Raw genomic sequence first — 144,179 nt, 5'->3', positions numbered from 1 at the left:
ATGGATGTTGGATCAAAGATTTAGAAGATGCAACTCAGATCACTACGTCTACACAAATAATTTGGGAGATGGGAAGCTCATCATCCTAATGTTGTATGTTGATGACATGCTGATTTCCAGTGTGCTAACATGCAGGACATCAAAGACCTAAAAGAGGAGCTGTCTAAATCTTTTTTGAATGAAATATTTAGGTGTTGCAAAGCGGATACTTGGTATGAATATAGCAAGGGACGAGACGAAGAAGACAATAAAGCTATCTCGAGAGGATTACATCAAAAAGGACTAGCAAGGTTTGCAATGCAAGATGCAAAATTGATTTCTACACCTTTGGCTAGTCACTTTAAACTAATCAAATATATGTGTCCAAAGACACAACAGGAGATAGCCTATATGTCTAAATCTCCATATGCTACTGCTATAGGTTCTAAAATGTATGCTATGGTCTGGACAAGGCCAGATATTGCACATGCAGTGGGAGCTCTAAGTAGATTTATGGATAATCCAGGTAAGAGCATTGGAAAGCTATGAAGTGGATACTTAGGTATCTAAAGGGAACAACCACGGACGCTTTGTATTTTGGAGGAACTGATATTTTATTGCAAGGGTATGCTGATGTAGATATGGCAGGTGACAAAGATACTCGAAGAAGCACTATCGGCTATGTCTTCACAGGTGGAGGTAGAACAGTAAGTTGGGCTTCAAAGCTGCATAAAGTGGTCTCACCTTCTACCACAAAAGCAGAGCATGTAGCAATGACGGAGACAAGCAAAGAAACTATGTGGCTTCACAGATTCTTGGAGGAGCTTGGATACAAGCAAGACAATTGTGTCTTATACAGTGACACTCAAAGCGACATTCATCTTGCAAAGAATTCAGCCTTTCACTCAAGGACAAAGCACATTGAGGTGAGATATCACTTCATACGTACTCTTTTGGAAGAGGGACAGCTAAACCTAGGAAAGGTGCACGCAAGTGAAAATCTTGCAGACATGTTTACAAAGGTGGTCAACAAGGAGAAGTTGATCTTTTGCTCATTTTCAATTGGCAATCAAGGATAAGAAGCCAGGATGGAAAACAGTCAGAGGTTTGGTGTGAAGATCAGTCTCCAAGTGGGAGATTGTTAAGTATGGAGCCTGATTTACCCCTTGTAATTTTTAGTATTAAAAACGCACATTTGTAAGGCCCCGGTTATGAGGAGAAGCCATCGTGTGTGAGGGAAATCACTCGGTAGAAAACCAAAAATTCACGTTCAATCTCATCAAAATAATCCTTTTTACTGGAATATTATGGCCGGATGGCGGTCGGATGGCAATCGAAAAGTGATCGAAAAACGGCTGAAAGATTGGCTGGTGGCGGGTCGTTGAAAGTCAATGGCCGATGGAAGATTCCAAGGCGAACTTGTCTTCTCAAGGGTGGCGACACATGGGCGCATTGGAGAATCCAACTTGGACTTGTCTACACAAGGGTGGCTACACATGGCAAACGCTCATGAGAGAGGGCATCCCTCACACAAAACGCATTGTGGTGCATTGGTGAAGTTGGATGAAACAAGGTGTATGTGAGGTGGTGAGAGTGAAGCAATGGAGGAGCTCCATTAAGGGCATAATCCCTTTGTAACCTACTTGTAGTTTAAATTACTAAAGCCATTGAGTGGCTACTTTCCCGTGGACATAGCCCACATTGGGTGAACCACGTATAACGTGTTACTCTCTCTCTCTCTCTCTCTCTCTACTCTATAATCTCTTGTGTGCAAAAATTATCTCTCTCCATTAAGTAAACTACTTTAATCTACTTAGCTACGCCCTATTTACTAACGTTTTTAAGATCCAAAAAGTCAAACTTAAGTAAGGACCATAGAAGGCGCTAAAAGGCTTGCACAAAACTCACAATCATAGCACAAATGCCTATACCTTCACATAACACATAGGGAAAAGGGATTTTGGCCCTTCCCTTGGCCATGTGGCAGTTTCTCTTGTATTCGGCCAATGTACTCTACAACATGATGACACAAGCAAACACAACGCGTGCAAGAGAGAGAGAGAGAGAGAGAGAGAGAGAGAGAGAGAGAGAGATAGAGAGATGGGAATGTTAAGTATGGAGCCTGATTTACCCTTGTAATTTTTTATGGTAAAAGCGCACATTTGTAAGGTCCCCATTATGAGGAGAAGCCATCTTGCGTGAAGGAAAATCACTCACCGGAAACCAAAATTTTCACGGACAAGAATCAGGGGCAACTTTAAAGGCCGGAATATTATGGCCGGACGGCGGCCGGAAAGTGGTTGGAAAACAACCGGTCGGTTGGCCAGTGGCCGGTAGTCAATGGCCGATGGGCGGTGGTCGGAAGTCAATGGCCGGTGGCCGAGGGTCGGAAGTCAATGGCCGGTGGCCGGTGGCCGAGGGTCGGAAGTCAATGGCCGGTGGCCGGTGGCCGAATTCAAAAGCGGACTTGTCTTCTCAAGGGCGGCCACACATGGGCGGATTGGAGGGTCCCATTTGGACTTATTCGCACAAGGGCGGCTACACATGGCTGTCTCTCATAAGAGAGGGAAGCCCTTTTGGCCTATAAAAGGAGGCCATTTCTACACACATTTCATAGTGTGAAGTTGATGCAACAAGGTGAGTGTGAGGTGGTGAGAGTGAAGCAAGGCGGGAGATCCATTAAGGGTATAATCCCTTTGTAAACTACTTCTTGTTTTGAAGTACTAAAGCCATTGAGTGGGTGCTTTCCCGTGGACATAGTCCAGATTGGGTGAACCACGTATATCGTGTGTACTCTCTCTCTCTCTCTCTACTCTATAATCTCGTGTATATAAATCTGTCTCTCTCCATTAAGTAATCTACTTAATTATCTATTTAGCTACGTCTTATTTCCTAACAACTGGTATCAGAGCAAGGTTTGCTCGTAGCTAAATTATCTCAAGGAAAGGATTCCTTGAAATGAGTGGGAGTTATGGCAGAGGAAGGCAAGCTCAAGATTGAGAAGTTCAACGGCAAAAACTACCAACATTGGAAGATGCAGATTGAAGACTATCTCTACCAGAAGGACCTCTATTTGCCACTAGGCGGTCTTACGAAGAAGCCCGCAACAATGGCAGATGAAGCATGGATTGTCCTTGATCGAAAGGCACAAGGAACAATCTGGTTAAGCTTGGCGTCAACGGTGGCCTTCAATGTTTCGGAGATGAAGACCACGGAGGACTTGATGAAGTCACTTGACGACTTCTACGAGAAACCATCGGCATCCAATAAGGTATTTCTTATGAAGCGCTTGTTTAATCTAAAGATGGAAGAGAATGGTTCAGTTGCAGAACACCTAAATGACTTTATCACAAACATAAGTCAACTTCGATCAGTGAAAATCAATTTCGATGACGAAGTGCGAGCTCTCCTTATACTATCATCTCTACCGGATAGTTGGGATAGCCTTGTGATGGCTGTAAGTAATTCTATCTCTGCCACAAATACTCTTAAGTTTGATGATGTTGTGGGTGTTCTCCTAAGCGAGGAAATGCGAAGGAGAAGCACATGAGAATCATCAAGTGCTGCACTATCAGTGGAAACAAGAGGAAGGCTTAAGGAGAGGTTCAAAAACCAAAAGGGTCGTGATCTCTCAAGGCGGAGCAAGTCACGCACAAAGTCAGTTCTTGAATGTTGGAATTGCGGCAAGAAGGGCCACGTCAAGAAGGATTGCTGGTCCAAGAAGAAGAAGGAGACAGAGTCTCAAGACAACAATCCAACATCGGAGGCCAATGTGGCAGGTAAAGTAGAGCAAGATGCTCTAATTCTCTCATTAGACAATGTGTCTAATTCCTGGATAGTAGATTCCGGGGCTTCATTCCATGCGACACCACACAAGCAACATTTCCAAGACTACACCAAAGGTAATTTTGGGTATGTATACTTGGGAGATAATGAATCTTGTGAGATTGTCGGCAAAGGTACAGTTTCTGTCAAAACTGCTAACGGAAATGAATGGAAGCTTAAAGATGTTAGGCATGTTCCTTCTCTTCGCAAAAATTTGATCTCTACAGGACAATTGGATGATGAAGGTCACAACATTGCATTCGGAAACAAACAGTGGAAGATCTCAAAGGGATCTTTGGTGGTTGCCAAGGGTGAAAAAGTCGGTACACTTTACTTGTGTACTGTTAGCACGCAACCTTCAGCTTGTGCAGCAACTACAAAAGTTGACAGTGCGGTGTGGCACTACCGACTTGGGCATATGAGTGCCAAAGGAATGCAAATCCTTCAAACAAAGAAGCTTCTACCAGGTTTGAAAGAAGTGGACTTAGAGTTCTGTGAAGATTGTGTTTATGGTAAACAAAAGAGGGTCAAAAATCAGGAAATGAAAGAAAAAATAAAAAACTTGAGTTGGTTCATTCTGATGTTTGGGGTCCTGCAAGTACACCATCACTTGGTGGCTCATTGTACTATGTAACATTCATAGACGATGCGACTAGAAAAACATGGGTTTATGTCACGAAGAATAAATCCGATGTATTTTCCATATTTCAAAGGTGGAAAGCCTTTGTAGAGAATGAAACAGGTACCAAGGTTAAATGCCTTAGATTCGACAATGGAGGCGAATATTGCAGCCAAGCTTTTGAAAGCTTTTGTGCTAGCAATGGCATTCGGAGGCAAAGGACAACCCCAAGGACACCTCAACAAAATGGGATTTCGGAAAGGATGAACAGGACAATCATGGAACGAGCACGAAGCATGCGGCTACATGCAGGCCTACCGCTTGAGCTTTGGGCGAAAGCTGTAAGTACGTCTGTGTACTTAATCAATCGGTCACCCTCAACGGCATTGGATGGGGGAGTTCCAGAAGAGGCATGGACAGGTAAACCGGTGAATTATGCATTTCTCAAAGTGTTTGGGTGTAAGGCTTTCATGCACATAGATAGAAGCCTAAGATCAAAGTTAGATGCAAAGTCCAAAAAGTGTTTCTTCATTGGCTATGGAGAAGGAGACTTTGGGTATCGCCTATGGAATCCTGAAGATGGTAAAATCTTAAGGAGTAGGGATGTAATTTTTAACGAACAAAATATGTACAAAGATTACTTGGAAAGAAAACAAACAAAAGAAACAGGTGATGAGTACATGGAGCTTGAGGACGGTGAAGACTCAAGGACTGCAAACGGTGACAATGTGCAACAACGTCAACCAAATGAGGAGCCTCAACCTATTCCACGAAGATCTACAAGAGCAAGTAGACCTCCAGAAAGGTTTGTTCCTTCCTTCAACCATCTCTTGATCTCAGATTCTAGAGAGCCGGAATCATATGAAGAAGCTATGCAACATGAATCCAGAGAAGAATGGACGAAGAGCATGCAAGTGGAGATGGACTCTCTACATTGCAACCAAACATGGGAGTTAGTTGAGTTGCCTAAAGGTAAGCGGGCACTTCAAAAAAAATGGGTGTACAAGCTAAAGGAAGAAGAAGGTGGGAAGAAAAGGTACAAGTCTAGGCTTGTGGTAAAAGGTTTTTCTCAAAAGAAAGGTATTGACTTCAATGAAATATTTTCTCCTGTTGTAAAAATGAACTCAATTAGGCTTGTCTTAAGCCTTGTGGCTGCTCATGATCTAAATCTCGAGCAAATGGATGTAAATACGGCATTCCCTCACGATGACTTAGAGGAGGAAATCTACATGCTTCAACCAAAGGGTATGAAGTAAAAGGTAAGGAGAAAATGTTTTGCAGATTAAAGAAGAGCTTGTATGGTTTAAAGCAAGCATCAAGACAATGGTACTTGAAGTTTGATCGATGGATGTTGGATCATGGATTCACAAGATGCAACTCGGATCACTGCGTCTACATGGAGAATTTGGGAGATGGGAAATTCATCATCCTAATGTTGTATGTTGATGACATGTTGATTGCAAGTGCTAACATGCAGGACATCAAAGACCTAAAAGAGGAGCTGTCCAAATCTTTTTCAATGAAAGATTTAGGTGCTGCAAAGAGGATACTTGGTATGAAAATATCAAGGGACAGGACGAAGAAGACAATAAAGCTATCTCAAGAAGATTACATCAAGAAGGTACTAGAAAGGTTTGCAATGCAAAATGCAAAACCAGTTTCTACACCTTTGGCTGGTCATTTTAAACTAACGAAGGATATGTGTCCAAAGACACAAGAGGAGATAGCCTATATGTCTAAAGTTCCATATGCTGTAGCGGTAGGTTCTTTAATGTATGCTATGGTCTGGACAAGGCCAGACATTGCACATGCAAAGGGAGTTGTGAGTAGGTTCATGGACAACCCAGGTAAAGAGCATTGGCAAGCTGTGAAGTGGATACTTAGGTATCTAAAAGGGACAACAACAAATGCTTTGTATTTTGGAGGAACTGATATTTTTCTAGAAGCGTATGCTGATGCAGATATGGCAGGTGACAAAGATACTCCAAGGAGCACTACTGGCTGTGTGTTCACGGTTGGAGGCACAGCAGTAAGCTGGGCTTCAAAGCTGCAGAAAGTGGTTTCACTTTCTACCACGGAAGCAGAGTATGTAGCAATGACGGAGGCAAGCAAAGAAATTATGTGGCTTCACAGTTTCTTAGAAGAGCTTGGATTCAAACAAGACAATTGTGTCTTGTACAGTGATAGCCAAAGCGCTATCCATCTTGCGAAGAACTTAGCCTTTCATTCAAGGACAAAGCACATTGAGGTGAGATATCACTTCATACGCACTCTTTTGGAAGAGGGACAACTAAAGCTAGGAAAGGTGCATACAAGTGAAAATCCTGCAGACATGTTTACAAAGGTGGTCAACAAGGAGAAGTTGAGCTTTTGCTCATCTTCAATCGGCATTCAAGGATAAGAAGCCAGAATGAAAAGCAGTCACAGGTTTGGTTTGGAGATCAGTATCCAAGTGGGAGATTGTTATGTATGGAGCCTGATTTACCCTTGTAATTTTCTGTGGTAAAAGCGCACATTTGTAAGGCCCCCATTATGAGGAGAAGCCATCGTGCGTGAAGGAAAATCACTCACCGGAAACCAAAATTTTCACAGACAAGAATCAGGGGCAACTTTAAAGGCTTCGGGGGCGGAGGCCCCCGATACTTTTTTTTTTCGCCGGAATAATATGGCCGGACGGCGGCCGGAAAGTGGTCGAAAAACAACCGGTCCGTTGGCCAATGGCCGGTAGTCAATGGCCGATGGCCGGTGGTCGGAAGTCAATGGCCGGTGGCCGGTGGCCGAATTCAAAAGCGGACTTGTCTTCTCAAGGGCGGCCACACATGGGCGTATTGGAGGGTCCGATTTGGACTTATTTGCACAAGGGCGGCTACACATGGCTGTCTCTCATAAGAGAGGGCAACCCTTTTGGCCTATAAAAGGAGGCCATTTCTACACACATTTCATAGTGTGAAGTTGATGCAACAAGGTGAGTGTGAGGTGGTGAGAGTGAAGCAAGGCGGGAGCTCCATTAAGGGTATAATCCCTTTGTAAACTACTTCTTGTTTTGAAGTACTAAAGCTATTGAGTGGCTGCTTTCCCGTGGACGTAGCCCACATTGGGTGAACCATGTATATCGTGTGTACTCTCTCTCTCTCTCTCTCTCTCTCTCTCTCTCTCTCTACTCTATAATCTCGTGTATATAAATCTGTCTCTCTCCATTAAGTAATTTACTCAATTATCTATCTAGCTACGTCTTATTTCCTAACAGGGAATGCCATGCGTCAAGACCAACGTTTAGAGGAAGAGATTTTTTCTTGGTGCAGGCATTGTGATCCAGCTGGCGAGAGAGAGACAAACGGGGTGCAGAGTGTCCAAAACAATGCGGATAGACAGACACAATTTTTTCATGGTGTAGGCACTGTGATCCAGCTGGCGAGAGAGAGACAAATGGGGTGCAGAGTGTCCAAAGCAATGCGGATAGATAGACACATTTATTGCTTGATTTAATGGAAAAATGCAGAAGCCATTTCAAGTGAGCTTTGTGCATCAAGAGTAGTGTAGATAGAGAGCTAGAGTGTGCAGCGTCAGGTTGGAAAGGAGACGCAGACATCTCGTTGTCTTTGTTCAATGTTGTGGATGCAGCACCCCCATGCAGCTTGTGATGCTCTCCTTTACTTGGTCCCTATAACCCCACCCATAAGTCACACTATTTTTTCGCCCTCCACAGACCCCTAGGTTGGCCTTTCAAGGTGAGTGCTCTCCAAGAATCAAGCCCAAGCGGCCCTACTCCACCTTGCTTTTTGGAAGCTCTCCCACCCCATGTAATCTTGCTCACGGACCGGCCCCATCCAATGTTGCAGAGGTGATGGTGCAAGACCAAGCCCTAAGGTGTACAAGAAATTTCTTGGAGTGTATAGGGTAGGCACGGGCTAGGCTAGAGCGTAGCACATGCCTAAGCTTGGCTGGAGAGAACGGAAAGTTTTCCTGAAAATGGCAGAGTGCATGAGGAGGACAAGGAGTTCTGCAGAGGGGGGGTCGATCGGCATTGGAGCACGCTCCAAGCGGAAGCATTGGGGATTGAGGAAGCCAAGAGTAGGAATCTCGAAAGATTCTTGCTAATGGGATACAATAGAGCCAGAATGGAAGTATAGCCCTAACTTAATATTTCTTTTTGCAGAACTCGCATACTGTGAGTATAATATTAAAAAGCCAAAAAATTTACAAGTTACAGTCTTACTCAAATCGAGCCAGGGCATCAAACAACCACACCCAACTACCACACCACTACACAAAGTACCATGCCGAGCCATGGAATCCCAATGTTCAGTAATGTCTAGCTTTACAGGGAGCCACCTAATACAAGAAAAAACATAAACATAGAGGCAAAGAGGAAGATTGACTTGCGAGGGGGACCACCACAGAAGGGGAGCTGTCACCCTGTCCCTATGTTCCCACATCACATCCGAAAAGAAGAGCAGACTAGCAGCCAATAACAACATTGAAGTCGAAATCGAAACCAGAAGAGCCAAGCCAAACCAACATGTGCATCAAATTGTGTCTTGAATCCTAGCTGAAGAAGGGAGGAGGTCCCATTGATGTACTGCAAACTGCCATTCAAGAGGGCCACCGAGGCCAAACCCCACTGCCACTCCTCAAATTTCAAAATATCCCCAATATTTTTTCATAAATTTTTAAAATATCCTTCAAATTTTCTGAAATTTCCAAAATACCAGTGGTTGTGAGATCAAATATTTCAAAAGATAGAAAAGATGAATTGCTTCATTATTTTTAGACATAATTGTCTCTTTTGTGAGGTAATTTGTGGCAAATTAGATGCTAAGAGTTAAAATACAGATCTCAATTGTCAAAAAGAAATAAAGATTAAACAATATTGAACAATCCAACCAAAATAGATACAAGGATATTTCGGAAATTTTTGAAACTTGAGGAATATTTTGGGAATTTCCACAAAGTTGAAGGATATTTTGGTAATTTATCAAAAGAATAAAGTAAAAGGTGACATTGTACATTATCGTTTGAAACCAAAATAAAATGAAACTAAAATAAAAATAAAAAGACACATTGAAAAATTAAAACAAAAAATATTTTAATGTGTTTTTTTTAAAAGATTCATTAAGCATAGAAAATAATCAAAAAATTAAAGGAATTATTTTTTTTTAAGGTCCTTAAATGAAAATGAAAGGACTCTTTATAAATCACAATATTAAAAAACAAATACTGGATCAATACTTCATATCATGGATCAAACTCCTATGGATACACTCTTTATTCCTTTGTTTTCTAAAGCCTTTTCTATCAAAACATGAATGCATCTTTGAGAAATAACATTTGAAAGGACATGATGTTTTTTTCTTCAAGACTTTTAAAGTTTTGAAAGGACATGGTGTCTTTTTCTTCAAGACCTTCATCCATATGGATACTAAGGCCTTTAGAAGGCCCAAAAGAAAGGTCTTCTTCAGGATAATTTAATATACTTTCCAAATTCATTTAAAGCATACAAACAAAAGTAGCTTGGACAAAATCTTTTGTCCAAAAACTCAACTTTAAAGTCCATTACATAAAGGAAAGGACAAAGCAAAGAGTTACTTACTTCAATTCCATACGACAACATATGAATAAGAGAAAAGTGCATGCAAAAACCAAATCAAACTTCATATGCTTCTTTCAAACACACATAACTATTAGGGAGGCTAGCAAGCAATTCACACAATACCTTTTTATAGCAAATGCTTTGAATTTTTTTAATAAAAAAATAGCGAAACTTTTTTTTCTGGTGAGTAGATTATATTGAAGTATCCAAAAAATACAACATCCTGCCATGCTCGTATCGAGCCATGGCATCTCCAAGAGACCATAGATACAAAGGCTGACAATACCCCATGACAAAGAGAGGTCCACACCTTTAACCATGTATGTTGGTTAATACAGCTTCCATGGCCCTGATCCACTCATCCGAGTTCTTCCCTTTCCCAATGGCGATAATCGCCCCTCTGCTTTCTTGTATTATCTCTGTGAATCTAGATGTTTCCATGGCATTTTTGAAGACCCGGCCATTCCTAGCCTTCTAGACTTGTTTAAAGTAATAGAGTCTAACGATTTGGGTTACTATCAGTAATACTTGACTCTTCAACACCTTCCCTCCCAGGAATAGAACGTTCTTAAATAATCACATCTTCCAGGTCTTTTGAACCCATTTGCAAATATTCTCTGCAAGGCCGCAAATCCCAGGGTACTCCTTGAAAAGGTGAGGGAGGTCTTCACTAGACATTCTTCAATGCAAGCATCTATCCCCGCCAATCCACTTGGCTAGAGCCTTCACCCCAGTCCCCAGTTGGTAAGGGTCCCCAAAGAACCTTCCATAGAGACTTTCATGTCATGCGACCATTGTGGGCACCAAATGTTCTTTACGATTGCCTCCCATCTAGACTCTGGGTAGTGTTTGACCCACTTCTTGTTCAATGGGAGAAACAATCCATTGAATCCATAAGAGTGTGGTATACTTCTTTGGTTTTTGGTTTCAGGAATTGTATGTTCTTCGGCCACCACCATGCTTTCCGCTCGAACTCAGACTCACATACTGGCAGGTACCAACTATCCAATCGTTCAAGGGCTCCACTGATAAGCTATCTCTCCATTCCATTGAGGTTATACTAGAGAGCCAGTTGGTTTGTTCCCCTCCAATGGGTTCTTAGGCCACCACCATGCTTCCCACTCGAACTCAGACTCGCATACTGGCAGGTACCAACTATACAACCGTTCAAGGGCTCCACTGATAAGCTATCTCTCCATTCCATTGAGGTTATACTAGAGAGCCAGTTGGTTTGTTCCCCTCCAACGGCTACTATTGACATCCCACAATTGACCCATATGTTGGATACCTTTGTTATTAATCTTTCTAGAAGCTTCCCTCCAAAATGGGTTGAGAGGGATGCTTCCCACCTTAGATAGCCAAGGGGACTAGTGAGTTGTAGAATTGTGAAAATACCTTGTTAACTCTCCCACCTCCAGAGAATCCGTAGGTTTGTTGCTTTTTCGAGCAAGCTCGCCCATCGTGCCTCCGGCTTCAATCCGACCCATCGAGGGGCAAGCAGCTCGTCATACATCTCAATTCCTTTCCATTGACCAAGTCAAGATCAATTTTTAAAGTCCAAGAAAAGGTACGCACATGTGGAAGATTTTGGAGAAACTTGAAGGGCAAGCGGATTGAAAGTTTTGGTAACTTGAGTCTTATGAATATGTACACACATTCTAGGCAACTATATGAGCAACCAAATGTTGAAAAGATTCCCTTCTATGGTTGACTCACATATATGCCCTCCTTTTTTTACTATTACTAGGATATGTGCATCGGACTTGAAAAGTTGGCCACTTGCAAAGCGGGAGATCTTCAAAGTATCAAGCCGGAAATGATTAAACGGATGAGAGATTTTAAACATGATTGGATGTGTGATGAATTTGTTCAATCTTGCACTTCAACATGGTATGCCTTGTGATTGGAGCACCCATTGGGTCAAGCCTTTGCATAAAGGAGGGGATGTACCCCTCCCGCCCTCTCTTTCTCTCTCTCTCTCTCTCTCTCTCTCATATTGTTGGTAGTGTATGAAGGAGCCGAGGGAAGCATGCAGGCTCTCAAGGGTTGTGGTGCATGCAGTGCTGCAGGGTACCTTCCGATATGAATGGGGACCTTCGAGAGGGGAACCTCATAGCCAAGACTGAAGAATTTTTGAGTCAACATGCAGAGTTGTGAGGGATCAATGAGGACCTTGGAGAGGGAACCTCATAGCGAAGACTGAAGAATTTTTGAATTAGCATGCAGAGTTGAGAGGGAGTCAGGTCTTCGAGCAATCTCAACTACCTCCCCTTCCTCCTCTCACTGCCCATGTGCTTCCTCCTCTTTCCTTGCTCCTCATCCACCTCATCTCTCCATCTCCTCCTCTAACCACCCTCCCTTCCTCCATCTCCTCCTCCAACCACCCTCTCTTCCTCAAGGTCCTCCTCTTCTCCCACTCCCTTCTTCCCCTCCCATCCTCTCTCTCTCTCTCTCTCTCTCTCTCTCTCTCTCTCTCTCTCTCTCTCTCTCTCTCTCTCTCTCTCTCTCTCTCTCACCAATCTACCCAAGTGTGGTAAATTGGTTATGCCATTTCCCTCTTGTATAACAATTTTTTAGTTCAACTCCTTGTCAGCTAGATCTTTAAGGTCTCTTGGGATAGTTTCTAACAACGTTAAAAACTCTCTTCTTCTTATTCTTCTCCCCCCCCCCCCCCCCCCCCCCCCCCTTTTCTATCTCTCTCTCTCACTCCTTCCCTCTGTCTCTCCCTCTCTCGGGAATCAAGGTGGAGAAAGAGAAAGAGGGGGTGGCGAGGGTGGAGAGAGAGAGAGAGAGAGAGAGAGAGAGAGAGGGAGGGATTGATCATGAGAGAAAGAGAGGGTGGGGGATCTAATTTTTTTTTAAATAGAGGCACTAGAAATATCTCTAGTGCCTCTGTTCTTTTTTAAAGAGAGAGAAGTAGAGAGAGGGAGAGAAAGAGAGAGGGGGCAATCCACAGAGAGAGAGAGAGAGAGAGAGAGAGAGAGAGAGAGAGAGAGAGAGAGAGAGAGAGAGAGAGAGAGAGTAATGGAAATGAGAATATGGCAATATATTTATTTATTGCATCTAACAGGTGGCAAAAGCATAAAACGACCAATGCAAAATGCAAAGGGGTATCAAGTTTATTGACATCATGTTATTAAAGAGCTCGTTATGAACTATGGTCGCTCTTTGTCCAAGCAGATATTTTGCATTCATTTTGAGCATTGAAAAAATCTATAAATAAATATGTGCAAAAGAAAAATGCTCATTCTTGCACGTATTTATCTCGAATGCTCAAAATGAATACAGAATGTCTGCCTGGACATAAAGTGACCATAGCTCATAACGAGCTCTTCAATAATATGATGTCAATAAACTTGATACCCCTTTGCATTTTTCATTGATTTTTTATTCTTTTTCCAACTATCAGCTGTAGTAAATAAATATATTGCCCTATTGTATTTCCCATAGCAACCTCTATATATTCCCGCACTTGAGGGGACCTTTATACATATTATTTGCACAAATGTTTAATAATAAATATATTATGTTACATATTATATTAAGTTTGCCGTCACCAGAGACATAGGTGATAGCACATTGATAGTGAGGTAACGACATCGGATGGCAATCGCGTTCTGTATCAGCCACAACCAACGTTGCTCGTCAACAACAGTGATAGGCAGGAGTAAGAGTCTCTCAGAGAAGTGGTAGAGTAGCATCAAGGAGTAAGATGTGAGCATAGACATCAAAAATAGGTATTGCGAGTAGGCAAGAGCCTGCATCTTGCATCAAAATTTGGTAGAATGGGGAGCGGATGGGTCATTTGGCATGAGCATAACCACCTCAAATAGCCTCAGTCGCATGGTCCCTGGCTACCTATTGTACATCACGTCAATTTTTATTTTTTATTTTTTCTTTCTTATGGACGGAGCAACAATCAAATCAGGTGGAAAGGCATGAATAAAGAGTGCACCGCAAATTTAAATACTTATCAGCAGTAGGTTTGGTATATGCCCCAATGCTAGTCTGAAGCTTAGAGAGGTAGCAAGACTGTCATCAAACAAACATCAAGTGTCGGCATGTGGACAATAGTCTGGGGATGTTAGATCATGTCCACTCGGTTGTCCACCATTATTACTTCCCATTGTAACCAGCTATGCTAATATAAGATATGCTAATATGGGTTTAATCTTGCCTATGACATGCACATCACAGTATCACTATGATTCTTTTCCACAAGTATGCATCACCACATTGAAGAATATTTCACTTGATCAAACAATCTTACCAGTAATGTCATTAAAGATTGGTTAATCATTTCAATTATGACAAGTATATCATTAAAGATTGGTTAATCATTTCAATATTGACAAGTAAAAATTCTAGCTAATCATATTTGAAAACACCCCTACTTTGACATGCACGTCATAATATCACTATGATTCTTTTTACACAAGTACTCATCACCACATTGAAGAATCTCTTGCTCGATCTAACAATCTTACTAGTAATATTATTAAAGATTGGTTAATCCTTTTAATTATGACAAGTATAAAATTTTGTCTCACCATATTTGAAAACACCCCTACTGTAAGTGTTAGTGGGTCGCCGCGATGGACATCTACAGCATAGCTTTTTGGTACTAACATAATGTCAATATGCAAGGAAGCGACTCGGGATGGGGAATGGAGACTTAATGAGAGTGTATTCTTACCAAAGTGAACTCAGAGGACTACTCATACTACCACAACAGCAAATCAACCACTTCCTAGTCAGAGAATCAGCATGCGTCCAATCTTACCGCTCTAGGTCATCATGCCTTTTCGGCATCCAAACGATTTCGGAATGCAACGAAACTTAAGGAGAGGTATTAAAACACTAGGGGCAAAATCCTACCAAGTTCTGCGACCATTTGGGAAGGTACATAAATCACGATCCATCACAGAAAATGTGCAGAAAACCGAAACAAAACTATACGGAAAGGTCCCCCTTAAGCATAGAAACACTTATCCATGGTCAAAACATAAAAAACGACCATTTAAACCTTCAAACCAATGCATTTAGCTCACAACCAATGTGTCACGAACCACAACAGAATTGAGAATGGTTATACTTAAATTGTAGAGCAAGAGACAAGGAACACAATGTGCTATTCGGAAATGAATTCTGATTACCATTCCAGGAGGAAAGTGGATTACAACTTGTAGCAGCAAGAGGCTTCTCACAATGAACGTTGAAAACTCTTCAAAGCTAATGATATCCTTTTTTCTAGAACTAAGGGTTTTGACTTAAAGGCAAAGGGAACTTTCCCACGGCCATTCGGCCACTTACAAGGGGTGTAGACTCAGAGAGGCTGAGAGGGTATGCCAAAATATATTACAGTTACAAATTCTCATTAGGTGAATTACACCACTTTGTTCAAAAAAATGAGCAAGTATTACAGGGTTTGGTATATATCCGCTCGTTATGTGCCAGTGTTGTGTCCACCAAACATTCCCCCCTTCCTATTCATTGCACCTCCTCCTGCAATCTGTCTCTGATTGTAGTCTACTGTCTTTTCTCTAGCGTTACAATGAGGTGCCTGAACTTCTGTGCTCTACTTCTGTGCTCTTTCCTCGATCACCACTTTTGTCACCAACTCTCTGAAAGGTCAATTGCTGAAAGTACTTTGATATTCTATATGACGTGCTGGAAAATCTTTTGTCATGGGATTGAATATGGAGGAGTCTACCTCAAAGAATCCGGTCATGAGCCCGCCTCCTTGAAAGTCTGCATGTAGTGGGAGGTCAAGAACATGAATCTTGCATAGAATCCCATGATGATTGTGGGGACGCATGTCTAACCTCACCATCCTATCTTATTGTAGTATTAGCGAGAACCACGATTAATTTGTCAAACCATGGGATGAAGCTGACTCGACTAGTGCATAGAGGCTATAAGAGGTTGTCAATCTCTTGGAAAACAACTAACAACTCGCATCTAACTCAAGCTACACTCAAGTGACTAAAATCACCAAAAGCCAATCGCCCATCTGCAAGCAAATCACATCCGTTACAGCACCAAATGACATCCAAACGTAACAAAACTTCTAGGACAAGTTTATAAGACCTAAGCACACATGCCTATGGTCTCAAACCCCACTTTAGGTCAAGTTCCAAAATCGCGATTATTAACAGCAGTGGATTTTTGACCTAGTCGTTTTTGACCCAGAATGCATCTAAATGCAATGATGCCCCAATACCCCGCCTATGGTTAGTTTTTGATTCAAAAGTGTAAATTCCTAGTTATGATGAAATTAGACCGCGGGTCGGCGACGCCAAAAGATACAAAATACTGTGAATGGATTATGTCAATGCGTGGAGCTCTTACCTGCGGTTGCAAAGCAACAAACGCAATTGCAATGTGACAATCGGGGAGGGAGTAGGAAGCACGAGAAGGACAGAAGTGAGCGCCCTTAGCTCACGCTGTGTATTTCTTATCCAAAAACTTAATAAAATCTTTACAAAGCTAGCTTTTATACCTTAGCCAAGGTCTAAAATGTGTAATGTATGGCGCCCAAGACCTTTGAGACTCCACACTTATTGTATCTGCAACCTAGGTATAGTGAATGACATGTTCTTTACAACTTGGAACTCCCATTGAGCCCATAACACATTAAAAACTATTACAATGGCTTGAAATAAATTGGGAATTTACAATACGTGACCATTTTGGAAAAATGTGAAAAATGTGTAACTCCGATCTTTACTACTTCTTCACTTTGATCTTCAATGTGCATCCGTACGCCTTCAGTCTTTAGCAGCTTCTGTTAAATGACATTGACTCAATTAACATTCTCCCCTTCCTATTTTAGTGCCCATCCCCAAGCACTATTGCAAAAGTGTCCTTGGAGGCTGTGGAAGGTTTTGATTGGTTGTTGATGGGCTGATCTTCATTTTGTCATTGGATTTGTTGATGAGGTTCAATTTGCTGCAGCATCTTCGTTGGTCTGAATAGTCGATTTTAAGAGATGGTGTTGCATTTGTCCGTTGTAATAGCATCATGATGAGGTTGCTGTTTATTTATGAAAAGTATGTACAAGGGAAATAGAATGACGAGGTTCTAAATTAGGGTCTATTACCTGGATGACCAAAGGGGAAAAACCCATTGGGAAAAAAGTGCGTTTGGGATACGCACATTATTGGAGTACTTATTAGCATGGAAAATATTAATAAAGTACTGAAGGGATTATTTGCTGATAGATATGGAATTAAAAAGGAAGCAAATATGAGAAGGTAGCATGATGGAACATTGGTTTGCATGTTGTAGTCTACTCAAGGTGCAAAGGTGGAAGCAAAAAAGAGTGTCTAATGCATATGTCCAATGGTGGGACATCCTATTTCTTCATACACAGAAATGCATGGAAAACAATATGTTGTGCAAGAAATATTTTGAGGGGTTATTCGGAAAGATGGTGTAGCTATAAAAGCATATGACATGGTTTTGCAAGCTGGCACCCCTTTAAGAATGGTTTTCGTTGACGAGGATATGTGCTCTCATCTCTGTGCACTGTGCGTGAGTGTTGGACTCCACGACACTCCACCAATTGTAAGTTAATAGACTTCGACTTTTATGCTCATCTCATCCAGCATGAGCGACATGACTTAGATATGCTCAACTCTTCCAGCTTGAGCATAAGGCTAATAACTATGACTCTTAGCACAGAGTTTAATATGACTTGAAGATTTGGGATTGATGCTTTGCTCATTTTATGGCTCAGCAGCCTGACTCTGACTATGCCAAAGAGTGTTTTTTGCACCCTGACGACTTGACTTTTTACATTCTTGTGCTTACTACAAACATTTGTTCAGGTAAAAGTAAGTTTGAATCCTCAAAAAGAGGATTACTGAAGGACCAAGTTGGCATTGAAGGTTTCTTTTGCCATACCTGTTTTATCATCTTTGAATCTGCATTCTCGTTGGTTGGGTTGTCCTTCTTTGACTGTGAAGACTCCATTATTTGTTTGATTCTCCAATTAGGAATGTTGATAGAAGTCTTTGAAGTTGTTGGAGGCCTTTGTTCACTTTTGGCATCTGGATTTTGACGAGGAGCATTGGACGACTTAGGAATCCAAACCTCTTGATGACCTTTGTAACTCCTTTGTTGACTTTGTTGAGCTTTAGGTCCTGCTAAGATGTTGAGATCTTCATGCAAGTCTTGTGTAGTTGCAGTTGACTTGTGGTTGACTGGTAGCCAAATCTTTGTATACCCTGTGTAGAATCCTTGTCCAAGAAGAACATTCTTTGAAATCCATCTTTGTTTTGTATCCTTTTGTGAGCCGTGGTAGACTTCAACATCATTCAATGTCATTCTGTTGTATACCTGGTTCTTAGGTATCCTAGGATATTGTCGAGGTTGATACCTTGTGGGCCTTCTTTCTTGGGAGGGAATTGAAGTTACTTCATATGCTCTAACCTGTGGTTTTGGCACCCATATTTTTCTGTTACCACCATAGTACTCCTGTTCCTTTAAGCTCCATTGTGATGCTATCCATACCATGTGTTTGTCTTTCTGTGTTGATTTCTCGTCCTTAATCCAAACCGGATCATTGACTTTGACTAAATTGCTTGGAACAAACAATTGCTTAACTTTCCTTTGCTTTCTTGAGTACTTTGGATGATATATCTTTGCTTTTCTTGGTGTCTCCTTATAGGTTTTAGTTGGGTCAACAATTGACTTGAAGTTTTGAAAGCCTGACTTTCTTGAAGAAGATGATCCATGAGGGTTCTTTGATGTAGAGGCATATGCTTTCGCATCTTCTTTGCTAATCGGTGGAAGTTCCACTTTAGCTTTGCCTTTGTCTACAATTTTGATCTTCATTCCTTCTAGCTTTGGTGGCATTTTCTGCTCCATAGCTATCGTGGTTGCTATTGCTTGATTTGCTTTAAGATCTTCTGAAGTTATATTCGATGGAGATGAATCATCTTCAATAAGATCTGCTTTAATATCAGTCTCCATTTTAACTGTGCTTGAGGACTTTGTATTGTCGTCCATGGGTGACCAGTCTTGGTCTTCCTTCTTTGTTGTCTGTGATGACTGCATCCTGTATCTCTAACATCTTCTGGGCCATTGGCATTCCCATTATGATGCCATCTGGCATATCCTTTGCTGTGATCACGTGGAATTGAGCTATGATGATCTGTGAACCTACTTCAATGGTAGTGGAGATGATTCTCCAGTATTTTGCTTGTTTGTTTCCTGATATGCTCACAAATCCAGGAGCATCTTCCAGTTGTGGTTGACCACGTCTTTTCCAAGTGCAAAAGGACATGAGGTTCTTATCTAGCTGAAAATCTAGCTTTACTTCTTTTGACAGCTTTTCTTCATTCTCTCCAACAATGTTGCACTTGGTCATCTCAGGATTTCTTTCTTTATTGAATGCTTTTGTTGTGGCAGTGTCCTTTGGTTGATCTTTTTCTACATTGGCTTTGCTTTGATCATCTGCTTCTGTTGATGTCGACTCGTATGACTGTGATATTGCACTTTTTTGCAATTATTGAGCATTGTCCTCTTGCATTTGAGTAACCTTTGACCTTAATAGGTCCATTGTACTTTCTCGCAGAATCTGTTTCTTCAGAGGAGATTTTGGTGATGACCTTTGTGTAGCCTTTTGGACTTCAGCTTTCATTGATTTTGAATTTTTTGTCACCTGTTCTGGCAGCTTGAGGGTTTGCATCACCTTCAGATAGTCTTTGACTTCAGTTGTACCATCCAAATGGGTTTGTACAATGTCTTGAACCTGCTGAGAATCATTGCCATTTGCATCTCGATATGCATATTCGAGCTTGGTCTCATCCAATTGCTTGAGCACTATGGGATTTGACGGTTTTTGACTCTGACTTATGGAGATCAACTGAAGCTTTTGTCCTTGATGATCTTCATAGAAGATTTTTTTTGCAAATTTTGATGGTTTCTGGGTTAATGGAAAACTTCCAAGAACCATATGGTCTTCCAATTTTTTCTTTGAAGGGGTCTGTTGGCTAGAAGTTCTTGGGCTTCTAATTGGTGTAGCATTTTTTGGTACTAGAGCTGAGCTTGATGAATTTGCAGCTTCCCCCTTCCTAGGGTGATCACTATATCTTGTTTCATTGTGAAAGCTCAAAATTGTTTGGCTCTGGTTGAGTCTCAGCTTTTGGGACTGTGAAGGTACACTTTGTGTAGCACTGTTGATGTTTGGCATCTGTAAATCTTATGCGTAGTTTCCTATGTATCTCCTTGAAACATGAAAAATTATTCCCCAAGTCAAGCTGTAGATAGCATTATCTTTGCCCTGATATTGTCAATCCCATCCTATGATATGAGCTTCTGTTGTTTCAAGACCCAAGGCATCATAGATGCTAGACTCTCACCTATATCTATGACTATTTTGGTCAAAGTATATGCCCGTTTGGTCACAACATCGAAGCTTGATTTCCAATGGAGGAGAATCTGGCTCTAAACAATTTTCTGGGTTCACTCGGGTAATATCTTTCAGCTCTAGAGAGGATGGGCTATAGTAGATTCTTTCCTCTGAAATGAACCATCCTTTCTGATCTATCATTGGACGTACTTCTATGAGCTAGTATGTGGGCCGTTCAAACACTGCTTGATCCTTTTTGTATAGCTGGCCTTTTTGGTCTACATAGTGTGCATATGAATTATGTGTCCATACAAAGCTAACATCATTCTGTCTGATGTGTCCCTTAGACTCGTGAATGATTGCACACTTGTGGCAGTGGATGCAGAATCATTTGCAAACCTAACAGTCTTTTCAACCTTTGGTGGTATCTCGACACCTTTACAAAATTCATGCAAGAATTTGTTGTTCAAAGAATCAATTTTAAGCTTTTCACGTGTCTGTGTATCTTTATGCTAATTTTGAACTTGCAATGTTTCACTGGTGCTTCTAATGGTAATGCAGAATCATCTGATTGCATCAAAAGTGACGAGTTAAATGCACTTAAAATCGAGATTTGCCTTTCCAATTTGCCCTGTGCCTTGCTTGGCAATTGATATATCCCTGTTGTTAGGATTTCTTGAACAATCTTCAGAAAAATCTCCACATTTTCGTCCACAATTTGAGCAATATTCCATGACTGATGGTATTTCAATCGGTTCTGTCATGTCAAGCTCTAGCTGAGAAGTTTATGCTTCTATGCTTACTAAGTTGTTGACATCTTCTTTTAGAACACTGAGCATCAAGCTGTAGATTGCTCCATCTAGACCTTTGTACCGTCTTTGGCTTGGTTCTCCAATTAGATTTGTTTCTATTAGTTGATCTGTTGGATCTTGCAATTCTGGTTCTCGACTATAGATCTGACAACTGTAGTCCATGTACAATGAACCTAATTGTACTAAATGTATGTTTTAGAGACTTGTGCATATCTTTAGATAAACACTCGGGTTGATTTTTTGCACTTCTATCTGAACTTCGTCTTTGAGCTTGCAATACCTGGCTCCACTGAAGTAGTGAACATCTGGGAGTTCTCTGAATCTGGCTTTACTCTGATCAATAGGATCTTGGCTCCTGTGTTGATTTTGTTGTTCATCAAGTATCTATGGCCTTTTGAATCTGTATACAAGACTTTATCCCCATTGTAGCCATAAAGCTGTAAAATCTGCTTTGTTGCACTTGTACCTGTGTTACCACTGCTACTGGCTTGCTCTGTTGTACTTGAACTCTCGGCTTGATTTAAGTCCATGTCGACTGGTTCTGTAAAAACTGTGTCCTAGCAGATTTTGGTATTGATTAGCAAAAAACATTTCTGCTCGGGTTTGATGAGACTGCTTTTGCCAAAGTACTTTTGGCAGTTGATTTCTCTTAGACTCACAAGAGTTGATTAACTCTAGCTCGAAAAACTTGATTGTAGCCTTTGAAATGATGAAAATCTAGGCTTTGGATAACCTAACCTGCAGATTAGGTTGTTATCCGCTTTTTCCACTTGACTTGTTTCAGCTCTTGTCAAGCTCCCAATTCTTTGCCGCAACCTGGTTCTTCAACCTGAGCTAAGTGAGTCAGCAATTGAGATTTCCAAATTCTATCCTTGCAAGGAGCTAAAGGACTAATCTACAACTTAAAACTGAGTTAACAGGTACCAATTTGGATCTGATGGAATCCAAAATTGACCAGTGGCCTTGTATTATGTTGTTCTAGCATTGTACAAGCTCAAAAGTCCAAACTCTTGTTTCTGGAGCTCAAAAGTAAATAATCTCGATTATTTACTTTTCTCAGTTTTTACACTTTTTAGGCTTGTTTTTCCAAGTAATTACCTTGTTGTGGTCTTTGGACAAGTTTGGTTGAGTTTGATCAAGATTTGTTTAAGTTATCAATTGTTTAATGTCCGCAGACTCTGATTCCAAGAATTTGGCTTAAGTCTCAAATTTGTGATCCAAATTTCACCAAATTTGATTTCTGGGGTCTACTTGATGTGCTTGACCTTGTGATATACTCAATTGTGCAAAATTTTTCAATTCTGGAGCAAAAGTAAATAATCGCTATTATTTACAGCTGTTTTTTTTTTCAAAGTAAATAATCACAATTATTTACTTTTGGCAATTTTTGGTCAACTGAGCATGTACACTTGTTTAACACATCAATATAAGCATATGAATCAAGTTAAAATCTAATTTGAACAAGATTCACCAAGTCAAACTCAAGTTCTCGACATTCAGTACAGATTTCAGTTTTTATCAAGGTTTTGGTCTATTTTTGTGATCCAAACTTCATGAGCCTTTACAAAAGATATTTGCAATCATGATTAGAGTCTATGGTAGCAACCTTGGTCAGTTTTGAGCCAAAAGTTAATAATCACCATTATTAACTTTTCACCTAAAATGACAACTTTTTTCAATTTTTTCAAAGGAGAGTCATTTTATGATCTATTTTGAGCCTATATCAAGTTAAAACTTAATTTGAACAAGATTCACCAAGTCAAACTCAAATTCTCGACAATCAGTACAGATTTTCAGTTTTTACCAAGTTTTTAGCCTGTTTTGTGATCCAAATCTTTTGTGCCTTTACAAAAGTTGTTTGTATACATGTAATGAATCACTGGTATCAACCTTGATCAGTTTTGGGCCAAAAGTTGAATTATGTTTGAATTTCCAAACACACACATTGCAATTATTTCCTTCTAAGTGTGGTAGAAGCCTGGCAGGTGAGAAGGTGCAGAAAAGGTGTGTTTGTCATTGCCAAGGTAAACTAGGTCTATTAGCGCAAGTGTAACTAGACGTGTCATAGTAGTGAAGATATAGGATGGCTACGCTTGACAGGGTGGGAGAGTAGGTGGCTATGATTGTGAATAGGTTGGGCAATGAGAACACACGTACTAGAAAAAGCAGTATCGTGTAGCTCCTGGGATGTGTCGGACGCCATTCCTTACCTTGGACACAATTACATACACGAGGAGATAGACATTGTTACCATGTACATGTGGTAGTGACATGTGTGAACACACTTAGGACCGTCGGTCCAATGTCGGGGCATTTTTTCCCTTACTAGGAGGTTTTTAGGGTTGAGATTCCTTCCTCTTTTCCATGTTGTGTGTGTTTCCCTACAAGCCTGTTTCCAAGTGATGAGTCTTTTCCCTTTATGAATGGACCAAAAACATGTGCTTACAAGAAGATATTGTTCGAAGCCAAGAAGAGACCCAGAAGTAAGCGACCGACGTGGGAGCAAGTTTAGCATCTTTCTGAGAAGTGGGACGCGCATCCTGCAGACCTGGGCTTTGAGGTCACAGATGTGCTCCCTTCATAAAAATGGGCACGCTCATTTGGTTTTGTCTACCTGCTTCGTGGAGACGTCTCGGACCAAGGCTTTTTCTGGTCTTGCCACTCTCTACATAGATGAAACAAGATTTTTAGCTCTGAATCACTTTGTCACAAGACCAAGCCTACTACAAAGCGAAGATGCCACGTGGCTTCAAATGCCTCCTGTCGGGTGTAGGTGGACGAGAGGCTAGCCGAGAGTGACCTGAAGAGCCTCGAAGTCCATGTGGGAAGCAAAGAGACACCGTCGAAGCGGTCCTGGTAGGTGTGTGCCACCATGAAGCAGGACAATGCTTCAACCTTCTAAAGCATCAGCTTGATAGCCTGCATGAAAAGCTTGGCCAGCTTCGCTTTGCCCACATGAGACACACACACACATAGAAAACAAAATTCCTTGATATTGCAGTTGCCAGGAGGATTGACGTAAAAGGAGAGGAGACGCCTATTGAGGGAGCCAGCAAGAGGAGACTACCTAAATATTTTTTGCCTTCAACAGATAACCAACTTTGTGTGTGTGTGTGTGTGTAGCTGTTTAAATCTTAACTAATAAGACATAATTGAATTTTTACATTCAAAAGACAGTTGGACAAGGAATAATGAACTGATATGTACAAAAATAACTCAGTATTAGAATTATTTAGGTACATGATTGTAGGAAAGAGATCCTCTTTCAATAAGACTAGTAGTAAAAGAACTTCCCCGTTCCTCAGTGAGTATTTCATTACAGAAAGGTTGCTTGCCAAAGAAAAGACAGCCATTTAAGATAAGATAGAGTCCTTACCTGCATCCATCCAAGCAAGACAACAATTCAGTTAGCCTTGGATGTGTATTACAGGTATCAATGGACCATATCAGTTGTTATCCATGTCCATCTTATAGGATTTAATTACTTTAGACAAGCTAGGTTATTTAGTAGTCTTTTTTTCTAAATGATATATTTTACTTTTTAATGTGAGTGGTGAAGTCCATCAAGAGTCCAACCATTTCAAGATCCATAGCTCGGTAGCTATGCTTATGTCCAAAAAAAGCAACCATATACTAACCTTCAGACTTAGTAATCCCATGGCATCATTGGTATGCATTTATTGAAAGATAGGTCATGTCCGACTTTTTCTAGCACATGGAATCCCAATTTTTTGTATCATAGCTTCGAAGCTATGCCAAAGCTGAAAACACCAGCCATATACTTACCTTTATAATGCCAATGATATCCACAAGTCATTATCCATTTTACAAGAACGACACTGTTCGGCCCTTGACTAAGTGAGATACCTTACTTGTTTATCACCTGAGGTACTAGATGCAATGAATAACACCCCAATCATTTCTTTTTATAAGAAATTACAAGTGCCAAGCTGTACTTAAGCCCAACAATTTATCACTCCAAGTTAACACTAGAATGGTAACCTAACAGGACATAAAAGTGTCCTTTCAGGGTTTAGGGAAAAAATTCCAAAACCATAGTAGATCCACTCATTTTGAAAAATCCTTTCATGAGCTTATTGTTCAATAACTACTACATATAGGAAAAATGAGAAACTTGTAATTTTTCTCATCCCTTGGTCACTACAAGCCTCCAAAGTTGATGGACCAATGCATTTTGCCCAAAACAACAATTTCTTATGGTTGATTGCATGTAAATAAGAGTGGGATTTTTGTAGGACATGAGATAAAATGCCCCGTTAACTTCAATGGGTTGGTGACCAAAACATATGGTTTCTTTTACCTCACTAATTTTTTTTTTGGGCAAAAAATTAGGTACAAAAAAGTTGCATTTTTGCCATTCTGCGGACCTATCATCAAAGTTTCTATAGTCACGCTCAATACACATACTATATACATGTTTTATTATTTCCCTTTGGGCCTTTGGATTCAAAAGGAGCCATGGAGCATGTCAAAGGATAATGGATCTCTTACAATTGGAACCTTGGGGGCAATGATAAAGTGCTAAATACAGCAAACATGAAAAAACTGGGTTTAGCATTATGACCTCTAGAAACTCATAGAAACTACTCAATATCTAGCCAAGTTTGTAGTCTATGATTAGATATGGTTACTACCTACAAAATACACACATTTGGCCTAAGAAACTAACAATATTGAAAAATTTATACTTGCTACTCTAAAATGTATCGTATTCTTCAGCAATCAAAAAACTCAACCATCATCATATACTATTCTATATAGCATATTAGGTCCCCCAAAACGCAAGGAAGATAAGCTTTATGTTATACATTACACTTACACAATCAAAATTGAATTTGGATATCAAGAAAGCCACCAAAAAAATCATAAAAGTGCTAATTTTGGCCAAAAAAGAGGATTATGCAATTCTTGTAAATTGGTCATAACTTTCAATTTTAACACTTAGCTCTCCCTACAAGCATCAAAACATGTTGAGAACTATGAAGGCCTAACCTCTAGCCATCTAAACCTCACAAACATGAAGTTTAGAGTGGTATAGTTGCCAAAAAATGAAAAAAAAAAACCAAAAACAGGACCAGTTCTTTCACACAGTTTAGGTTCAAAAATGTTCTGCAAGAGTAAGGTTAATAGTGAGATCGATACTCAAAAAAAAATGCTAAGTTTTTTTCAGCTCATAAGGCAACTTTGTGGATATATAGCACCTAGAAATTCATTTTCATACTCTTCAAATAATTCAAGCAAAATGGTCACTTAGCACGACACAAAAGTGTCCAAGGACATAAAAGTGTCATGTTACCATTCTAGTGTTAACACAAGTAGTTTTTAACATATACCTTCCAATTTTGCACGTCATGCAATATGTCAAAAAAATGTAATTTAACGCCCTGCAATGGGTAAGAACAGAGCCCCACTCAATCAGTATGCGTACAAACGTCACCTATTATAACAAGTAGCGCACCACTTGCAGAGCCAACAATAACGAGAAGCTACAAACCAGCGATTGCTCGAGAAGGAGCCAGTACAACACCTAGTAGCAAGAAACAGTCCGAGCATGTGTTTGACAGTAACTTAGCCCCATTCTATGCAAATGAGGCCTTTAGGAATATTTTAATCATGCCCCCGCCCAATAGTTTTTAACAAAACCAGTTAACCGTATTTATAACAACAGTCTCCCAATTGAAGCCATTCATGCCACAGATCCATAACCAGGTACTTTACACAGTGATAAAGAGTATCAAGCACCTCATTTGCTACAAGGGCTAAGAGTACCCCTATTTTTTTGAAAAGAACCATTTATGCCAAGACTAGGAAATTTGAGAACGTACAGTAATACAAAATTTACACAGTGCCTCACTTATTATAAAGGCCAAGAATAACCCCATTTTTATGAGGAAAACCAGTTATGCCAAGAGTTAGGTAAAGCATGCAGATGACAATTCCCTGCAGCGATTTTCTTAGAGAAACCCATTTACAAGATCATATCGCAGTCTAAAGCCTTATTGCACATAGTTCCTTTCCAAAACAACAGCAGAAAAAACCCCTATCTCCCGATGTATACCAAAGCATTCCAGCTAATCATTGCCTAAGAGGTGCCAACCACATATATTATGCAGAGGGGACAGATCCGATAGCTTACCAAAGAAGCGGCATAACCAGTCCAAGGTCAGGAGCCCCTCCCATTTATATTACCATGATGTTATATCATACTGTGTAAGCCCATAGCAGACGGGGGTGTATCATTCCCATAGTTACCATATCAAGCTAACACCATTCCTTCAAGTGTATAGTCAATAAGATAGGCTAGAAAAAACAGATGCTTTGTATGCACAAGCAGTCCTAAGGCTAAAAAAAATGTCCAAGTACAGTAGTCGAGATTATGCAGCGGCTACTTTATGAGCCGATACCTAAATTATATGCAGGTAAAAAGAGTTCATTATTTTTCTCAAATGCTAGGCAAAACAGTTTGTCTTTCTAAAAATACACAGTGTAAAGCTCAGACGATATCATTCTTTTCTTACCATGCAAGGTATTGCGACACCACTTAAACAAAATCCTAAGCTTAGTAAGGTACCTGTGTTACTTGAGCTGCAAGCTCCATGCTGGCAAGATTAGAAAGCAGTGAAAAAAACAGAAAGAAAGACCTACTCCAGGGCTAAGTGAGGGCCAGAGTGTGCCCTCACCTCATTATAAATAGGAAGACATGCACGCTCCCAGAGTCATCAGTTTGAATGCAGTCGGCCGCCCTCAACTGTTCAAGCTTGTAGGCGCCATAGCCTAGGGAAGTTGATCGAGAGTGGACAGGGGCCGCCTACCCCATGAAATGATTTCATTTTCACGCTTTGGTCTAAGCGGGGGCCAAGGCCCCAGTTATCATTATTATGCAACCGGGGGGGGGGTGTTTCTTTTGGAATATTTTTCTTACAAAAAACTATTTATGACCAGTATACTAGTGTGTGTGTGTGTGTGTGTGTGTGTGTGTGGCTCGAGCATAGATCTCTCTCTCTCTCTCTCTCTCTCTCTCTCTCTCTCTCTCTCTCTCAATTCCAGCTCGCCATAAGTTTCTTGCCTTGAGTACAGAGATGTGATCTCTCTCTCTCTCTCTCTCTCTCTCTCTCCCCTATACGTCGGCTTGCAAGGACAACATGGCCACCCCAGGGGACATAGCAAGGCAAGCCACGACATGGCTCTAGCACAAAGAACATTTGCACCTTCTTTGCTGGGGCCACGACGTGGCTCTAGCACAAAGAACGTTTGCACCTTCTTTGGTGCACTGCTTAAGTGCAAAATGAGTTACCACGAAAAAATTTTGCACCTTCTTGGGTGCGTTGCTATAGTGTAGACCGAGCTGCCAGAGGTGATCAAAGCACTCATTATGGTGCGCTAACAGAGTTGCAACCCGAGCCAATTTAAAGTGACCGAAGCAATCAGAGAGAGTTGAATGATATGCTGGCAATGATAGCATATGCCCTCTCGCTCTCTCTCTCTCTCTCTCTCTCTCTCTCTCTCTCTCTCTCTCTCTCTCTCGGGTTAGCCAGATGTGGTAGCTTAAGCAAAGGTAATGGCACCATATTATTGTAGCGTTGGCGACAAGTTTCTTGACTGAATTAGAGCATGTCGATGAGCTGCCTGATGCACTGAGGGCTTGAAGTCGATGCAACAGCTCAGGAGCCTTGATGACATGGCGGGGCCGAACAATCTTGACATCCATATTACCATATTATGAAGGGCCAAATTCAGGTCTGCCAAGTGTACGTTGCGGAAAGAAGGCCTGGAAAGGGATGGCCCCGATCTGAGTCGGGAGGTAGCTGAACAGGCAGGCGTGAAGCTGGAGTCCAAGTTGAAACTGCAGATGTTTGGCTACCCGTCATTGCTGCACACACACACACACACACACACACACACACACACACACACACACACACACACACACAGAGAGAGAGAGAGAGTTGTTGGGATGGTGTCCGAGCTAAAACTACAGAGGATCACACACACACACACACACACACACACACAGAGAGAGAGAGAGAGAGAGAGAGAGAGAGAGAGAGAGAGAGAGAGAGAGAGAGAGAGAGAGAGAGAGAGAGAGAGAGAGAGAGAGAGAGAGAGAGAGAGAGAGAGAGAGAGAGAGAGAGAGAGAGAGAGAGAGATTTTATTATCATCCTCGGAGGTCAAATATGACCTATGGGACCAAAGTTACATGTGATGTAGTATGTGTATGGCTGATGAGTGACTCTCGATGCTCCAAAATTGTAGTGATGAGAGTCGCAATGGAGAGCCCACACTTTGGCTGGGAGAGGAAAGTGTGTAGGTCTAAGTTATGGCTGAAAATGTGAGAGAAGCAAGTTCGGACGTGATCAAAAGCTGAGCACTCTAGTAGTGTGTGGTACTCAGACTCTCGAACTTGCATTGAGCATAATGTGCACAATCGATTTGACTCTTCTCCATTGCCCCAACGCCCTATCTCGCATCGAAGGAAATGGGAGCTAAGCCGAATTGCTGCGATAGTGCGTATCGCGGACAAGGGAATAGGCTCAAGCATGTAAGTGTGAGTACGGTTTCCTCTCTCAGCGAAGAACATGGTTTTGTAGTTGGGGGCAATGTAGGTGGTGTAATGTATGAAGCGTGATCCACCGGATTTCTCCCAAGCCGTAATACATTGGCGTTGTAGAAAAGCTTCATTCACTTGAGAGTCAATTGAAGCATCATGTAGCAAGTGTAATGCATCCCATCTCCCAAACCACTTCTTTATGTCTTGCATCCATCCCGTGCTCAAGATCTTGCTTTTATGCATCTTTTGAACTTTTTTGCTTGCTTCCCATGCAATTGTAGGAAGTCGATGTGAGGAGTTTTGACGCATCGTTATCATGTACTCCACAACCCTTTCCATGCCCATAACCTCAATTGGACGAGATCCCGACTCAAGAAGTAGGAGCATATATGGTGTTTGTGTCTTAACTTGGAGAAAGTTTGTAAGAAAACGCTTTTGGACATTCTCAAACTCTTTCCAAGTAGACTTTGAGATGCTCCCGCCCCACACTTCAACTCCATAAAGAAGAACCGGTGTCACCAATGCATCAAAAAGATACTTCTTGAGAACCCAACACTTGATGTTTCCCGCATTACACATGCTCTCAAATGCATAATATGCTCTCTTTCCCGCTTCCAAATGACGCATAGCACATTCATGCCACTTGTGATTGGATGGAACCTCAAGGGCAAGGTACTTAAAGCTCTCAACAACTTCAAGTGTCTCGTTGTTGTACACAATGCATGGCTTCTCCTTATGGTTGGTTTTCACAAGCATAACCTTTGTTTTGGATTCATTTACAATCAGCCCACTATGCAAGCAAAAGTTCTCAAGGACAACCATAAGCTTTTGTGCATCTTCTAAAGTGTGTGCTAGAAGCACTACATCATCCGCATACAACAAAAGCATGATTACCGCATTGCAAATAGTGACCTCTTCAATGCCTTCTTCTTGCATAAAGTCAAGTACCATTTGTTCCAATTGATCGATGCATAGACCAAAGAGAGTTGGTGACAATGGACATCCTTGTTTAACCCCAATAGTGCTTACAAAAATTTCTGAAATTTCTCTTTCCATGCGCAATTGACAAATCACCTTCTCGTAGATTCGAGAAACCGCAAGCATAAACTCACTTGGCACTTGGAGTTCTTTCATCCTTCTCCACAAATTGTTACGTGGAATCATATCAAAGGCTTTCTTAAAGTCCACAAAACAACAATACAATCGCTTGCCTTTCAACCGACTTTCCTCCATGAGAACACGAAGAGTGACAAGATGATCTATGGTGCTATGGCATCGACGAAAACCCGCTTGTCCCTTTGCACGCTTGTCATTCTATTCAGCCCAATCACTCAATTTCATCTCCATTATGCACCCAAACAACTTTGCCATAAGAGACCCAATCATTATAGTCCGGTAGTTGCTTACATTCTTTACATCCCCTCCTTTATGCAAAGGCTTAACCCAATTAGTACTCCAATCATAAGGCATACCATGTTGAAGTGCAAGGTTGAACATATCACACATCCACTCATGGGTAAAATCTCCTGTCCATTTGATAATCTCCGGCTTGATACCTTGAAGATCTCCCGCTTTGCGAGTGGCCAACTTTTCAAGCCCACCGCATACATCCTCAATAGTAAAAAAAGACGGCATACATGGGAGTGAACCATAAAATGGCATTTTTTCAGTATTTGCTTGCTCATATAATTGCCTACAATGTGTGTACATATCCACTAGACTCAAGATACCAAAATTCTCAACCCGCTTGCCTCTCAAGTTTCTCCAAAATCTTCCACATGCATGTGCCTTTTCTTGGACTTGAAATTCTTGCTGCTTTACTTCCCATCTTCTTCTCTTCTTTTGAATCAATGCCTTGTATGTATGCAAATGACTTTGATAGTTGTCTTTGTCCATAGTTGCATCAAGCTTTATCAAGGACTTTCGAGCATCTTGACATTATTTATCAAACCACCTTTTGCGTGATCTATCTTTGTTTATACCATGGAGATGCTTTATGGCAAAGCATTCTTCCGCACAAGAACAAATAGCTTTCTTGAAAGCTTCCCATTTAGTTTCCAATGGTGCATCACATTGAAGCTTTGTCATCCATAATTTTTTCTCAACCATTTCAATGTACATTGGTGCCCGTTTGAAATCCATACATAGTGATAACTTCTCTTTCCTTTGGCTGAGATTATCATGCTTAGTTGCTTCTCCACATGAAAGGTCAATACATAAGGTGCGATGGTCGGATTCCGGGGTCCATTGACCAAACATAAAACTCTTTATGCGATACATGATGGCTTCAGAGAGTAGCATATAGTCAATCACACTATCCCCATTATGTCTCCTACATGTAAATCCATTGGTTCCACTCCACAAAGATACACCATTGGCAATGAGCATACCCGTGCTATTACACATGTGTAGAAGTAACTTTCCATAGTGATCCGGCTCTTTCTCATCCATTGAAATACGATCATACAAGTGAACTTCCTCCAACTCCCTTGAAATGTATGGCATATCAAATTGTTGAGTATCATGTTGCAATGTTTTTGTGCGAGCATTCATATCCCCAAATACAATAACATCACCTTCACCTTTGAAATAAGCAATGTCTTCTTCCAAATCAGAAAATGGTTGTTCTCTATCCATGCAAGCATAAAAGGGAGAATCATGATGAGGAATGTAGCAACCGGCTACAAAAATGGGTGCTCTTTTTGGTGTCATAATTTTCAGCCATACATAACGTTTGTACTTGTCATCTTTCACAATTGATACAAAATCTTCCAATCCTTTCTTAACCATACATGCTAACCCTCCTTGTCCTCTTCGTTGCTTGAGATTCTTTGACCACATCAATGAATGTACATTGTAATCCTCCAAGCCGTTAATCCTTTGTGTGTCATGCTCCCAAGTTTCAACAAGAAGTACAACATCGGCTTTGCTTGTTAGTTCATCAATTCCAACCCCCGCATTCCATGGGTATCCATTACAATTCCAAAAGCATATTTTCAATTGTAACTCGGTCTCATAGGTCACGCATCCCTACTTGCTTGAGAGACTTGCCTCCTCCTTGCGCACATTTTCTTCATGAGAGATCTCCTTGTTTTTATTATTCTTTTCCTCATATGCCTTGCGTCGCATATTTTGTTGCTTAATAGTGCGATCTTCACATACAAAACATTTTGTATCCCTCAAATAGATCCAACTATTATCAAGGATAATATTTCGCTTGGTCTCATCTGGCATGGTGCATACAATTGGTCGTTCTCCCGAGCGAGGAGCTCCTTGCTTCCCCACTCTATGTGCTCCATAGACCATAACTCCGGACATGCCAAAGTGTGTTTTGAAGAAATCTTCAATAACAATGGCAAGAGAAGGAGGTGTCTCTAACTTCTCTTCGGGAATTCCATGAATAACAATGTTCTTGGAACGTCGCTCCCATTCCTTCAACTCCTCCACATCCACATTCTCAACATTCTTTGTTTGAACCATAGCTTGCATGAGTGAGGAATTAGAAACCACATTGCTACCACATACATCATCCCAAAACTTGTTTGTGCATACATTTTTCATGTCGCATACATCCCGGCTCATAGTGTCAAATTTCTCCTCTTTCAATACATGGTCATGCTCTACTTTGCTCATCCGCTCCTTCAAAGCATTCAAGTCCACAAGAGAGCGTTTACATTCCTTGACTTCCTCTTCAAGGTGCATCAAACGTGTTGTTTGCATCTCAAGTGTCCTCTTGAGATTCTCATTCTCAACCACAAGTACCCTTAGTGTGCCATTCTCCATTGCAAGTGCTCGTAAGTCTTCGCCTTGTTTGTTTACGGTCTCTTGCAATGATATCAAGTACGCCATGATCATGGTTTCCGATGTCGTTGGTTGGGTGGTTGTGTTGCTATCTCCACACTTAGGAGATTTTGGATCATTTTCCACAATGGTTGTGGACCTTGTTGAAGAAGAAGAACCCTTGCGAGTGCCGGAAGACATTGTATGTAAAATAGGAGATGAGAATCAATTTTGTTGAACATGTTCACTTCGAAAATGCTGCTACAAAAATGCCTTCCATAACTCTGAAAATTTCTTTCTTTACATCAATGCGTAGAGGACTTTGTGCTCTTCGATTGAGGCTATAGATCACCCAAATCCGAGTTCAGATGAAGAAGTTATGATAAAAAGAGTGGACTACTGTCTACTAGGTCAAAAAACGGCTGCGTTTTGAGAGAGAGAGAGAGAGAGAGAGAGAGAGAGAGAGAGAGAGAGAGAGAGAGAGAGAGAGTTGATGTGATGGTGTACTAGCTCCTGTTCACCACCTGATTAATCGCCAATCCAGGCTTGCAGGTAGTTTGCTAGCAGCAGTACCGGGCCTCCTACACCCATAGTGTTGTCTTCATGCAAGGTTGGGATTGGGGCTTCTCTTTCTCTTTCTCCCTCCATGTTGTGCTAGCCACAGATCCTCCATAGCTACATTATCCTTTTCCCATCTCCACCCCATAGCTACATTGTCCTCTTCCCATCTCCACCCCATAAAAGGCACCTCTACTCGAAGTTGTCCTTAGCCCCCCTTGTCCCTTTCTTCGGATTTCTAATTAAACTCCTACTCCTACCATTGACTTTCTGATGCAACTCCTACCACTTTGTAACTATGCACCCCCTAGGACCTCACCTCTTCATTCCCTCCTCAATCACCCCACAATTGATTGCCGCCCCTGGCTATCTGTAGGCTATCAGGTGAGGAAGTGTCCCATCTATTGAGCACCTATGGAAGTAGAGAGAGAGAGAGAGAGAGAGAGAGAGAGAGAGAGAGAGAGAGAGAGAGAGAGAGTGAGAGAGTCTCAGAGCCTCTAAATGAAAGTTACATGGGTATATTTACACATTGTGCGCTCATTCTCTTCATTGAATTAAATCGAAAGTTGAATGTCAGATATCTAAAGATGGGTATATTTGCATGTTGAGTGCCCATTCTGTTCATTGGGCTTAGGTAGATTAGGTGCATTTGTGAACATGATGGGGAGGTTTAGATAGATTAGGAGTACTTAAGATCTCTCAAAAGAGAAGTTTTTCCATAGCACAAATGAAAATATCTTGAGATGGTTTTTGAAAATTATATCTACATCGTTTGGGTAGCGTTTGGGGTAGCCTAAGTTAAGCCATAAATCTCTCAACACATTATGGTGCTTTAACCAAGCACTTCTAAGGGGGTATATGTGTGATCTTTGAGCTTTAATGCCTCATCCAAGGTTGCATTGAATTATGTTTGAATTTACATTGCAATTCCCTTCTAAGTGTGGTAGAAGCTTGGCAGGTGAGAAGGTGTAGAAAAGGTGTGTTTGTCATTGCCAAGGTAAACTAGGTCTATTAGCGCAAGTGTAACTAGAAGTGTCATAGTAGTGACGATATAGGATGGCTACGCTTGAAAGGGTGGGAGAGTAGGTGGCTATGATTGTGAATAGGTTGGGCAATGAGAACACACGTACTAGAAAAGCAATATTATGTAGCTCCTGGGATGTGTCGGACGCCATTCCTTACCTTGGACACAATTACATACACAAGGAGATAGACATTGTTACCATGTACATGTGGTAGTGACATGTGTGAACACACTTAGGACCGTTGGCCCAGTGTCTGGGCATTTTTTCCCTTTCCCATGTTGCGTGTGTTTCCCTACAACCCTATTTCCAAGTGATGAGTTTTTTCCGTTTCTGAATGGACCAAAAACATGTGCTTAGAAGAAGATATTGTTCGAAGCCAAGAAGAGGCCCAGAAGCAGGCAACCGACGAGGAGCAAGTTTAGCATCTTTCCAAGAAGTGGGTTGTAGGTATGCAGCGACAAGGAGCAAGTTTAGCATCTTTCCGAGAAGTGGGTCGTGGATCCTGTAGACCTGGGCTTTGAGGTCACGGATGTGCTCCCTTCATAAAAATGTGCACGCTCATTTGGTTTTGTCTACCTGCTTCGTGGAGACATCTCGGACCAGGGCTTTTTCTAGTCTTGCCACTCTCTACATAGATGAAACAAGATTTTTAGGTCTTAATCACTTTGTCACAAGACCAAGCCTACTACAAAGCGAGGATGCTATTGTGCATCTCGATCTACAGGGTAAGACCAGCTATTAATCAAGGCCCGAAGGTTTGGATTTCCCTTTGGGTTAGTGAGTAATCCCTTGAACTTTGCTTTCCCAACAAGAGCCTTTCAACAAGGAGTTCCAAAACATGGAGAATGTTGTCACACTCCGTAATGTACTCTCATCATATGTGCCACAAGTGAGTCTTATGCAAGCAACATGCATTTTTTAGTCAAATGGATGGGGGAAAAGCAGGATTGTGTATGAACTGTGGGGACTTAAGGTGTTGATATGGCAAAAAAATTCACGATGATATTGTTAGTTGATGGTTGTTGAAAGAAAACGTTGTGTTTGGCACTGCCTTGGTCGACATGTATGCCAAATGTGGTGTACTTCATAAAGGACAAAACGTACTTGAGGAGCTTCCTCTTTAGGATGTCATCTTTTGGAACGCACCGAGTACGGGATATGCCCAAATTGGTTAGGGCCAAGGAGCTCCGGGATATTAGAGCTGGGTCGCGCCCAGGGGTAGTGGGAGGAGTAGGGTGAGGATGTTTACTGGTTTAACTCGAAAGGTGCCAATAACCCTACTACCACTTTGAAAAGGGAGGGGGGGGGGGGGGGGGGGGGGGGCTAAGCGAAGGTTACGGGAAATCATCTTCCTCCTTCATCGTAGGGTTGTAGGAGACAATAAGAGCAAGGCAGCTGCGGTCTCCTTTCCTGCGTTTCTCTTCTTTATGCTGAAACTCAAGTGGGTGCGACCCTATGCATCCCCCTCCCCCCACTCCCCCCACTGGCACGGGCGCAACCCGGCTCTTAAGAGCGAGCGAGACCCCTTGGTAAGAACGAGCGAGACCCGCAGGACTCAGGAGGCGGGTCGCCTGAGCTCGTGTGTTTCAAAAATAACAATTACTCTGGCTGTCTTTGATCGTCTGCAACTGTCTCGTGAGCCAAGAAAGTGCACTCTCTCTCACTCTCTCTCTCTCTCTCTCTCTCAGAGTGTGCGTGGCATCTGGAGGTGTTTCAAAATAATAGAAAAACGACTTGAGGAACACGTCCTCATTTATTACCAATCCGTTAGTGCCATCTGCAAATTGAGAAAGACATTGCTATTCTTGAGAATTGGGGAGGGTGACCCCCTTGATCAGGTTGTCCGACATCCAGCCTTTGACTAGACAGTTCAACCCATCCCCTGCAACAGCAAATAGGAGTGGAGCCAGAGGGCAGCCTTGTCTGACTGACCTGTTGAGGCTGAAAACCTCAGAAAGGAGACCATTGATGGCCACCTTGGCATGGGCATTGCCGAACAGGGTTCTAACAAAGCTTACTAGGTTGGTCCCAAATCCCATGTGACTCAAGCTATCCAGGATAAAGGACCACTCCAGTCTGTCATAGGCCTTGTCGTAGTCGACTTTGATGAAGACAAAATCTTGGTTGGATTCTTCAGCATGCTCAACTCCTTCCCACATCGAAATGACAGCCTCTAGGATCCTCCTCCCTTTTATAAATCCCTTATGTTCTTCATTAATCCATTTGGAGAGATGAGTGGTTAATCTGTTGGCAATGGCCTTGGAGAATATCTTGTAGCCCACTAGTGGTTAACATGGTCAGAGGCCTCCAATTGTTGAGGTCTTCCTTCAACCCTCTTTTGTGGAGCAACTTGATCACCCCTGTGTTTAGGAGGTTGGGCAGGGCTTGGAACTTCACCGATTCTTCCTAGACTCTCAGGAGAAATGGGGTGAGGAGTTTTTGGAAGCATTGAAAGAATTCAACAGGTAGTTCATCAAGACCACGGGTCTTGTTTGGCTTTAGTCCTTCAATGGCCATGTTGAGGTCAGCTATGCTCAGAGGGGAGTCGAGGAGTGCCAGGTCTTCCTGCGGGATGACCTTCCTTCTGAACTTCCAGATGGTTTCCCTGCTTCTGGCGACTTCCTCGGTGAGGACTTCCTTTGGGCTAAAAAGTTTCTCAAAGTGGCCCCTGACAAAGTTCACGTTTTGTGCTTCATTAATGGCTTTCCACTGGTCAGTGCTGAGCATGGGAACCATGTCTCTAGTGTTTTTTTTCCTGAGGCTTCTGAACATTTCTTTTGAGGGTCTATCTACTTTGCCTGCCCACCATTCCTTGAAGAAGAGCTTGGTATGTTGCAAGGCCTTGTCCTCCTCAACTCTTAATTGATTTCTTAGGGAGGAGATTCTGTTTTGAGTGAGAGACGTCGTGGTTTGAGAATTTTCCAACTGACCCAGTTTTGCATACATTTCCACTGCCCTTACCCTTCTAGCTTGCGTGGCTTCTTTTCTGGTGGCAATGAGAAAGTGTTGGGTATCTTTCACGGCCTTATTCCAGTTCTTAGCCGGGGAGTCTTTGTTGGTGAAGGCCCTGGTCCAGATTTCTGTCATTTTTGCCTGGACTTTGGTGAGAGCAAACAGATGGGGATCCGTGTGGAACCAGTTGTTCCTCATTTTGGAGGACTTGTCATCACATGTGATCACCAGTGGGTAGTGGTCAGAGGCACATGTGGTGAATGAGGGCTTGGACTTGACTCTGTTGAACCTATTGGCAGCTGAGAGGGAGAAGTAGCACCTATCCAATCTAGCCTTCCTTGCAAGCTCACCCTTGTTGTAGTTCTGCGAGGTGAAGCAGCCCTCAGTGCCAGAGTCCCAAAGGGCGTGTTTCCCTTTGCATGCTTCCCATTTTGTTTTCTCGTTACCTTGGAGGGTTTTCCCTTTCCGGAGAAATCTATCCTCCCTGGCCTCGACCATGTTGAAGTCACCTAGGACGATAATCGGCCCTGGAATTGCAGATATTTCTTCCCAGATCTGTGCCCTGTTGGCTGAGGTGCCTCCAGCATAGACAGAGACCCTAGCTGGTTCTTGATTCCAATGGCAGTCCCTCCAGAGCCCGTGTTATGGGAAGACGAGTACCATCTCACCTCAGGGTGTATCTCCTTGAGTCTTCTGAGGAGATCTTCTCCTTCAGCTTTTATTTCCTGAAGAGCGCAGATGTCCCAAGTTTGGTATTTGAGCCATTTGTTAAGCTTCTTTGTTTTGTTGGGGTCAGTGATCCCCTTGACATTCCAAGATATGAGCTTCATCTGTTGGTATTTTTTCCCCCTTGTTTTGCAGGGTCCTAGTAGGCGTCTTTGCTACTGAGTCGTGTGTCCTTTTGCTGAGCTTCTAGGTTTCCATAGGCACAGTGGAGGGGTCACCTGCCTGCAAGATGGCTTGGGTGGTTTGGTTAAGGTCCAGCACCTTGTTTCTTACCTCAATTTGCATTTGGCTGTCTTCCTCTGGGGCGTCTTTGCCTTGCTCCTTTGGAGTGGCCCCTATATCCTCCACCTCGGTGTCCGTGACTCTGATTCGGGGACATCTGACTCCACCTAGTCAGGAATATCGGCTAGCAGAGCAAATCGGTTGTGGTTCCTTCATTTATTCGTGATTCCTCTGGAGTCCCTAGATAGGGGAGCAGGAGGGGCTGTAGTTACTTCAGGTTTCTGGGGGGGCTTGTGCTTGGCCCCTTCCTTGTGGGGAGGGGGAGGTTGACTAGGGGCTGGCGTAGGGGTGGATTTAGTCGGGCAGTTCCTAACAAAATGTCATGTTCCCCCACAGCTGAAGCAAGCATTTGGCAGGTATTTGTAAACGATGGGTTGTTCCCAGTAGTCTCCTTCGTCAGTTGCTATTGTCATAGAGTCGGGAAGGGGTTTTGAGAGGTCCAACTCTATGAGCATCTATGGGTGCCATGAGGGGTTGAAGTCCCTTTGGGGCTTGCCCCCCAGGACTTTACCTAATCTTCCCCCGATTTGACGGAGGTGATGCTGAAAATGGAGAGGTAGGTTAGGTAGTTCTACCCACACAGGGTAGAACTCAAGGGCCGATTTCTCAGGGCTGAAGCTGCGAAACCATTTGAACAAGCAGATGGGTGAGGACCGGAGCATCCAATGTCTCGAACTTAGAATTTCAAAAGCCATCTCCTGTGTTTTGAACATTAAGAGATAGTGGTTTTTGGGAAGGGCTTGAATGGCTTCCACCTCGCAGCCTTGGTTTCCCCATTGATTCCGAACCCATGCTCGGAGCACTTCCACCGGTGGCCGTGGTCCCGCCACAAGGCCGATGAGGGCCCTGTTTTCTAGGTCCTTTTCAAATTTTCTAACTTGTGCTGCAGGGAGGATGACTAAGGGTTTACCTCGAGTAGTAGCTCCATCGTCGACGTCAACCACTCCTTCGCAGTTTTCGTGGTGAACGCCCGGGGTACCGTCTGGGGATGGCCAATGAGGGACATCAAAAGAAGGGACCGTATTCAGGCTTGATGCCGCGGTGGGAGGCTCCTGTGGGAGGACATTTCCTTTCTTCCAAGCTTCTTGCACCTGTTCGGCTAGGCCTTGGGGGAGGTTTTGGAATAGATGTTGGGTGAACAAGCTTGAAGGACTCTCTTGGAATGCAGGGCCAATATACTGATTGAGCAGGGATCTATGTGGCAGGGGATTACAAGATCTCCATGCGTTTTCATGAACAGGCTAGGTTACCATAGCCTTTTTGCTTCGTAGTCTAGGGTTTCGCTTCATAGGTGACTATATTAAGGCTTCCATCTTGTTACCTCCAAGATTCTTGATGCCATTGAAAGCTAATTGTCATTGAAAGCATACACTTGAAGGGCAAGATGACATGCCAGCCCACATAAAGTCATCAATGTTTGGATGCTCTCTCATGGTATATGGTTGTGAGAACATAGAGATCAACCAAGTGCGCGCATAGTGATTGTAACCATGATAGAAGCACAAGTATAATCTGTCGTTTGAGTCTTGCCGTACATTCTAAAGAAAAAATATACATAACGGTAAGCAGGATCCAGATAAAGAAGTATGCAACATTCAAAAAGTATGATACCATGTGAATAAAGTTTAAGTTTCTTCAACAAAAAAAAAAGACACGGAGAGAGAGCTCAGGAAAACAAAGTTTGTGTGCGTGTACACAAGTCTTGAGCAAGATGTTGTGATGTCACTAATTGCGCTTTTGTCTTGGCAATAACTACCTCTTCAATGTCCTTTCTCGTGGCAGGGCTTCTCTCTTGAAGCTATGCTAATGCTCTTGATTATATACTTAAAGCTATTGGTTTTAGAGAAGGCATTTGTCTTTAGCTTGGATCCCTATACATGATCGCGTTACAAGAGCTTGGGTTCAATACAATCAAGCCCTTTGATGACTAGCAAGTGTTTTATTTTTATTAGACTTAGGACATGCTCACGCGAGGCTTAGTTATCTGTAAGTGTCGACATATCTGATGCAAGGTGGGTACAGCAACTCAGAGAAGGATAGGGAGCAGTATATAGTGAGAAAAAGAGTGAGGTGCAGATAGGTGTGTGTGTGTGTGTGTGTGTGTGTGTGAGTGAGAGAGAGAGAGAGAGAGAGAGAGAGAGAGAGAGAGAGAGAGAGAGAGAGAGAGAGAGAGAGAGAGAGAGAGAGAGAGAGAGAGATAACCAGCAAGTAACAAGCATAGTTTTCAAACTTGCCTAAAAAAAAAATAGTCACAAAAACTAAGCCGATGGAAAGCTAAGGGTTGTCAGCAATGGTTGGCACTTCCTATAGAAAACTATGCCTCATGTGAGCATAGTCTTATACATTTCAATGTTGGCTTGTTCATTTTGCTTTTGTAGAATAGTAACTTGGCCAAATTTTAAAACTATTGACATTAGCATAGATTGTTAGGAAATACGACGTAGCTAAATAGATATTTGAGTAGCGAGAGATAGATATCACTTAATGGAGAGAGATAGATTTCACATACAAGAGATTATAGAATAGAGAGAGAGAGAGAGAGAGAGAGAGAGAGAGTACACACAATATACGTGGTTCACCCAATGTGGGCTACGTCCACGGAAAAACAGCCACTCAATAGTTTTAGTACTTCAAAACAAGAAGTAGTTTACAAAGGGATTATACCCTTAATAGAGCTCCCGCCTTGCTTCACTCTCAACATCTCACACTCACCTTCTTGCATCAACTTCACACTCTGAAATCTGTGTATAAATGGCCTCCTTTTATAGGCCAAAAGGGTTGCCCTCTCTCATGAGAGGCAACCATGTGTAGCTGCTCTTGTGTAGATAAGTCCAAATCGGACCCTCCAATCCGCCGTGTGTGGCCGCCCTTGAGAAGACAAGTTCGCTTCTGAATTCAGCCACCGGCCATTGACTACCGGCCAACCGACCGGTCGTTTATCGACCACTTTTAAATCGCCGGCCAGCCATAATATTTCGACGAAAAGGAATATTCTGACGCGTGATTTTTATTTCCGATGAGTGATTTTCCTTCATGCACGATGTCTTCTCCTCATAAATGGGGGCCTTACAAATGTGCGTTGTTACCACAAAAAATTACAAGGGATAAATCAAGTTCCATACTTAACATAGATTGTGTTGTATGTATCTATATATATGGTTTGCATTGTTCTACATTTCGCGTTTGATCTTATTAGATGGTGTGTTTTGACAACATCTTCTCTTTTTAGTGAAAACATTTGTTGTTGTATACGAAGGAGATTGTCAAAACTATGGCCATTGTCACATGTTACAATTTTGGCATTTCCAAGCTTGCGTGGCAGACTCACAGACATCACTTACAAAAGTTGTGACATACTACATGTGAGTTCAACATAAGGGGTTTAGGGTTCTTATGATGAAACTCCTAACACATGTATCTTTCTTAACAAAGCCCATTTGGTTTCTTTATTCATTTTCTTGGATTTTCTATCGCTCGAAAAATCTTGCTCGCCACATGGTAAGACTCTCTGTTGTGTGCCTTAAGCTTCCTTCGTCTTCTCCAAGCTATCTGTGTTTTCCTGCAACCCTTATTTCAACAATTGGTATCAGAGCAGGTTGTGTCCTCTCGGGCTTGATTGCTAGAAACTCCAGCACACCCGTGCTCACTTTCTTCGATTTCTGTTCAAAATTTTCATTTGGGCCCATTTCGGCCTCTGTTTCCACTACATGCGCAATACTGCGCATGCTATTTTGTCATTTTGTGTAAATTTTTTTGTCAATGCCATTTTCTGTATAACAGATCCCTTTAAGTCTTTTACGGTTTGTATTGCATAGGCTATTTTGTAATTGTGTGCAAATTTTTGTCAATACTATTGTTTGCATAACAAGTCCCTTACAGTCTTCTATGGTTTGTGTTATATATCACGTGTTGTTCTCGCTTTGTTTCTCCTCTTTTCCGGTAGTTTTCATATCAGGTGCAGCATTTGCCATGGCTGACAAAAACACAGATGTGTTCAAGATGTTTGCTACGGAGGATAGATTGGATGGGGACAATTACCCTATGTGACTTATATGATGCAACATGTCCTTGTGTCAAAGGGCGTTTGGAATATTGTGCAAGGCATTGATGTATGTTCTGGTTCCAAGATGTAGGCAATGTCGAGGATGTTGCAGGTTTTGGTGGCAAGATCGCTACTGCCAGAGTTGTTTTTCCTACATTTGAACAAGCTCGTTGGGATGTAAAAGATGCGTAGGCTCATGCTTTGATTGTTTTGTCTATGAAGCGCACTATTACTCCTCATATTCTCAGTAAAATTTGCAAAGCGGGATTGGTATATTCTGCCTGGTATTTACGCAAGCTGCAATGAGGCTAAAATTGCACTACTTCATAAAGAGTTGGAGTCAAAGATTATGCATAAGGAAGATGAGATGGACACTTCCCTTGCTGGTGTAAAGGATATCAATGAGCTTTTTGCTAGTACTTGGAGACTTATGACCAAAGGAAATCCATAAGTTGTCAAGTTTGAAGCGTTATGTACATTGTGTTGCAAGAGTCACTTTCTCTACAAAACAGGGTTAAACAGTGTGCAGTTGAACAGAGTTGCTCAAAGAAAAGGTGGTAATAGCAATGTAGACACTTTTCATGGTTCTTGTGTGAGTGGTAAATCACATGTTCCTAATGCTTCTGCTAGCATCAATTTGTCTGGGAATTCTGGTGAAAAGGGAAAAAAGAAGATGCGTTGCCATTATTGTAAAGCTAATTTGTGTGGCATGCACGTTTTGGGTATCTGATTTTGGCCAGTTTGCTGCGTTTGCAAAAATCTAATATGGTTGCTTCTTTGCCACCTCTTGAATCACCTGTCAAACATGTTTGTGAAGGCTATATTTTGGGTAAGATGTAACATTTGAAGTTTCCAAAGGATGGTTCAATTAGGGCCACATGCAGGTTGCAGCTTGTGCATAGTGATGTTTGTGGGCCCATGGAAACTTCATCCTTGGGAAATTACCTTTACTAAGTGACTTTTATTGATGATTACTCTAGGAATCATGGGTGTATCTACTTAAAGCAAATTCCAAAGTGTTTATATGCTTCAAACAATTTCTAGCTATGGTTGAAAATGTCTTGAAATGTACTATGGTCACCCTCTGTTCAGATCAAGGGGGGGAGTATAGGTCTCATGAATTTAACGCATTATGGCTAGTCGTGGGATAAAACAACAATGTACGGTGCCGTATATGGTGTTGTTGAGAGGAAAAACGGGTCACTTACAAAAATGGCACAATGTATGGTCAAAAGTCAAGATTTGTTGCATTCGTTTTTGCTTGAGACTAGCATGTGTGCCACTTATGTACTAAACATGTGTCCTACAAAAGCTTTGAAATCTATGACTCTTTATGAAGCATGTCATGATAGACAACCTTCTATTGAGCACATGCATGTTTTTGGTTGTTTAGCTTATGCTTTGGTGCCACAAATGTAGCGCAAAAAATTGTATGACAAGGCTGTCAAATGCATTTTTGTTGGTTATAGTGCTGAAAGAAAAGGCCACAAGTTGTATCATCCGCAAACAAATCATATCTTGGTCTCACAGGATATTGTGTTTATGGAAGATTCTATTCATCCCTTGTTGTCATGTACTAGAGGCAATAATTTAAGCTCATAGTACATTTATGACACTTTGTTGCCCCTTTTTAGTGGTGGAAGTTCGAATGCAAATTCCAATGAGGCAAATGTACAGCTTATGGGGGTTTCTAAAAATAGTGCTAAAAGCAAAGGTTACAAGTTGTATCATCCGCAAACAAAGCATACCTTGGTTTCACACGATGTTGTGTTTATGGAAGACTCTATTCAGCCCTTGTTGTCATGTACTAGAGACAGTAATGTAAGCTCACAGGACATTTATGACACTTTGTTGCCTCTTTTTAGTGGTGGAAATTCGAATGTAAATTCCAATGAAGCAAATGTACAGCCTATGGGGGTTTTTGAAAATGTTATAGATCAGCATATTACTGATGCAAATGTACATGATGTAATGGATCAGGAAAGGGTTGAGAATAAGCAGGCTATAGGTATGCCAAAATGGTTGGTGCATACTTTGCGTGCCAGTACATTGGATCCACCTTTGTCTAGTCATACTCGTTAAGCTTCTCGCCATGCATCTTATGCATCGCATTGTTATGCTTTGGCTGTGTCTAGCGTATGTGATGTTGAGGAACCTCTATCTTTTGATGAAGCACAAAATTCAAAAGATTGGATGGCTGCCATGCAACCATAAAATGATGCACTTATAGAAAATGACACATGGACTTTATGTGATTTTCCTTCTAGAAAAAAGGCCATTGGTACAAAGGGGTTTACAAGTTGAAACGCAAGCCGGATGGTGAGATTGATCGCTATAAGGCTTGACTTGTTGCAAAGGGTTATGCACAACAAAAAGGCATAGATTATGAAGAGACTTTTGCTCCCACTTGTCGTATGACTACTGTCATTTTCTATGTGCATTGATAGATCATTTTGGTTGGGATGTACATCAATCAGAAATTGTTACTGCTTTCTTGAATGGTGACATATTTGAGGAAGTTATGTAATGCAACCTCGCGGTTTTGTCAAGAAAGGACAAGAGGATAAAGTTTGCAAATGTAAGAAATTTTTGTATGGGTTGAATTAATCTCCTCGTGCTTGGTATGAGAAGACTGACACTCATTTGGTCAAACGAGGCTATCGTAACAGTCCAACAGAAAGCACATTGTATGTAAAGCGTGACGATGATGTACTTCTCATTCTCGTTATTTATGTGGATGATTTGCTGATCACTGGACCAAATGAGAGACATATTGCTGAATTTAAGGCTGATTTCAATTCTACTTTCAAGATGAAAGATCTGGGATTGTTGCATTATTATTTGGGCATACAATTTAAGCAGCGTGATGGTGGTATTGCCTTGTGTCAGACAAGTTTCATAGAGGCATTGCTATGCAAGTTTGGACTTGAGGATTGCAAGCCTATTGCCACTCCCATGGAAACAAGTTTTAAATTGATTCTTCATGATGTTGGTGATGGTGTTGATGTCACTCTTTACCAAATTGTTGCTAGCTGCCTTATTTATATATGCAACACGAGGCCAGCTATTCAGTTTGCAGTCTCATAGGTCAGCAGATTCATGCATAGCTAGGGTCTAAACATTGGCAGGCTGTCAAGAGGATTTTTTACTACTTGAGTGGCACTTTGCATTTTGGATTGTTTATCCCAAGGGGAGATCATTGCCGCCAGATTTACATGCTTTCTCGGACTCAGATTGGGCTGGTTGTTTTGACACACGAGTGTCCATAAGTGGTTTTGGTATAATGCTCGACAGTTCACGCATATCATGGTTGAGCAAGAAGCAACCTAATGTGGACACTTCCAGTTGTGAGGCTAAGTACAGGGGAGTCTTTATAGCTACGATTGAGTATGTATGGTTTAGATGCCTTATGGATGATTTGGGTGTTGGATAGGACACTGCCAACACTATCTACACTACAGCCGGAGTGCATTGGCAATTGCAAGGAACTCAGCTTTTCATGCTCGCACAAAGCACATTGAGGTGCATTACCACTATGTCAGGGAGAGGCTCTCAATAGGAGAGATCAGCTATGCTTATGTGCCAATCTTTTCGCAAAGGCATTGTCTTGTGAGAAGTTTGAAGCTTTTCGCAAAGCTTCGGGCTTACTTCCCTCTATGGACTGATCGCGTCCTCAGAGCATGTCACTTCCCTATACTCTATGTGCCAGCTCTCATTCATTGCATCACTCCCACGGGGGATTTGTTACCATCTCCATGTGGTAGTGATGTGTGTGAACATACTTAGGACCACCGAGGCATCTTTTCCCTCACTACGAGGTTTTTTCCCCCTTGCATTATAGACACGACCATCACTCTAGGGGTATCTAATCTTTTCATTGCACACTAAGTAATATAGTCTCTATTGTGTGCCTTGAGCTTCCTTCATCTTCTCCAAGCTGTGTGTGTTTTCCTGCAACCCTAATTCCAACACACCATCACTAAGTAATACACTCTTTGTTGTGTGCCTTGAGCTTCCTTCATCTTCTCCAAGCTGTGTGTGGTTTTCTGCAATACTAATTCCAACATGTAGAAGGTTTAATCACTGGCCCATGGGGGTCCAAGTCCACCACAACACTATCCAAGCCGTCCGCACACCAAGGAACACAACCCAAAGGCTGTCACTAAAAGCGTGAATGTTGCCACCACTGCACACTTCCCCTTTCAGCCCATCTCCCCAAGCAACACCGAGTTCAAAATGGAGCCAAGTTGCCATTTGCACCCTTTGCAGGGCCTGGAAAGGCTGAGAAACATAGGGCCTGGCAAGGGAAGGCCGAAGAAATAGGGGTCGGAGATGTCCGGTGGCTCACCCCAAAGCCTACTGCCCTCCAAGCATCTATTTCCATCTAGCCCCACCCAGGCTTCGCCCTGTAGGAGGACCCTTCTTTCACAACCCCGGCAATAGGGACTCACAGGCAGCACAGATGCAAGCAAAGCAGCTCTAAAAACCCTAGAATTATAAACACTATATGTTTTGTTAAGTATGGAGCCTAATTTACCCCTTGTAATTTTTAGTATTAAAAACTCACATTTATAAGGCCCCTGTTATGAGGAGAAGCCATCGTGCGTGAGGAAAATCACTTGCCTAAAAACCAAAAAATTCACGCCCAGTCTCGTCGAAATATTCCTTTTCACGGGAATAGTATGACTCAATGGCAGCCGAAAAGTGATCGTAAAACAATCGGTCGGTTAGCCAGTGGCCGGTGGTCGAAAGTCAATGTGGCTGGTGGATGGTGGTTGAATTCAGTGGTCGGTGGCTGACTCCAAGGCGAACTTGTCTTCTCAAGGGCGGCCACACATGGGCGCATTGGAGAGTCCAACTTGGACTTGTCTACACAAGGGCGGCTACACATGGGTGCCTCTCATGAAAGAGGGCAGTCTTTTTGTCTTATAAAAGAAGGCCTCTTCTACACCAAAAAACACATTGTGGTGCATTGTGAAGTTGAGAAACAAGGTGTATGTGAGGTGGTGAGAATGAAGCAAGGCAGGACCTCCATTAAGGGTATAATCCCTTTGTAACCTATTTCCAGTTTGAAGTACTAAATACATTGAGTGGCTGATTTTCTATGGACGTAGCCCACATTGCGTGAACCATGTATAACATGTTCTCTCTCTCTCTCCTCTATAATCTCTCGTGTGTGAAAATTATCTCTCTCCATTAAGTAAACTACTCTAATATCTACTTAGCTACACCCTATTTACTAACAACTGGTATCAGAGCAAGGTATGCTCATAGCTAAAGTATCTCAAGGAAAGGATTCCTTGAATTGAGTGGGAGTAATGGCGGAGGAAGGGAAGCTCAAGATCAAGAAGTTAAACGGCAAAAACTACTGACATTGGAAGATGCAAATTGAAGACTATCTCTACCAGAAGGACCTTTATTTGCAACAAGGCGGTCTTGCAAATAAGCCCGCAACGATGGCAGATGAAGCTTGGATTTTTCTTTACCAAAAAGGCATTAGGAACAATCCGGTTGATCTTAGCGTCAATGGTGGCCTTCAATGTTTTGGAGATGAAGACCAGAGAGGACTTGATGAAGTCACTTGATGGCCTCTACGAGAAACCATCGGCATCCAATAAGGTATTTCTCATGAAGTGCTTGTTCAATCTAAAAATGGTAGAGAATGGTTCAGTTGCAAAACACCTAATCAACTTTAACACCAACATAAGTCAACTTTGATTGGTGAAGGTCAATTTTGACAATGAGGTGCGACCCCTCCTTATATTATTGTCTCTACCGGATAGTTGGGACAGCCTTCTGATGGCTCTAAGTAACTCTGTCTCTGACACAAAGACTCTTAATTTTGACGATGTCGTGGGTGTGCTCCTAAGCAAGGAAATGTGAAGGAGAAGCACATGTGAGTCATTAAGTGCTGCACTGTCAGTGGAAACGAGGGGAAGATGGAAGGAAAGGTTCAAAATCCAAAAGGGTCGTGATCGCTCAAGGCGGAGCAATCCACGCACAAAGTCAGTTCTTGAATGCTGGAACTGCGGCAAGAAGGGCCACATCAAGAAGGCTTGCTAGTCCAAGAAGAAGAAGGAGTTGGAGTCTCAAGACAACAGGCCAACATCGGAGGCCAATGTGGCAGGTAAAGTAAAGCAAGACACGCTAATTCTCTAATTAGATAATGTGTCTAATTCTTGGATAGTAGATTTCGGGGCTTCATTTCATACGAAACCACACAAGCAACATTTCCAAGATTACAACAAAGGTAATTTTGGGTATGTATACTTGGGAGATGATGAAGCTTGTGAAATTGTCGAGAAAGGTACAATTTGTGTCAAAACTACTAATGGAAATGAATGGAAGCTTAAAGATGTTGGGCATGTTCCTTCTCTTCGTAAAAATTTGATCTCTACAAGACAATTGGACGATGAAGGTCACAACATTGCATTCAAAAACAAACGTTGAAAGATTTCAAAGGGATTTGGTGGTTGCCAACGGAGAAAAGGTTGGTACACTTTACTTGTGTACTGTCAGCACACAATCTTCAACTTGTGCAATAGCTATAGAAGTCGACAATGTGGTGTGGCACTATCGGCTTGGGCATATGAGTGCCAAAGGAATGCAAATCCTTCAATCAAAGAAGCTTCTACCAGGTTTGAAAGAAGTGGATTTAGAGTTCTGTGAAGATTGTGTTTACAATAAACGAAAGAGGGAAAAATTTCAAAAGGCAAGAAATGAAAGAAGAGATAAAAATTTTGAATTGGTTCATTCTGATTTTTGGGGTCCTACAAGTACACATCCCGTGGTGGCTCGTTGTACTGCGTAACATTCATAGGTGATGCGACTAGGAAAACATGGGTTTGTGTGTTTTCCATATTTCAAATGTGGAATGTCTTTGTGGAGAATGAAGCAGGTACCAAGGTTAAATGCCTCAGATCCCAATGGAGGTGAATATTGCAGGCAAGCTTTTAAGCTTTTGTGCTAGCAATGGCATTTGAAAGCAAAGGACAAACCCCAAGGACACCTCAACAAAATGGAATTTTGGAAAGGATGAAAATGACATTAATCATGGAGCGAACACGAAGCATGAGGCCATGCAAGCCTATCGCTTGATCTTTGAACGGAGCTTTGGACGGAAGCAGTAAGTACGTCTGTGTACTTAATCGATCGATCACCCTTATTGGCATTGGATGGGAGAGTTCTAGAAGAGGCATGGAGAGGTAAACCATGAATTAGGGTAAAGGAGTCAGTTTAGAGACACTCAAGAAAAAAAGTGTAATTTTGGATGGGATTTTGCACATTTGGTCAGATTTGAATTTTGAAATTTGCATGAGATTCCTCATGCAAAGGCGGATTAGGTAATACCAAGTTTGATATTTTTTTGATTTAATTTGGACAGTCAATTTGAGAAAGTTTAAATTTTGAGGTCTTTTAGGGGTTAGAAATACCCAAGTCCCAGTAATGGTACAGTTTTCAGCAAATCACAAGTTGACACATAAGCAAGATTCCTAGCATATTACAATTTTTTGTCTCTAAATTGGGGCGTGCATGACTTTTAAAAGGCACATGTGTTACAACTGGCTCCTTTACCCTATGCATTCCTCAAAGTGTTTGGGTGTGAGGCTTTTATGCACATAGATAGAAGCCTAAGGTCAAAGCTAGATGCAAAGTCCAAAAAGTGTTTCTTCATTGGCTATGGAGAAGCTGACTTTGGGTATCGCCTATGGAATCCTGAGGATGGTAAAATATTTAATTTTCAACGAACAAAATATGTACAAAGATTACTTGGAAAGAAAACAAACAAAAGATACAGGTGATGAGTATAAGGAGCTTAACGATGGTGAAGACTCAAGGAGTGTAAGCGGTGACAATGTACAACAACGACAACCAAATGAGGAGCCTCAATCTATGCATTAGGAAGAGAATGGGGTCTAGGAGGGCCTCTTTATTTGGCAGTCTAAGGAAGTCAAACCTTTAGTATTAATCAAAGGACAGCTTTTGAATTCAAACAGGCAAAACGGCTAGTTTATTTGAATTCAAAGTTTCCCCCCAAAATGGAATTTAAAATCTAGCGGGTAAAACCATATCATGTAGCATATCTATGGAAAGAGCTCAACGCGTAGATTGTTGATCTATGATCTCCGCTCAAATCGGAGATATACATGTGGGAGTTATGGAAGGCCGAAAATCATAAAATTGTCCACCTCCTTTTTGGGGGGGAAAGTGCATCCTTTGACCACTTTTACACATCTCTTACACACCCACCATTCTTGCACACATGGCATGCACCTATTCGTCAAATTGTTAATTACCTCCATAATCTCATGGCAAATAAAGAGGCCCTCCTACACCCCATCCTCTTCGTAATGGCCTCGAAGATCTACGAGAGCAAGTAGACCTCCAGAAATGTTTGTTCCTTCCTTCAACTATCCCTTGATCTCAGATTCTGGAGATCCGGAATCATACAAAGAAGCTATGCAACACAAATCCAAGGAAGAATGGATGAAGAGCATGCAAGTGGAGATGGGCTCATTACATCGCAACCAAACATGGGAGTTGGTTGAGTTGCCTAGTAAGCAAGCACTGTAGAACAAATGGGTGTACAAGCTAAAGGAAGAAGAAGGTGGGAAGAAAAGGTACAAATCAAGGCTTGTGGTAAAAGGGTTTTCTCAAAAGAAAGGTATTAAATGCTTTAACCAAAGGGTATGAAGTAAAGAGTAATAAGAAAGTTGTTTGCAGATTAACAAAAGGCTTGTATGGTCTAAAGCAAGCATCAAGACAATGGTACTTGAAGTTTGCTCGATGGATGTTGGATCAAAGATTTAGAAGATGCAACTCAGATCACTACGTCTACACAAAGAATTTGGGAGATGGGAAGCTCATCATCCTAATGTTGTATGTTGATGACATGCTGATATCCAGTGTGCTAACATGCAGGACATCAAAGACCTAAAAGAGGAGCTGTCTAAATCTTTTTTCAATGAAAGATTTAGGTATTGCAAAGCGGATACTTGGTATGAATATAGCAAGGGACGAGACGAAGAAGACAATAAAGCTATCTCGAGAGGATTACATCAAAAAGGACTAGCAAGGTTTGCAATGCAAGATGCAAAATTGATTTCTACACCTTTGGCTAGTCACTTTAAACTAATCAAAGATATGTGTCCAAAGACACAACAGGAGATAGCCTATATGTCTAAATCTCCATATGCTACTGCTATAGGATCTCAAATGTATGCTATGGTCTGGACAAGGCCAGATATTGCACATGCAGTGGGAGTTGTAAGTAGGTTTATGGATAATCCAAGTAAAGAGCATTGGAAAGCTGTGAAGTGGATACTTAGGTATCTAAAGGGAACAACCACGAACGCTTTGTATTCTGGAGGCACTGATATTTTATTGCAAGGGTATGCTGATGTAGATATGGCAGGTGACATTGATACTCGAAGAAGCACTATCGGCTATGTCTTCACAGGTGGAGGAAAAACAATAAGTTGGGCTTCAAAGCTGCATAAAGTGGTCTCACCTTCTACCACAAAAGCAGAGCATGTAGCAATGACGGAGACAAGCAAAGAAACTATGTGGCTTCACAGATTCTTGGAAGAGCTTGGATACAAGCAAGACAATTGTGTCTTATACAGTGACACTCAAAGCGACATTCATCTTGCAAAGAATTCAGCCTTTCACTCAAGGACGAAGCACATTGAGGTGAGATATCACTTCATACGTACTCTTTTGGAAGAGGGACAGCTAAACCTAGGAAAGGTTCATGCAAGTGAAAATCTTGCAGACATGTTTACAAAGGTGGTCAACAAGGAGAAGTTGATCTTTTGCTCATCTTCAATTGGCAATCAAGGATAAGAAGCCAGGATGGAAAACAGTCAGAGGTTTGGTGTGAAGATCAGTCTCCAAGTGGGAGATTGTTAAGTATGGAGCCTGATTTACCCCTTGTAATTCTTAGTATTAAAAACGCACATTTGTAAGGCCCCCGTTATGAGGAGAAGCCATCGTGTGTGAGGAAAATCACTCGGTAGAAAACCAAAAATCTACGTTCAATATCATCAGAATATTCCTTTTTATTGGAATATTATGGCCGGATGGCGTCGAAAAGTGATCGAAAAATGGCCGAAAGATTGGCTGGTGGCGGGTCGTTGAAAGTCAATGGCCGGTGGCAGATTCCAAGGTGAACTTGTCTTCTCAAGGGTGGCGACACATGGGCGCATTGGAGAATCCAACTTGGATTTGTCTACACAAGGGTGGCTACACATGGCTGCCTCTCATGAGAGAGGGCATCCCTCACACAAAACGCATTGTGGTGCATCGGTGAAGTTGGATGAAACAAGGTGTATGTGAGGTGGTGAGAGTGAAGCAATGGAGGAGATCCATTAAGGGCATAATCCCTTTGTAACCTACTTCTAGTTTAAAGTACTAAAGCCATTGAGTGGCTGCTTTCCCATGGACATAGCCCACATTAGGTGAACCACGTATAACGTGTTACTCTCTCTCTCTCTCTCTACTCTATAATCTCTTGTGTGCAAAAATTATCTCTCTCCATTAAGTAAACTAATTTAATCTACTTAGCTACACACTATTTACTAACGTTTTTAAGATCCAAAAAGTCAAACTTAAGTAAGGACCATAGAAGGCGCTAAAAGGCTTGCACAAAACTCACAATCATAGCACAAATGCCTATACCTTCACATAACACATAGGGAAAAGGGATTTTGGCCCTTCCCTTGGCCATGTGGCAGTTTCTCTTGCATTCGGCCAATGTACTCTACAACATGATGACACAAGCAAACACAATGCGTGCGAGAGAGGGAGAGAGAGAGAGAGAGAGAGAGAGAGAGAGAGAGAGAGAGAGAGAGAGAGAGAGAGAGAGAGAGAGAGAGAGAGAGAGAGATGGGAATGCCATGCGTCAAGTCCAACGTTTAGAGGAAGATATTTTTTCTTGGTGCAGGCACTCTTATCCAGCTGGCGAGAGAGAGACAAACGGGGTGCAGAGTGTCCAAAGCAATGCGGATAGACAGACACAATTTTTTCATGGTGTAGGCACTGCGATCTAGCTGGCGACAGAGAGACAAATGGGGTGCAGAGTGTCCAAAGCAATGCGGATAGATAGAAACATTTATTGCTTGATTTAATGGAAAAATGCAGAAGCCATTTCAAGTGAGCTTTGTGCATCAAGAGTAGTGTAGATAGAGAGCTAGAGTGTGCAGCGTCAGGTTGGAAAGGAGACGCAGACATCTCGTTGTCTTTGGGCAATGTTGTGGATGCAGCACCCCCATGCAGCTCGTGATGCTCTCCTTTCCCTGGTCCCTATAACCCCACCCATAAGTCACACTATTTTTTCGCCCTCCACAGACCCCCAGGTTGGCCTTTCAAGGTGAGTGCTCTCCAAGAATCAAGCCCAAGCGGCCCTACTCCACCTTGCTTTTTGGCAGCTCTCCCACCCCATGTAATCTTGCTCACGGACCGGCCCCATCCAATGTTGCAGAGGTGATGGTGCAAGACCAAGCCCTAAGGTGTACAAGAAATTTCTTGGAGTGTGTAGGGTAGGGATGGGCTAGGCTAGAGCGTAGCACATGCCTAAGCTTGGCTGGAGAGAACGGCAAGTTTGCCTGAAAATGGCAGAGCGCATGAGGAGCACAAGGAGTTCTGCAGAGGGGGGGTGTCGATCGGCATGGGAGCACGCTCCAAGCGGAAGCATTGGGGATTGAGGAAGCCAAGAGTAGGAATCTCGAAAGATTCTTGCCAATGGGATACAATAGAGCCAGAATGGAAGTATAGCCCTAACTTAATATTTCTTTTTGCAGAACTCGCATACTGTGAGTATAATATTAAAAAGCCAAAAAATTTACAAGTTACAGTCTTACTCAAATCGAGCCAGGGCATCAAACAACCACACCCAACTACCACACCACTACACAAAGTACCATGCTGAGCCATGGAGTCCCAATGTTCAGTAATGTCTGGCTTTACAAGGAGCCACCTAATACAAGAAAAAACATAAACATAGAGGCAAAGAGGAAGATTGACTTGCGAGTGGGACCACCACAGAAGGGGAGCTGTCACCCTGTCCCTATGTTCCCACATCACATCCCAAAAGAAGAGCAGACTAGCAGCCAATAGCAACATTGAAGTCGAAATCGAAACCAGAAGAGCTAAGCCAAACCAGCATGTGCGTCAAATTGTGTCTTGAATCCTAGCTGAAGAAGGGAGGCAGTCCCATTGATGTACTACAAACTGCCATCCAAGAGGGCCACCGAGGCCAAACCCCACTGCCACTCAGGAATCACCCCCCTCTAGTCCGGCATCCCCTGCACAACCATGACAATGATTCACCCCAAAGGAGGGAGGAGTACAAGTGCCAACAATAAGTTAAAGTTCTTCTCTAGGATTAGTAAAAACAAGGTGAGGAAACACGAAGGCCTGCTAAGTTAAGGGGAGGATGAGATTTATGGAGAGTAAGTCTCAATGAGTGCCTTAAATCACATGGAATTTTTGTTGTGTTTTAATATAAAATTATATTATCCATTATACATAAATAATCACAAATGGTTTACCAAATACCCCTCTAATTCGTGAAAATTTTCAAAATACTCCTCAAATTTCAAAATATCCCCAATATTTTTTCATAAATTTTTAAAATACCCTTCAAATTTTTTGAAATTCCCAAAATACCAGTGGTTGTGAGATCAAATATTTCAAAAGATAGAAAAGATGAATTGCTTCATTATTTTTAGACATAATTATCTCTTTTGTGAGGTAATTTGTGGCAAATTAGATACTAAGAGTTAAAAAATAGATCTCAATTGTCAAAAAGAAATAAAGATTAAACAATATTGAACAATCCAACCAAAATAGATACAAGGATATTTCGGAAATTTTTGAAACTTGAGGGATATTTTGGGAATTTCCACAAAGTTGAAGGGTATTTTGGTAATTTATCAAAAGAATAAAGTAAAAGCTGACATTGTACATTATCATTTGAAACCAAAATAAAATGAAACTAAAATAAAAATAAAAAGACACATTGAAAAATTAAAAAAAAAATATTTTAATGTGTTTTTTTTAAAAGATTCATTAAGCATAGAAAATAATCAAAAAATTAAAGGAATTATTTTTTTAAGGTCCTTAAATGAAAATGAAAGGACTCTTCATAAATCACAATATTAAAAAACAAATATTGGATCAATACTTCATATCATGGATCAAACTCCTATGGATACACTCTTTATTCCTTTGTTTTCTAAAGCCTTTTCTATCAAAACATGAATGCATCTTTCACAAATAACATTTGAAAGGACATGATGTCTTTTCCTTCAAGACTTTTAAAGTTTCTTAAGGGACACATGTCTCACAACTAGAATCTTACGATCTTCAAAGAACTTCAGGATAATTTAATATACTTTCCAAATTCATTTAAAGCATACAAACAAAAGTAGCTTGGACAAAATCTTTTGTCCAAAAACTCAACTTTAAAGTCCATTACATCAAGGAAAGGACAAAGCAAAGAGTTACTTACTTCAATTCCACACGACAACATATGAATAAGAGAAAAGTGCATGCAAAAACCAAATCAAACTTCATATGCTTCTTTCAAACACACATAACTATTAGGGAGGCTAGCAAGCAATTCACACAATACCTTTTTATAGCAAATGCTTTGAATTTTTTTAATTAAAAAGTAGTGAAACTTTTTTTTATGGTGAGTAGATTATATTGAAGTATCCAAAAAATTACAACTTCTTGCCATGCTCGTATCGAGCCATGGCATCTCCAAGAGACCATAGATACAAGGGCTGACAATACCCCATGACAAAGAGAGGTCCACACCTTTAACCATGTATGTTGGTTAATACAACTTCCATGGCCCTGATCCACTCATCCGAGTTCTTCCCTTTCCCAATGACGATAATCGCCCCTCTGCTTTCTTGTATTATCTCTGTGAATCTAGATGTTTCCATGGCATTTTTGAAGACCCGGCCATTCCTAGCCTTCTAGACTTGTTTAAAGTAATAGAGTCTAACGATTTGAGTTACTATCAGTAATACTTGACTCTTCAACACTTTCCCTCCCAGGAATAGAATGTTCTTAAATAATCATATCTTCTAGGTCTTTTGAACCCATTTGCAAATCTTCCGTGCAAGGCCGCAAATCCCAGGGTACTCCTTGAAAAGGTGAGGGAGGTCTTCACTAGCCATTCTTCAATGCAAGCATCTATCCGGGCCAATCCACTTGGCTAGAGCCTTCACCCCAGTCTCCAATTGGTAAGGGTCCCCAAAGAACCTTCCATAGAGACTTTCATGTCATGCGGCCATTGTGGGCACCGGATGTTTGTTACGATTGCCTCCCATCTAGACTCTAGGTAGTGTTTGACCCACTTCTTGTTCAAAGGGAGAAACGATCCATTGAAGCCATAAGAGTGTGGTATACTTCTTTGGTTTTTGGTTTCAGGAATTGTATGTGCTTAGGCCACCACCATGCTTTCCGCTCGAACTCAGACTCACATACTCACTCACAGACTCCGCTCGAGACGAAGAAGTCTTCTTTGTCGACATAGCTTTGGACATGAAGCCTCAACTTCCCAATCAAGGGAGTAACGGAGGCTTGTTGTCCCTTGAAAGCTGCATCAGCCACTACTATATCTCCCATCTCAAAAGCTTGAATGCCCAACTTGGTGGCCAACTCCATTGATATGAAGTTGAGAATAGAGCCAGGGTCAAACAAGATGAAGGCATCGTGCTCTCTTACCTTTCCCCAAGCATAGGAAAGTGATAATCCTTTGCAATGAGCATCCTCTTTTGGAGCTTCGATGGTGGAAGCTCTAGGAGTCTCATTGCGAGTATTCTTCTTGGGGCAAGAACGATAGCCATGTCCTTGCTCCCCACACTTGAAACACTTATGGTCCTTGCGAAAAGCTTCAAGCTCTTCAGGGGAGAGTTTGTTTTTGCCTTTGTAAACTCCCTTCTCCTTGGACCGATTGTTGTTATTGTTGTTGTTGTTGTTGGAAGTAGCTTGGGAATTGTTTTGAGCATTGGTTTTCCCCTTTGCATCATTTTTATCTTTGTTTTCCATGGGCTTGACATTACGTCTAGCCCCTTGATGGAAATTCATGCGTGAAGCAACCATGGTGCGATAGATTACTTCGGTAATAGTACCAGGCCGTTGAGAGTTGATGTATTTGGACATCTCTTCAAGTAATCCCGCACAGAATTGCTGTCTTTGCTCGACAAATTCTATCTTTTGAAAGACAGTAGCTCTGAGATGTAAATCCCAAAACTTGTCTACATATTTGTGGATAGACTCATGGGAGAGGAGCTTCAAGCTGTGCCATTCCGTAAGCACTTTGTCCTTTGCATCGCTTGCAAGGAATTGCTTCATGTTGGAAACTCGTAGAGTTTTCCATGTCTTTGGGGCTTCTCCATTGCCACGAAGGCTAGCCCACCATTGACGAGCTCATTTTTGGAAGTGCATAGCTACATGGCGTAGCTTGGAGGACTCTGTGAAGCCCTCGTCCCCAAAGGCCGCATCAAATTGCTGGATGAAGGCCAACACTTTGTCAGTAGCACCAAAGGTGCCATCATAGGTGAGAAAAGAGATACTCTTTCCTCCCTCCTTGAACTTCTTTAGATTTTGTGACCTTCGCCATGCAGGAAATGATTTGCGATGTCCTCCCCTCTTGTATTCTCTAGGAGAATAGCCATAACTTTCTTCAGAAGAGGAGGAAGGTGAAGAAGAAGGAGAAGAGGGTGATCTCTTCCTAGCCCTTTTCTTACTTTGTTTCCTCTCTTGCCTTTTAGAGTGATGAGGAGAAGGACTATGTGTTGATCTTTTCCTCTTGGGAGGAGTAGGCGATCGTCTAGACCGCCGTCTTCGTGGAGCCACGTCTTCAGAAGAACTTAGACTTTTATTGCTTTCTTTCTCTTTGGATTCCTCCTCTCGAATGGGAGAGAGTCTTCTTTTGGGGTCTCTTCAAGAGTCCTCCTAAGCTCTCTCTCCTCTTGGAGAAGAAGGGAAATTCCATAAGCACGAAGTTGTTGAGTAACTTCGGCTTGCAAAGCAGGGTTGCCCATAGCTTGCTGCAACCTAGTGACGAAATAATTCACAAACATGGGAGCATCATCATTAGCACCTTCATGTGCAAAATCAAAGTTATCAATGTTCATTCTACTCTCTTGATTATTGTCAGCCATGTTAACAAAATTTATGTATGTACTTAGTGTATGCTTTGGCAATTCAAAACCTCAGTTGCCACTCCTCTTAGCCTTTGAAAATCGGCTCTTAAGTATCTACACCCACGGCTCAAAGTGGTTAATTATAGAGAGTAGAAGAGTAGGTCTAACATAGCAGAGTTGCCAAGGGTTAGCTCCTTTCGAACTTCTTATGGCTCAATAATGGTAAAGCCGTAGGCAAGTCTAGAAAGACTCCATTATTAAGTCCAAAGCTCCCGAGGTGTGCACCATCCCCCACATAGTGGGCTCAACAAAACCGATAATAGATGTCAGTTCCAGTTACCCTATTATAATTAACAACATCAACCATTTATAGACTACTTAAGGACCTCTCTTCTTAAGCAAGAAAAGAGAAACCAAATGCTCTGATACCAATGTAATGGAATTGGCCTATTTAACTTGAGAGTAGCGGAAATTAATGAGAATACTTTTGAGTAATGTCTTTGTGAGCATAGCGGGTGAACATAATTGAAGATAGCAACATTATCATAGCAATTAGTTAACTTGGCATGAACAATACTTTTGCAAGAGAGAGAATTTAGAGAACATGACAACAGTTGAGGACCGGATTTATGTGGAGCCGGTCCCCCCTCCAATAGGCATTTGTATTATGATTTCTCCCATAAAGAGAGACTTGTTACAATACATTCTTTGTGTTCCGTGTGACCTAAGTGAAGCAATGAAGATGGAAAGCTTCATGCATCACCATCATAGCATAACATAAACTTGAAGAAAGCTTTAACCATGACAAGCCTGAGTCCCAAGACCTCAAACACCTTCAAAGGTGGAGAGAGCTAGCAGGGAATGAGGATAGGGAAGAGGAAGAAGAAACATTTCATAGGAGAAAGAAGTAGTTCCTCACTTATCATACTCTTGTTGCTAGCATACATAATAGCATAGTAATGAAGAAGAAGGAGATGGCAAGCTTAAGCATTGAAGCATGGCTCTTGGTTGGATTTGCACTCCATAGCCAAGAGTGTTGGTGTAGGCTCTCAACCTCTACTTGCTTGGGGAAGGAGAGGGAGCTCTTGCACTTTTCCTAGCACACAATGAGAGTGATTGTGAGTGTGTGTGGGTGAGTATACCCCCTAAGCAACCCCCTAGCTTGCATGGTCGACCCCCCCTTGTAGCTCATGATGCAAGCTCATTGGACCCCTCCAGGCCTAGCCAATCACAAGCAGGAGCCATTACAAGCAACAAGGGTATCCTTGGGACAAGTGTCCCCCTTTCCCCTTTGAGAGAGAGGACTTGATAAATGAAAAATCAATTAATTAAATATCCTAAATTATCATTGGACCCCTTGGGTGGCCAACCAATAGGCTTCAGGCACACCATGAGGGCAACATGAGGAGGAACTTGACAAGTGTCCTTGCTGCCTCTTCAAGCTGGGACTTCCCTTGTGTGTGTGTGTGTGTGTGCTCTCTAATCCCCCCCCTTGTAGTCTCGCCCCCCTCCTTGTAGGGATCTTTTGGACTTTGGATGAGCAATCCCCTTAGTCATCAAGCATGACAAAGCACTTGAAGTAGGGGGTGTTCCCACAAGCATCTCAGGCAAGCTTCTCAAAGCACCTCAAGCACCTTAATCATGCAGCAAGTCAAGCACCTCAAGCATGGAGCCAGTCAAGCACCTCAAGCATCTTAATCAAGCACCTCAAGCATGACAAGCACCTCAAGCACGAGAAGTACCTCAAGCAGGACAAGCACCTCGAGCTTGGGCTGGATTCCCACCTCAAGCTCAGCCCTAGCTTACCTAAGGTCAAAGGACTTTTACACACATTATTGGAGGTCTTCAATGAAGCTAACCCTAAGCTCCATTGGATAGCCTTGCTCTTTGATAGACCATCTCTCATTTGGGCCCCTTTACTATTGGCCCCATTTTGAGATAGATCTATAAGCACATATCTATATCTTAACACTTGTTCCCGTTTATTCTCCCACATTAAGTGATCAATTTAAAATGAGAGAATCATTTGGGTTGGTTAGATATTAGATTTTATGACATTACCTCTCTCTTGAAATCATAGTCGTCCTCGACTATGAGGTAGAAGAGATAAAGCCGTAGTCATCAGTCAATTTTACTTAGCGGGTAGAGGATCCCTTTTTACCCTACGACATCTTTCCAAGATGGATGACTAATCCATTTGGTGCTTGGGAGACATAGCTGCCGCAAGCATGTTTGCTCTTTAGTCCATTTCATTCTCCCAAAGTAGAGTGACAAATTCTACTTGGTGTTTGAGGGACGTCGTCATCACAAACATGATTGTAAGCATGCATACTAGTTAAATTTGTGCACAATTAAAAAGAGGAGTAGTCTTATAAGACAAAAACATGAGTCATTTTAAAAGAAATTTGTACATTTGTGTACTCTAATGTAGCATTGTAATCATTGACAAGGTTCATACTATCCTTAAGCTGTATTCCTTGCATCCATCTAGCATCTTCAAAAAGATAATTTTTAAACTTAATAAGATACCTTCGGATAATCTTACCATGTCGTAGTACCTTGTCTTCATGCCAAAGAATAGCTTCGGGTTGTAGCACCTCTTCTTGGTCTTCAATTTCGGGAGGGTCTTCAATAATTGGTTCAGTTGGTGGCTCTCCTTTATAGGGCTTAAGTAGGCTTACATGAAAGGCATTGTGTATAAGCCAATGGTTGGGCAACTTGAGTTGATAAGCCGTCTCATTGATGGGCTTCAAGATTTGGAAAGGACCATATTATCTTTTTGCTAGTTTAGCATAATACTTTTGATGGCCCGTAGGATTTTTGCCCGTTGTTTGCCGTAATCGAGCCTTAGGAAATTTGAGTAAGACCCAATCATTTTCTTTGAACATTAAAGCTCTTCTGTGCTTGTCAGCAGCAGCTTTTTGCCTTTGTTGAGAGATGGATATAGCCTCCTTAATCTTTTGAAAAGATTCTTGTAGGTCACGGCTATACTCATCGGCGGAGAAGATCTTCCCATGTACTTTGAGTAGCAAGGGACTTTTTGGTCTTCCCTCAATGATCTCAAAAGGTGCTTTTCCCGTAGAAGTATGTACAGTATTATTGTAGGCATACTCTACAAGAGGTAAGTACTTTTCCCATTGTGAGTGTTGATCTACTTCAGTAACATAAGTCTTGAGTAGATCGAGTATCGTAAGATTGGCTATCTCACTTTGGCCATCCGTTTGTAGCTGATAGGCCGAAGAGAAATTCAATCTTGTTCCTAGATTTTCAAAGAGACCTTTCCAGAAATTACTGGTCATTCTAGGATCTATATCTAACACGATGGATGTGGGTAATCTATGGTGCTTGAAAATCTGAGATATGAAGAGAGTTGCCATTTGATGTGCCTTAATAGTCTTTTTGACAGGAATAAAATGTGCTTGCTTGCTAAACCTATCGACTATTGTCCATATTCTAGTATTCCCATGGATAGACTTGGGTAATCCAAAGATGAAATCCATGGATATACTCTCCCATGGTGAATTTGGAATAGGCAATGGCTGGAGTAATCCAGGTGGCTTCCCTCTTTCATACTTGGTCTTTTGGCATACTACACGTTTTGAAACATACTCTTGTATGTCCACTTTCATTGTAGGCCAATAGAAATACGTCTCTACTCCTCGGAGAGTAGGTTGAATACCTCTATGCCCTGCATATGGAGGAGCATGGGATTCATACATAACTTTCTCACGAAGGGAATGGGTAACACATAGCCTATTGCCGTGGAGAAGATAACCATCCTGCAAGGTGAATGGTTCCTCTTTCTTCCCCAAAGCAAGGGCTGACATTATGTCTCTAAAGTCGGGGTCAGTAGCATACTCATCTATCATAAAGAATAGATTATTGTGAGTAGATATAGACATTGCATTGACCTTTGGTCGTTATGAAAGTGCATCGGCCACTTGATTGTGCTTACCAGCTATGTGAGCAATATGGAAATTAAATTGCGAAAGAAAATTTGCCCACCTCATTTGTTTGTCGGAAAGCTTGGTTTGCGTCATGAAATACTTGAGACTTTGGTGGTCGGTTCGTAGGATAAATAGAGTCCCCAATAGGTAGTGCTTCCATGTGTCTAGGGCATGTAGAACAGCTAAAAGCTCTTTCTCTTCGGCTCTCATATGCTATGGCATGCCCTTCTTGAATCAAAACTGCTCCAAGGCAATCACCACAAGCATCACATTGGACCTCAAATGGCTTTGAGAGATCCGAAAGCACGAGGATTGGTTGGGAAATAAGCTTCTATTTGAGATTTTCAAAAGCATTTTGCTCCTTAGCAGTCCATAAAAACTTAACATTCTTCTTAGTTAAGTCGTGTAGTGGTCCTGCTACTCGAGAGAATTTTGCTATGAAGCGTCTATAGTATGCACACATACCAACAAAGCTTCTTAGCTCATGTAGATTTCTTGGGTTAGGCCATGCTTTTATTACCTCTAACTTTGATGGATCCATTTGGATACCCATTTTAGAGATAATATGACCTAGGTATTGAATCTCTTGAAGGAAGAATTTGCTTTTCTTTTGGTTGAGATAAAGCTTGTTCTCCCTCAATGCTTGAAAAATCACTTGGAGATGTTGCTTATGTTCCTCCAAAGACTTGGAGTAGATGATGATATCATCAAAGAACACTCCAGTGAATTTGCGATATGGTCTAAAAATTTTCTCCATCAAACGATTGAACATAGCTGGTGCATTAGTCAAGCCAAAAGGCATGACTAGATATTCATAAAGACCAAACGTTGTGCGAAACGCGGTCTTTGAGATATCTTCATCCACTATCCTTATTTGATGATAGCCACTCTTAAGGTCAATCCTACTGAAGTAGGTAGAGCCTTAGCTTATCAAACAGATCTTCTACCCGAGGTACGGGAAATCTGTTTTTGATAGTGATATGGTTTAGTGCTCGATAGTCTACACACATATGGTATGTACCATCTTTCTTTTGCACTAAAAGGACTGGGGAACAAAAGGGAGAGAAACTAGGCCTCACCATCCCTTTGTCTACCAGCTCTTGTACTTGCCTCATGATCTCCTCTTGTTGAGCTTGTGAGACTCAATAAGGAGGTATGTTAGGCGGTGAGCTTCCTGGAAGGAGCTGAATACGATGGTCATCATCCCCTCGTTTTGGAGGTAAGTCCATAGGGATATCATCGATGAACACATCTTGGAATCCTTGTAGAAAATTAGACAAGTCTAACTCTTCTTGATTCCCATTATTTACATTTGATGAAACATTAGTATCTTTTAGAGACTCTTTGACAAAAATCATGTACGTAGAAACTAATCTCTTCATTGACTTATCAAAAGAAAGAGGATTTACAATTGGAATAGTGCGACCACGCTCACTAGCATCTATATACATGTTCTTTCCCCTGTAGGTGAAGTAGATTTTCCTTTCAGGGAACTTCATGTTGGCTGCCATGCGATCAAACCATGGCACCCCTAGGATAACATCCTCATGTTGGAGAGGGGAGATGAAGAAGTCTTCTTTGTCGACATAGCTTTGGACATGAAGCCTCAACTTCCCAATCAAGGGAGTAACGGAGGCTTGTTGTCCCTTGAAAGCTGCATCAGCCACTACTATATCTCCCATCTCAAAAGCTTGAATGCCCAACTTGGTGGCCAACTCCATTGATATGAAGTTGAGAATAGAGCCAGGGTCAAACAAGATGAAGGCATCGTGCTCTCTTACCTTTCCCCAAGCATAGGAAAGTGATAATCCTTTGCAATGAGCATCCTCTTTTGGAGCTTCGATGGTGGAAGCTCTAGGAGTCTCATTGCGAGTATTCTTCTTGGGGCAAGAACGATAGCCATGTCCTTGCTCCCCACACTTGAAACACTTATGGTCCTTGCGAAAAGCTTCAAGCTCTTCAGGGGAGAGTTTGTTTTTGCCTTTGTAAACTCCCTTCTCCTTGGACCGATTGTTGTTATTGTTGTTTTTGTTGTTGGAAGTAGCTTGGGAATTGTTTTGAGCATTGCTTTTCCCCTTTGCATCATTTTTATCTTTGTTTTCCATGGGCTTGACATTACGTCTAGCCCCTTGATGGAAATTCATGCGTGAAGCAACCATGGTGCGATAGATTACTTCGGTAATAGTACCAGGCCGTTAAGAGTTGATGTATTTGGACATCTCTTCAGGTAATCCCGCACAGAATTGCTGTCTTTGCTCGGCAAATTCTATCTTTTGAAAGACAGTAGCTTTGAGATGTAAATCGCAAAAATTGTCTACATATTTGTGGATAGACTCATGGGAGAGAAGCTTCAAGTTGTGCCATTCGGTAAGCACTTTGTCCTTTGCATCGCTTGCAAGGAATTGCTTCATGTTGGAAACTCGTAGAGTTTTCCATGTCTTTGGGGCTTCTCCATTGCCACGAAGGCTAGCCCACCATTGACGAGCTGATTTTTGGAAGTGCATAGCTACATGGTGTAGCTTGGAGGACTCTGTGAAGCCCTCATCCCCAAAGGCCGCATCAAATTGCTGGATGAAGGCCAACACTTTGTCGGTAGCACCAAAGGTGCCATCATAGGTGAGAAAAGAGATACTCTTTCCTCCCTCCTTGAACTTCTTTAGCTTTTGTGACCTTCGCCATGCAGGAAATGATTCGCGATGTCCTCCCCTCTTGTATTCTGTAAGAGAATAGCCATAACTTTCGTCAGAAGAGGAGGAAGGTGAAGAAGAAGGAGAAGAGGGTGATCTCTTCCTAGCCCTTTTCTTACTTTGTTTCCTCTCTTGCCTTTCAGAGTGATGAGGAGAAGGACTATGTGTTGATCTTTTCCTCTTGGGAGGAGTAGGCGATCGTCTAGACCGCCGTCTTCGTGGAGCCATGTCTTCAGAAGAAATTAGACCTTTATTGCTTTCTTTCTCTTTGGATTCCTCCTCTCGAATGGGAGAGAGCCTTCTTTTGGGGGTCTCTTCAAGAGGCCTCCTAAGCTCTCTCTCCTCTTGGAGAGGAAGGGAAATTCCATCAGCACAAAGTTGTTGCGTAACTTCGGCTTGCAAAGCAGGTGTGCCCATAGCTTAGTGCAACCTAGTGACAAAATAATTCACAAACATGGGAGCATCATCATTAGCACCTTCATGTGCAAAATCAAAGTTATCAATGTTCATTCTACTCTCTTGATTATTGTCAGCCATGTTAACAAAATTTATGTATGTACTTAGTGTATGCTTTGGAAATTCAAAACCTTAGTTGCCACTCCTCTTAGCCTTTGAAAATTGGCTCTTAAGTATCTACACCCACGGCTCAAAGTGGTTAATTATAGAGAGTAGAAGAGTAGGTCTAACATAGCAGAGTTGCCAAGGGTTAGCTCCTTTCGGACTTCTTATGGCTCAATAATGGTAAAGCCGTAGGCAAGTCTAGAAAGACTCCATTATTAAGTCGAAAGCTCCCGAGGTGTGCACCATCCCCCACATAGTGGGCTCAACAAAACCGATAATAGATCTCAGTTCCAGTTACCCTATTATAATTAACAACATCAACCATTTATAGGCTACTTAAGGACCTCTCTTCTTAAGCAAGAAAAGAGAAATCAAATGCTCTGATACCAATGTAATGGAATTGGCCTATTTAACTTGAGAGTAGCGGAAATTAATGAGAATACTTTTGAGTAATGTCTTTGTGAGCATAGCGGGTGAACATAATTGAAGATAGCAACATTATCATAGCAATTAGTTAACTTGGCATGAACAATACTTTTGCAAGAGAGAGAATTTAGAGAACATGACAACAGTTGAGGACCGGATTTATGTGGAGCCGGTCTCCCCTCCAATAGGCATTTGTATTATGATTTCTCCCATAAAGAGAGACTTGTTACAATACATTCTTTGTGTTCAGTGTGACCTAAGTGAATCAATGAAGATGGAAAGCTTCATGCATCACCATCATAGCATAACATAAACTTGAAGAAAGCTTTAACCATGCCAAGCCTCAGTCCCAACACCTCAAACACCTTCGAAGGTGGAGAGATCTAGCAGGGAATGAGGGTAGGGAAGAGGAAGAAGAAACATTTCATAGGAGAAAGAAGTAGTTCCTCACTTATCATACTCTTGTTGCTAGCATACATAATAGCATAGTAATAAAGAGGAAGGAGATGGCAAGCTTAAGCATTGAAGCATGGCTCTTGGTTGGATTTGCACTCCATAGCCAAGAGTGTTGGTGTAAACGACTAGGTCAAAAATCCACTGCTATTAATAATCGCGATTTTGGAACTTGACCTAAAGTGGGGTTTGAGACCATAGGCATGTGTGCTTAGGTCTTATAAACTTGTCCTAGAAGTTTTGTTATGTTTGGATGTCATTTGATGCTGTAACGGATGTGATTTGCTTGTAGATGGGCGATTGGCTTTTGGTGATTTCAGTCACTTGAGTTAAATGCGAGTTGTTAGTTGTTTTCCAAGACATTGACAACCTCTTGTAGCCTCTATGCACTAGTCGAGTCAGCTTCGTCCCATGGTTTGACAAATTAATCGTGGTTCTCGCTAATATTGCAATAAGATAGGATAGAGAGGTTAGACATGCGTCCCACATTTGACGCCGCTGTCGGGGACGAATATACCTAAACTAGAGAAAACACGAGCGTCTTGTGTAATTGTCCATTAACTTCGTCTAGGTTCACCTAGAGTAAAACTTTCTTTTTAGAAACCGCATAGCTTAAGATTGTCGTCTTTTGCTGTGTAGAGGTAGCTTGGAAGTAATCGTACTTGCTGAGTGCCTTTAGGATTGTAGGATTGTAGATTTAGATTAGGATTTGGAGAATGATTGAAAGGCGAGACAAGTCTTAAGATCAATGCTTAAGAAACCATAAAAAACAAGAAAACTAGTGTTTGTGGACACTTTCCACAACTCCATTGAATGAGAATCTAGGAGCAGGGTAAGTAGGATCCGAGGTGGATTTCAGAACATTGCTTACTCCAAATAATTATCTGTGAGTTGTTTATGTAAAGTTGCAAAGTTTCAGATCTACGGCTAGAAATAGCACGAAAAGACTCCAAACCACTCAATCCAACTGGAGAGTAAGCTTAAAAATTGTATGAACCAGTGGGTAAGCTCATGGACACTTTGAGATAAAATTTTCAAAAGTTTGTCAAAACTCAGATTATTTACTTTTTCTTGACATTTTAAGCCAATTTAAGTTTATACTTGATTTATAGGCTCAAAAATAGATCATGAAAAGACTGTCTAGTGAAAAAGTTCAAAAAAGTGTTCATTTTGGGCCAAAAGTTAATAATCACGATTATTAACTTTCAGCTCAGATTTGACCAAAGTTCAAACCATTGACTCATTACATGTGTACAAACAACTTTTGTAAAGGCACAAAAGATTTGGATCACTAAACTAACCAAAAACTGGGTAAAAACTAAAGTTTGTACTGACTTTTTGAGTCTTGAGTGTAAATTGGGGAAAATTTTGTCCAAACTTGATAAAACTTGATTCATAGGCTCATATTGATGTGATAAACATGTGTATATGCTCAGTTGATCAAAAAGATGAAAAAAATTTCAGTTGTAAATAATCGTGATTATTTACATCTGCCCCATTTTCAACTTTTTTAAGCAAGTCAGCATACCACTAGTTTTACCATCTTGTAATAAGCCCACAAACCAAATTTCGTCAGATTTAGATCATTGGATTGAAAATTGTGACCAATTTTGCAAAGTCAGTCCTGCGGGGACAGAAAACTGATGACCATTTGACCAAAAGTTGTCCAAACTTGATGAAACTTGGCTAGAGACCTTAAGTTGAGTTCCTTAACATATCTGTGTCAAGATTGGGACAAAAAATTGCAAAATATTTGCCAGAGTAAATAATCGCGATTATTTACATCTGCTCCAAAAAAATTGACAATCTTGTATATTTGGACATACCACAAGGTCAAGCATAGCAAGTAGACCCCACAAATCAATTTTGGGGAAATTTGGATCACAAAAGTGAGACTTAAGCCAGCTTCTTGAAATCAGAGTCTGCGGACACGAAATAGTTGATAAACTTGATGAATCTTATCCAAATTAAGTTTTAACTTGACTCAGAGACTTAAAATAGATCATAAAAAGACTGTTTAGGAAAAAAGTTGAAAAAAGTTATCATTTTAGGTCAAAAGTTAATAATCATGATTATTAACTTTTGGCTCAAAACTGATCAAGATTAATACCATAGACTCTAGGCATGATTGCAAACATCTTTTGTGAAGGCTCATAGAGTTTGGATCACAAAACAGACCAAAAACTTGACGAAAATTGAAATCTGTACTGATTGTCGAGAAATTGAGTCTGACTTGATGAATCTTGTCCAAATTAAGTTTTAACTTGATTCATAGGCTCAAAAGAGATCATAAAAAGACTGTTTAGGGAAAAAGTTGAAAAAAGTTATCAGTTTAGGTCAAAAGTTAATAATCACGATTATGAACTTTTGGCTCAAAACTGATCAAGGTTGATACCAGTGAACTCCCAGATGTTCACTGACTTCAGTGGAGCCAGGTATTGCAAGCTCAAAGACGAAGTGCAGATAGAAGTGCAAAAAATCAACCCGAGTGTTTATCTAAAAATCTGCACAAGTCTGTAAAACATACATTTAGTACAATTAGGTTCATTGTACATGGACTACAGTGGTCAGATCTATAGTCGAGAACCAAAATTGCAAGATCCAACAGATCAACTAATAGAAACAAATCTAATTGGAGAACCAAGCCAAAGACGGTACAAAGGTCTAGATGGAGCAATCTACAGCTTGATGCTCAGTGTTCTAAAAGAAGATGCCAACAACTTGGTAAGCATAGAAGCATAAACTTCTCAGCTAGAGCTTGACATGACAGAACCGATTGAAATACCATCAGTCATGGAATATTGCTCAGATTGTGGACGAAAATGTGGAGATTTTTCTGAAGATTGTTCAAGAAATCCTAACAACAGGGATATATCAATTGCCAAGCAAGGCACAGGGCAAATTGGAAAGGCGAATCTCGATTGTAAGTGCATTTAACTCGTCACTTTTGATGCAATCAGATGATTCTGCATTACCATTAGAAGAACCAGTGAAACATTGCAAGCTCAAAATTAGCATAAAGATACACAGACACATGAAAAGCTTAAAATTGATTCTTTGAACAACAAATTCTTGCATGAATTTTGTAAAGGTGTCGAGATACCACCAAAGGTTGAAAAGATTGTTAGGTTTACAAATGATTCTGCATCCACTTCCACAAGTGTGAAATCATTCACGAGTCTAAGGGACACATCAGACAGAATGATGCTAGCTTTGTATGGTACACATAATTCATATGCACACTATGTAGACCAAAAAGGCCAGCTATACAAAAAGGATCAAGCAGTGTTTGAACGGCCCACATACCAGCTCATAGAAGTATGTCCAATGATAGATCAGAAAGGATGGTTCATTTCAGAGGAAAGAATCTACTATATCCCATCCTCTCTAGAGCTGAAAGATATTACCCGAGTGAACCCAGAAAATTGTTTAGAGCTAGATTCTCCTCCATTGGAAATCAAGCTTCGATGTTGTGACGAAATGAGCATATACTTTGACCAAAATAGTCATAGATATAGGTGAGAGTCTAGCAGCTATGATGCCTTGGGTCTTGAAACAACAGAAGCTCATATCATAGGATGGGATTGACAATATCAAGGCAAAGATAATGCTATCTACAACTTGACTTGGGGAATAATTTGTCATGTTTCAAGGAGATACATAGGAAACTACGTAGAAGGTTTACAGATGCCAAACATCAACAATGCTACACAAAGTGTACTTTCACAGTCCCAAAAGCTGAGACTCAACCAGAGCCAAACAATTTTGAGCTTTCACAATGAAACAGGATATAGTGATCACCCTAGGACGGGGGGAGCTGCAAATTCATCAAGCTCAGCTCTAGTACCAAAAAATGCTACACCAATTAGAAGCCCAAGAACTTCTAGCCAACAGACCCCTTCAAAGCAAAAATTGGAAGACCATATGGTTGTTGGAAGTTTTCCATTGACCCAGAAACCATCAAAATTTGCAAAAAAAATCTTATATGAAGATCATCAAGGACAAAAGCTTCAGTTGATCTCCATAAGTCAGAGTCAAAAACCGACAAATCCCGTAGTGCTCAAGCAATTGGATGAGACCAAGCTCGCATATGCATATCGAGATGCAAATGGAAATGATTCTCAGCAGGTTCAAGACATTGTACAAACCCATTTGGAACGACTGAAGTCAAAGACTATCTAAAGATGATGCAAACCCTCAAGCTGCCAGAACAGGTGACAAAAAATTCAAAATCAATGAAAGATAAAGTCCAAAAGACTACACAAAGGTCATCACCAAAATCTCCTCTGAAGAAACAGATTCTGCCAGAAAGTACAATGGACCTATTAAGGTCAAAGGTTACTCAAATGCAAGAGGACAATGCTCAACAATTGCAAAAAAGTGCAGTATCAAAGTCATACGAGTCGACATCAACAAAAGCAGGTGATCAAAGCAAAGCCAATGTAGAAAAAGATCAACCAATGGACACTGCCACAACAAAAGCAGTCAATAAAGAAAGAAATCCTGAGATGACCAAGTGCAACATTGTTGGAGAGAATGAAGAAACGCTGTCAAAAGAAGTAAAGCTAGATTTTCAGCTAGATAAGAACCTCATGTCCTTTTGCACTTGGAAAAGACGTGGTCAACCACAACTGGAAGATGCTCCTGAATTTGTGAGCATATCAGGAAACAAAGAAGCAAAATACTGGAGAATCATCTCCACTACCATTGAAGTAGGTTCACAGATCATCATAGCTGAATTCCACGTGATTACAGCAAAGGATATGCCAGATGGCATCATAATGGGAATGCCAATGGCCCAGAAGATGTTAGGGATACAGAATGAAAACAGGATGCAGTTAGCACAGACAACAAAGAAGGAAGACCAAGACTGGTCACCCGTGGACGACAATACAAAGTCCTCAAGCACAATTAAAATGGAGACTGATATTAAAGTAGATCTTATTGAAGATGATTCATCTCCATCGAATAGAACTTCAGAAGAGCTTAAAGCAAATCAAGCAATAGCAACCACGATAGCTATGGAGAAAATGCCACCAAAGCTAGAAGGAATGAAGATCAAATTGTAGACAAAGGTAAAGCTAAAGTGGAACTTCCACCGATTAGCAAAGAAGATGCGAAACCATATGCCTCTACATCAAAGAACCCTCATGGATCATCTTCTTCAAGAAAGTCAGGCTTTCAAAACTTCAAGTCAATTGTTGACCCAACTAAAACCTCTAAGGAGACACCAAGAAAAGCAAAGATATATCATCCAAAGTACTCAAGAAAGCAAAGGAAAGTTAAGCAACTGTTTGTTCCAAGCAATTTAGTCAAAGTCAATGATCCAGTTTGGATTAAGGACAAGAAATCAACACAGAAAGACAAACACATGGGATGGATAGCATCACAATGGAGCTTAAAGGAACATGAGTACTATGGTGGTAACAGAAAAATATGGGTGCCAAAACCACATGTTAGAGAATATGAAGTAACTTCAATTCCCTCCCAAGAAAGAAGGCCCACAAGGTATCAACCTCGACAATATTCTAGGATACCTAAGAAGCAGGTATACAACAGAACGACATTGAATGATGTTGAAGTCTACCACGGCTCACAAAAGGATACAAAACAAAGATGGATCTCAAAGAATGTTCTTCTTGGACAAGGATTCTACACAGGGTATACAAAGATTTGGCAGCTACCATTCAACCACAAGCCAACTGAACTACACAAGACTTGCATGAAGATCTAAACATCTTAGCAGGACCTAAAGCTCAACAAAGTCAACAAAGAAGTTACAAAGGTCATCAAGAGGTGTGGATTCCTAAGTCGTCCAATGCTCCTAGTCAAAATCCAGATGCCAAAAGTGAACAAAGGCCTCCAACAACTTCAAAGACTTCTATCAACTCGCCTAATTGGAGAATCAAACAAATAATGGAGTCTTCACAGTCAAAGAAGGACAACCCAACCAACGAGATAATGTGCGTACTCCAATAATGTGCGTATCCCAAAGGCACTTTTTTCCCAATGTGTTTTTTCCCTTTGGTCATCCAGGTATTATACCCTAATTTAGAACCTCATCATTCTATTTCCTTGTACATACTTTTCATAAATAAACAGCAACCTCATCATGATGCTATTACAACGGACAAATGCAACATCATCTCTTAAAATCGACTATTCAGACCAACGAAGATGCTGCAGCAAATTGAACCTCATCAACAAATCCAACGACAAAATGAAGATCAGCCCATCAATAACCAATCAAAACCTTCCACAGCCTCCAAGGACACTTTTGCAATAGTGCTCGGGGACGGGCACTAAAATAGGAAGGGGAGAATGTTAATTGAGTCAATGTCATTTAACAGAAGCTGCTAAAGACTGAAGATGTACGGATGCACATCAAAGATCAAAGTGAAGAAGTAGTAAAGATTGGAGTTACACATTTTTCACATTTTTCCAAAATGGTCACGTATTGTAAATTCCCAATTTATTTCAAGCCATTGTAATATTTTTAAATGTGTTATGGGCTCAATGGGAGTTCCAAGTTGTAAAGAACATGTCATTCACTATACCTAGGTTGCAGATACAATAAGTGTGGAGTGTCAAAGGTCTTGGGCGCCAGACATTACACATTTTAGACCTTGGCTAAGGTATAAAAGCTAGCTTTGTAAAGATTTTATTAAGTTTTTGGATAAGAAATACACAACGTGAGCTAACGGCGCCCACTTCTGTCCTTCTTGTGCTTCCTACTCCCTTGCCGATTGTCACATTGCAATTGCGTTTGTTGCATTGCAACCGCAGGTAAGAGCTCTACGCATTGACGTAAGCCATTCACAGTATTTTGTAGCTTTTGGCGTCGCCGACCCGCGGCCTAATTTCATCATAACTAGGAATTTACACTTTTGAATCAAAAAATAAGCATAGGCGGGGTATTGGGGCATCATTGCTAAGCATTTAGATGCATTCTGGGTCAAAAACGACTAGGTCAAAAATCCACTGCTGTTAATAATCGCGATTTTGGAACTTGACCTACAGTGGGGTTTGAGACCGTAGGCATGTGTGCTTAGGTCTTATAAACTTGTCCTAGAAGTTTTGTTACGTTTGGATGTCATTTGATGTTGTAACGGATGTGATTTCCTTGCAGATGGGCGATTGGCTTTTGGTGATTTCAGTCACTTGAGTGTAGCTTGAGTTAGATGCGAGTTGTTAGTTGTTTTCCAAGAGATTGACAACCTCTTGTAGCCTCTATGCACTAGTCGAGTCAGCTTCATCCCATGGTTTGACAAATTAATCGTGGTTCTCGCTAATACTACAATAAGATAGGATGGTAAGGTTAGACATGCGTCCCCATGGGATTCTATGCAAGTGTCATGTTCTTGACCTCCCACTACATGCAGACTTTTGAGGAGGCGTTCATGACCGGATTCTTTGAGGTAGACTCCTCCATATTCAATCCCATGACAAAATATTTTCCAGCACGTCATATAGCATATCAAAGTACTTTCAGCAATAGACCTTTCAGAGAGCTGGTGACTGAAGGAGTACGAGCGGAAGTGCGATGCGAGAGAGAGTGAGAGAAGGAGAGCACGACGATATGGTGAACTCGCTCTACTGTAATGTGTAGAGCATAGTGAGTTCTTATTAGGTTTTTACAAAAGAATATGTGTACATACCTGGCGGCCCGCCCACTTACCTGGGCGACCACATTGGGCTTTACACCCCAACAACCTCCCACTTAAAGTCCAATGTGGTACTTTAAGTGTGAGAGAAGCTACTATACAAGCTAATATACAAGAGATGTAGAGAAGTGATGTACTACCCTACACATAACTGCTTGCAAAAATGCGCAAAGCTCTTTGAGGGAAGTCCTTTTGTAAGTAGATCAGCAAGATTTTATGTGGTGTGAAGTTTGACAAGCTAAAGTTGCTTATCCTCGAGCATTTCCCTGATGAAATGATACTTCACATCCACATGCTTTGTCTTTGAGTGATAAACTGGATTGCGAGCCAATTGTATAGCACTTTGACTATCACAATATAACACAGGCATCTCTTCTTTGATTCCCAAATCGGTTACTAGTCGATTAAGCCAAATTGATTCTTTGCATGCCTCTGATGCTGCAATATATTCAGCCTCTGTAGTAGACTGAGTAACACAATCTTGTAATCTAGAACGCCATGATACTACTCCACCAGCCAATGTAAAGACATACCCTGACGTAGACCTTCGGTTGTCTAAGTCACCTGCATAATCTGAGTCTGTAAAACCCTTTACACTTAGCTCCTGACTCCCATAGCATATACACATACTCTTTGTAGCTTTCAGGTATCTCAATATTCCTTTCACTGCCTCCCAATGTTTCTTGCCTGGGTTTGACATGTATCGACTTACTACTCCCACTGCAAATGCAATGTCTGGGCGAGTAGCAATCATTGCATACATCAAACTACCCACTGCAGACGCATATGGAATCTTATCCATTTCAGCCTGTTCTTCCTCAGACACAGGACAATCTTGTTTGCTAAGTTTCACATATGGTGGCAATGGAACACTCAGTGCCTTTCCCTTCTCCATATTGAAACATTGCAAAACCTTGTCAATATACTCTGTTTGAGATAACCAAATTAACTTCTTTGATTTGTCTCTCTCAATGCGCATACCAAGTATATGACTTGCCTCACCCATGTCTTTCATGTCAAACGATTTTTCCATCTTTGACTTCAAAGCTGAAATTTCTTCCAAGTGCTTGCTAGCAATCAACATGTCATCCACATACAAAATAAGGATCAACCAACTACCATCCTTAGCTTTCTTTGTATATAGACAGTGATCGAACTCACTACGTTTGTAGCCTTGAGAAAGCATAAACTTGTGGAATTTATGGTACCATGCACTCGGTGATTGTTTTAAGCCATAAAGACTCTTTAACAACTGGCATACCCAATCTTCCTTGCCTTTCTCAACAAACCCTTCTGGCTGCTGCATGTAAATTTCCACATCTAAATCACCATGCAAGAACGCTGTCTTGACATCCATTTGGTGCAACACCAAATCTAATATGGCAAACAATGCAAGAAAGCATCTCAATGTAGTCATCTTGACCACCAGAGAGAAGACTTCATCAAAGTCAATGCCTTGTTCTTTCTTAAAGCCCTTGGCAACAAGCCTTGCTTTGTACTTTGGCTGACTATCATGAGCGGTGATCTTATACCTGTAAACCCATTTACAAGGTAGAGCCTTTTTGCCCTGTGGTAATTTAACTAGCTTCCATGTCTTGTTTTTATGCAGAGCTGTCATCTTTGACTGCATGGCCAATTGACAATTCCCGGAGTCCTTCATTTGCACTGCTTCCTTGTAACATGAACGCTCATTGCAATCAGTCAACATGACATAGTTCATAGATGGAACAAACCTATCAGGAGGTTGCGTGACATGTCTAGATCTACGCACAATAGGTGGCTCAGGCTCAGCCACAACCTGTGGTTCCACTCTATCCTGCCCTCGCTCCTCTTGAGCCCTGACATTTTGTCTTGCACGTGCAGGTCCATCTTCTTGAAAGACAACTCTTCTAATCTCCTCAACCCTCTCTGGTTTAGAATGATATTTGGATTCATTAAAGTGAACATCATTGCTGTGGACAACCTTTCTGGATTCGGGATCCCAAAGTCTGTACCCCATCTCACCAGAATTACCATAGCTTAGAAAGATGCACTTTCTACTCTTTGGCTCAAGTTTGTTCCTAAATTCCTTTGGAACGTGAGTATATGCCTCACAGCCAAAGACTCTGAGATGCTTGTATGAGGGCACTTTGCCTGACCATACCATCTCTGGCACTGAATCCTTCTGCAAAACCTTGCTAGGAGATCTATTTACAAGATGAACAGCTGTTGATACAGCTTCAGCCCAAAACCCATTTGGCAGCTGTGCATTAGACAACATACTTCTGACCTTCTCTTGTATGGTCCTATTCATCCTCTCAGCAACACCATTTTGATGAGGATTGTAAGGAGAAGTAAGTTCACATTTTATACCTTTTGACTTACAAAAGTCCTGAAAGGCCTTTGAAACATACTCTCCACCATTGTCAGTGCGTAAGCATTTAAGCTTCTTGCCACTCTGATTCTCCACAAGTGTCACAAACGTTTTGAAAACACTAAACGCTTCATCCTTGTGCTTGAGAAAGTAAACCCATACTTTTCTCGAGTAATCATCTATAAATGTCATAAAGTAAAAAGCTCCCCCTAGAGATAGGTTAGGCATAGGTCCACACAAATCACTATGAACAAGTTCCAACTGTGTATCTCTTCTACTGCTTCTATGCTTATGTGGCTGCTGTGTTTGCTTACCATACAGACAATGTTCACAGAATTCAAAATCATTAAATGAAAATCCGGGCAAATAACCAGAACGAGACAAGATTTCCATTCCCTTCTTGGACATATGTCCTAACCGGCTATGCCACAAAGAAACGTTCGGCTGCTCGGTTACATTGATTACATTTTTAGAGACATTTGATACATAAATCATGTAAAGTCCTCTAGACTTTACTCCATGTGCTACTGTCATAGAACCCTTGGATATCTTCCACATGTTCTGTCCAAAAGTGGTGACGTAGCCAGCATCATCAAGTAAACCTGTGCTGATCAAGCTCTTTGTAATTGCGGGAACATGTCTCACATTCTTCAGCGTGAAAGAAGAGCCATTTTGAAACTTCAATTGTACATCTCCAACACCTAAGATCTCACATGTCTGCCCATTGCCTAGCCGAACATGATCTTTAGTGGTCACATAAGAGGTAAACCACTCCTTGTTTGGAGACACATGAAGTGATGCCCCTGAGTCTATAATCTAGTCACTCAGTGCATTTCCATCAGATGCTGCAAGAAGAGCTGAGTTCATTGTATTCTTCAAGAAGTAGATGTCTCCTAACACTAGACTGTCATCCTCTGCAACAGTGTTTGTCACATTTATTTCTTGAATCTTCACTGAGGACTTGTTCTTCTCACCATGGTCTTCAGCTTTCTCTTTGCCTTTTTCTGCTTTCCATTCTCTGCAGTCTCTTTTCATGTGACCCTTCTTGCCACAATGGTAGCATTCTATGTCACTCTTGCCTTTAGCACTGCGGGACTTGCTACGAGACTGATTCCTCTTTCCACCTTTGTACTTTTCTTTGGTCCTTCCACTGACAACTAAGGATGTTCCTTTGCCTTTGTCCATTGTATTTCTATTGGTTTCTTCAGTAAGCAGAATTCTTTCTACACCTGCTATGTTCAAACCATCTGGAGGTGCAGAATTACTCAAAGCTGTGCTTTAGGGCAATATATTTATTTACTACAGCTGATAGTTGGCAAAAGAATAAACAATCAATGAAAAATGCAAAGGGGTATCAAGTTTATTGACATCATATTATTGAAGAGCTCGTTATGAGCTATGGTCACTTTATTTCCAGGCAGACATTCTGAATTCATTTTGAGCATTCGAGATAAATACGTGCAAGAATGAGCATTTTGCTTTTGCACATATTTATTTATAGATTTCTTCAATGCTCAAAATGAATGCAAAATATCTGCTTGGACAAAGAGCGACCATAGTTCATAACGAGCTCTTTAATAACATGATGTCAATAAACTTGATACCCCTTTGCATTTTGCATTGGTCGTTTTATGCTTTTGCCACCTGTTAGATGCAATAAATAAATATATTTCCATTTCCATTACTCTCTCTCTCTCTCTCTCTCTCTCTCTCTCTCTCTCTCTCTCTCTCTCTCTCTCTCTCTCTCTCTCTCTCTCTCTCTCTCTCTCTCTCTCTCTCTCCCCCCCTGACATCACATGTAACTTTGGTTTCATAGGTCATATTTGACCTTCGAGGACAATAATAAAATCTATCTAAAATCTCTCTCTCTCTCTCTCTCTCTCTCTCTCTCTCTCTCTCTCTCTCTCTCTCTCTCTCTCTCTCTCTCTCTCTCTCTCTCTCTCGATTGCCCCCTCTCTCTTTCTCTCCCTCTCTCTACTTCTCTCTCTTTAAAAAAGAACAGAGGTACTAGCGATATTTCTAGTGCCTCTATTTCAAAAAAAAAAGATCCCCCACCCTCTCTTCCTCTCATGATCAATCCCTCTCTCTCTCTCACTGCATATCCACTGGGTTTGGCGTGTTGGTTGACTCTCCCACTGCAAATCGATTACCGTTACGCCTGGCACTCGAGCTTCGATGGAGATGCGGAGTTCGTCTAGCTGTGCTTGGAGCTCTTCTTCTTCTGTCGTCCAATTAGCAAATCCTGCTAGCCATTCATCCATTCACAATAGTTTAGGGGTTTCAGTCTTGTAAACTGAAGGGTTTCATGAAAAGATCCTCAGCGGGGGCACCAAATGACGGGAGCAAAGAGAACCCCGAACCCCGACGGCCTCTAAAACACCGGGGATCGAATGGCGCGCCTCGAGCCTGTCATGGTAAAGCAAACAGGGGGCACCACCTAGCTTCAGCGGCTAGGACGCAAACAACACACCACCATAACAAAATTTTCATCCAAGAGACATGGATGCTTGGGAGTAATGATGAAGAGAAAAGGGAATGAGATCAAGTGAGAGTGAGAGAGAGAGAGAGAGAGAGAGAGAGAGAGAGAGAGAGAGAGAGAGAGAGGGAAGGGGTATAGCGGCTTAGTACTTAGGCACCACAAAAGGATGACGAATCCGCACACCCTTCACACATACACAAGCTCACTCCAAAACACAAGACTAGGTGGCGATTCCGCACACCTCACATGGGCAAAACATTGCAAGAAAACATACTCACAAAACCTCAAGCTTTATTTAGAGAATTAGGCGATGAAATGGGGAGCATAGGGTAGGGGAATGAGAAGGGAGAGAGTGATAGAGCACATGGCGGATAGGTGGGAGTTGATGGCGAAGACTCGCACGAGGATTATGGCCATCATCCTTCATTTAGTTGCCCTTCATCTTCCATAGCCAAGGGTGTAGAGGTCATGCTCAAGACAAGCATGGTGTTTGCGGTGATGGTGATGGTGTGGGTGTGTGTGTGTGCACTAGGCACACACAGTGCATAGTGTGTTCTTTGGTGATGTTGTGTGTTTTTGTGTGATGGTGACCCCTCTTTATATAGGGGAGGAGGGGGGAGAAATTCTAGAATTTAGAAATGAAGAAATCATTATCTACATAGGCCATGTGACTGTGGGCCCCACTTGTCTGGCTGTGTGTATATGTGCCAGAACAGCAGTCTCATGAGAGAGAGACTAAGAGAGAGAGAGAGAGATGGGTTGATGAAAAAAAGTGAGAGGTGACATGGAGAATAAAGTAATTACAAGAGGGGAGAGAGGGGAGTGTGTTCAGAGGTGAATCTGTGTGCAGATGTGTGTGAACACAAGAAAAATCAGGTAACCACCGGGTGGGGATGGGTCTGTGGGCACCTTTTTTCAGTGAAAGTGAGTGTGTGTGAGTGTTGGGGAGGTTATTTAGCTACAAGACAAGAGACATGGCGCCCTTTAGAGAGAGAGGGGGGTATTTGGGTCATGGGATATGATAGGAGAGAGAAAGAGGGGGTGGGGTATACTATTTTGGAAGATAGGGTAAGTTGCATGTGAGTTGGTGCATTATTGGTGAGTTATAATGCATTATTGGTGAGAGGTGGGGTAGCTTGAGGGGAGAGAGAAAGAAAACAGGACAAGGGGAAGAGAGAGGGGGTTGACCTTTTGAGTGGAGGAGAGGAAAAGGGACACACGGCGGGGCAACAGTGAAGAAAAAGGAGGCAAGGTGGGGATGGGCTACCCCGCAGGCATGAGGTGGCCTATTTTACCTTTCTTATATATTTACATAATCATACTTTATTTTTTTCTTACTTTTTCCAATGCCTTTTATCACTCCCTCCCTAAGAGGGGGTTTTCATGGGGTGGGGACGAGAGAAGAGGGGTATGGGAGCTTGGCTTGTGAAAAGCCCCCATCAATACTTTGAAGATCTCCCGCTTTGCAAGTGGCCAACTTTTCAAGTCCGATGCACATATCCTAGTAATAGTAAAAAAAGGAGGGCATATATGTGAGTCAACCATAGAAGGGAATCTTTTCAACATTTGGTTGCTCATATAGTTGCCTAGAATGTGTGTACATATTCATAAGACTCAAGTTACCAAAACTTTCAATCCGCTTGCCCTTCAAATTTCTCCAAAATCTTCCACATGTGCGTACCTTTTCTTGGACTTTAAAAATTGATCTTGACTTCCCATGTTCTTCTCTTCTTTTGAATCAATGCCTTGTATGCATGCAAATGACTTTGACAGTTGTCTTTGTCTATAGTTGCATCTAGCTTTATCAAGGACTTTCGAGCATCTTGAAATTATTTATCAAACCACCTTTTACATTTTCTATTTTTGTTGATACCATGGACATGCTTTATGGAAAAGCATTCTTCAGAGAGAGAGAGAGAGAGAGAGAGAGAGAGAGAGAGAGAGAGAGTGGAAGTCCTTGGCTACTCCACTGAAGGAAGGGGCACCAATGGGCGGTGAGTGTAGGTTAGGGGAAACACATGGTGTCAATAAGCTAGCACCACCAACCACCGGTGGTGGGTTAGGGTGGTGGTGACGATGGGTGGTAAGGGGCAACAATTGGGAGGTAGTGGTGGTGGGATGGAAAAGAAAAGCTCACTCCGTAACCGTGCCCATTGTGAGGTAGTTTTTTCACATGCCAAGGATTTTGGGATTGCCTCATTATGTGTAGATGTGGTGGGTAGAATGGCTTGCATGAATCCTAGTAACATGGGGTGGCCTTTGCTCAATAGCTCTATGCAGAGCCCCGGAGGAAGCTTGCTTTGGAATGGCATTAGCATAGGTGCAAAACTAAAGAGATCACAAATAGATTGGTGGTGTGTTTGAGGATGTGGATGTGCTTATCTTTCTCCTTTTCATTAGGGTTATTAAAGACATGGATGCTTGAGGTGTGAAGCCATAATGCATTGCAAGTGCACTAATGCATTTTGCGAAGGAGTATCTTCCTGCACTAAACAAGAGGTGGCAAAGTACTCGTACGGAGAGCTCTAATGTGGGCTTAGTATTACCACAAAAGGAGAGCAAAATCATTTGCTAGAGACAGTCGAAAGGCTTCTTCCAACCCAGAAGAGCATAACATCAACGAAATACTGTCAAGTTTGCTACCAAGTGCAATGCTATTGCAGGTGGGTCTTGATTGGTAGGAGTAGTTTGGAAAGGAGACTTTGTCTATAGCTTGAGCATCCAAGCTTGGAGGACTCTTTTCCCGAATGCATTGTACAACATGGAGACATTATATTATGGCATAGATTGCATCAAGGGAATTGTTGAGCATTGGTAGCCATTAAATCAATAGCCAGTGGGTGCCATCTCTAGGTTCAATTTATGATGGGGTTTTGATGATCCCTCCTATGACACTAGTTATGATGGTGGCAATGTTGTTGGATGTGTACCTTGGAGAGATCGCTCCTGCCATGAATGTGAAACCCCTCAAATTTATGTTACTTGCAAAAAAAATATTGGGTGAGGGCTAGTGCTTGAAAAATCCCACCTACAAATTTTAAGATTTACCTCTAAAGTTTAAATTTGAAGGTGAGGAAACCTACAAAATCTAGATAAATTTAGTGTAAAAACCTTCTAGTTTATTCAATTTACCTCTAAAATTTCTCATATGTAGGTTTGCCACGTTTTTGGAAAAAAGTTCCTGAGGGTTTTGGGTAATTGAAGAAGGAATTACAATGAAAACTTAAGATTCAAAGTTTGCTAGTCAACCTGGTCAGTGGCAGATGGTGATGCTCATCTACACGATGTTGGAGTGTTTTGGCGTCTCCCTATTGCGGCTTGTATCTCCTGGCTCTCTTGAAAAGACCTAGTTCACGGGTGGCTTCTCTCCAAGTGCATTGGTATTGCTGGTTCCTATGTTATTGTGTTGTTCTTGCTACTGCTTGACCTGGGCATGTCATCTCTTGTGACAAGAGGTATGTTATGGTGGCTCCTACTTGATCTTTAATAAAACCTGATACCTACTCAGTTTCTATTGGAATTATATAGTTGTGATTGTTTGATGTATGGGTTTCGATCTTTCTTGTAAAAAGCTCGCTTATGGATAGATGAACTTATCACAATGTATTCTAAGAGTGTTCTTGGCCTCCATGGCTCGATTTGAGCATGGATGTTGTAGCCAGTTTTTGTGGTTTTTATTGATATAATCTCCACTCACTCTTGTTGCAATAAGTTTTGCTATTTTCTTCCGAGCAAAGCAAAAAAGAAAAAGTGGAAAGAGTTCCTAAAACCTTTTAAAAGATTATGGAAGAACAACACTAAAGACTTGATGCCCTAGTATTGGGCTAGATGGGAGATGTCATAAAATCTAATATCTAACCAACCCAAATGATTCTCTCATTTTAAATTGATCACTTAATGTGGGAGAATAAACGGGAACAAGTGTTAAGATATAGATATGTGCTTATAGATCTATCTCAACACGGGGCCAATAGTAAAGGGGCCCAAATGAGAGATGGTCTATCAAAGAGCAAGGCTATCCAATGGAGCATAAGACCTTAGGGTTAGCTTCATTGAAGACCTCCAATAATGTGTGTAAAAGTCCTTTGACCTTAGGAAAGCTAGGGCTGAGCTTGAGGTGGGAACCCAGCCCAAGCTCGAGGTGCTTATCCTGCTTGAGGTGTTTGTCGTGCTTGAGGTGCTTGTCATGCTTGAGGTGCTTGATTAAGATGCTTGAGGTGCTTGACTGGCTCCATGCTTGAGGTGCTTGACTTGCTGCATGATTAAGGTGCTTGAGGTGCCTTGAGAAGCTTGCATGAGATGCTTGTGGGAACACCCCCTACTTCAAGTGCTTTGTCATGCTTGATGACTAAGGGGATTGCTCATCCAAAGTCCAAAGGATCCCTACAAGGAGGGGGCGAGCCTACAAGGGGGGGGGGGGGGGGGGGGGGGGGGGGGGATGAGAGAGCACACACACACACACACAAACAAGGGAAGCCCCAACTTGAAGAGGCAGCAAGGACACTTGTCAAGTTCCTCCTCATGTTGCCCTCATGGTGTGCCTGAAGCCTATTGGTTGGCCACCCAAGGGGTCCAATGATAATTTAGGATATTTAATTAATTGATTTTGCATTTATCAAAGTCCTCTCTCTCAAAGGGGAAAGGGGGACACTTGTCCCAAGGCTACCCTTGTTGCTTGTAATGGCTCCTGCTTGTGATTGGCTAGGCCTGGAGGGGTCCAATGAGCTTGCATCATGAGCTACAAGGGGGGGTTGACCATGCAAGCTAGGGGGTTGCTTAGGGGGTATACTCACCCACACACACTCACAATCACTCTCATTGTGTGCTAGGCAAAGTGCAAGAGCTCCCTCTCCTTCCCCAAGCAAGTAGAGGTTGAGAGCCTACACAACCACTCTTGGCTATGGAGTGCAAATCCAACCAAGAGCCATGCTTCAATGCTTAAGCTTGCCATCTCCTTCTTCTTCATTACTATGCTATTATGTATGCTAACAACAAGAGTATGATAAGTGAGGAACAACTTCTTTCTCCTATGAAATGTTTCTTCTTCCTCTTCCCTACCCTCATTCCCTACTAGCTCTCTCCACCTTCGAAGGTGTTTGAGGTCTTGGGACTGAGGCTTGGCATGGTTAAAGCTTTATTCAAGTTTATGTTATGCTATGATGTTGATGCATGAAGCTTTACATCTTCATTGCTTCACTTAGGTCACACGGAACACAAAGAATGTATTGTAACAAGTCTCTCTTTATGGGAGAAATCATAATACAAATGCCTATTGGAGGGGGGACCGGCTCCACATAAATCTAGTCCTCAACTGTTGTCATGTTCTCTAAATTCTCTCTCTTGAAAAAGTATTGTTCATGCCAAGTTAACTAATTGCTATGATAATGTTGCTATCTTCAATTATGTTCACCCGCTATGCTCACAAAGACATTACTCAAAATTATTCTCATTAATTTCCGCTACTCTCAAGTTAAATAGGCCAATTCCATTACATTGGTATCAGAGCATTTGGTTTCTCTTTTCTTGCTTAAGAAGAGAGGTCCTTAAGTAGCCTATAAATGGTTGATGTTGTTAATTATAATAGGGTAAGTGGAGCTGAGATCTATTATCGGTTTTGTTGAGCCCACTATGTGGGGGATGGTGCACACCTTGGGAGCTTTGGACTTAATAATGGAGTCTTTCTAGACTTGCCTACGGCTTTACCATTATTGAGCCATAAGAAGTCCGAAAGGAGCTAACCCTTGGCAACTCTGCTATGTTCGACCTACTCTTCTACTCTCTATAATTAACCACTTTAAGCCGTGGGTGTATATACTTAAGAGCCAATTTTCAAAGGCTAAGAGGAGTGGCAACTAAGGTTTTGAATTGCCAAAGCATACACTAAGTACATACATAAATTTTGTTAACATGGCTCACAATAATCAAGAGAGTAGAATGAACATTGATAACTTTGATTTTGCACATGAAGGTGCTAATGATGATGCTCCCATGTTTGTGAATTATCTCGTCACTAGGTTGCAGCAAGCTATGGGCAACCCTGCTTTGCAAGCCAAAGTTACGCAACAACTTTGTGCTTATGGAATTTCCCTTCCTCTCCAAGAGGAGAGAGAGCTCAGGAGGCCTCTTGAAGAGACCCCCAAAAGAAGACTCTCTCCCATTCGAGAGGAAGAATCCAAAGAGAAAGAAAGCAATAAAATTCTAAGTTCTTCTAAAGACGTGGCTCCACGAAGACGGCGGTCTAGACGATCGCCTACTCCTCCCAAGAGGAAAAGATCAACACATAGTCCTTCTCCTCATCACTGTGAAAGGCAAGAGAGGAAACAAAGTAAGAAAAGGGCTAGGAAGAGATCACCCTGTTCTCCTTCTTCTTCACGTTCCTGCTCTTCTGACGAAAGTTATGGCTATTCTCCTAGAGAATACAAGAGGGGAGGACATCGCAAATCATTTCCTGAATGGTGAAGGTCACAAAAGCTAAAGAAGTTCAAGGAGGGAGGAAAGAGTATCTCTTTTCTCACCTATGATGGCACCTTTGGTGCTACCGACAAAGTGTTGGCCTTCATCCAGCAATTTGATGCGGCCTTTGGGGACAAGGGCTTCACAGAGTCCTCCAAGCTACGCCATGTAGCTATGCACTTCCAAAAATCAGCTCGTCAATGGTGGGCTAGCCTTCGTGGCAATGGAGAAGCCCCAAAGACATGGAAAACTCTACGAGTGTCCAACATGAAGCAATTCCTTGCAAGCGATGCAAAGGACAAAGTGCTTACCGAATGGCACAACTTGAAGCTCCTCTCCCATGAGTCTATCCACAAATATGTAGACAAGTTTTGGGATTTACATCTCAAAGCTACTGTCTTTCAAAAGATAGAATTTTCCGAGCAAAGACAGCAATTCTGTGCGGGATTACCTGAAGAGATGTCCAAATACATCAACTCTTAACGGCCTGGTACTATTACCGAAGTAATCTATCGCACCATGGTTGCTTCACACATCAATTTCCATCAAGGGGCTAGACGTAATGTCAAGCCCATGGAAAACAAAGATAAAAATGATGCAAAGGGGAAAACCAATGCTCAAAACAATTCCCAAGCTACTTCCAACAACAACAACAACAATAACAACAATCGGTCCAAGGAGAAGGGAGTTTACAAAGGCAAAAACAAACTCTCCCCTGAAGAGCTTGAAGCTTTTCGCAAGGACCATAAGTGTTTCAAGTGTGGGGAGCAAGGACATGGCTATCGTTCTTGCCCCAAGAAGAATACTCGCAATGAGACTCCTAGAGCTTCCACCATCGAAGCTCCAAAAGAGGATGCTCATTGCAAAGGATTATCACTTTCCTATGCTTGGGGAAAGGTAAGAGAGCACGATGCCTTCATCTTGTTTGACCCTGGCTCTATTCTCAACTTCATATCAATGGAGTTGGCCACCAAGTTGGGCATTCAAGCTTTTGAGATGGGAGATATAGTAGTGGCTGATGCAGCTTTCAAGGGACAACAAGCCTCCGTTACTCCCTTGATTGGGAAGTTGAGGCTTCATGTCCAAAGCTATGTCGACAAAGAAGACTTCTTCATCTCCCCTCTCCAACATGAGGATGTTATCCTAGGGGTGCCATGGTTTGATCGCATGGCAGCCAACATGAAGTTCCCTGAAAGGAAAATCTACTTCACCTACAGGGTAAAGAACATGTATATAGATGTTAGTGAGCGTGGTCGCACTATTACACTTGTAAATCCTCTTTCTTTTGATAAGTCAATCAAGAGCTCAGTTTCTGCGTACATGATTTTTGTCAAAGAGTCTCTAAAAGATACTAATGTTTCATCAAATGTAAATAATGGGAATCAAGAAGAGTTAGACTTGTCTAATTTTCTACAAGGATTCCAAGATGTGTTCATCGATGATATCCCTATGGACTTACCTCCAAAACGAGGGGATGATGACCATCGTATTGAGCTCCTTCCAGGAAGCTCACCGCCTAACATACCTCCTTATCGAGTCTCACAAGCTCAACAAGAGGAGATCATGAGGCAAGTACAAGAGCTGGTAGACAAAGGGATGGTGAGGCCTAGTTTCTCTCCCTTTTGTTCCCCAGTCCTTTTAGTGCAAAAGAAAGATGGTACATACCGTATGTGTGTAGACTATCGAGCACTAAACCATATCACTATCAAAAACAGATTTCCCGTACCTCGGGTAGAAGATCTGTTTGATAAGCTACAAGGATCTACCTACTTCAGTAGGATTGACCTTAAGAGTGGATATCATCAAATAAGGATAGTGGATGAAGATATCTCAAAGAAAGCGTTTCGCACAACGTTTGGTCTTTATGAATATCTAGTCATGCCTTTTGGCTTGACTAATGCACCAGCTACGTTCAATCGTTTGATGGAGAAAATTTTTAGACCATATCGCAAATTCACTGGAGTGTTCTTTGATGATATCATCATCTACTCCAAGTCTTTGGAGGAACATAAGCAACATCTCCAAGTGATTTTTCAAGCATTGAGGGAGAACAAGCTTTATCTCAACCAAAAGAAAAGCGAATTCTTCCTTCAAGAGATTCAATACCTAGGTCATATTATCTCTAAAAATGGTATCCAAATGGATCCATCAAAGTTAGAGGTAATAAAAGCATGGCCTAACCCAAGAAATCTACATGAGCTAAGAAGCTTTGTTGGTATGTGTGCATACTATAGACGCTTCATAGCAAAATTCTCTCAAGTAGCAGGACCACTACACGACTTAACTAAGAAGAACGTTAAGTTTGTATGGACTGCTAAGGAGCAAAATGCTTTTGAAAATCTCAAAGAGAAGCTTATTTCCCAACCAGTCCTCGTGCTTTCGGATCTCTCAAAGCCATTTGAGGTCCAATGTGATGCTTGTGGTGATTGCCTTGGAGCAGTTTTGCTTCAAGAAGGGCATGCCATAGCATATGAGAGCCGAAGGCTCAATATTGATGAACGAGTCTTCGAAATTTATGAGAAAGAGGTTTTAGCTGTTCTACATGCCCTAGACACATGGAAGCACTACCTATTGGGGACTCTATTTATCCTACGAACCGACCACCAATGTCTCAAGTATTTCATGACGCAAACCAAGCGTTCCGACAAACAAATGAGGTGGGAAAATTTTCTTTTGCAATTTAATTTCCATATTGCTCACATAGCTGGTAAGCACAATCAAGTGGCCGATGCACTTTCACGACGACCAAAGGTCAATGCAATGTCTATATCTACTCACAATAATCTATCCTTTATGATAGATGAGTATGCTACTGACCCTGACTTTAGAGACATAATGTCAGCCCTTGCTTTGGGGAAGAAAGAGGAACCATTCACCTTGCAGGATGGTTATCTTCTCCACGGAAATAGGCTATGTGTTACCCATTCCCTTCGTGAGAAAGTTATGTATGAATCCCATGCTCCTCCATATGTGGGGCATAGAGGTATTCAACCTACTCTTCGAGGAGTAGAGACGTATTTCTATTGGCCTACAATGAAAGTGGACATACAAGAGTATGTTTCAAAATGTGTAGTATGCCAAAAGACCAAGTATGATAGAGGGAAGCAACCTGGATTACTCCAGCCATTGCCTATTCCAAATTCACCATGGGAGAGTATATCCATGGATTTCATCTTTGGATTACCCAAGTCTATCCATGGGAACACTGGAATATGGACAATAGTCGACAGGTTTAGTAAGCAAGCACATTTTATTCCTGTCAAAAAGACTCTTAAGGCACATCAAATGGCAACTCTCTTCATATCTCAGATTTTCAAGCACCATGGATTACCCACATCCATCGTGTCAGATATAGATCCTAGAATGACCAGTAATTTCTGGAAAGGTCTCTTTGAAAATCTAGGAACAAGATTGAATTTCTCTTCGGCCTATCAGCCACAAACGGATGGCCAAAGTGAGATAGCCAATCTTACGATACTCGATCTACTCAAGACTTATGTTACTGAAGTAGATCAACACTCACAATGGGAAAAGTACTTACCTCTTGTAGAGTATGCCTACAATAATACTGTACTGTATACTTCTACGGGGAAAGCACCTTTTGAGATCATTGAGGGAAGACCAAAAAGTCCCTTGCTACTCAAAGTATATGGGAAGATCTTTGCCGCCGATGAGTATAGCCGTGACCTACAAGAATCTTTTCAAAAGATTAAGGAGGCTATATCCATCTCTCAACAAAGGCAAAAAGCTGCTGCTGACAAGCACAGAAGAGGTTTAATGTTCAAAGAAAATGATTGGGTCTTACTCAAATTTCCTAAGGCTCGATTACGGCAAACCACGGGCAAAAATCCTACGGGCCATCAAAAGTATTATGCTAAACTAGTGAGGGCGAGTTTTTTGAAATGGGGCCTCTAAACCCAAACCAATGGGCCTACCCTCACAAAATGTTCGTAAAGAGGTACGCACACTACTTGGGGCACCATCTTCTTTTGGGAGTGGAGAAGGAAACCAATCAAAATAACACTTGCACTCACCCACTCAAGCAACACACTTTGAAAACCCCCTTACTCTATATACACTTTGGACACTTGAACACCATCAACGATTATGCAGCCCAATGCTGTGCATCAAAATGCAATATGCAATTTGTGGAATAGCATTTCACCTTCTCCCCATAAGAATACCCATAATACATCCAAACTGTTGCTCTCTCAAGCACTCATCAAAAAATCATGCGCACAAGACTTGCCTCTCAAACACACAAGAGAATCAATTACATCAAACTAACACACTTTGCATAGAGAGCTCATCTCTATCTATGCAATGCCGTGACACAAATAAAATCACCATGAGAGGTAGCCACATGCATATGTAATGAAGCAAAAGAGAGTTGGAGTGAGAAATTTCTTTAGACCAATTGAATAAGTGTGGAGAAACAAACCAATGGTAAATTGAGAATAGAACACTTACTTGATTTCTTGCACACCTTTTTAGGGGAGGACAGACGTTGGCTAACCATCACGAATTGCGACACTTGAAAGTTTTGAAGATGATTTCATGATCATTAACATAACCATGAGAGAGATCATGATGTATTTACAAGTTATTGAGGTGCTACAAATGATTTATTGGGTTGATGGAGTAAGAGATTGTAGAATGGAAAGAGTGGAGAATAGAGTTGCACTTCCTCCAAAGAGGAGGGTTAGGAGGGAGGATGTGAAAGAGGGAGAGTTGGGGTTTTCTCTACTATTGATCAAGAAACAACATGAAGTTGAAAATATATGTGTGTGTCCTTGAGTCTCTCCAAGGGGGGCTATTTATAGTTGTGTAGGAGTGGGATTATGCTACACTTTATTAGAGTAAGTGATTAGACCTAATTAAGTATCCTTTGACCACTCATTGAATATTGGACATAAAAGGGACTATTTATTCACCAAAAATATCATTTTAGACCGTGAAGGCTCCATAGGGGTGCATAATGTAGGTGGGCCTCACCATGAGGCCCTACGGGTGGCTCCTGCGGGGTATCTCAACTTGTCTGTCTTGGCACTTAGAAAGCATATTTAGGTTGGTCCCATCACATGCAAGTGACCTTGAACACTCATTGCTCTTCTAGAAGATGAGTAGGGGAAAAATAAGATCTCACCCTCTTGATTTACTTGATTTACAGTTCCCTTTTGCTGCGAATCTGACAGATTTACACTATTTTGACCATAACTTTTTACCTGTAGCTCGGAATGACATGCTTCAAAAGGCAAAATTGACCTTCTCAACATGTTTGATCTGAATTTGGACTATTCTTCACGCCCATGCACCAAGGAATTTGGTTTGGAAGGTCCACACTAGGCTAGGGAACCTTTTGCTTCCAAGTCTTCTTGTATGGGCCCTTTGCTTGTATGCATCCAAGGGGAATCATGCTTTTTCAAAAGGCTATGATGCTTAAACAAATAGAGGAGGGCCCAATATTATTTGTTTGTGAAAAGAATATACAATTGGAGTCTTTTTGAAAGGAGAGAAACTATATGTATATTCTTAAGAGATATTGGGCCACCTATGTAGGGGGCATAGAAGACTTGTAGAGAGGGACCATAATCTTTGGTAAAGACAAGTGGAGAGTTGATTTCCATGGGAATTTATCTATATGGGGTGGAAGATGGATATATTATTTTTCTACTACTAATTCACAAGAGGTAAGAAAGTTTGGGGGTATATAGTTGGTTATTGTATGCTTATTCTATTTACAAAGCAAAAAAGAAAAGGGTGGTAATATAAATATATGACTAAGGTGACATTTTTGGGAAGAGTATAATGTATGTGTCGCCACAAAGGTTAAACGAAGAGGGGGAATTTACTCTAGATAACTTAATAGCGTAGAAAAATATATACACATATGAGGAAGAGGACGTTGAGTAGGCTGACAAATGTTGCAAAAAGATGGTTACCATTTTATGCCACTCATATTAGCCCTCCCCCAAGCCTAGAGATATTCATATCTTTAGGAGGACGGTGTTGCTTCTTTTTCTTCTTTTTTTTTCTCTTTTTTTTTTCATTTTTCCTTTTCCACTTTTTTTTTTTCAATAGGAGGAGTGTCATGCACTCTTTTACTCCATTAGACCTGTTTTTCATTACCTCAATCCCATAAATCGGAGATGGGAGGGTTGCCTTGGGTATGTTCAGATTCCAAGGCTGGTTCTTCTTTGCACATCAAAGCTTTAAAAATAGGTGGAGCATTTGCCAAGCCGAAGGGAGCCATGTCAATTTGAAGCTTAGACGATGTAGGTAGATGACTGCATATCAACGGATTGATACGTTGAAAGTAGGGCTTTAATCTCCATCCATTGACTCTGGTCTTGTGGAGTTTTCCTGATAAATCTGCTAATCTGTAACTACCATTCCCAAACTTTGTTTTTATCATGAAAGGTACCTCCCATCTTTGCAAAAACTTTTTGTGGAGTCGAGTATCAAGTTGGTTATCATAGAGAAGAACCAACATACTTTCCTTCAATCCTTTCCCCTTGAGCTTCTTGTTGATTTTATCCCTTTGGCTTGTCGCTTTGGTGATGTACTGATCAATGGACTCTTCTCTATCTAGCTCAAGTCGTTGGAGATCTAATATCCTTTCATGTAGAACCTCTTTTGGTTTTTTTGCCACTCTTGAAAGAACGCGCAAGCTTGAGAGCTCTACCTCAATGGGGAGAAATGCCTCTTGTCCATAAACTAGATGAAAAGGGGTGAATTGGGTAGATACCTTGAAAGATGTCCTATACGCCCAAAGAGCAGCCGTCAAATGGCGATCCCAATCATTAGGCCGGTCCACAACCTGCTTAGAAATGATCTTACATATCATTCCATTCACTTTTTCCACCAATCCATTGCATTGAGGATAGTAGGGTGTGGAATACAGGTGTTTCACTTTTAACCTCCTCAAGAGATCATTCAGAAGGTCAGCCCTAAAACTCGGGCCTCGATCTGATAAGATTTCTAGGGGTGTTCCAAACCTACTACAAATATGATCAAAAATAAACTTTGATACCTCTTCAGCTGTGATTCGGGTTGTGCTTGTTGCTTCCGCCCATCGTGTCATGTAGTCAACACCCATGATGATGAAAACCTTCCCTGTAGAAGTACGAGGTAGGGGACCTATTGCATCCACACCCCACTTTTCAAAAGGGCCATAAGATATTATTGGGACTCGAGGCTCATATATTAGTCGTCTATCCCCAGCAATTTGGCATGGCTTACATGCCTTACACCAATATTGGACATCACGATGTAAGCTTGGCCAAATAAACCCTGCTTGTAAAATCTTCCTACTTGTAATATCTTGAGAAAAGTGACCACCACAGACATCATCATGACATGAAAGAAGAATTTTCTCTATCTCTTGCACACCTGGTACTCTCCTCAAGACCAAATATTTCCCTTTGTGATATAAATCATCCCCGATCAACTGGTAAGGTGTGGCCTTCTTAACTAGTCTATGTTTTTGCACCTTGTCTAAGTGTTTGGGACACTCACCTGCTTGTAGAAAGAAGATAATGTCTTTTAGCTCCTCTTGACCTTGATATTTGGGTTCATATAGTTTCACACCTCCTACCGCCATTTGAAGCTTTTCATTTGCGAGTAAGTCTGCTTCCTTGTTATGAGTTCTTACAATGTGTTGTACCTGTGTTGCTTTAAAACCCTTCATCAAAGCTCTTACACTACTAAGCCACTCAAACAATGTACGATTCTTGCACCTCCAAGTCCCTTGGATTTGCCTGACCACTAGCAAAGAATCACCTTTTATAATAAGTCTTTGTATGCCTAATTCTTTTCATTCTTCTAACCCAAAGGTTAGAGCAGCATACTCAGCCTCATTGTTAGAGTGAACACTGGGTAGAGTGATACCTTTTCTAACCATTACCTCCTTTTGTGGGTTCAAAATGATGATTCCCCCTGCTGCTTTGTCTTGTTGGCGTTGATAAGCTCCGTCAGAGCATAAAGTATGGGCATTATCAATCTCCTTCACTTTGAACTGTTTTTAGCCTTCCTCTCTTTGTAGTCGTGATCCTTCCCTTTCTCTCACTTTGTAGGTGAGAATGTCTGCAAGTCCTGCTCTTGTGCTATCTTCTACAAGGAAAGTGTATTCAAATTCTTGGAGTTCAAGCACCCACTTTGCTATTCTAGATGAGAGGCTCATGTGTTGTACTACATATGGTAGATTGTGCTCTAAGGTGAGAAAAACAAATGGCACAGGGAGAAGATACGATCAAAACTTCCTTACCGCAAACAAGATTGCAAAGACCACTTTCTCCATTTCAGTGTATCCCTTCTCGGCCGGAGTCATCACCTTGCTTGCAAAATAGATCGGCCTCATGTATGATGTTTTAGGATCTTTTTGCATCAAAACAACACCAATTGCTTCGAAACCTACACTTGGAGTGACATAGTAGGTCTCCTTTGGATCTGGTGGCATTAGGATTGGGAGAGAGCTAAGAATGCCCTTCACTTCCTCAAAAAATTTTGCATGTTACCTCCCCCATTCAAATGTAGATTGGCTTGCCAACCTATGCAAAGGGGCGATGGCTTCTGCTAGGAGATGGATGAAGCGAGACATGTACCTCACTTTGTGGTTGAAGGTCATTAGCTCCTTAGTTGTTGTTGGTGGAGATAATGACAAAAGGGCCTCTACTTTAGAGGGATCCACTTGAATTCCTTGTGAAGAAACCACATGGCCTAGCAAAACCACCTGAGATTCACCAATATGACACTTCTCTGGGTTGAGTTGTCCCCCAAATTGATGGAGCCTCTTAAGCCCCTCTTCAACCTTTTGGCAGTGAAGTGATCTACAACTATAAATACAGAAATCATCCATAAAGACTCTTATAGATTTTCCAAAGAATGGTTGAAATACAAATATTGTGAATCTCATGAAGGTGCTAGGAGCATTGGTGAGCCCAAAAGGCATTACTCTGAATGCAAAACATCCCCAAGGTGTGATGAAGGTGGTTTTTGGTTGGTCCTCTTCTGCTATTCTAATTTGAAAATATCATGAATACCCATCACACATAGTGTAGCATTCGTGACCTGCTACTTCATTCAAAATTTCATCTTGGAAAGGGAGAGGGAAGTGGTCCCTCTTTGTCGCAGCGTTGAGGGGTTTGTAATCCACGAAGACCCTCCACTTACCATTCTTCTTGGGAGTGACTACAATAGGTGATACCCATTCGGAGTTGGATACTGGATAGATGAAGCCAGCCTTCAAGAGTCGATTCACTTCTTGTAGGAGAGCCTTTTGTTGCACAGATCCTAGTCGCCTTAACTTTTGAGCCACGGGTTTGGTCCCTGGTTTCAATTCAATTCGATGCTCTATTACATCTACACCTCTTATTTGTGAGTAGTCAGTGATAAACAAATTGGGATACCTCCTTAACATATTGATGTAGGACCTCTTCTCCTCACAAGTAAGATCTTTTGCAAGCATCTTCTCAAATCCTTCTTCAAGGTGGTGGCATCTTTCATCCCCTCGTGTGTGATTGTCTGTTGGCTTTTCTTCTACAGGAACATCTTGAGTGTTGGCGTTGAATACAATTCCCATTACCTCCAAAGAAGACTCCTCTTCACTGGTTGATGCACTGGTTGATGCTTCCTCATCACTTGAGTAAGGACTCTCCTCCTCGCTCTCTTCATCTGCCGTGGTTTCATAGTTGATATCTAGTTGCTTTCCTTCTCGCCAATCATACACCACCGGTTGACCCTTCTTAAGAATCAAACGACCACTTCCCCATTTTTGATCTGCATTCACAACAATGAGCCAAGGCCTCCCTAGGATGATGGGATAGCCCTCCCCCTTAGCTGGCATGACATACATATCCACTCGTGCATCTATGTTACATACAGAGACTTTTACATTTTCAATGATCCCCAAACACTTCACACTTGAGTTGTTGGCTAGCCTAGCTTGACAATTAGAGGACTTTGTAATTTCAAGCCCTAACTTGTTCATTGATTTTTCCGTGATCACACACATTTGAGCTCCACTATCAACATATACATTAGACACCTTTTTACCCCTTATGTAAGCATCCACAATGGGTTCCACATCTTTTTGTAGCTTTGAGGCCACAACCTTAATGGAAAGATTTGCTTTCTTTTTTGGAATTCTTGTACTTACCAACTTTGGCCATTGCCTTCTTACTTTGGCTGATAGGTGTAGAAGTTGAGGCCATGAGATGTTTGGCTTTTGGGTTTGTAAATCCTCCAGGATGTTGTAGGGCTCTAGCTCCTTTCCCAATGGGAAGTCGTTGATACCAATTTCCCTTCGCCTTGATCTTTTCTTCCTGCTACTTTCAGCTTCTTCCATCTTTGACTTCTTCTTCTTGTACCTTCTGGCTGAATTTGTTCCTTCACTTCTCATGTCTTCATCCTTATCATGTGCTCTTGTGCGTTTTTCTGCCGGCATAACATCAAAGTTTAGAGTATGCTCATCTATTACCTCTTCTAGCTTGATGATGTTGACTCCTCTTTCTTCCTCCTCATGTGGGACGGGAGGTATATTTGCTGGTGGTGGTGGTCGACGAAGGATTTGTGGGCCTTGAGCTAGTTCTTGCTGCACAGTGAGAGGAGGCGGTCTGGGGGGATATATGTCTCCCGGAAGTCGCCTTGGATGTGGACAATTGTACATGCCATGGCCCATTTCATTGCAATTCCAACATCGCAACTCTTGAGCTTGTCTTCATTGATTGCGATTCCCTTCTCTTGGTTGTCGTTGTTGAGGTAGGCCCTGTACTAGATTCAGAGTGAGGTTCTCAAGCTGTTGAGTTAGCCTTTGTAAAACCTCTTGTTGAGAGTTATCTCCTATTTGTGAAGATTGTGCAAGAGGGGCCCTAATTGGTGCTTCCATGGTTTGTGAAGACTCCCTCTCACTCACTTCATTCAAACCCCTTGCTCTATGTGCTTGGAACTGTAGTTTTCTAAACTTGATGATGGCTACCTCACGTGCTTCTTCGAAGGTGGATGGGAATTTTAGCTCTACTTTAGCCTTTAAAAGTGGATACAAGCCAACCATGAATCTCTCTTTTTTTAGAAAGTTAGGTGCACCACCATGATTTTCTAATGTAGACTCCCACCTACCCCATAGATTGACAAAGGTTGCTTCATAAGAGGGATAGTCTTCAAGTGATACCTGCTTATGTCCAATAAGACATTTCCATAGTCCTTCAGAAGTATCACCTTGCCCGAACTTGGAGAGGAAGCTTGCTCGCAGTCTCTCCCAATTGGACTTGATTTGGGGTTGCAAGGTCTCATACCATGCTTTAGCTTCTGCTTTTAGAACCAACGGAAAGGCTCGTAGCTTTACTTCCTCTTCATCTCTCCCGGATATGAGATGTGCCATCTCCAAGTTGTCAAGAAACTCTTGCGCATCTTCCCCATTTCTTGCATAGAACGTGGGAAAAGAACTTGACATTTTGTTTAGACTTTTTGAAATTTCTTTTTTTTAAAGAAACTTTTCTCTTACGGGCCGCACAAGATTGTTGACACTATAAATCTGATTACATTAAAATGAAGATGTACACATCCATTGTTAATTCGTACTTTATCATAGGTAGAATAAATGAATAAATTGAAGCATTGATTTCATTGAGGCGAGTGGATCCAAATATCCTCCTTATGATAGATTGAAACCTAAACTTAGTTGCAATGATTATATGAATGGATTGCCGAGCAATAGGCCTAAAAGGTTCATTGTTTTGATCGTGATTCATGTGCTACTCCTCGTTGTTGGTTTGAAGACCTCGTTCCTTCATATGGCCCTTGAGCACCCCTTCACCACTCCTTGTTCCTGCCTTTAAAACAAAATGAAAACGTGAACATCAAAAGAAGTTTCATAATTGATGATTGGAAGTATAATTGGATTAGGTGATGCCAGTATTTCTCTAAGTCTTTTTGCACCAAACATAAAAACAATGCGTTGCTGGAAAAAGACTTTTCTATCTATGTGAACATTTACTCTAATGTGTTGTGCAAAATGAAATGGATAGATGGGAACTCCATTGTTCATCACTAAAAAATTTGAAGGTAACTTGGAAATATGTTCCTCAGTGGGGGCACTACTTTATGAGGGCGAGTTTTTTGAAATGGGGCCTCTAAACCCAAACCAATGGGCCTACCCTCACAAAATGTTCGTAAAGAGGTACGCACACTACTTGGGGCACCATCTTCTTTTGGGAGTGGAGAAGGAAACCAATCAAAATAACACTTGCACTCACCCACTCAAGCAACACACTTTGAAAACCCCCTTACTCTATATACACTTTGGACACTTGAACACCATCAACGATTATGCAGCCCAATGCTGTGCATCAAAATGCAATATGCAATTTGTGGAATAGCATTTCACCTTCTCCCCATAAGAATACCCATAATACATCCAAACTGTTGCTCTCTCAAGCACTCATCAAAAAATCATGCGCACAAGACTTGCCTCTCAAACACACAAGAGAATCAATTACATCAAACTAACACACTTTGCATAGAGAGCTCATCTCTATCTATGCAATGCCGTGACACAAATAAAATCACCATGAGAGGTAGCCACATGCATATGTAATGAAGCAAAAGAGAGTTGGAGTGAGAAATTTCTTTAGACCAATTGAATAAGTGTGGAGAAACAAACCAATGGTAAATTGAGAATAGAACACTTACTTGATTTCTTGCACACCTTTTTAGGGGAGGACAGACGTTGGCTAACCATCACGAATTGCGACACTTGAAAGTTTTGAAGATGATTTCATGATCATTAACATAACCATGAGAGAGATCATGATGTATTTACAAGTTATTGAGGTGCTACAAATGATTTATTGGGTTGATGGAGTAAGAGATTGTAGAATGGAAAGAGTGGAGAATAGAGTTGCACTTCCTCCAAAGAGGAGGGTTAGGAGGGAGGATGTGAAAGAGGGAGAGTTGGGGTTTTCTCTACTATTGATCAAGAAACAACATGAAGTTGAAAATATATGTGTGTGTCCTTGAGTCTCTCCAAGGGGGGCTATTTATAGTTGTGTAGGAGTGGGATTATGCTACACTTAATTAGAGTAAGTGATTAGACCTAATTAAGTGTCCTTTGACCACTCATTGAATATTGGACATAAAAGGGACTATTTATTCACCAAAAATATCATTTTAGACCGTGAACGCTCCATAAGGGTGCATAATGTAGGTGGGCCCCACCATAAGGCCCTACGGGTGGCTCCTGCGGGGTATCTCAACTTGTCTGTCTTGGCATTTAGAAAGCATATTTAGGTTGGTCCCATCACATGCAAGTGACCTTGAACACTCATTGCTCTTCTAGAAGATGAGTAGGGGAAAAATAATATCTCACCCTCTTGATTTACTTGATTTACAGTTCCCTTTTGCTGCGAATCTGACAGATTTACACTATTTTGACCATAATTTTTTACCTGTAGCTCAGAATGACATGCTTCAAAAGGCAAAATTGACCTTCTCAACATGTTTGATTTGAATTTGGACTATTCTTCATGCCCATGCACCAAGGAATTAGGTTTGGAAGGTCCACACTAGGCTAGGGAACCTTTTGCTTCCAAGTCTTCTTGTATGGGCCCTTTGCTTGTATGCATCCAAGGGGAATCATGCTTTTTCAAAAGGCTATGATGCTTAAACAAATAGAGGAGGGCCCAATATTATTTTTTTGTGAAAAGAATATACAATTGGAGTTTTTTTGAAAGAAGAGAAACTATATGTATATTCTTAAGAGATATTGGGCCACCTATGTAGGGGGCATAGAAGACTTGTAGAGAGGGACCATAATCTTTGGTAAAGACAAGTGGAGAGTTGATTTCCATGGGAATTTATCTATATGGGGTGGAAGATGGATATATTATTTTTCTACTACTAATTCACAAGAGGTAAGAAAGTTTGGGGGTATATAGTTGGTTATTGTATGCTTATTCTATTTACAAAGCAAAAAAGAAAAGGGTGGTAATATAAATATATGACTAAGGTGACATTTTTGGGAAGAGTATAATGTATGTGTCGCCACAAAGGTTAAACGAAGAGGGGGAATTTACTCTGGATAACTTAATAGCGTAGAAAAATATATACACATATGAGGAAGAGGACGTTGAGTAGGCTGACAAATGTTGCAAAAAGATGGTTACCATTTTATGCCACTCACTAGCAAAAAGATACTATGGTCCTTTCCAAATCTTGAAGCCCATAAATGAGACGTCTTATCAACTCAAGTTGCCCAACCATTGGCTTATACACAATGCCTTTCATGTAATCCTACTTAAGCCCTATAAAGGAGAGCCACCAACTGAACTATTTATTGCAGACCCTCCCGAAATTGAAGACCAAGAAGAGGTGCTACAACCCGAAGCTATTCTTCGGCATGAAGACAAGGTACTACGACATGGTAAGATTATCCGACGGTATCTTATTAAGTTAAAAAATTATCCTTTTGAAGATGCTAGATGGATGCAAGGAATACAGCTTAAGGATAGTATGAACCTTGTCAATGCTTACAATGCTACATTAGAGTAAGCGAATGTACAAATTTCTTTTAAAATGACTCATGTTTTTTTCTTATAAGACTACTCCTCTTTTTAATTGTGCACAAATTTAACTAGTATGCATGCTTACAATCATGTTTGTGATGACGACGTCCCTCAAACACCAAGTAGAATTTGTCACTCTACTTTGGGAGAATGAAATGGACTAAAGAGCAAACATGCTTGCGGCAGCTATGTCTCCCAAGCACAAAATGGATTAGTCATCCATCTTGGAAAGATGTCGTAGGGTAAAAAGGGATCCTCTACCCGCTAAGTAAAATTGACTGATGACTACGGCTTTATCTCTTCTACCTCATAGTCGAGGACGACTATGATTTCAAGAGAGAGGTAATGTCATAAAATCTAATATCTAACCAACCCAAATGATCCTCTCATTTTAACTTGATCACTTAATGTGGGAGAATAAACGGGAACAAGTGTTAAGATATAGATATGTGCTTATAGATCTATCTCAACACGGGGCCAATAGTAAAGGGTCCCAAATGAGAGATGGTCTATCAAAGAGCAAGGCTATCCAATGGAGAATAAGACCTTAAGGTTAGTTTCAATGAAGACCTCCAATAATGTGTGTAAAAGTCCTTTGACCTTAGGAAAGCTAGGGCTGAGCTTGAGGTGGGAACCCAACCCAAGCTCGAGGTGCTTGTCCTGCTTGAGGTACTTGTCGTGCTTGAGGTGCTTGTCATGCTTGAGGTGCTTGATTAAGATGCTTGAGGTGCTTGACTGGCTCCATGCTTGAGGTGCTTGACTTGCTGCATGATTAAGGTGCTTGAGGTGCCTAGAGAAGCTTGCCTGAGATGCTTGTGGGAACACCCCCTACTTCAAGTGCTTTGTCATGCTTGATGACTAAGGGGATTACTCATCCAAAGTCAAAAAGATCCCTACAAGGAGGGGGGCTAGCCTACAAGGGGGGGGGGGGGGGGGGGGGGGGGGGGGATGAGAGAGAGCACACACACACACACACACACACACACACACACACACACACACACACACACACACACACACAAGGGAAACCCCAGCTTGAAGAGGCAGCAAGGACACTTGTCAAGTTCCTCCTCATGTTGCCCTCATGGTGTGCCTGAAGCCTATTGGTTGGCCACCCAAGGGGTCCAATGATAATTTAGGATATTTAATTAATTGATTTTGCATTTATCAAGTCCTCTCTCTCAAAGGGGAAAGGGGGACACTTGTCCCAAGGCTACCGTTGTTGCTTGTAATGGCTCCTGCTTGTGATTGGCTAGGCCTGGAGGGATCCAATGAGCTTGCATCATGAGCTACAAGGGGGGGTCGACCATGCAAGCTAGGGGGTTGCTTAGGGGGTATACTCACCCACACACACTCACAATCACTCTCATTGTGTGCTAGGCAAAGTGCAAGAGCTCCCTCTCCTTCCCCAAGCAAGTAGATGTTGAGAGCCTCGACCCAGAATGCATCTAAATGCTTAGCAATGATGCCCCAATATCCCACCTATGCTTAGTTTTCCATTTAAAAGTGTAAATTCCTAGTTATGATGAAATTAGGCCACGGGTCGGCGACGCCAAAAGCTACAAAATACTGTGAACGACTTACGTCAATACGTAGAGCTCTTACCTGCGGTTGCAATGCAACAAACGCAATCGAATGTGACAACCGGAGAGGAAGTAGGAAGCATGAGAAGGAGAGAAGTGAGCGTCGTTAGCTCACGTTGTGTATTTCTTATCCAAAAACTTAATAAAATCTTTACAAAGTTGGCTTTTATACCTTAGCCAAGGTCTAAAATGTGTAATGTTCGGCGCCCAAGACCTTTGAGACTCCACACTTATTGTATCTACAACCTAGGTACAATGACTGACCTGTTCTTTACAACTTGGAACTCCCATTGAGCCTGTAACACATTAAAGTATTAAAATGGCTTGAAATAAATTTGGAATTTACAATATGTAACCATTTTGGAAAAATGAGAAAAATGTGTAACTCCAATCTTTACTGCTTCTTCACTTTGATCTTCGATGTGCATCCGTACGTCTTCAATCTTTAGCAGCTTTTGTTAACTAACGTTGACTCAGTTAACAATGATGTTCTTGCTTGGGATTTCTGTCTCCATATTCTAGCGGAGCCCTCTTATGCCTTCCACAAAAATCTGTCAGGGATGCTCCACTACCTCTATATCATTGAAATCCGTTATGCAGGTGATTAGCATCTTGGCAATTTTCACGATCATTTGGCATGCGAGATCTGGAATCTCCTTCATCATGTTAATGACCCCTTTGAGTGTCTGAACTATATACTTCTCTAACGGGGGGGTTGTTATTGATTGGCTTTGTTATAACTGAGTAGTTCAATACCGTCGGCCTTTTGCTTTGCCAAGAGTAGAAGTTGTCCCAGGATCGCTCTATATTGATGGGGCAGTAAGTTGGGTCCTCAGGTGTTGTGGAGCATTCTTGTAGTAGGTTTCAATTGTTGGTCGTTGCTCAAACCACTTCTTTCGCCAGAGGGGTTGATTGTCAATAGTGGTCTGAATATGAATTGCAGTGACAAGAACATCCCCATAATCCCCTCGGCTCTTTGGTTCAAGGTCAGGTAGCATTCTTTGCTTCCATAATCTAGCCTCCTGCCACATTAGTGTCAGGGCGATCATCTCATGCCCGAGGTTTTTTACCGCCTAATCTGGAGTGATCATGAGTAGGGCAGCCGATTCCAGCACTTTCAATTCATACTGCAGATATTCTTTGTGCGAGGGGTCTTTGACTTATGAGATCGAGCGCTTAATTTCTTCCTTGGCCGACTCCAAAATGGATGTCATGGTTGGATATGGAGATTTTGTGTTGCTTTTCCCGTGCTTGTAGTTGGCACATCTGTTTGGTGAGCTTCAAATACATGTGCTTGACTTCTGCACTGATCTGCTGCATGTATTATTTCGAGTTCATCTGGTGTCAGTGGAAGAAGATATTTTTTTAATCTATAGCCACTCATCCAATTAGGCATCTCCTCACCTGCTAATGTTGCAAGCTTGATGGTGTCGCTTTGTGATATATCATGTATTACAAAAGGCCCCATCCCTCGCTTTTTGAGTTTTTTGGAGTGTTGTTTGAGGGTATACATTAAAACATAATGCCCTTTTTTGAACTCCTTGCTAATCACATGTTGATCATGGAAAGCCTTAATTTGTTTTTTCTGAGCATATATCCCAGCTATCGCTCTCATTCTGGTTTCATCTAATTGCTCCAAGGTGTCTAGTCTTTTCGATAGCTCGTGGCCCGTCCACCCTAATTGTGTTGCAATGTGTAGGGTTTTGATCAAGAATTCCATGGGTAGAATCGATTAATCCCGAACACCAGGTTAAAGGGAGTCATCCCGATGGAAGTTTTAAAAGCTACTCTGTAAGCCCATAGTGTTGTGTGTAGCTTTTGATCCCAATCATTTCGTGATTCATTCACTATTTTGGTGAGTACCATGCATAAGATTTTGTCGGTACTCTCCACTTGCCCGTTAGCTTGTGAATTAAAGGGTGTTAATTTGCGATGGACCACCATGAACTTGTCAAGGAGGCTTTCAATGACGTTGTTTAGAGAGTGTGTTCCCCTATCCCTCACTATTTCAATGGGTAGACCATATCTTGTAAAGATATGTTTGAAAAGGAATTGAGCTCTAGTTTGTAATCATTTTTCTATGTTTCCTTCACTTCCGCCCATTTCGTCAAGTAGTCTATTGCTACTATGATGTATTGTGAATGTGACCTGTATCTCGAAGGTATGATGGGACCAATAAAGTCGATGCCCCATTTGGCAAAAGCGGGTACCCCTATCATTGGCCTTAATGGCATTTCATCTCTCCATAGGGGTGGTTTTGTGCGTTGACATTCATCACATCGTTTGACATAGGTCTCTGCATCCCTAAATAGTGTTGGCCACCATATGCCTCAGTGTAGCACTATCTTTTCCATTTTATCAGCAGAGAAATGTCCCCCTGGTTGACCTGAATGCACTTGCTCTAGGATAATGTAATATTCACTTTTTGTAGCACACAATCATAGTTGTTTGTCTTCTCCCCGCCTATACAGCTGGTTAGCAATTAGCAGATAGTGTGTTTGGCCTCTTCTTCTACGGTTTTCATTCTTGCCTTGCCCCATCCCTTAGGGAAGGTCTTGTTTCTTAACTACTCAGTTATGTGAGCACTCCATTTTGGGTGCTTGTACTACTCGAAATAGGGTGGCATGTTCCACTGGAGGTTGTTTTGTACAGATATCACATGATTTTACATATGTATGGACACTGTGTTCCATGTTTTTCCAGTAGACTTGAGTCTCTTTAGCCGTTTGCATGTTTACGCTTCTCCATTGTGAAACCCCATATTTTGTATATGAGTTGTTTGAGGTAGTAGTCTGATTCTTCAAGCTGTACACATAGTCTCAAAATCCCATCCTTACCATGCTTGTACAATCGTCCTGCTAAAAGCTGGAGATTTCGTGTTCGATGTATAATTGATGGTTTGTCTTTCTACCTGTATTGACTCGATTGTGAGTAGAGGAATGACCTCTTCACTCAACCCTACCATTTCAATGTTAAACAAATACGAATCTGGAAGATCATCACCAATACCCTCAGGTGCTTCCCCATGGAACAGTCTTGAAAGATGATCTGCTCATGTGTGTGTAGTCTCCTTTTTTACGACTATCGTGAAGTCAAACTCAAGCAGTAGTATAAACCAGCGAACAATTCTTCCAGTGTTGCAAGGTTTGTTTACTAGATATAACAGTGTTTGGTGATCCACAAAGAAAACAAACTTTTTTACAAGAAGGTAGTGTCTAAATTTTTTGACAGCATATATCATTCCCAGACCTTCTCTTTCCGTAGTGGTATAATTTTCCTCTGTGTTGTTTAGCTATCGACTAGAGTAGCAAATGAGAAAATCCATTTTCTTCTCTCCCAGTTGGGCTAATATGCATCCTAGGGCATAGAATGATGCATCGACATGAACATGGAAGATTTTTCTCCAGTCAGGGGCTTGCAAAATTGGAGCAGAAATTAGTTTCTGCTTCAATTTTTGAAAGGCTGTTGTGTATAAGCATGTTAACTTGTCATGCTTTTTGTGCTAGTTATCATGTGGCAACAAGCATATCTTGTAAGCATAATGAGAGTGTAACTTTTCAAACGTGTGGGAATCCATCAAATATTTCAAAATAGGGAGACCACCCTAAATCCACTTTCCTGACCATTTACACAGTGTTACTCTGAGGGGAGTGGGGCAGTCAAAATGCGTGGAGAGAAGCGGAGTGGGGTAGTCAACATGCATGGAGAGAAGCGGGACGCAGGGGCCAAAGGTAAGAGAGAACCAAGGACAAAGTCGACCCCTGAACTTTCTGCTGCTTCTTCTCCGCCCCGAAAAAGGGTGAAGCTCTTTGATTCCCCAGCATCCCCACTGGCAAAGACCTTGCATACAAAGGGGAGGATGACTCAGGTACTCTCTCTCTCTCTCTCTCTCTCTCTCTCTCTCTCTCTCTCTCTCTCTCTCTCTCTCTAACTCATTATGATTTGCGAGGATAGTTGTTGTTGCTGTCTTGGCTAGAGAGTTGTCCCTTGATGTCGGCTTTAGTAGTAGGACATCTTGTGAATAGTCACTTGAGATACAATCGCTCAAGTCGAAGTCTGGCTCAAGAAGCACAAACCAGTGTTTGATTTGAACCTTGAAATTGGAAGGAAGTGCTCAATACTGCACTTTCCTATTGCTAATCTTGTGACATTGGGGGTGTGCAGGCCGATGGAAAGCTCCAAAGTTTACAGTCCCAGTACAGAGCAAGTTCTGTATTACAGTAGAAGAGTTCAATGATGTTCATGGCCTCTCCCTGGCTGGTGCCAACCCCAAACTAGTGAGATGGGATCAAATCATTGATGTGGAGTGGTTCAATGTTTTCAGAGAGTCAAAGAATCGTAGTCACTATCGCATGAAATGCAGTTGTTTGCGTATTGATATGTCCGACCAGGTGATGCAGCTGCATTACAAGGTGTACCAGAAGCCCCCAACAAACATGGAGATCAACTCTGCATTCGCCAAGGGGTTTGTAAAAGAATTCAGCCCGACGGCAATTGCAAGTAGCTCAGCCATGCAATTCAATTGGGCTGAATTCGCTGTCCAGCATTTGCAGGACCTCCGAGAGAAAGGGTACTACGAGGCCCATGTCGAAAAGTGGAGGATGCACAATGTATGTCTAAACATCGAGGAGGCGCAAGCTGAAATGAAGGAGGATACCACGGAGACACCCATCTCTCGCCACAGCACTCACCAGCAGGCTGAAAGCCTGTCATTTTTTGGCGTTGAGAATTTGCAGCACATAAAGGCTGCCTCTGAAATTCTCAGCAAACAACTGCAAGATGCAAAAAAACATCTTCTAACTGCAAAATCAGACTTTGAAGCTGCGAGGGTTGTCCAAGAAAGCAATGCTAGGGTCACCCCAATTGTGCTTGCTATGAGACAAAAGCTTCACGACGTTGAAAATGAATTACAGAGGTTACTACAGAGCGATAGCGTGGATGCAAAGAGGGAAATAGAGTGTAAAGTAAAAATAGAGACATTGAAAGGTTTGGCATTTCCTGACAGTGAGGACACTCTTACTGCTGACTCAACTTGTCAGCGTGTAAGTGCGTGACTTTTATGCTTCTACCGTATGATTGGAATATGTGCACAACAAACCTATGTACTTACCATGCTCCTCTCTTTTTTGGTGTGCAGATTAATGTGGAGGTTAGGGAAGCAAAAGTGAATGCATGTGAAGGTCAACTGCAGCTCCTAATGCACATGAGAAAGATGCTACAAGGCTCCCCCATTCCCACTACCCTGTGTAATATGGCTATGGGCACTTTTATAGAAAGTATAGAAGGGGTATGCGATGGGACGATGATCAACCCGTGCAGTGGCTGCAGTTTGCCACTTGAAGTAAAGGGAATCTCCGCCACGGTCAAGATTCCCTGCGGGCATAGCTACCACTTTCTCTGCTTTGCAGCTGCATGCTCCTTGTCGACAAAATGTAGAGCTGCGACCTGCCAACAAAGGATACCACAAGAATGGTGTTGGAAACCCACAGGGCAAAGACATCCAATCACACCAACATCTGGTAAGATTGTACAGGGTGTGCTAATTAGCATACCCAGTGTGTTAATTAGAATATTTAGTGTGTTAATTGGATATGCTAATTAGCATAAATAGTATGATGATTAGCATACTGGGTATGCTAATTAGCATACTGGGTATGCTAATTAGAACACAAGATATGCTAATTAGCATACCCAGTGAGAATATTGAGTGTGTTAATTGGATATGCTAATTAGCATATCTTGTATGCTAATTAGCATACCCTGTGCTCAGTGAACATATTAGAGTAAGTTTGGCATATTAGCATATCTAGTAAGTTAACTACCATATCCAAATGCTAACTAGCAAACTGTATATGCTGATTAGCATACTGGGTGTTGATTAGCGTACTGGGTATGTTGATTAGCATATTGGATATGCTAATTAGCATACTGGATATGCTAAATAGCATATTGGGCATGGTAATTAGCATAGTGGGAATGCTCATTAGCATACTGGGTATGCTGATTCACGTACTGAGTATGCTGATTAGCATACTGGATATGCTTATTAGCATATTGGATATGCTAAATAGCATACTGGGTATGCTAATTAGCATAATGGATATGCTAATTAGCATACTGAAGACAATCCTTATATGCTAGCTACTAGCAGTCCCAGTATGCTAATTAGATCCAGTATGCTAATTAGCATACCCAGTATGCTCATTAGTATACCCAATATGCTAATTAGCATATCCAGTATTCTAATTAGCATACCCAGTATGCTCATTAGTATACCCAGTATGCTCATTAGTATACCCAATATGCTAATTAGCATACTTGTGCTCAGTGTACATACTAGAGTAAGTTTGTCATAATGGCAAATCTAGTAAGTAAGCTACCATCTCCAGATGCAAACTAGCATATTGGATATGCTAGTTAGCATACTCAGCAATTTGAATTAGCATACTGGGCTTGTCAGCATAATGGATTCCAATGTATGCCAGGCCGCACACATAGTCATAGCATATCAAACATTTTCTAGCATACATGACATGCTTATATGAGTCTTAATCCACGTTTTTTGTTGCAGGCCTGGGGCAGTCCCTCCGTGATGTGGGCAGTGTGCATGACACGAAGGGCAAGAGAAAGGCTGTAATGGAGGACCTTTCAATCGAGGAGAGTGATGAGCTGGATACAGGTGAGAACCCTTCGACGGAGAAGGGTGTTGAGCTGGATGCAAGGAGTGAAGGGGTGGATGAGGGCTCCCAGCAGATGCCAAATGAAAGCATGAAAACAACGGAGGAAGGTGGTGATGTGAGCAGGAACTCAGAAGATGAATTTTTTTGTCATGGCTACTTGTGTGCCTCGTGTGCCAGCGATGCCTGCTGCAACTGACAAAGTAGAAGCTTCTCAGTAGACAGTGGCTAGTGGCTCAGGAGAAACCTTGAAGAATGAAAACATAGAAGATGAGCAAGAAGTTGGTGACAATAGCCCTCTCGAGGGTTTTTTGCGTAAAGCTCAGCTGAAAAGAAAATTTGGCCTTGAAGAGGTACCCGAAGACATTACAAGCACAGCCTGTGGTTCGGACAAGGCTGAAAGCTCCAAAGGTGAAAAGAAAGCCACCCACTCAAGAGCTTCCAAAAAATTGTGTTAAGACTTATTGCTCCCTACCCGGTTGTGCCCTTCACTGTATATGATAGACCATTTTGAAACCCAAATGCGTATTGTAACTGACATGCATTTTGTTTTCCAATGAAAATGTATTTTTGTGCAATATAAATCTGAGCAGCAGTTCATTGTAATTTTTGCGGTTTTTCTTTTTTAAACTTGTTCATTTCGTATCGCGGTTTCCCTGCAGAGGAAGAGAAACGGGCATTAATAGTCATGCCTGATGCAACTACGGCCATGCAATGGCAGAAATTACGGAGATGGCGAGTCCACAAAGCCAGGCAGTTAAGGAGACAAAAAATGGAGATTGAAAAACGCCTTGAACGATATTCACAACTTGCCTGTAGTATTATTGAGCGCCTAAATTATGTGCACCCAAGTGGGCCGGTATCTTGAATAGTGTACTTCTTATAGTGCGAAGGTGCATCAAATTTGTCATCATTTGATTCCTCATCAATTTCCATTTTTGTTGTCCAAACTTCATTCAAATCTCGTTTCAACTCATTGTATTTGTTTTTGTGCTCCATTTTGGACAACTTCGGTGCTTTCTCGAAAATGCTCGCCGTTTGTGGTTTTCATGTGTTCTTCTTTTTCAGTTTCGTTTTGGTTGAGTCAGGTTTCATGTACCTCTTTGATATCACATCTTTGAGGCAATTGATTGCTTCTACTAACCTTAAGTACTACGTTTTGTCAGTTAACAGAGGTACCGAGTCTTCTTTTGTCTTGTTTTGTTTGTTTATGTGTTTACCTCGATATCTACGCTGCCTTCGAAGATTTTGGTTCGGAAAATTACAGTAGGTCACCCGTCGATCCTTGAGCTACTAGAGAGCTCGTCGTTTGTGTTGTCCTCTAACAGCTTATCCACCGAGTCCTGGAAAGCTTCTTCGTCTGTTTGGTCAAGGTCTCTTATTGAGATCTCATCCACTATGCGTCGGCAATAGGCAACCCCTTCCTCGTCAAGGACTTCCAATTCTAATATTTCATCTAGACTTACACCCAACATCTTGAATGGAATGATAAATATCCTTCCTCATCGCAGAATTTGGTGAGGGTCGCCTCGTTTACACACACATCAAGGGTGGCCACTATCTATTTCCATCCAAAAGGTTCGAATATCTCCTCTAGAAAAGGCTCTAGTGCATATGCCTCGTCTTGTGTAGTCCTATCAAGAATGCAATCTTCCTTTTATAAACTACCACCCTCGGAAGCTTCTCCTGTCCAATGGTGAGCTTTGTTCTGCAGCCAAGCCGGTATTCCCGCTTCTTGGTCAGTTGTGGAGTTTAGTTCTTCTCTTGGGGTTCATTCTACATCTCTATAGCTATGATCTGTGACACTAATTTTCGTAATGACATCCTTGTTCCTTAGATAGATATAGTCGTATCCCCAATCTTGTACCATTTTGAGCTGATGCATGAATGGTCTGCCCAATATGATATCGAAATTATTGCTCTCATCGAAATTCGTAATCGCAAACGTATGTTCATATGCAATTTCGTAAGAGGTTACTAAAATCTGCTCTAGGATGCCAATTGGTCTCTCTAGATACCCATCTGCTCATTGAAGTTTCATTCTAGTCTTCCAAAGAGTAGGTTTCCCTCATTTTTCTCACATTTCTTTGGTGGCTATGGCTATTCTTGCCCCGCTATCCAATATTGCTATCGACTTAACCTCTTTGTACTCCACCGACAGGGTAGTATTTCCTTCTTCACCTTCACAATAATCTCCTACCTTGTTCACTGGTACTGGCTCATGTTTAGCTTGTTTCGAGGTTTGGGTCTTCAGTGTTTTTGGAGAAGCATTGAGTGGCACAATTACCGGCCCTATTTTTTTCAAATTTTTCCCAACCTCCTCCCAAAGATGAGGTGTTTTCTACAGTAACTCTGATAGAGTTAGCGTACAACGGATAGGGGATGACATCAGCTCATGAAGAGTTTTGGTATCCATCATCTTAGGATTGGCCTTGGGAGAAAGTACTTCAAATGTTATCACTTTTCTACTTGCTCAATATCAGCTCAAAATCCCAAAAAGGTACATGGATCGCGATCCATGTTTGGCAAGATTTTGGACTGATACTTTGTGAGTTTGTGACAAAAGTTCTGGTGATGCTATTCTCCAAATCTTTTTGGATTTGATCAACTTTTTCCAAGTCAAAAGCAATATTTTGCGTCTGCTTTGCTGGTTTTTGCAAACAACTCCTTTTTTGGTATTTTGATCGGGTTTTTTTTTCACTTTTCGGCTATGGCTCCTTTTGGAAATGTTGTTCCCTTAGTAATTAAGAGTGCACTGGTCAAATTTCACTATTAGATGTCTACCTGGTACATGGATCGCGATCCATGTTGGGAAGCATCTAGTCATAATTTTTGGTTCTACTAGTTCCCTGCTTATAGTCGATCCCAATTCTCTTCCCTTTTTGAATTTCGACAAGTAAAAGTTTAGTTTTCCCAATTTTCCTCAGTTTCCAAGGTTTTGCTCTGCTCAACCGAATTTCTTGATTTAAATGATCTTTCAACACTCTATTTTTTACCAAACTCAAGGTTTTGGTTCCTGAGAGCCTGTTCTAAGCAAAGGAAACATTTTTAACACATTTTGCCAAGAAGGTACATGGATCGCGATCCATGTTGGACAGGCAAATTGGAAATTTTCTACAAAGTCTGTTTCTAGCAAGCTTGTCTATCCCCTTTTTGAAGGTTTTGCTGGGTTTGGTTCAATTTTGAAGCTCTGACCATCAATTTTTCAACTTTTTAGAGTTATGGTCTTCGATACCAAAATAAGGTTTTGGACAGCTTTTTCCTCGATCCTTTTGGCCCCGAATGATGGTGAATTTGTTACTTAACCTACTCCTATAAACTGAAATAAATCCACAAACATAAAATAATTTAACGGGACAAAAACAACAACGAAGTGTGTGGTGGAATAGTCCTTTTCAAGCATGGAAAATCAAAGAATGAAATACTCTCTTGTACTTCACTCACAGATTTCTTTGCTCATAAGGAGTAGCACTGGCTAGTCTCGGACTCCAGTCTCTACTAGGCACTAAACCTACTTCTAGCTGCTTTACTATCTATGTGTAAGCGGAATGGGTGTCAAAAAATTTCGAAGGGATTTTTTTGTACATTGAGTCACTCACCACCTAAGGATCCAGTTCCTCGGCAACGACGCCAATGTTAGCAGGTCGTCGCTGCGGACGTCTGCAACATAGCTTTTTTGTACTAACATAATGTCAATATGCAAGGAAGCGACTCGGGATGGGGCACGGAGACTTAATGAGAGTGTCAATCTCACCAAAGTGAAGTCAGAGGACTACTCATACTACAACAACAGCAAATCAACCACTTCCTAGTCAGAGAATCACTATGCGTGCAATCTCACCGCTCTAGTTCATCACGCCTTTTCGGCATCCAAACGAATTCGGAATGCAATGAAACTTAAGGAGAGGTATTAAAACACCTAGGGGCACAATCCTACCAAGTTATGCAACCATCTAGGAAGGTACATAAATCACGATCCATCACAAAAAATGTGCAAAAAACTGAAACAAAACTATACGGAAAGGTCCCCCTTAAGCATAGAAACACTTATCCATGGTCAAAACATAAAAAAACAACCATTTAAACCTTCAAATCAATGCATTCAGCTCACAACCAATGCGTCGTGGACCACAACAGAATTGAGAATGGTTATACTTAAATTGTAGAGCAAGAGACAAGGAACACAATGTGCTATTCGGAAATGAATTTTGATTACCAGTCCAGGAGATAAGTGGATTACAACTTGTAGCAGCAAGAGGCTTCTCCCAGTGAACCTTCAAAACTCTTCAAAGCTAATGATATCCTTTTGTCTAAAACTAAGGGTTTTGAATTAAAGGCTAAGGGAACTTTCCCACAGCCATTCGTCCACTTACAAGGGGTATAGACTCAGAGAGGCTGATAGGGTATGCCAAAATATATTACAATTACAAATCTTCATTAGCTGAATTACACCACTTCATTCGAAAAAATGAGCGAGTATTACAGGGTTCGGCGTACATCCGCCCGCTATGTGTGAGTCTGCTATGTCCACCAAACAGTAATCTTGGTATGTGACCACTTTTTGCAATTCATCTAGCTATTTCTACACTACACTAGATGGTCTTTATGATTTCTTTCATCAACAGAGGTTATAAAATGTTATGAATTCATCTGTACGATTTAAAAATTGTTGCACTATGAAGATTTTTCGTACTTTTTTCCTATTTAAATCACTCATTCTTATATTTTTAAAGTTTTTCATTACATTAAAAGTGGTCTAACATCCGTTCTTTTGTTTAGTCTACAAAACTTTTACGATAATCCAATTGTCTATCTTGAATGACTACTGACCGTCAGCTTAAGAACTTGTTTAGCATCTAATATTTCACAAAGAGCTATGTAGAACTTAATGTGGTGGACAAGTCCTCTCCTCACTTTATTTTTTTGTATTTGCACTTAAAAAATGAGATGATGATACACTAACCACACCCTAACTAACCTGTAAATTATAGTACTTAGTTGGTTGCACATACTACCTCTCTAGTACAAGACCATACCAATATCTTAGAAGTGCCTACTGCTCCCATTCAAAGAAAAAAAACAAGATACACAACCTCAAATTATATCACTTCGTCATCACTTTGACTACTAGTTATATCTTCAAGCAACCTCTAAGTACGTAATTTCTTGGTGCATTTTTATAATATACATCTAACAAGAGCATTTGCATTTTATTTCATGAGTTAGTTTTTTATATGTTCAAATGCCATCTATAGTTACAGGGACAAGCTCATGCCATTTGTGACAAGGAAGAATTCCATCGAACACTTTTAAAGAATTTCTACTATGATGATTTTTCATTTATCAATATAACTGCTCACATGAGAATTGAGATAGTCCAACAATATAGTTTTGACTATCTCAAAGCTACTATGACCATCCCCCCTGGAGTGATGCGATGAACGAGAGCTGGCACATGAGTAAAGGGAAGTGCCATGCCCTGAGGACATGATCAGTCCACAAAGGGGAGCAAGCCCAAAGCTTTGCGGAAAGCTTCAAGCTTCTCACGAGACAATGCCTTTGTGAAAAGATCTCCAAGGTTGTCCTGTGTTGGCACATAAGCCAAGCTGATCTCTCCTACTGAGAGCCTCTCCCTGACATAGTGGTAATGCACCTCAATGTGCTTTGTGCGAGCATGAAAAACTGGGTTCCTCACAACTGCCAATGCGCTCTGACTATCAGTGTAGATAGTGTTGGCACTGTCCTGTCCAACACCCAAATCAGCCATAAGGCGTCTGAGCCAAATACACTCAACCGTAGCTGTGAAGACTGCTCTGTACTCAGCCTCACAACTTGAAGTGGCCACAGTAGGTTGCTTCTTCCTCAACCATGATATACATGAACTACCAAGCATGAAACAAAAACCACTTGTGGACACTCGCGTGTCACAACAACCAACCCAATCTGAGTCCGAAAAAGCATGTAAGTCTGGTGGCAATGATCCCCCCTTGGGATAAAACAATCCAAGATGTAAAGTCCCACTAAGGTAGCAGAAAATCCTCTTGACAGCCTGCCAATTTTTAGACCCTGGGCTATGCATAAATTTGCTGACCTGTGAGACTGCAAACTGAATATCCGACCTCATGTTGCATACATAAATGAGGCAGCCAACAGCAGTTTGGTAAAGAGTGACATCAGCAGGATCACCACCATCATGTAGACTCAACTTCAAACCTGTTTCCATGGGAGTGGCAATAGGTTTGCAATCTCAAGTCCAAACTTACATAACAATGTCTCTATGTAACTTTTCTCACACAAGGCAATACCACCATCACACTGCTTAAACTGTATACCCAAGTAATGATGCTGCAGCCCCACATTTTTCATCTTGAAAGTAGCATTCAAATCAGCCTTAAATTCAGCAATATGTCTCTCATTTGGTCAAGTGATTAGCAAATCATCTACATAAAGGACCACAATGAGAAGTACATCACCCTCACGCTTTACATACAATGTGCTTTCTGTTGGACCGTTACGAAAGCCTCGTTTGACCAAATGAGTGTTAGCTTTCTCATACCAAGCACGAGGAGATTGCTTCAATCCATAAAAAGCCTTCTTACATCTGCACACTTTTTCCTCTTGTCCTTTTATGACAAAACAGCAAGGCTGCGTTACATAAACTTCCTCAAATATGTCACCATTCAAGAAAGAAGTAACAATGTCTGATTGATGTACATCCCAACCAAAATGAGTTGCCGGTGCACATAAAAAATGCATAGTAGTCATACGAAAAGTGGGAGCAAAAGTCGCTTCATAATCTATACCTTTTTGTTGTGCATATCCCTTTGCAACAAGTCGAGCCTTATGGCGATCGATCTCACCATCCTGCTTGCGTTTCAACTTGTAAACCCACTTCGTACCAATGGCCTTTTTCCCAAGAGGCAAATCACATAAAGTCCATGTGTCATTTTCTATATGTGCATCATATTCCGATTACATGGCAGCCATCCAATTTTCTGAATTCTGTGCTTCATCAAAAGACAGAGGCTCCTCAACATCATGTAAGCTAGACACAGCCAAAGCATAACAATCTGATGCATAAGATGCATGGTGAGAGCCTAAACGAGTACGACTAGACAAAAGTGCATCCAATTTACTATCACGCAAAGTGTGCACCATCCATTTTGGCATACCTCTAGCCTGCTCATTTTCAGCCCTTTCCTCATCAAGTACATCATGTACATCTGCATCAGTAATAAGCTGATCTGTAACATTTTCAGAAACCCCCATAGGATGTACATTTGCCTCATTGGAACTTACATTCGTAATTCCACCACTGAAAAGAGGCAACAAAGTGTCATAAATGTCCTCTGAGCTTACATTACTGTCTCTAGTACATGACAGCAAGGGTTGATCAAAATCTTCCACAAACACTACATCCCGTGAAACCAGAATACGTTTTTTTTGCGGATGATACAACCTATAACCTTTGCTTTCAACACTATAACCAACAAAAATACATTTGACAGCCTTATCATCCAATTTTCTGTGTTGTGTTTGTGGCACCAAAGCATATGCCAAACAGCCAAAAACACGTATGTGCTCAATAGAAGGCTTTCTATCATGCCATGATTCATATGGAGTAATAGACTGCAAAGCTTTCATAGGACACCTGTTTAGTACATAAGTGGCACACATGATGGCCTCAAGCCAAAAAGAATGCGGCAAAGCTTGACTTTCGTGCCATTTCCGTAAGTGACCTGTTTTTCCTCTCAACAACACCATTTTGTTGAGGTGTATAAGGCACTGTACATTGGTGTTTTATCCCACGACTAGCCAGAAATGCATTAAAGTCATGAGACATATACTCCTCCCTCGATCGGAACGGAGGGTGCCCATAGTACATTTCGAGACATTTTCAGCCATAGCCAGAAATTGTTTGAACCACATAAAAACTTCGAACTTCACTTTAAGCGGAAATACCCATGCATGCCTGGAGTAATCATCAATGAAAGTCACGAAGTAAAGGTAATTGCCGAAGGACGGAGTTTGCATGGGTCCACAAACATCACTATGCACAAGCTGCAACCTGCATTGGCCCGAACTGAACCATCCTTTGGAAACTTAGAATGCTGCATCTTACCCAAAATACAGCCTTCACAAGCATGTTTGACAGGTGCTTCAAGAGGCGGAAAAGAAGCAACCATATCAGATTTCTGCAAACGCAGCAAACTGGCAAAATTCAGATGACCAAAACGTGCATGCCAAAGTTTTGCATCTGAAATAGCCCTTGAATCTACAACAGCATTTGCAAAATTTTGTCCACACTTGTCATACAAAGTGAGCTTATATAGCCCATGGCACAAAAGGCCAGATGCAACAATTTCATCACCAAAACTAAGATCATGAACTATACATCTGTCATCCACAAATTTGACTACAAGTCCAAGTCTAGCAAGTGCGAATATAGACAAGAGATTCTTCTTGATCCCAGGTACATAAAGTGCATCAATGTAACATTTAATGGCCTAAAATCTTATGTGTAGCGGAAATTAGCATGAACATAGTGGGCATTTCATTAGAATAGATTCCTAATGAGAATTACAAGAGTGCTTGGGTGGAGAGAGCAACAAAAAGCATAACACCTAGTTAGATAGCATCGACAATACTTTCAAAAGAGAGAGATATTAAGCTATTGACAACAGTTGAGGACCGGATTTGCATGGAGCCGGTCCCCCCTCCAAAAGGCTTTGTATTATGGTTTCTCCATCAATCAAGAGAGACATTGTACAATACAATTCTTTGTGTTCCTTCAAGACTAGCTAGTGCAATGAAGATGGAAGCTTCATACACCAAGCAAAACACTTAATCAAACACAACTTGAATTATCCCCGTTCTCAGACCCAAGACCTCACACACCTTCGAAGATGGTGAGAGCTAGCAGGGTATGAGAGTAGATTGAGAGGAAAAAGAAGTATCTTACGAGAAAGATGTACATCTCCTCACATAATCACTCATATTAGCATAGCTTAGCTTAGTAATTAGCTTGGTAGAGAAGATGAGCATGCATTGAAGCTTGGCTCTTGGTTGGATTTGCATCCACATGCCAAGAGAGTGTTGATGTAGGCTTCTATCTCACAAGCTTGGAGTAGGTGATGAGCTCTCCATTAAAGCTTGGGAGGAGATAGAGTATTCTCCTTTCACACATGGTCAAGTGTGAGTGTGTGTGTGTCAATGCCAAGCAAAAATCAGCCCCCCCTCTCTCTTGGGCGAGCCCTAGCTGCTAAATAGGTCTGGCTTTTGCCTCATTGGACCTCCCCAGGTCAAGCCAATAGGAATTAAGCAGCATAAGTGATAGCCTTCTGACATGTGTCCCCCTTTCCCCTTTTTTGTGAGAGCTTTAGGTAATTAAATAATTAAACTAAACTCTCATTGGACCCCTTTGCCTCCTGGCCAATAGGAATCAGGCAAGCCATGGGGCTCCTGAATGCTCATTGGACCCGAGACTGCCCAATAGTCTTCTAGGAGACTTAATTCTCATTGGTTTCTTTTATTAAATGTTTTTAAATTAATTAAACTAGATTTACTCTAGCTTAATTCTCATTGGTCCACTTCAAGGGTCTTCCAATAGGAATTGGGCACACCTTGTGGGCATCTGGCCTAGGGAGCTGACATGTGTCCCTCATTCCCTTTGTGTAAAGGGAGCCTGTGTGTGTGTGTGTGGTTTCTCTCTCATCTCCTACCTTTGGGGCTCGCCCCCTCCCATGTAGGGATGTGCAAAGACTTTTAGGGCACACACTAAGCATCCAATTTTCCCTAGGGTTGACCTTTGGACACAACCTTTGAATTTTGGAACCTTAGCATTTTGGAAGTCTTAATGGGCTGAACCTTAGGGTCTTTTTGCCCATTGTTTCACATGGCTCTTTTGCAGATGGCCCCCCTTTGGATCCCTATTTTCCCTCCTTTGGATCCCTACTGTGGCCGGTCTGCTAGCTTAACCAATATTCTAGCTTTTTCTCCTTGGCACTTCCCCACATTAAATGATCAGTTTAATATGAGAAAATCATTTAGGAGAATTAGATATTGATTATTATGACATTACCTCTCTCTTGAAATCATAGTCGTCCTCGACTATGGTGTAGAGAAGATAAAGCATATGCATGAGTCCTTTTCTTAGCGGGTAGAGGATCCCTATGTTACCCTACGACATCATTCCATAATGGATGACTAGTCCATTTGGCGCTTGAGAGCCTGAGGCTGCCGCAAGCATGTCTGCACATTAGTCCTATCAGTCTTCCATAGTAGAGTGACAAGCTCTACTTGGTGTTTGGGAGACGTCGTCTCCGCAAACTTGATCTAAGCATGCATACTACTTCATTTTTGTGCACAAATAAAGAAAAAGAGAGTCTTATAAGACAAAAAATTTTGTTCATTTTTAACATTTTGTACATTTGCTTACTCTTGGGAAGCATTGTAAGCATTGACAAGGTTTAGGTTATCCTTTAATTGTATGCCTTGCATCCATCTAGCATCTTCAAAAGGATAATTCTTAAACTTAATAAGATATCGTCGGATAGTCTTACCGCCTCTTAATACCTTGTCTTCATGTCGGAGAATGGACTCGGGCTGCAGCACCTCCTCGTGGTCCTCGATCTCCGGTGGGTCTTCAATAGTTGGTTCTTGAGGTGGCTCTCCTTTGTAAGGCTTTAAGAGGCTCACATGAAAAGCATTGTGTATGAGCCAATGATTGGGCAACTTAAGTTGATAGGCCATCTCATTGATTGGCCTAAGAATCTGGAAGGGACCATAGTACCTTTTTGCTAGTTTAGCATAGTACTTTTGGTGGCCCGTAGGATTCTTGCCCGTCGTGTGCCTTAATCGAGCCTTGGGAAACTTTAACAAGACCCAATCGTTTTCTTTAAAGGCTTGGGCTCTTCTGTGCTTGTCAGCAGCAGCCTTTTGCCTTTGCTGTGAGATAGAGATAGCATCCTTAATCTTTTGGAAAGATTCTTGTAGGTCTCGGCTATACTCATCTGCAGCGAAGATCTTCCCATGTACCTTAAGTAGCAAGGGACTTTTTGATCTTCCCTCAATTACCTCGAAAGGTGCTTTTCCTGGAAGTATGTACAGTGTTATTGTAAGCATACTCTACTAAGGGTAAGTACTTCTCCCATTGGGATCTTTGATCTACTTCCGTTACATAGGCTTTTAGTAGATCGAGAATGGTTAGGTTAGCTATTTCACTTTGGCCATCAGTTTGTGGATGATAGGCCGAAGAGAAGTTTAGCCTTGTTCCTAAATTCTCAAAGAGACCCTTCCAGAAATTACTGGTCATTCTAGGATCTCTATCCGACACTATGGACATTGGCAAGCCATGGTACTTGAAAATTTGTGAAATGAAGAGGGTTGCCATTTGATGGGCTTTGATAGTCTTTTTGACAGGTATAAAATGAGCTTGTTTACTGAACCTGTCTACTATCGTCCATATTCCCGTATTCCCATGGATAGACTTAGGCAATCCAAAGATAAAATCCATGGATATGCTCTCCCAGGTGAATTAGGGATTGGCAAGGGTTGAAGCAATCCAAGTTGCTTCCCTCTATCAAATTTTGTCTTTTGACATACCACACATTTGGAAACATACTCGTGTATGTTCACTTTCATGGTAGGCCAATAGAAATATGTTTCAATTCCCTTTAGGGTAGACTGAATCCCTCTATGCCCCGCATATGGGGGAGCATGAGATTCATACATTACTTTCTCACGTAGTGAGTTAGTAACGCATAGTCTATTGCCATAGAGAAGATAACCATCTTGTAAAGTAAATGGTTCTTCTTTCTTCCCTAATGCAAGGGCTGAAATCACATCTCTAAAATCGGGATCAATAGCATACTCATCTATCATTGAAGATAGATCATTGTGAGTTGCTATGGAAACCGCATTCACTCTCGGTCGTCTTGAGAGTGCATCGGCTACTTGATTATGCTTGCCAGCAATGTGAGCAATATGAAAATGAAATTGCGAAAGGAAATTTGCCCACCTCATTTGTTTGTCGGAGAGCTTGGTCTGCGTCATGAAGTACTTAAGACTTTGGTGATCCGTTCGCAGAATGAAAGGAGTCCCCAATAAATAGTGCTTCCATGAGTCTAAGGCATGTAGAACTGCAAGGAGTTCTTTTTCGTATATGCCTAGAGCTTGCTCAACAGGGTCGAGCCTTCGACTCTCATAGCCTATGGCGTGCCCTTCTTGGAGCAAAACAGCCCCAAGGCAATCACCACAAGCATCACATTGGACCTCAAATGGTTTTGAGAGATCCGGTAGTGTAAGCACAGGTTGAGAGATAAGCTTTTCTTTAAGCTTTTCGAAAGCATTGTTCTCCTTAGCAGACCACGTATACCTAACATTTTTTTTTTAGGTCATGTAATGGTCCCGCAATTTGTGAGAACTTTTCTATGAAGCGTCTATAGTATGCACACATACCTATAAAGCTTCTTAGTTCATGAAGATTCCTTGGTTTAGGCCATCCTTTTATTACCTCTAACTTGGATGGATCCATTTGGATTCCATCTTGAGAGATAATGTGACCTAAATATTGAATCTCTTGCAAGAAAAATTCACTTTTCTTTCGATTAACATAAAGTTTATTCTCTCTTAAAACTTGAAATATTACCTGGAGGTGTTGCTTGTGTTCCTCCAATGAATTAGAGTAGATGATAATATCATCAAAGAACACTCCAGTGAAGGTTCGATGAGGCCTGAACAGCTTCTCCATCAAGCGGTTGAATGTGGCTGGTGCATTAGTCAAGCCAAAAGGCATGACAATGTATTCGTAAAGACCAAATGTAGTACGAAATGCGGTCTTTACAATGTCTTGATCAACTATCCTTATTTGATGATAGCCACTTTTTAGGTCAATCCTACTGAAGTAGGTCGATCCTTGTAGCTTATCAAATAGGTCTTCTACCCGTGGAACGGGAAACCTATTCTTGATAGTGATCCTATTTAGTGCTCTATAGTCGACACACATACGATATGTGCCGTCTTTCTTTTGCACTAATAGCACAGGTGAGCAAAATGGAGATGAGCTAGGCCTAACCATGCCCTTCTCAACTAACTCATGCACTTGCCGCATAATCTCCTCTTGTTGAGCTTGAGAAACTCTATAAGGAGGTTTGTTAGGCGGTGAACTTCCTGGAAGAAGTTCAATTGCATGGTCGTCATTACCTCGTTTAGGAGGTAGCTCACAAGGGATGTCGTCAATAAAGACATCTTGAAACCCCTTGAGAAAATTGGATAACTCTAATTCCTTTTGGTTGCTTTTATTTTCTTTTGCTAAAGCATTAGGTTCATTTTGAGAATCTTTAACAAAAATCATGTACACGGAAATAGAGCTCTTTATTGACTTGTTGAAAGCTGGTGTATGTACAATGGGGATGGTGTTACCCATCTCCTAGCATCTATATACATGTCCTTTTCCCTGAACTTAAAGGAGATTCTCCTTTCAGGAAATTTAACATGGGCAGCCAGGCGGTCAAACCATGGTGCCCCTAGGATTACATCCTCATGCTTGAGAGGAGAGATAAAGAAGTCCTCTTTGTCCACATAGCCTTGGACATGAAGCCTCAATTTCCCGATTAAGGGAGTGACTGAAGCTTCTTGCCCCTTGAAGGCACTGTCTGCGGGTAGGATATCTCCCATCTCGTAGGATTGTATGCCTAGCTTGGTGGCTAACTCCATAGATATGAAATTGTGAGTAGAACCAGGGTCAAAGAGAATAAAAGCATCATGTTCTCTTACCTTTCCCCAAGCATGGCATAGAGGAGATCCTTTGTGGTGAGTTTGGTGAATCTCCTCCTCTTGGATTTCAACCAAAGAAGCTCTAGGAGGATCTTGGCGGTTGTTCTTTTGGGGACAAGCGCGGTACGCATGCCCTTGTTCGCCGCACTTGAAACACCGGTTATCTTTACGATAACGCTCAAGCTCTTCAGGAGAGAGTTTATTCTTTCCTTTGTAAACTCCCTTCTCTTTAGCTTTGTTGGAATTGCCCTTAGGAGACTTTTGGACATTGTCCTTCCCCTTAGGCTCATTGGAACCCTTGTTTTCCGGGGGCTTATTATTTCTTTTACCCCCGTTTGGAAATTGATTCGCGAGGCCACCATAGTATGGTGTATTACCGCCGATATGGTACGTGGCCTTTGGGAGTTGACATACTCCGCCATTTCTTCGGTTAAGCCCGCACAAAATTGTTGCTTTTGCTCTCCAAAATCCAACTTTTTGAAGACAGTGGCTTTGAGTTGTAGGTCCCAAAACTTGTCTACATATTTGTGGATGGATTCATTGGGAGAGAGCTTTAAGCTTCGCCATTCGGTGAGTACTTTGTCTTTGGCATCGGTGGCCAAAAACTGCTTCATAATGGAAGCTCTTAAAGCCTTCCATGTTCGTGGAGCTTCACCGTTGGCTCGTAGGCTAGACCACCATTGTCTGGCGGACTTTTGAAAGTGCATAGCTACATGGCGTAGCTTAGAGGACTCCGTGAAGCCCTCATCTCCAAACGCCGCATCGAATTGCTGGATAAAGGCCAAAACTTTGTCTGTAGCACCGAAGGTGCCATCATAGGTAAGGAAAGAGATGCTCTTCCCTCCCTCTTTGAATTTCTTCAGCTTGGACGACCTCTTCCATGCGGCATAGGATTTCCTATGGCCTCTTCTTTTTGATGGTTCAAAAGTTGCACCATCACTTTCTTCAGAAGATGAAGAATTTGAAGAAGGTGGAGAAGAGGGTGACCTCTTTCTCGCCTTTTTCTTGTCTTGATCTTTGTCGTCTTCACCATAGCTTTCATAAGAGGAAGAGGATGAAGAAGATGGAGAAGAGGGTGTCCTCTTTCTCGCCTTTTTCTTCTCTTGCTTTTTATCATCCCTCTTTGAATTATGGCGTGGAGAAGAGTGTGATGGTCTTCTCCGCTTTGGTGGTGATGGAGAGCGTTTAGCCCGCCGTCTTCGTGGAGCCATCTCCGCCGAGGTGGCGGGAGACTCGCTTCTTTCTCGTTCCTTCGGTGGAGGCTCTTGAGTTCTCCTTTGGGAAGGAGATGCATCATCAAGAAGTAAGTTCTTGAGCCCTTCATATGGATTCTCTTCTTCTTCCCGAATCGGAGAGAGACCTCTTTTGGTAGTCTCACAAGGAGGCTTCCTAGGTGTTCTCTCGTCATGGTGATGAGCTTGGAGAATCCCGTGAGCACGGAGCTGCCGTTGCACTTCACTTTGGAGAGATGGATTGCCCATGGCTTGTTGAAGCCTAGAAACAAGATAGTTAACAAGCATTGAAGCATCATTAGTAGCTTGCTCATGAGCAAAATCAAAGTTATCAACATTAATTTCACTCTCTTTACTATTGTCAGCCATTCTAACAACTTTTAGGTGTAAACTTTTTAGGTGTACTTTGGCACTTCATGCACTTAGCTTAGTTTACTCCTCTATACCCTCTTAAAAAATAGGCACTCAAGCTACTGTACCCGCGGCTCGAATACCATTAATTGCAAGGAATAGAAGAGAGGGTCTTTCGACACCAAACAGCACCGGCTCCTGTCAAGCTTCTAATAGCTCAATAGTGGTTAAGCCGTAGGCAAGCCCCGTAGGACTCCACTATTAAGACCATAGCTCTCGTCGACGGTGATGCCCCGTTAACTGCACAAAGGCAGGCGCACTGCAAGGCTGAAAAATCCCTATTCTACTTACTCACAGGCAATTAATAATACCAACCATTTGTAGCTAGCTTGAGGACCTCCCTTCTTGAGCAAGAAAAGAGAAACCTTGAGCTCTGATACCAATGTAACATTTAATGGCCTAAAATCTTATGTGTAGCGGAAATTAGCATGAACATAGTGGGCATTTCATTAGAATAGATTCCTAATGAGAATTACAAGAGTGCTTGGGTGGAGAGAGCAACAAAAAGCATAACACCTAGTTAGATAGCATCGACAATACTTTCAAAAGAGAGAGCAATTAAGCTATTGACAACAGTTGAGGACCGGATTTGCATGGAGCCGTCCCCCCTCCAAAAGGCTTTGTATTATGGTTTCTCCCATCAAGAGAGACATTGTACAATACAATTCTTTGTGTTCCTTCAAGACTAGCTAGTGCAATGAAGATGGAAGCTTCATACACCAAGCAAAACACTTAATCAAACACAACTTGAATTATCCCCGTTCTCAGACCCAAGACCTCACACACCTTCGAAGATGGTGAGAGCTAGCAGGGTATGAGAGTAGATTGAGAGGAAAAAGAGTATCTTACGAGAAAGATGTACATCTCCTCACATAATCACTCATATTAGCATAGCTTAGCTTAGTAATTAGCTTGGTAGAGAAGATGAGCATGCATTGAAGCTTGGCTCTTGGTTGGATTTGCATCCACATGCCAAGAGAGTGTTGATGTAGGCTTCTATCTCACAAGCTTGGAGTAGGTGATGAGCTCTCCATTAAAGCTTGGGAGGAGATAGAGTATTCTTCCTTCACACATGGTCAAGTGTGAGTGTGTGTGTGTCAATGCCAAGCAAAAATCAGCCCCCCTCTCTCTCTTGGGCGAGCCCTAGCTGCTAAATAGGTCTGGCTTTTGCCTCATTGGACCTCCCCAGGTCAAGCCAATAGGAATTAAGCAGCATAAGTGATAGCCTTCTGACATGTGTCCCCCTTTCCCCTTTTGTGAGAGCTTTAGGTAATTAAATAATTAAACTAAACTCTCATTGGACCCCTTTGCCTCCTGGCCAATAGGAATCAGGCAAGCCATGGGGCTCCTGAATGCTCATTGGACCCCTTGGGAGACTGCCCAATAGTCTTCTAGGAGACTTAATTCTCATTGGTTTCTTTTATTAAATGTTTTTAAATTAATTAAACTAGATTTACTCTAGCTTAATTCTCATTGGTCCACTTCAAGGGTCTTCCAATAGGAATTGGGCACACCTTGTGGGCATCTGGCCTAGGGAGCTGACATGTGTCCCTCATTCCCTTTGTGTAAAGGGAGCCTGTGTGTGTGTGTGTGGATTTCTCTCTCATCTCCTACCTTTGGGGCTCGCCCCCTCCCATGTAGGGATGTGCAAAGACTTTTAGGGCACACACTAAGCATCCAATTTTCCCTAGGGTTGACCTTTGGACACAACCTTTGAATTTTGGAACCTTAGCATTTTGGAAGTCTTAATGGGCTGAACCTTAGGGTCTTTTTGGCCCATTGTTTCACATGGCTCTTTTGCAGATGGCCCCCCCTTTGGATCCCTATTTTCCCTCCTTTGGATCCCTACTGTGGCCTGGTCTGCTAGCTTAACCAATATTCTAGCTTTTTCTCCTTGGCACTTCCCCACATTAAATGATCAGTTTAATATGAGAAAATCATTTAGGAGAATTAGATATTGATTATTATGACAATCAACAAGTGTGAAGGGATTGCCATTGCAACCGTAAGCACAATCTTTCCAACTCCTTGAACTGGATAAGAGGCATTGTTGGCACAAGTGACTGAATTCCCATGAGGGACAGACTCGAAGAATTCATGATGTGAAGTAATGTGATTTGTAGCACCACTGTCAAATACCACACATGTGAATTTGCATCAACAACTGACAAGCATGCATCATGGACAGCGGGATTGGCGCTAAAAGCCTATTCTGCATCAACATCAGCATTACTGTCTCGTTTTACAGAAGACTCAACAATGCCTGCATTTGTAGTGGAACTAGCATTTGCAATGGAACCATCCTCTTTCTTCTTAGCCTCTTTTGCCTTCAACTTAGGACACTGCTTGATCAAGTGATCATTAGCTTTACAATAATGGCAACGCATCTTCTTTTTGTCTTTATCACCAAAATTTCCAGACAAAAGTGCTGCCAGCAGAAGCATTGGGAACAGAAGTTTTGCCACTCGCAGTAGAACCATAAGAAGTGGCTGCATTGTTGTTACCACCCTTTCTTTGAGAAGCAATAAAAGCCTGTTCAACTGCACGCTGTCTAGTCTTTTTTTTTCTGGAAAGTGACTCTTGCAACATCAATGTGCAAAATGCATCAAACTTGACAACTTCTGGATTTCCTTGGGTCATAAGTCTTCAAGTACTAGCAAAAGTCTGGTAAGAATCTGGTAAGGCATCAAGAACACTCTGCACAAGGGAACTGTCTGAAATGACTTCACTTGCAGAAATAAGTTGCTCATTGATATCCTTGACACTAGCAAGGAAAGTGTCCATATCATCTTCCTCATACATAATCTTTGACTCCAGCTCTTTACGCAGCAAAGCAATTTTAGCCTCATTGCGGCTTGCATAAAGACCTGCTAGAATATCCCAAGCCTGTTTTGCAGATTTTGTTGAACGGATGTGAGGAACAATAGTACGCTTCACAGACAACACAATCAATGCATGAGCCTGCGCATCCTTTACATTGACCCAACGAGCCATCCTCAGAACCAGGACGTACATCAAATGCCCTGCACAATATTCCAGACGCCCTTTTACACAAAAACATGTTGCATCATATAATCCCACATAGGGTAATTGTCCCCATCCAACCTGTCCTCAGCAGCAAACATCTTGAAGACATCTGTGTTGTTGTCATCCATGGTAAATGCTTCACCTGATGTGAAAACTGCCCAAAAATAGGAGCACAGACCATAGGGACTGTAGGCAAAATGACAAAATTGCCTGTGCAGACCTGCCTGTAGTGGAAACAGAGGCCGAAATGAGCCCGAATCAGAAATCTGAGCAGACTGAGCTCTACGAGAGATCACCCAAAATATTTGACCTACGGACTCTCGTCAAACCTCACTGTAATCAGAGAAAGTGAGCAGGCGTGTGCTGGAACAGCTGGCGACTAAGCCCGGGAGGACGTAACCTGCTCTGATACCAATTTTTGGAATTAGGGTTGCAAAGAAACGGACACAGCTTGGAGAAGATGAAGGAAGCTCAAGGCACACAATAAAGAGTATTACTTAGCGTGCAATGGAAAGATAGATATCCCTAGAGTGATGGACGTATATACAATGCTCGGGGGGGGGGGAAACCTCCTAAAGAGGGAAAAAGTGCCCCGACGGTCCTAGGTGTTCACACACATCACTACCACATGTATATGGTAATTGTAAGTACTTTGTTGCACAAACATACTCGAATTTGGCATCAAACAGGTAGTAAATATTTTTCTCTTTTATGCCTTGCCTAGTTCATTGGTCATATGCACACAGATTCGCCAATTTAGGCAGTGTGTAAAAGCTCATCCTCGTGTAGATTTGGTGATTTAGGCAACATCAATCAATTGGCAAATCCGTTGATTTGGGTAGCACAAGTGCAGATTCGTCGATTTTGGCAGCACACCAACAAGCAACACATCACTACTTTAAACAATCTCAGTGCAGATTTGTCGGTTAAGGTAGCACTAGTGCAGATTTACTAATTTAGTAATTTGTGTTGATTCACCAATTTAGGCAACACCGATTACAAAATCATGCTAACAGTGGTTGGCCACCACTGCCCCTAGTATGATTTTGTTGACCCAGATTTATAATCGAAGTGATTTTGGGATTTTGAATTAGACTTGGATTTGGATTTGGTTTATGATGATTGGTTGTCAAATTTGTGTATGGAATTGGACTTTAGTTTTATGAGAATTGATTTTTAAACATTGAGTGTGACCAATGATATCTTTGATACATCAAGATATGACATATACTGCTAATTCTCGTGGTATGGGACACTAGAATACATAATATGTGGATGATGGCAGGCATAAGAAAATTCATTTGTTTAAATTTATGTTTTTATTTGTATATCATATTTTTGACGCATTATTTTAACTATTGTTTTTTATAAGTATGATTTGCAGATTCTTAACTTAGCAATTGAGGAAAATTGCTTTTCTAACGGAGAGATATGTAATGGAAATGGCAATATGACAATATATTTTTCTACTGCAATGGACAGTTGGCAAAAGCATAAACAGTCAATGAAAAACATAAAGGGAAATCAAGTTTATTGACATTATATTATTAAAGAGCTCATTATGAATAATGGTCACTTTATGTCCGGGCGAACAGTCTGTATTCATTTTGAGCATTCAAGAAATCTGTAAATAAATATGTGTAAGAGGAAAATGCTCACTCTTGCACAGGGGGAGATTGCACCCAGTGTCTGTGTCCTTCTCTCTTCTCACCTCTCCTCTCTCATCGTACCTATGTAGCACCCTCTCTAGCAGGTGCACTTGTATGCATTATTTCCCTCTCCTTTCTGCTCTCTGCCTCTCTTATACCAGTCTTGTTGTGGTTCTTATGTGTATATGCATCACCAGGTATGTAGATCTGTGGTTTTATTGCTCGTAGCATGTTCTTTTCTATATTTCGTTTGCCTTCTCTGCTCCTGGCTGTTGCATAGAGGGGAGAGGGTTGGCGGGGGGACGACAGGGGCAAGGTGGTGGGGAGCAAAGATAGAGAGAAAGGAAAGAGGGTAGGGGGGGGGGAGCATAAGGCACCCCTTACTCTCTCATCCCTCTTTCTTCTCTTTTTTGTTTTTTAGTGGCTAGTGCTCCATACCACCCTCTCTTTTTTTTTCTTTCTGTCAAAGGGGTGCATCATGCACCCCCTTACCAAAAAAAAAAAGAGAGGGGACATGAGGCACTATCACTAGTACCCCATACCCCCCCTTTTGTTTAGTCCCTCTCTCTCTCTATCTTTTTTTTTTTTAGTCCCCCCCCCCCCCCCCCCCCCCCCCCCCCCCCCCCCCCCTCTCTCTCTCTCTCTCTCTCTCTCTCTCCATTTACACTCCCCCCTCTTCCCCCGTCTCTCTCTCCCTCCCTCCCTTTACACCATGCTCCTTCTCCCTCCCCCCCTCTTCTTACCCTCTCTCTCTCTCCTCTCTCTCTCTCTCTCTCTCTCCCTTTAAACTCCTCTCTCCTCTTCCCCCTCTCCCCGCTCTTTCCCATATCTCCCTCCTTTTAACACTTCTCCCTTCCCTTCCCTCTTCTCTCTCTCTTACTCTCTCCTCTCTCCCACTTCTCTCTCCTCTCTCTCTTCTCTCTCTCTCTCTCTCTCTCTCTCTCTCTCACACACACACACACACACACACACACACACATATTCCTCCTTTGAGACTCAAGTGACAGAACGAGGGATAGGGAAAGGGTCCTGAACACTATATATATATATATACATATATATATACATATATATATAGAGAGAGAGAGGGGGTGGAGGAGAGAGAAAGAGAGAGTCAACAAGATAGAGAAATAGAGATAGATAGACTTTATTATAGTCTTTGGAGGTCAAATATGATCTATGGGACCAAAGTTACATGTGGTATGTGTGCACTAGCCCATGCAAATAACCACCCAACCATGCCCTATATAGACCCTTGGCCATGCTATTCATAGGACCCCCTTTACTGCATGTCTGTCTTGGCACAGTCTTACCTTAGGCCTAACATGACTCCCCTCTTGGAGAAGTGTTTGCATCCCCAATTACAAAAGTGTTGATGTCTTCATAAGAACACTAATGTTTTCCACAATGGCATCCTTCTCGGATCCAACTGTCCATTTGACTAATACACGGTTCAATAGGAGGTTCAATAAAATCAAGAAGAACATCTTGATTTTCCACATTGTTGTCCCTTTGCAATCGTTTTATGTAACCAGCCTATATCCAACATAGTATGTAAACTCTATTTATACTCGATGAGTATGCTAAACAAGTTACCACAACTAAGAGGTGTCTAAAAGACTACCTCTTCTCACTTTCCATGAAAGTAACCTGCTGACATAACTCATCAGCAAAGCTTGAGTCCTTGACTTGTTATCATTCTTCATAAGTAAACAACCCCACCATAACCGGTGATCGAGGTTGAGAACCTGGCCGAAACATGAAGGAACTAAACTTAGTCGCAACAAGGCTTGGGCTCATGGTAATCAAACTCCAACTAGATAGATATCATTTCCAATTGCATTTCTTGGTGCTATTGTACGCGCTTAGCATATCCTTTACCACAAGGCTAACACTTGTAATCTGCCTATTCTCTTTGGATGATTGATAGTATTGAGGTGTTTTGTCCCACCGTTTATAGACGTCCTACAAAATGACTGGTAAACATGGATCACAGTTCATTGTAACATTGCTGGGTAATATACAATGTTATGAACAACCAGCTTGGTTAACTTTATAGATTGGAAAAATGGATTGAATAAACTATACAAAGTTTAGTCAACTTATCTACAATCACCCAAACCGAGCCATGACCTCTATTGGTGATTGGTAGACCCACAAAATTAATCTCATTACATACTACACATAGAGTGTGAAATGCTTTAGAAGCTACTAATGCCATGAATGTGTATACCGCTCCAAAATCATCCTTTGTTAAACACTACGGCCCATAACACCGAGTATGCATGTATTTAGCAAAAACAAATATGAACTTGTATATCCGTGACCATACTTGCCAAAGCTTATGGTTAATGTTATTCTCATACCCCACAGGGAAAGAACTAAATACTTTCCATACGAAAGCCGTGCTAACATTTTTGGAGCATAATAGAATGTTAAAATCAATCACATCTAGGTACCAAATGAAACATGTTCATTAACAGAACATAGCTTTGTGTAAACGACCATCCGTTAAAATTGTTTAACAATACTTGTAACCTTAACAAGTCTTATTAGGTATCCGCTAATAATTTTCGGCCACTGAAATTATTCCTGATACAACGTACTCAAAATGGTCTAAAAACAGATGTGACTAGCATCTAAGGACTCTATCACGAGACATAATTGAAACAACGGGTGTCAATGTCAGTCCCAGAGACTCATATTCTCCACTTGTGGAATATGTCTCATATAAAGATGTCCAAAAAAATGACATCCTTCAAGTACAAGATGTACTTGTGTGTGGAGGTAACTGTAAACACTCAGCACATGGGTGAGAGGGACTGTCATAAACCTTGCTCCACACTAGCTAAACCAAACTCCATGAGTTCCTAGACCATGTTTCTCCTCTTGTGGCAACATGTGCCAAAGGAAACCCTACCATGTAGGTCCATAAATGCATAATACAGAAATGTATATGGGACACTACAACCCAAAATTCTTTGCTCCTACATGACCTTGTTATGTCTCTGAAGAGCAAAGGGGATGAAAGTATTCAATCTTATATAGCCTACTTGGAAAAGTCAATCAAAGCATATTAAAAATGAAATAAAATCAAACCATATATGTACCTGGAGGTTGAACATAGTATTCACTTACCCATCAAATACAGATGACCAATAATTGCGTCTGAAAAGACCTAGTATGTCTTTGACATATGAAACATTAAACCATGTGATTAGTTGCTTGATAGCTAGGCCATTCCTAGTAAAGCATCATCTATATTGGTTGCACCTTGTGCATAGAGCCATTGATGTAAAGTGCCCACTGTTGTATACATATACAATGATCACAAGCCAATCTACCAGCCTCATTTCTTTTTTAACAGAGTAGCTGATGTTATAGCGAAAGCGTCAACAATGATTCAATGGAATGAATCCCACCGTACTAGTATTCCATGGATGCATATTAAAAAAAATAGAATAATAATCCCTTGGTTGTGATAATCCTTGGCTTCAATGTCAGTCTCGATAGTTTGAGTCGATGCAATATGTGCCTTGCACGATTTGTACTGGCATGGATACATCAGAGTTCGACGTTGCCAAACGTAAAATGTGAGCTTATATTAGCGTTTTGCCAATTCACCAAACTTATATGTCATTATCCTTGATTCTAAATCAATGGATAGTGCTCTAGTATGGAATAGAAGCCTTGCTTTGCATTAAGTCTGTCAAAGCACTTTGCGTTGCACAGTAGAGAAATCTTTTTCAAATGAAAGGTTAAAGACAGAGAAACAAGTAGAACTTGAACCATTAGGAAAATTTTGAACTCATTTTTGGGCCTTTTAAGAGTGCCACATCATCAAAGTTGTACAAAAGAAAGCAACCCGGTAGACCCCTCTAAATATTGCTTAGAACCCCATGATATGACCTATCATTGGAAAGTTCTTGAAAAATGGATTCTAAAGAGCCAAGGTCTGAAAAGTTTGGATGACTTCTATGAAAGTTATGCCATTTTTTTTCAATCAGTCAGGTTTTGTTATCGTTACGATAATCTAAAATTACCTTTTTCTAGATCTACATGAAGGCAATGTCTGATACATGCATGCTATATATCAATAGATAGCATTTGAAGAGTAGATTCTAAATATCCAACCTCCGAAAAGTTTGGATCTTATTTGCAAAAAAATTACCGATCCCCACTTTTTGAAAGCTATGCCACATCAACAATTCTTACAAGGCCCATTTTTGAGTCCAAACTTTTCCTAATGTTATTGGCTAACCTTGTTGCCCTTCTGAGATTATTTGACTTCGCTTGAATCTGGCTCATAGCCATGTATGCTGATAAAATTAGAGCTATTGGATGTACCATGCATGCCCTTGTGGCTTGGTTTATACCGACCTCTAAGAAAAAATCAGGTAGATTTTTTCCCAAGTTTGTATGCTAATAGCACATTCCAAACTTTGGAAGCTACTACACAATATGCCCTAAAGTGAAGCCTAGCTTCGCATAAGTTCATCAAAAAGATGAGACAAATGCAGCCTGAGTGCTCATAGCTAATAGGTGCTCGTGTTGACACACAGATGTCAAAACAAAAGAGAATCAACCTTGTCGAGCTTTCATAAAGAATCGGCTTGCCGAATCATGCAACTTATTGAGAATCATGAGATTGGCCAATATTGAAAGAGACAATTCATAAAGCTTAGCTATCCAATGTCATGTACTGCCAAACTCTGATTAAGCGAAGCAACCTTTTCTTGTCATGTTGGCATTGTAGAAATTCTGCAAGAGTGAATAAGTTCAAAATTTGAAACTCAAATTTAACATACTTACCAATTTTCTGTAATCTCCGACCTTGGCAATGGAATTCATATTCCCCTTGGTATGGTTGGCTTATACAGAATGCTGCATATGTGTAGAAGCCATGCCACACCCTAGACCATTGTCTTGATCAACTTAAAGGTAGAAACATTTTGCCTAGGAGCCATGCCCTGGAAAACATTCAAACCGCAAATTCAGAGATGGAGAAAGAGAGACTCCTGTCGGCTTCTTGAAATACAAAGAGCGGGCCATGCCAAACATCTCTTTACCCTTCAAAAAGTCTAGTAATTGGCCTTATCGTACTAGCAGTTACCAAGTATCTATGACCTCCGTGGATCAAGAGCTATCTCCTTGAGATGTTGAAGCATTGCCAATTGGCCTTGCTTTTGCATCAAAAGTTAACCTTCTGCACTATGAAACCATACATAAATCTAAAAAGCTCATGAAAACAGGAAATCTCAAACCTAATGATCGTACTCAATCGAGGTGCTCTAGCCAATGCATTGCATGGGAAGAGCCATGCTTATCAAGACCATTTCTAACTCAAACTTTTCTTGATTGTGGTCTTCAAACCAATCTTTGGTCTTTTCTAATAGTGTATTTGGGAAAAATGTGGTGCTTATGGTAGCTGTAAAAAGCCTTGCTTGTGCCTTGAGTGCTTATGTTGCACAGTTATGGAAAAACTTCCATGGAAGCACACACGTTCGTTGCATGCAATAGCTATTGAGCATATTCTCAATAAAAGTAAAAATCAGCTGATACTTCATGAACCACTCATGTCGACTTGTCTTCTGCTTTCGGAATCTTGCCGTTTAGCCATGCTTGAGGCAGTGCCTAAACTTGAACGGTTGCTCGTAACCATGGCTGCCAACCGTGGACCATGAGCCACACAGTACCTAAGGCTTCAAAATTTTGGTTTTTTGCAATTCAAAACTTAAAACATTATCCATGTAGAAGCTACGATGCTACAAGGGTGTCGCTTCGATCTTACACTGCTTGAATCCCTCTAATCGCTTGTAGTACTTTGGTAATTTTTATGGATACTGAGATTCAGAACCTCAACCTCTTGAATATTTGTATCTTTCTCGAGATTTTCTATAATTTTTTGAAATTTCAAAAAAACAAGTGTCGGCCTTGGTGTTTTTGCGGGCATTGCCTCGTGGTGGAGGTTTTGCTTGCCTTTGCTTTGCCGATCAAGCAAGAAGAGGGTGGGTGGTGGGTGGTTTGGGGGGGGGGGGGGGGGGGGGGGGGGGGGGGGTGGTGGTGGGGGGGGGGGGGGGGGGGGGGGGGGGGGGGGGGGACTATGGGCACGCTCCCTTAACTCTAATTTTCTTGAATTTCCCTAAGGCCTTGGCTTGGGTGGGCCAGTGGGAAAAGAAGCTTTGGTTTTTGCTCTGCAGTGCTGTCGGCAGTGAGGGGTGAGGGATATACACTCGCAACACGCACAATCCTCAAAACTCTGCGTCGCTATGTCGACTTTCCTTTCTCACCATAGTGCAAGCCCAACAAGCTTGACAGTGCCTCGTTTGGTGCTCCTTGCAGGCTCGTGTGTTTGCTAAGCGGCGCTTCTCACACGGTGGTTCATCTTCGAGAGTTCCTTCTTCTTTGTTGAGCGACCATACCCACATGCAAGCTTTTCTAAAAAAGGAGACAACACCCTTGCTTGTCTAAGAATATTATGAGATGTGATACTAATGTGAGGACTGGGGACTAGCCCATGCAAATAATCACCTAACCATGCCCTATATATAGGCCCTTGGCCATGCTATTTATAGGATTCCCTTTACCGCATGTCTATCTTGGCTTGGCATGCCCGGTCTTACCTTAGGCCTGACAATGGGTACGGGGCTGATGAGTGATTTTGATGCTCCAAATTTTGGTGATGAGCGTTGCAATGGAGAGCCCACATAGTGGCTAGGAGAGGAAAGTGTATAGGTCTAAGTCATGGCTAAGAATATGAGGGAAACATGTGGTTCTCAGACTCTCGAACTTGCACTGAGCAAAATGTGCACAATCTATTTAACTCTTCTCCATTGCCCCAACACCCTGTCTCACATCAAAGGGAGTGGGAGCTAAGCCGAATGGGTACGATAGTGTGTATCTCTAACAAGCGGATAGGCTCAAGCATATAAGGGTGAGTATGGTTTCCTCTTTTAGCTAAGAACATGGTTTTGTAGTTGGGGGCAATATGGGCGGTGTAATGTATGAAGCTTGACCCACCGGATTCCTCCCAAGCTGTAATACATTGGTGTTGTAGAAAAGCTTCATTCACTTGGGAGTCTATCCAGGCATCATGTAGCAAGTGTAATGCATCCCATCTACAAACCACTTTTTAATGTCTTGCATCCATCCAGTGCTCAAGATCTCACTTTTATGCATCTTTTGAACTTTTTTGCTTGCTTCCCATGCAATTGTAGGAAGCCGATGTGAGAGGTTTTGACACATCTTTATCATGTACTCCACAACCTTTTCCATGCCCATAACCTCAATTGGAAGAGATCTAGACTCAAGAAGTAGAAGCATATATGGTGTTTGTGTCTTAGCGTGGAGAAAGTAAGAAAATGCTGTTGGACATTCTCAAACTCTTTCCAAGTAGACTTTGAGATGCTCCCGCCCCACACTTCAACTCCATAAAGAAGAACCGGTGTCACCAATTGTCAAAATGGTACTTCTTGAGAACCCAGGATTTGGATATTTCCCACATTACACATGTTCGCAAATGCATAGTACGCTCTCTTTCCGGATTCCATATGCTACATAGCACATTCATGCCATTTATGATTGTCTAAAACCTCAAGGACAAGAAAGTTAAAGCTCTCAACAACTTCAAGTGTCTCATTTTTGTACACAATGCATGGCTTCTCCTTATAATTGGTTTTCACAAGCATAACATTTGTTGTGCATTCATTCACAATTAGCCCACTATGCAAGCAAAATTTCTCAAGGACAACCAAAAGCTTTTGTGCATCCTCTAGAGTGTGTGCTAGAAGCACTATATCATCCGCATACGACAAAAGCATGATTACTGCATTGCAAATAGTGACCTCTTCAATGCCTTCTTCTTGCATAAAGTCAAGTACCATTTGTTCCAATTGATTGATGCATAAACCAAAGAGAGTTGGTGATAACGAACATCTTTGTTTAACCCCAATAGTGCTTGCAATTTTTTTAAAAATTCCTCTTCCCATGCACAATTGACAAATCACCTTCTGACATATTCAAGAAACTGCAAGCATAAATTCACTTGGCACTTGGAGTTCTTCTATCCTTCTCCACAAATTGTTAATCATATCAAAGGCTTTCTTGAAGTCCACAAAGCAACAATACAATTGCTTGCATTTCAATCAACTTTCCTCCATGAGAATAGGAAGAGTGGCAAGATGGTCAATGGTCCTATGGCGTCACCGAAAACTCGCTTGTCCTTTTGCATGCTTGCCATTCTTTTCAGCCCAGTCACTCAATTTTATCTCCATTATGCACCCAAACAACTTTTCTAGAAGAGACCCAATCATTATGGTCTGGTAGTTATTTACATTCTTTATGCTACACACACACACACACACACACACACACACACACACACAAGATCAGTTAGCTTGTGTTGTGAGGGCCCTTATGGGCCTAGTACGGAAGAGGAAGAAGTCACCCAAGAAACCAACGAGTTGAAGATAGATGTGAAGCCTGCAATAGGCGTTTGTGGTCCTATTACCTAGGGAAGATTAGTTGGCTCGTGTTGTGAGGGCCCTTACGGTCCTAGTAGGGAAGAGGAGGAAGCCACCCCAAAAACCAGCGAGCTGAACGTAGAGGCGAAGACTGCACTAGACGCTTGCGGTCCTATTACCTAGGGAAGAGAAGGAAGAGAAAGCACAAGATACAAAGGGGACTCTTCAGAAAGAAAGAGGCAAAGTCACCAGAGTCCAATACAGTGTAGAAAGGGACCTAGTCTTGAGGCATTAGGGAGGCATTAGAGGCCTAGTCTTGAGGATAGGATTTAAAAAGCCCCACAAGAAATCTTCACAACATGAATATAAAATCTTACCATACTTAATTTTTCTTGAGAGAATCATCCACCATCTAAAATCATCAATACCTTATCTCCAAAGCTAAAAAAAACCAACCAAAAGTTAAGGCCTTTGTGTTGGGTTATAGGCGCCTGTGCCTTGCCCGGCCGCCCAGAGTCTGGGCGCCCACTGACTTGTATACCTTATACATATCATAAGTGTATAGGGGGCTGCTCACTCTTTGAGTCTCCCCACCCACATCGTGTGTGTCTCCTTCTCTCTCTCTCTCTCTCACTCTCCGTCTGTGGTGCTCCCCGATCCCCTTCAATTGGTATCAGTGGAGACAGGGGCTGCTCACTCTTTTGAGTCTCCCCACCCACATAGTGTGTGTCTCCTTCTCTCTCTCTCACTCTCTGTCTGTGGTGCTCCCCGATCCCCTTCAATTGGTATCAGAGCTATGGTGACCGCGGAGAGCACGACGGCTTTGAGAGCTTCGAGGCGATAGCTCGCTCGTTCTCGACGGTGGAGTTCGATCGCGGAGTTTCACGGAGAGCGATTTTAGCTTGAGGAGCATTGTCTTTGGAGCTTAGGAGCTTGGTGTGGTCAAACTTGGTCGAGGAGGCGGTTGCGGCTTCCTTGGTGAGAGGAGCTTTTGAGCTCAGTGGAGCTCGTTAGAGAAGTGCTCGGCGGAGGAGAGCTTGACATTCGAGTGCTTGGATGCTGTTGTGGCAGAGCTCTTGTGTTGGAGCTTGCATTGAGAGGACATTGCATCACGCAGAGTGGAGTAGGAGCAGGTTCAAGACTGTGTGCAGCTCGTTTTTGCCATTTTTGGGCTCTAAAACGCAGTTTTATGCGTAGCTCCGTCATACAGAGTCAGATCTACATGATCCAGGAGTCTAGGTCAGGGTTTTGGCACGCTCCGGATGCGATGGTGATATCTATTTGCTGAAATTATGCTTTGAATTATAGCAGGTACAGCAGAAAGTTTATTTGTGCACTCTCGGGTCCCAAAAACACTGTTTTTGGCATAGCTTTCACACCCGGACTCGGATACATATGATCCAGGAGTCTACCTTAGGGTTTTGGCACGCTCCGGACGCGCTCGTCATATCAGAATTTTAAAATTCTGAACGCTGAATTTTCTGTAGCAGCAGCAGTTGTTTATTGTGTGTCGAGGATTCCACACATGGTTTGCTCTCAGATGTGAGAGTGATATTTGATGCAAGTTTCCTCACAGGTGGGAGGATACGATGTATGCCTTATGTGGTTTGATGCTCAGGGAGACTAATGTGATTGCATTTTGAGCTCGGCAATGTATGCCTCGAGCATGTTTTTTTGGCAGTCACAGGTAGAGCAGATATTTGTGTACTAGATTTGCAGGTGTTTGCAATGATGTATGCAAAATGTGGAGATTGGTGCATGCATTTGGAGTGTGATTTGACACGCTTTGGTTGCTCATGGTTTTGAGCGTGCAGTCAGTTTGGTTACTGGTTTTGTGGCCGTTTTACTGACGAAACTCTGGCGAAATTTTCCCAGGAGTTTTATGCGTATCATTTATGCGATCTAGGTAGAGATTGCAGGTTGCACTTAGCATTTGTGTGTGGTGTTCTCTGCAGGTGGGAGATTTGTGTGTGTGTATGCATCGATACCGCACAGTGTGGGCTTGGTGATTAGCTCACAGATTGCAGTGTGATACTAGAGCATGCGAGGCTTGTATTGACATTGCGGGAGCTCTATTTTGGAGTGTGTCTCACAAGTTTTACATTGTGTTTCTGGCCATATTGGTAGACAGTTTTCAGGTGTTGTTGGTGAGGTGGTTTTGCTTTCTAGTTTGCTACATTGTGCTCATGGCAGAGACAGGTGATCGATCAGATTGTGACCTCTCACAGATGCGCGTGTTTGATGGGTCAGACTTTGCGGCATGGAGAGAGTGTATGCTTGATGCATTGACACAGCGAGGGTTGCATCGACCATTGAGTGGTGATGCAGGTAGACCTTCAAACATGTCTGACGATCAGTGGCAGGAGCTAGAAGAGATGGCACTATCTACGCTCTCTTTGCACCTTGCAGAATCTGTATATGCTCTTGTTATGTATGAAACTACTTCGAGAGCACTTTGGCGCAGATTACATGATATATATGATAGATCTGAGTCATCACGGACTCGTGTGAGACATGTACATTCACGAGCACGCCGACAGATGACATGTTGGTATTGTGGTCATTCTGGACACGTTAGACGGCGCTGTTTTCGTCGTATGCGACATCGTAGGAGACATGGCAGTCTCAGAGATGTATGTAGTGATGCCATGGACTCAGTTGCTTTGACAGTTGATGCAGATGTAGTGTCGGAGTATACTAGTGACGGGGATGTCACTTTTACCTCGAGCTATGCACGAGATGCTATACATGTGGATAGTGCACTCCCTTCGCAGTGGTTGTTAGACGCAGATGCTATGTTTCATGTCACGCCGCATCGTGCATGGTTTTGTAGCTATTCTAGCGGGATGCTTGGCAGTGTACGTTTGACCGATGGATCGGTGCATGCGATAGCAGGTGCAGGAGATGTGAGACTGTCATTACCGAGTGGTGCATCTTACTTGTTACGACATGTGCGCTATGTACCAGACTTGACAGTGAGTTTGATCTCGATTGGTCAGCTTAGAGATTGTGGATGTCAGATTTCGCTACGAGAGCGAGATTTTGTGATGCATTTGGGTTCGCTAGTGATTGCGAGAGGTGCCAGGAGTGGTACACGTTACCCATTGCATGTGGATCACACGAGAGACGGTGTTGTCTCTGTGATCACGCAGCCAGGTAGAGAGCGAGAGAGCAGGCGAGTCTCTTTTGCTTGTGGGTTGCAGGATGCTTTGCATGGAGTGCAGAGTAGTGAGCTCGTTGTGCACACAGTTGGGGCACGACTTGAGCAGTCACACAGAGAGGTGACAGAGTCAGACATGCATGCTTTGCTAGTGACTGAGCAAAGCAGAGAGTCAGTTGTGCGAGATACTTCTATGCAGGATAGACAGGTAGAGCGGTCTTGCTCTAGTGAGTCACGACACGAGAACGTTGTGCAAGAGTCTATGCATACGGAGTTAGAGCATGAGAGCTCTAGTGAGTCACAACAGATTGAGTGGTCATGTTTGCAGTGGATGATTGTAGAGGAGGCTGAGATGTCAGCGATTATGCAGTCATTCCTTTCTATGCTCGACAGTGAGCATGGGGATATAGTTGTGCAGGATATGTCTTCCAGCAGACACCTAGAGCAGCTGGTTTGCTCTGAGGTTGCACGACAGGTTGATGCGTCTTTTGCGGACAGTCAGGAGATGCATGTGGCTGACACGCCTTGTCAGTCAAAGATGCCTATTGCCAGGGACATATATGTTGATGCATGCTCCGTAGAGCTAGCAGGGCCCGCTAGCATTGCATCGGCATTCGGTGGTCTCATGTATGAGATGCTGATCTTGAGACCGGATATCGCAGCTACAGTGGGAGCATATGTAGTTGGGGTTGTCAGTCGTTTTTTGACTGATGATGGCATAGTGCACGAGGGAGATATGCAGGTATTGTGTACATACTTGCAGTACGTGTGCGGTACGTCTGGTGGTGTATGGACTTACACGGGAGTAGGACAGTCGGATGCACACGATCACAGCCAGCCAGTGGGCATCGGTTGAGAGCGGTTTTCTCTCACCTTTTTTAGTCTTTAGACTAGGTTCCCTTGCTTAAAGGCACAGTCGCCTTTAAGTGGGAGGTTGTTGGGGTATAGGCGCCTGTGCCTTGCCCGGCCGCCCAGAGTCTGGGCGCCCACTGACTTGTATACCTTATACATAGCATAAGTGTATAGGGGGCTGCTCACTCTTTTGAGTCTCCCCACCCACATAGTGTGTGTCTCCTTCTCTCTCTCTCACTCTCTGTCTGTGGTGCTCCCCGATCCCCTTCACTTTGCCAATTCAAGGCCAAAAACGTGGCATCTTTTTTTTTTTTTTTACAAAACTCACAATTGTGAGTGGATAGTATTAAGAACAGAAATATCCAGAGAAATATACACCAATCCTCAAGCTCAGACAGAGCCTTGAGGGTCAAACGATTACAAGTTATCTGCTTGGCAGAGAAACCACTCTTACTCCTCGGCTTTACTTATTACAAGATGTTATGTATTGTTCTAGACCTGTCCTCTGAGGCTTGTTTGCCCCCGATCATGTGGATCATTACTCTGCTCTCTTGCATGATTTCACAAAAGCTTGCCACCCACAGCTAGATCCCCCTCAAACACGCGGCGGTTCCTTGCTTGCCAAATATGGTGTAAGAAGTAGTACCTGATTATTTGAGTGCAGACGAGAAGAGCGGGACTTTCTTACATTATGTGGCATTTTTTCCATTTTTTAAAATTTACCACCTTCAAATAGTGCTAACCTCATGGTGTGCCAAAAATACTTAAAACTACACTGCATGATTAGACAATACATACCATGAGGTTAGCACTATTAGGGCATTTAGACATTGCCAAAAGAGCTTCACCATTGCGTAAAGGCAAGGACGTGCATTGACGTGGCCACCAGGTGGCGAAGGTTGATAGGCTCTTTAAAAGAAGAACTGCCAAAACTTTGGACGGCCTCAACCCCTCGTCCAAATACAAAATGATGTGCCATATGTTTGAACCCTAGAACCCCAGACATGCCCACTATCGACCTAGTGCATGAACCAATAGGCCACATCCCCTTGCTGCCAAATAGCTTCGCTTTTAAAAATTAACCGTTCAACGGGTGGCTAAGGGTGTGGTCACGCGAGGCTTAGATATCTCTAAGCCTCGACAACTTCGGACATGTGCAAAGAGCGTGCACTGGCTGCAACGGGTAGAGAGAGGAAGAGCAAGGCGCAAAAAAGAGAGAGAAAGCTGGAGGTTCCCAGTAGAGAAAAGGCATAATTTTGTAACTATACCTTTTTAGACATAGTTACGCTAAGAAGCTAATGAAAAGCTATGGAAAGGTGTCATCTGTCAAAGTTGATCGACTGTTCTTACAAGAAACTAAGCTATGGAAAGGTGTCGTCTGTCAAAGTTGATCGACTGGTCTTTAAAAAAACTAAGCTTCGCATGACCATAGCCTAATCTGTAAACCTCTCTCTTGCCCATTCTACACAAAATAGGGGGCGCAAACGATTTGGCAGTCTGTAACCACCCTTAGTGTTTCTTCTCATTTGACAACGCCAGGTGAGAAGAAGTGGAAATAGACAAGCAACATTGAAGAGATCAATCATTAAAGCCCACAAGTAATTTGGATGTTTGTGTATGCACGTTGGCCTCTACGATGAGGGGGGAGGTAGTTTACACAAGCAAGGAAGGGATCAACGGATATTGGGAGTATATTCCAATGGAGGAGGAGAGAAAAATGGGGATTTATACTATTTGGAAACCTTTTGAACAAGAGGGAGGCGCCATCTTTTCTCCACATCAGTAGAATATACTTTTGGATTCGAATCGCGGTTCCTAGGACCCCCGGGAAGATGGGAGGCCATGAGAGTGCTGTGTGTGGCTCTCTCCGCCTGACCCCCTCTCTCTCTTCTTCCTCTCTGCTGACTCTGCTCTGTTCTTTTCTTTGTCTCTCTCTCTCTCTCTCTCTCTCTCTCTCTCTCTCTGTCTCTCTCTCTCTCTGTGTGTGTGCGTGTGTGTACAGAAGCCCAATAATCCAATCGTCACGCTTTTCCCCGTCGCCCATTTCCGCTTTTCGCTTCACAGATAGGTAGTGGGATTTTTTGCTCTTTCCTCTTTCCAGGTGCCTGGTTCTACAGAAATTGCATTCAATATTTTCTTCTCATCGGCCGCTCTGAAGGAAGCACAGGATTATGGTTTCTTCCTTTCCAAGCTTGTAATCTTGCCCGTTAAAAATAAGCTCTCCCTGTTGATGGTGGCTGTTGGGCAATTTCTTGTTATGAATGAGAGCTCTGCACCCTGCATTTTTGGCCTGCTCTGCTTCTTCACATTGTGAGCGCTTTGCTTGCAGCGTACACGAAGGCTACCTGCTGGTGGGTAGCCAGGGTTCGGCGCAGATCAGCATCATCGACAACTCGTCAACCAGCAGAACTGCACACGTGGGAAAATTGCTTTCTTGTCGACAACAAAGGCCTCTGCTTCACAATGTCTCCTGTCCCTTGGGCT

The 144,179-nt window shown here is 41.8% G+C and overlaps 2 protein-coding genes across 2 annotated transcripts in view; one reads left to right on the top strand and one right to left on the bottom strand.

The window, feature by feature from the left end:
- Nucleotides 1-38,578: 38,578 nt before the first annotated feature.
- LOC147454012 (uncharacterized) lies at nt 38,579-110,601 on the bottom strand. The gene is made up of 3 exons (XM_086517003.1): nt 110,402-110,601; nt 92,733-93,306; nt 38,579-38,794 (listed from the first exon to the last, which is right to left on the bottom strand). The coding sequence occupies exons 1-3, from the start codon at nt 110,599-110,601 to the stop codon at nt 38,579-38,581; spliced, it is 990 nt and encodes a 329-aa protein (XP_086373129.1).
- A 32,884-nt stretch (nt 110,602-143,485) lies between these two features.
- Nucleotides 143,486-144,179, top strand: part of LOC147454011 (putative glycerol-3-phosphate transporter 5) — a 3,242-nt gene continuing 2,548 nt past the window's right edge. Inside the window, exon 1 of the mRNA XM_086516025.1 lies at nt 143,486-144,179. This exon is cut by the window's right edge and continues 1,242 nt beyond it. The gene's annotated coding sequence lies outside the window, so the exon portion shown is untranslated.

This window comes from Adiantum capillus-veneris, chromosome 7 (assembly GCF_014529385.1).
Source record: "Adiantum capillus-veneris isolate H3 chromosome 7, ASM1452938v2, whole genome shotgun sequence".
Classification (NCBI taxonomy): domain Eukaryota; kingdom Viridiplantae; phylum Streptophyta; class Polypodiopsida; order Polypodiales; family Pteridaceae; genus Adiantum; species Adiantum capillus-veneris.
The sequence above is the reverse complement of the archived record's forward strand: the minus strand, read 5'-3'. Positions and strand labels throughout refer to the sequence as shown.

Excerpts from the sequence above, each read along its gene's own strand:
- LOC147454012 (XM_086517003.1), bottom strand. The coding sequence starts at position 110,601 with ATGTTGGGTGTAAGTCTAGATGAAATATTAGAATTGGAAGTCCTTGAC. Across the intron at positions 93,307-110,401 it reads AGTAGCTCAAGGATCGACGG|GTTTGGAACACCCCTAGAAA; the intron begins GTGACCTACTGT and ends TATTTGTAGTAG. Across the intron at positions 38,795-92,732 it reads AGTTTTTGCAAAGATGGGAG|GAAATAAAAGCTGAAGGAGA; the intron begins GTACCTTTCATG and ends TGCGCTCTTCAG.